The following is a 136,987-nucleotide window of genomic DNA, read 5'->3' as shown; positions in this document are numbered from 1 at the left end:
AGACCAGCCAGGTGGCAACCCACTGAAGCAGAAATTGAAACACTGTGAGTTCAGTGCGTTCTGCCTTTTGGAGAGTTAGCACATTACTCACTAACAAGCCTCTCTGAAAGAGCAACATTGCTGAGATCCAAATGGAACTGTGTTCTGTTGTCTTTGACAGATTATTGCTGCACACTACGATAGGTGAGAGTGGTGAAGGAAAGGGTTGGTTTTTTTTAATGAATCAAAAGCAATTTCAGACTCCTCCCTCACCAAATAAATAAATGCAAAAAACCCCAATGCGTGTACATTGAAATGGGAGTTAGGCACCTAACCTGCTTGGGTACTTTTGAAAATCCCACTGGGCATCTATCTGCATGTTTAGGCACTTAAATGTTTGAGAATCAGGCCTCCCATCCTTCAAGTTTTTAGATATAGATCCCATCCTTTCCCACCTGGTTCTTATTCATACACTGGAAGAGGGGACACAAGCTTTGTGTCCCATCGATAAAGCTTGAGTTGATCTCAAAAGATAAAGATGTTTACACCCTGATTCTGTATATAATTTAAAAAGCAGCACCCTTTAACTCATTATAATTTGAAGATAGCTTCTTGAAGTAGCATTTTTATTTAAATGATATTTAGTAGATTACAGTAACTTTAGGCTTTAACAGGTTGTCAATTTCAAATTTAATACTAAAGCTTTTTAAATGTATTTAATCTTTAAAAGTCCAGTTTTTTTTAAATATCCATTTTTATCCACCTTGATTGGAGTGTCAATGAACATAAACTCCAGAAAATGCCAGAAATGTTCACAGAAACACCTCAGGTTCAGCAAACTCATCAAATCACAAGCAGGGTTCCAACAGAAACTTGCCTAGTTTCCTGGGGTTGCTGGGAATCCTGGAACAGGGCAGCCTACTCATGTGAACTGCCCTCCTGCTGAGCCCGCAGCCTGGCAGCCCCGGCTCCAGCCAGGGTACTAAATGTAGGAGCCCAGCTCCATGTAATGAGTCAGAGTTTCCAAAACAAACACTTTCTGGAATTTCCAATTCACAGGACATTTTAAAAGAAATTGGTTTTGTTTTCACATTTCCTGTGAACTGGAAATTCCTGGTTCAGGCCTGCTCTATTCTAAATCTCTTCTCAAATGCCTTTAAGACCCTTCTTTTTTCCTGCTTCCTAAGCTCAGTGGTGGAGAATCCCCTCTCTCAGCCAAAACCCAGAGGTTTGTGGTGGTGGTACTTGGTTTCTTCTGATGGCCCTTTGTTCATTTTTCAAGTCACGTGAGTGCAGGAGAGGACTCTGAATGCTAAGATTCACAGCTCCATTACAATGGGTACTTCAGCCTGCTTGCACTTTGGAGCTGGAACCAGGCTGGTTGGTCCTGGCAGCGTGCCACACTTCCTGAAGTTCCCTCGGTTTTTTCTGCCCCACAGCAGCTGGCAGCTCGCCCAGACCTCCCCGCTGCAGAGCTTTTTCTGAGGGAAATTCCAAAGTTTTAGACTAACAATTCAGTTTAGTAATATCTGCTTCCTAGCAGTCCCAGGCTGAATTTAAATTTGGGGGAATTTGTCCTCTCAACTCTGCTTCCCCTTTTGAGGCCTTTGCAGTGGCTGAAGCCCCTGTTGGCTTCAGGGAGAGAGCGATGTGGAGAGACAAAAGGATGGATCTGTATTGTCCTGTCCTCTCTTTCCTTCCCCTACTGTCCCATGGGGGAGCTCTGCTGGGCAGAGTGCAGTTTCCCTCACAGTTCAGACTGACTGGGGTTGCCTTGCTGCCCCCATCCCACACACACACACAATCCCCAGCCAGGAGAGGAGGCAGTTGGGATTGGACAAGAATAGGCTCCAGGGCAAGTCACTTGTCCTTTCCCATCTCCATGAAGGGAGTGAAGCCAGAAGGGCAATGCACCATGTAGAGGATTGCACCTGGGTCCCTATAACTTACTCCAGCAGCTACTTTTCTGACTGTGGAACTCAACTGCCTCCCTCCTCCATTTCGCTGTGGATCATGGATGGCACCGCATGGATGCTGCCAATGCAGGAAGGGTCTTCAGGCCTAACGTGCACCCTCAGGTGCCACTTCTATCTATAGCAGGCTTCCTGGTTCTAATGTACTTTTTGAGTCTTTGTCTAGCTGTTCTTCAAATTCTTTTTTGGCCTTCCTAATGATATTTTAACACTTCAGAGACAATACTGGGCTGATGTTCCCAGCTGCTGCTGAAAGTCACCATACCCTGCCCTATGGTCCAGATTGTTGTTTCTACCTTTTGTGGCATGGTGCCATGCCTCACCGCTTCCTACCCTCAGCAGATAGCTATGGAGTTGTGAGAGGGACAGCAGCCCAGATATGGGAAGAATCAGCCTATAATCAAGGGCCTCAACACAATATTTCTTCCTTTCTTTCTTTTTTGGTTTCCATTTTATAAGGCTAGAAGTGTCCCTTGTACTGATACCAGATTTAAATGTTGAGTGGTACACACTGAAGATTGAGTCTATTTTCCTCAGTGATCAGGGCCTTGGTGTTTCTAACCGACGGAGATTTTCATCTGTAAAGAGTGATGTCCTGGACAGGCCTTCAGAAGGAGCCAGCACTTGGCAGGTGTAGTCTCAGCCCCCTCCTTTGGGCATGAAAACTCTCAGATGGTATCAGGCCAACAAAAATAAATACAAACTGTCATCTGGCACCCCACGTGCCACGTATGCTTTCACAAGCAATGCTAACATGGGTGAACAGTATTTCAAGTATGGTCCCTCTCAACTTAAAAATCGATTCTAAGGGATTCTCCATGGAAAGAGAGGAGAAAAGAAAATAAGATTCAAATCTATTTCATGCTGGTGTATGGGGCTTTGGTCCTTGGGATCAGACACACAGACAGATCAGTTCCCCACTATCCAAGTGATAAAATGGGAAGCTTTATGGAAAACCAAGGCTATTCAGAGTCAACAAAAATGTCAATTTGCAATCCTGACTCCTGCCAGTCACCATATAGAGGAATACAGCCACTGGAAAATTGTCCCTCAATGGTATCCATCGGGTAGGCTCTGTACTCCCTAGAGTCACGTGCTCATAGTGCCAATATAAAGGGCCCTGCTGACCCACAGCCACCTCAGTTCCTTCTCACTGCCCATGACAGTCGCTGGAACTACTTTGTCCTTGAAATCTGCAAATACACTCTCAGTGGACTTTTCTCTTCATTATATATAGTTACCTCTTGTTCATAATAGTAAAGTTATTGTTAATAGATAGATAGGTAAGAGAAGAATGAGGGGGGATTTGATAGCTGCTTTCAACTACCTGCGAGGTGGTTCCAAAGAGAATGGTTCTAGACTATTCTCAGTGGTAGAAGATGACAGGACAAGGAGTAATGGTCTCAAGTTGCAGTGGGGGAGGTTTAGGTTGGATATTAGGAAAAACTTTTTCACTAGGAGGGTGGTGAAACACTGGAACGCATTACCTAGGGAGGTGGTAGAATCTCCTTCCTTAGAAGTTTTTAAGGTCAGGCTTGACAAAGCCCTGGCTGGGATGATTTAATTGGGGATTGGTCCTGCTTTGAGCAGGGGGTTGAACTAGATGACCTCCTGAGGTCCCTTCCAACCCTGATATTCTATGATTCTATGATAGGTTAGCGGAACTCTGTTTAGCAGCGTTATTCTCTGCCCGTTGCCAGGGCATGCCTGTGTCTCCGGGTTTTAAGCCTTGTGCCTCATGCTACAAGCCTGTTCCTGTGAGCAACACCTGAAGTGCCTGGGAGAAGCTCACCTGCAGGAGCGCTATAAGATCTGTAAGGACTTGAGGCCCGCACCAAAAAGATAGACACCAGACTGAAATTTATCCTAATGGAGGCAGCATTAAGACCACACCACGGGGGGCCCCACGAAGTTAAGTTGCTCAGGCTTCGGCTTCAGCCCTGGGTAGTGGGGTTCGGCTTTCTGCCCTGGATCCCAGCAAGTCTAATGCCCGCCCTGCTTGGCAGCCCCCTGAAACCTGCTTGAGGCCCACCCCCCCCACCCCCATGGTGTCCCGTACCTCTGGTTGAGAACTATTGGTCTAAAGGATTCCAGGGCTACCTTGAAGTCCTTAGGACTTTATACACCAGCACCTACAAGGAAACATTATAAGCCTAAACTGGCCTCTCAATTCTTCCCGTAACCTGCCTGGCAGGACAATCACAGGAAGAGAAGCAGGGGATTTAGGAGAAGACCTCCTTCCTAACCTTCATCCATGTCCATGCCTGCTTCCCACAGACACTCTGGTGTGTCCAAGCAGGCCTTTTGATGGGACGCTTGGGGACGATGTACCAGGATGGAAACTGGATCTAACTTCCCCAATATTTGCAGACTGTTTATCCCATTTCTATCAGGCGTGGGCCCATATTACAACAGACCACTGGGTGCTAAGCATGATAGCAGTGGGATATACCCTTCACTTCAGTTTTCCCCCCTTCACACCTTCCCTCTCCATCCCTCTTCAGGGACCCTTCTCAGGAGCAAGTTCTAGCCCAAGAGGTGCAGTATTTCCTAAGGGTGGGAGTTCTGGAAGAGGTTCCTCCAGAGTTAAGGGGCTGAGGGCTTTACTCCTGATATTTCCTAATCCCGAAAACTAATGGCAGTTTCAGACTGATTCTGGACTTGTGAAAGCTCAACAGATACATGAAGAAGCTAAAGTTTGGCATGGTCTCCTTCGCTTTCAACATCCCCTCCCTGGATCCGGTGGACTGGTACTTTGCCCTTGATTTGGAGGATGCTTACTTCCATATCTTGATTTTTTCAGAAGATTCCTCAGGTTCATCATGAATCATGCACAATACCAATTTGCGGTTCTCATGTTTGGCCTGTCAGCAGCTCAAGTGTTCACAAAGTGAATGTGGTTGTCGCAACCTTCCTGAGGAGATGTGGGGTTCGGGTCTAGCCTTACGTCGATGACTGGCTGGTCAAAGGTTGGATCAAGGTCCAGGGGGTGTCCAATATAAAGTTAATCCAGGCAACATTCCAGGATTTAGGTCTGCTGATAAATGTGCGGAAGTCTATCCTCTCCCCGGTTCAAAAGATAGAGTTTATTGGAGTGATCCTTGACTCTGTCCAAGCCAGAGCCTTCCTCCAAGAAGCACGATTCCAAGCAATAGTGATGCTTACAGAGAGCCGCAAAGATCACCCCATCATAACAGTGAGGAACTGTTTGAAGCTCCTGGGCCACATGGCCTCCTGCACTTCTGTGGTGCAGCATGAAAAACTTCAACTCAGACCTCTCCAGACGTGTCTGGCATCCGTATACTTGCCAAAACAACACCATTTGGACACAGTTATCATCGTTTCCCTCTTGGTGGAGATGCCAATCCTTCCACCTCTGTACCCAGACCTGATCTCTCAGGACCACAGCTGCCTGCATCACCCGAACCTTGAGTACCTTCATCTGACAGCCTGGAAGCTCCATGGCTGAACCCTGCAGAGCTAGCATGTCTATGAGGTCCTACTAGGGAGCAGGAGGCTGTCAACCAGAGCTAAGTACCTGGCAAAGTGGAAGAGGTTCTTGATCTGGTCTACACAGAAGGGTATCTCACCTATGCAATCATCAATACCATTCATTCTGGACTACTTACTACATTTGACGCAACAAGGTTTAACCGTGTCCCCTATTAGTCTATCTGGTCACAATCTCAGCTTTTCACTCATAGGTGAATGGCTGTTCCATGTTTTCAAACAGCATCTGTAATCAGTTTCTTGATAGCCTTGACACATTGCACCCCCAGGTATGTCAACAAATCCCTGCCTGCGACTTCAACCTGGTATTATCAAAACTGACAGGACCCCTATTTGAGCTGCTGGTAATGTGCTCTCTGCTCTACCTGTCCTGAAAGGTGATCTTCCTACTGGCCATTACTTCTGTCAGAAGGGTCTCGGAGATCTGGGCCCTCACTTCAGAACCACCATAGATGGTATTTTTGAAGCACAAGGTCCAATTGTGTCCTCATCCAGATTTCCTTCCAAAGATGGTTTCATAGTTCCATATTCACCCGAATATTTTCCTGCCGGACGTCTATCCGAAATTACATACCAACAAGGAAGAGCAGAGGCTCCACTCGCTAGACAGCAGATGTGTACTGGCTTTCTACATAGAAAGGACTAAGCCATTTCTGAAAATTACTCAGCTATTTGTAGCCGTTGCAGACAGGAAGAAAGATATAACCATCTCATCCCAGAGAATTTCATCACGGATCATATCCTGCATCCGCACATGCTACGACCTGGCAAAGGTTCCTGCCCCACCTGCCTTGACAGCACATTTCACAAGGGCCCAAGTATCTTCAACAGCATTCATAGCACAAGTTCCTATCCAGGACATTATAGAGCAGCAACGTGGTTGTCAGTTTACACTTTTGTGTCTCATTACAACAGGCTAGAGACAATACTGGATTTAGCCGAGTGGTGTTCCAATCAGCATGCCAATAAACTCCGAACCCGCCGCTTGTACGACTGCTTGGGAGTCACCTATATTGGAATGGACATGAGCAAGCACTCGAAGAAGAAGAAATAGTTAATAACCTTTCCATAACTGTTGTTCGTCAAGATGTGTTGCACATGTCCATTCCAAGACCCTCCCTCCTACCCCTCTGTCAGAGTAGGGCAAGAAGTAACTGAGGGGGCTGCAAGTTGGTAGGACCCTTTATACTGGTGCTATGAGCACGCAACTCCAGGGGGCACTGGAGCCAACCCAACGGATACCCCTGAGGGAAAATTTTCTGGTGGCTGTGCTCAGGGCGAGCGCAAAACTACATTGCAATGGACATGTGCAACACATCTCGAAGAACAACAGTTACAGAAAGGTTAGTAACCATTTTTTCCTATCGGAAACTTGTCTTCAAAGCACACCTATTTTATCATTCATGTCAGCCTTTTTCTTTTCCAAACTTCAATCATTACCATTTGATCTTATATCTTTCTTCTCCAGGATCAAGGTAGCAATAGCATTGGCCTTAGGGAAGAAGGAAATTCACTTCTCTTCCTGGATAATATGTTTCTGTATAGGGAGGAAACTGAAGCATACACAATGCTATGGTTTCTGGAGCATCTTGGATTCAGGGTAAACACAGACACATGTTACCAACAAACTCAATCATAGGCCTGGGATGAGGATGAATAGTATTGGGTATAAAGTCTCCTTTCAGAAGAATGTTAACAAAGATGAAGATGGCCATAATGGAAAACAAGTGGTGTGTCAGAAACAAATATATAAATCTTCCTGGAGCCTGATGGGAATTCTGATCATCATCCACTCGCAATTCATTGAGGTCTCAGAGCATTGTTCCCTCCATGGATAACAAACTTGTTCTTTGCATGTGTCCATTACACTTGGTGTGTGTGCATCTCGTGCACTGGTACCACAGAGTTTTCCCTAGTGGTACTCGTAGGGGCAGCCATGCCTTCACCCTGGTGACCCTCATGCTTGAAGCTGAGGGCATAAAAGGCGGAGTCATCCCACCCATTCTTCAGTTCCTTCTTACCATCCATTGCCAGTGGTCAAAGTATACTGTGTTTGAGATCATTCCTTTTGTGAATGTGCCTTTATAGCTAGTTGTTAGCGGTACTAGTTTTGGTCCCTTGGACCCCTTTTCTTTCTTTTCTTGTCAATAGTCAGTGGACTCCAGGCTCTGCCTGGTACCAGTGGAATCTATGTCAAGGTTCTCTGGTTTCAAGCTGTGTTCCCGGTATCACAAACAAATGCTCATGAGGGAGCCTCACTCTTGCTGTAGAAGTGCTTGGTTGAGGGTCACATCAGGGACAGGTATCCGATCTTCCAGGGCTTCAAGACTAGAGCAAACGAGCATCTCAGATACATCCTCATGGAGGCAGTCCTTTACCTGGCATCAGAACTGGCTCAGTTGGGTTGAGGAAACTCCTCAACTACTCCTTCTGGGAGTTCTCCTCCAAGCTTACCTGCAGACAGAAGCAGAAGAATATCTCCCCTCACTGGGGCAATCCTCAAAGAAGCATAAGCACTGGGAGCACCCTCGGCCTCCAAAGCCTAAGGAGAGGATGGTTTCAACTTCCTCAAAGTCCTCAATACAGTACTCCTCGGTGCAGAGATTAGCCACTCTGGTAAGATGCATACTTAGGATGTTTGCCGAGCCCTGTCTTTTTCCTGGATGGAACAAATCCCTTTGGGGTTTCTTCCCAACTGTTTGACTCCTATACAGAACAAATGAGAGGACCTCCTGCCACAGCGCAATGGCTTTCCAAATAGATCACCAGCTGCATTGTCATGTGCTACAAGGCCAAAGGCATCATGACCCCAAGGAAGCTGTCTGCACATTCAGCCAGAGCTTCCTCAGCCTTTATGGTGTTTGTGGGAAACATCCCTGTTGTGGACAGCTGCAGAGCAGCAATATAGTCATCAGTCCACACATTTGCTAGACATTACACAATTATTACCACATGAAGGGAAGATGCAAATGTGGGGAAAGTGGTCCTGCACTCCCTCTTCCAATGAGACTCCTAGACCCACTCCACTGAAAACAGCTTGGGGATTCACCTAGCATAATGGATATATGCAATCACTTTAAGAAGAAACAGCGGTTATTTGCTTCTCATAACTGTTGTTCTTCAAGATGAATTGTATATGCCCATTGCACGACCCAGCCTCCTTCCCCAATGCATTGGAGTGTATCATCTAAGATTCCAGTACAAAGAAAGTGAAGGATGGATGGGGTGGGCTCTGCCCATTATACTCTTGGCTTGGAGCATCAGGGATGCCAGGGCAGAGGTCTGGCCACCCCATGGGTACTGCTAGGGAAAACTCTCCAGCACTGGTGCACAAGACACACACACACACCTAGTGTAATGGACATATGCAACACATCTTGAAGAACAGCAGTTACAAGAAGTGAGTAATTTTTCTGGTCATGACAGTCAACATGTCTGATGAAGTTTTCATAATAACTGGAAAAAATGTGATCAGCCCTACTACTGAGAGAAATTATCCTGTTCTGGGCAGAGCAAAATTTCCTATCTGTGTGCACTGTCCACCAAGGGGGAGCTGAACACCAAGACTTACATGGCAGAAGTGGGTTTAGCAGCGTGGTTGCTGCACCTAGAAATATTTTGCTCATCGTAAATCAATTTGGTAGTCTGGTGACTGAAACATTTTGCATCTGGAAACACTAAATAAAGTGACCTGCAGACCCTAACTATATCAGGACCTGGGATGTGAGGTGGTGAATGACCTCTTGCAAAGCTGGGCAAGGTCCCTGCTATATGTCTTCCTACCTTTTCCACTTCTCCCTAGGATCATACAAAAGATAGGAATGAGAGATTGGCAGTGATAGTGTTTATGCCTTGCTGACTGAAGAAGCAATGGCTCTCAAGCCTGATTAACCTAGCACTGGATCTTCAGATATGTCTCTTTCACAGAGGAGGTCTGCTATTACAAGACCAATTGCCCATTGGCCCAGACAGATTTAAAACGAATACTTGGATGAAGTGACCATTGCTCCCATGGATCCCAAAAGAGAAGTCGGCAAACAGGACTTATTCTACCGCCTGGTGCAAAGTCCATAACCATGTTAAATCAAGTGAAATATAACCTTTCCTTCAGGAGATTTTTATTGTGTGTGTGTAAGCATGTCCAAGCAAAAAGGTCAAGTCTCTGCAGTATATATTCTCAGCATGTTCAAGAAAAGGAATTTTGTACAAATCCAATAATTAAATGCTTCCGTAGGGCACCGTCCTTATTCCAACCCCATAAGGTCATAGAACCTCATTCTGCTCCTTACGGCACTAACCAGATTGAACCCCTGCAGGAGGTGTTGCAGATTAGACCTCCTGATGAGTACTTTCACTAATCAGCTGAAGTTATTTTATTTGAAATTGGAAGCTCTCTCCAATGAAACCCAGTATTGTATTTTGAAGTCAGACAGGTGTTACTGAAATTTTTGAATTGAATTATATTAAACTAATGATGTGATCTAAAATAATGCCTTTAATTTTAAACCTTTTCTTTTTAACTATCTAAACTGGTAACCAAATTTGTGGACCACCCTAAAGGAATTGCCAGGGAAAGCTGCAGCTAGCTTCCTTTCCCTTGAAAGGACACTGATACAGCCCTCTGGTCAAGAATAGACAAGTCAGCAGTAGATCTTCAAAACAAAAAATATTTATTTAGAAATGAATGGTTACAGTAAAAGAATAGAGATAGATATAAGTAGGAACAAATACAATAAAGGTTACAGTTACAGGACTGAAGCAGCCTAGTAAATAAAGACACAACACTACAATAACACTGTCAATTATCGTTATCACATATAACAACATAGCAACGTAATCATTCGCTTAATACTCTATACCTTATAACAATATAACAATTAAGCATATAACAATATATCAATTAATCCTTCAATACTAAATACTTAAAACTGAACATCCAGTAAGCGCTGGCCAGGCGGTTACTAGGTGGGTAGGGGAAGATCGCACTCAGACCTCACACACTCAGTGTTATTTACAGTCGAAACACATATGCTCTAGGACATTAAGCAAAAGGAAATTACACTTCCAAAAAGCTTCTTTCAATTCCCTCTGAGACCATCTCAAAACGTCCTTCTACTCTGTCTCAAATTCGGGAGCATTGTCCTCTGCTGTCGGTGAAGGGCCATTGGGTAGCTGCTGCCGCTGCTTCTGAGGTGGTGGCAGAGATGGATTCTGCTGATGTTTCTCAGGTGGCTTCTTCTGCACAAGCATTTTCTTCCTTGAAGGTGCCTTGTATCTTCTCCTCTCTTTTCGGTCCCTGATCCCACGACAGGGTTTGGCCTGTCAGTCTTACATACTACCTGCTCTCCCAAGCTCAGCCAGTCAGTTTCCAACTTTTCTTAGCTCTGCCCTTGATAGGTAGCTCCTCCTCCTCCCTTACTTCTGTGGGGCTACAATGTATCTTTGTAGGATTTTGCTAATGCAACCCCATGCCTCTATTGTATCACCCGGTAATGGTGCAATCCTACCTCCTGATTGCATTATCTCGATATATCCCTATGGGCTCCCATGTATTCCTATGGGGTTTTTCTTAGCTGACCTTTGGATGAACCCTCGCTAAAGTCCCATGTATTCCTATGGGCTACAGTGTATCTCGACGGGCTTTTGCTGAGTCACCTGGAGGCACACTGCTATGAAAATTCCATGGTAACGGATCTGTGGACATCAGCAAAAAGAAGAAAAGGAAAATGTATCTGTGCTTTTCCAAAAATGTCCTCTCTAATAAGATCCCCAGATCCAGAGCCCCTGGGAGACAAGCAGTTCTTCCAGAAATAGAGATAGAAACTGACATCCAAGCATTTGGAATTTACCATGCTCTGCAGTAGGACAAGTCTATGTTTTTATCTCAGTTATATTTAACACAATCTGTAATTTGGGAAAGTAGGTTTGAATTATCCTGGTTCTGGAAGTTATATCAACTGGAGGTAGGGTTGCCAACTTTCTAATCCTTGAAAACTGAACACCTCTTCCCCAAGGCCCCTTTTCCTCTGAGACCATGCCCCCTGCCCCACCTGTCTCCCCCCCTCACACACACTTGCTCTCCCATTCCCCGGGGCTCACTTGCCACCTGCAGAGCCAGGCTGGGAAGTGCTGACGTGGACCCTGCCCTCCTGCCCAATCGGGGCAGAGCAGGAGTCAGTCCTGGAACGAGGGGCCGGGTGGGGAAATTGAGGCACAGTGGAGTGAGGGGTTCCTGGGAGCGAGGGGCTGGGGAAATTGGGGCATAGCAGGGTGGAGGGGGGGTCCATCCCTGGAGTGAGGGGCCAGGTGGGGAAATCGGAGCACAGCGGGGCAGAGGGGGTCCCTGGAGCTAGGGGCCGGGGAGGGGAAATCTGGGCACAATGAAGCGAGGGGTCCCCAGGAGCAAGGGGCCAAGTGCGGAAATTGGGGCACAGTGGGGGGGGTGTCCATCCCTGGAGTGAGGGGCCGGGTGGGGAAATTGAGGCACAGTGGGGCAGGGACGTCCTTGGAGCAAGGGGCTGGGTAAATCGGGGCACAACACAGTGGGGGGGGGGAGCCAGGTTACCCCCCCCTCGGGCAGCACCAGTACCTATTTTGGAGCCTGGTGCGGGAGCCAGCCAGTTCTCTCCGTCAGGCTGGGGGGCGGGAAGAGCAGCCACTGCTCAGCAGAGCCGCTCCTCCAGGCTCCAGCAGCAGCTGCTGCTGTGCTTCCCACTCCCCCGCCCCCCCGGTGGCGGAGGCCAGTTACTGCAGGTAACTGTTGACCAGGCGCTGCCAGTTTCCCTTTTCGACCAGACATTCCCGTCAAAAACCAGACACCTGGCAACCCTAAGGAGGGAATTTCAAGAGGCCGCGCGTTCCCCTTCTGCCAGTGGCTGGCAGGTCTGGTTCTGCTCCCAAGCTGCAAGCAGACTGATGTACTTATTGCATTGGCCCTTACTACTCAAAGAATGGAAATGTTCAGGTAAGCATGGGTACATTTTCCTAAAGGACACAGAATGAAATCAGGTTCAGAGTAGCAGCCGTGTCAGTCTGTATTTGCAAAAAGAAAAGGAGGACTTGTGGCACCTTAGAGACTAACCAATTTATTTGAGCATAAGCTTTCGTGAGCTACAAATAAATTGGTTAGTCTCTAAGAATGAAATAAAACACAGCTACTTAGCCTGGTTCATCACGATGGAATTCTAGTTAGTTTCTAGTGCCGTTTTTCTTAACTTCTGAGGTCTCTCCTCCTGTGGGGGTGCATGTAAGTCCTTAACAGGAAGGGGAACTATGAGCATGTACTGAATGGAGAAAATACAATACCAACCGCAATTTTTTGTACAAAAAAATTAGTTTCTTACTAGATATGCGACTGGTTTTCCTATAGTGCCATCTGCTGGTTAATATCATGAAGCACCGCTCAAATAATCCAGTTTGAAACATTACATAGCAAAGAATTACTATGAAAATACACTTGAGGATGTCACCTCAATAAGATTTGACGACATGCTCTAGGTGTTATTCAGCCTTGCTCAATGAATGCTCAGTATTAATGAATATATAGTATTAAACGTGATTTGTAAAAATACAGTGTGCTTCTTTTCTTGGAGAGAAAAATATAATTTGTGCCTATAACTAATAACGAATACTGTTTCTGGAGGAGGGGGAGGGAAGTCAGGGGCTCTGAGTATAGTGCCTTCCCTCTGATTTTCCAAAGTACTTTATCTTCCCCAAATTGTTGTGAGGTAAGTAACTATTAATTATACACATTTGTCCAGATAGGGTATCTCTCTGGCTCACAAGGTATCAGTGACTTACCCAAGACCATGTAAGAAGCTGGTGGCAGACCCAAGGATAGAACCTTTTCTATAACTTTTAGGGTGTGAAAAGGTGTTTTTTGTCATTACCTAGAGATCATCCCCCTGTATCGACCATGAAGTTCCTACACTACCGCCATTCATTTACCTTGTCTTGTTTTCAACTAATCTAAAAGCTCTGCCATTTTCTTGTTTAGCATAGAAGGGTGTTCCCCAGTATTCAAACTATATCATCTCAGGGTGTTGAGTACTCAGCGCCTTCCAAGACTGATCCCTTTGTCAGATGCTATTGCACAGTCATTCCCAGTCAGACATGTGCACATCCCCAGAACACTGTTTGATCACAAAGTAGGATGTTCTGCTGGAAATATCTCACCTCTGATATTTGCTTTAAAAATGCATGGATAATCTTTTTTTTTTTCATTGATGAAAGTAATTAGGTGGTGCAAAAGAGGTAGTTTGTCTTTTGATATCTTAATATATTTTTTCTTGCAGAAAAGTTGATCCTGCTCTTGGGAATACAAAACCTTAGAAATCTTTATCCTTTGGGGTCCTATTAACAGAGGTAGTCTTCTAGATCTCAGTCCCCAAGAACTTCTGAATGTCTAGATGCTGAATTACTGATGCAAGGCCCTGCATACTGGAAAAAAGTACTGATGCTTTACCCCTTTGAAGAGGAAAGAGGCCATTTACTGCTTTTATCCAAAAATGAGTTCAAAACAATGTAAAACTTCAGAGACGACAAGTCGACTTAGTCCTACTTCTTGTTCAGCCAATCGCTAAGACAAACAAGTTTGTTTACATTTACAGGAGATAATGCTGCCCACTTCTTATTTACAGTGTCAACAGAAAGTGAGAACAGGCATTTGCATGGCACTTTTGTAGCCGGCACTGAAAGGTACTTATGTGCCAGATATGCTAAACATTCGTATGTCCCTTCATGCTTGTAGGGGCAAGGTTGCGGAAGATTGGCGAGGAGCTAAGTGGTGGACTGAGTATGTGACTGGATGTAAGCGGAGGATGCAGGCAGTTTCAATGAACTTTGTCCGACAGACCCTGCCAAAAGATATTGTAGCACAGCTCAGCATATTTTTGCCTGTAAAGTCAGTTTATGTAAGAAGCATAAATTATATATATATAAGAATGTAACCAGCTGTTGACATCATGTAACCCCGAGATAAGAGCGGAGAATATAGCGCCGCAGAGGACACCCCCCAGTGGAGTCCTGCCTGCTCAGCTGTCCCGAACGGCCAGAGTCCCCTGCGGCCCCTCCGCGCGTCCTAGGGGCCCCCCGCGCAGATTGGAGCATAAGTTCTTCCTTCCTTCAATAAAGCATAGTTTACTATTCTTAGGCCTGAGTGTCCTCCTTTCGCTGGTATCTCCGCCCCAGCCCTTGCGGGCACAATGCTTCAGCCACCATTCCAGAGGACATGCTTCCATGCTGATGATGCTCGTTAAAAGAATAATGCGTTAATTACATTTGTGACTGAACTCCGTGGGGGAGAGTTTTATGTCCCCTGCTCTGTTTTACCCTCATTCTGCCATATATTTAATGTTATAGCACTGTCGAATGGTGACCCAGCACATGTTGTTCATTTTAAGAACACTTTCACTACAGATTTGACAAAATGCAAAGAAGGTACCAATGTGAGATTTTGAAAGATAGCTACAGCACTCGACCCAAGGTTTAAAAATCTGAAGTGGCTTCCAAAATCTGAGAGAGACGAGGTGTGGAGCGTGCTTTCAGAAGTCTTAAAAGAGCAACACTCCGATGAGGAAACTACAGAACCGAAACCATCAAAAAAGAAAATCAATCTTCTGCTGGTGGCATCTGACTCAGATAATGAAAATGAACCTGCGTCAGTCTGCACTGCTGTGGATTCTTATTGATCAGAACCTGTCATCAGCATGGATGTATGTCCGCTGGAATGGTGGTTGAAGCATGAAGGGACATATGAATCTTTATCGCATCTGGCATGTAAATATCTTGCGACGCCGGCTACAACAGTGCCATGAGAACACCTGTTCTCATTTTTCAGGTGACATAAACAAGAAGCTGGCAGCATTATCTCCTGAAAACGTAAACAAACTTGTTTGTCTGAGCGATTGGCTGAAGAAGAAGTAAGACTGAGTGGACTTGCAGGCTCTAAAGTTTTACATTTTTTTATTTTTGAATGCAGTTATTTTCTGTACACAGTTCTACATTTGTAAGTTCAACCTTCATGATAAAGAGATTGCACTACAGTACTTACATTGGGTGAACTGAAAAATACTATTTCTTTTGGTTTTTTACACTACAAATACTTGTAATCAAAAATAAACATAAAGTGAGCACTGTACACTTCGTATTCTGTGTTGTAATTGAAATCAATATATTTGAAAATGTAGAAAACATCCAAAAATATTTAAATAAATAATAGTCTATTATTGTTTAACAGCGCGATTAATCGCAATTATTTTTTTAAGCGCATGATTAATTGCGATTCATTTTTTTAATCGCTTGACAGCCCCAGTCTCAACTAGCCTGTAACCTCCTCAAACCAGGGACTTTGCCTTCTGCTGTAAAGTGCCACGCTCACCTGGGTAAATGGTCTATTCTTAAACAGGGAACGATTTCCTACATGCTAAAGACAAGATGTTATTTTACCACGATAATAAAAGAAGTTCATGTGATCAGCTGGTTCCCACATTCATCAGTTTCTTACCCACTGCCCTTAAAAATGACATAAAACAGGCCAGCAAGCTAACAGCACACCTGTTTTGTTCACACTCCCAAATGCCTGAGGATCATCCAGGTGCTCTGCTGTGGGAGACGGAAGGTTCCTTTTATAACGGAACTGTTGCATCATTGCTGCAGTCTCCTCCCAACTACCCTGTGCTGCAAGTCTGGAGGGAGATTTCAAAATGGATCATAGATTTGACTCAGTTCAGTAATACTGTCCTTTGGCAACACTTGCAAAGGTCATATCTGTGAGGCCAAAATGCAACATTTTACAGAAGCAGTATTGTTTGCAACACAGAGACCACTGATTCAGTGATTTAAAACACAACCACTATTCACATACCTGTCACTAACTGGCTGACCCCAGGCAAGCACACATGAGCCACAGGACCCCCAAAATGGTAACTGCGGGGGGAAATCAGTGTTCCAGGGCCATACTGTACACTGGTCAGGTGGCTCTTGGGGCAAGCCAGCACTCTAGGACAGGTGGGTATTGTAGTTTTAAGAATGCTTGATAGAGATCTTGTAGGTGTTTGTCTCTGTCTGAGGTTTCAACAATTTCCATCCCACCATCAACCTCAGCCTGGACCAGTCCACACAAGAGATCCACTTCCTGGACACTGCAGTGCTAATAAGCAATGGCCACATAAACACCACCCTATACCGGAAACCTACTGACCGCTATTCCTACCTACATGCCTCCAGCTTTCACCCTGACCACACCACACGATCCATTGTCTACAGCCAAGCTCTGCGATACAACCGCATTTGCTCCAGTCCCTCAGACAGAGACAAACACCTACAAGATCTCTATCAAGTGTTCTTAAAACTACAGTACCCACCTGCTGAAGTGAAGAAACAGATTGACAGAGCCAAAAGAATACCCAGAAGTCACCTACTACAGGACAGGCCCAACAAAGAAAATAACAGAACGCCACTAGCCGTCACCTTCAGCCCCCAACTAAAACCTCTCCACCGCATCATCAAGGATCTACAACCTAACCTGAAGGACGATCCCTCACTCTCACAGATCTTGGGAGACAGGCCAGTCCTCGCTTACAGACAGCCTCCCAACCTGAAGCAAATACTCACCAGCAACCACACACCACACAACAAAAACACTGACCCAGGAACCTGTTGCCAACTTTGTCCACGTATCTATTCAAGGGACACCATCATAGGACCTAATCACATCAGCCACACCATCAGAGGCTTGTTCACCTGCACATCTACCAAGATGATATATTCCATCATGTGCCAACAATGCCCCTCTGCCACGTACATTGGCCAGACCAGACAATCTCTACGCAAAAGAATAAATGGACACAAATCAGACAGCAAGAATTATAAAATTCAAAAACCAGTCGGAGAACACTTCAACCTCCCTGGTCACTCAATTTCAGACCTAAAAAGTCGCAATTCTCCAACAAAAAAAACATCAGAAACAGACTCCAACGAGAAACTGCAGAATTGGAATTAATTTGCAAACTGGACACCATTAAATTAGGCTTGAATAAAGACTGGGAGTGGATGGGTCATTACACAAAATAAAAACTATTTCCCCATGCTAATTTTTCCCCCTATTGTTACTCACACCTTCTTGTCAACTGTTTGAAATGGGCCATCCTGATTAACACTACAAAAGGTTTTTTTTCTCCTGCTGATAATAGCCCACCTTAATTGATTGGTCTCATTACAGTTGGTATGGCAACACCCATTTTTTCATGTTCTCTGTGTATATATATCTTCCTACTGTATTTTCCACTGCATGCATCTGATGAAGTGGGGTTTAGCCCATGAAAGCTTATGCCCAAATACATTTGTTCGTCTTTAAGGTGCCACATGTACTCCTTGGGTTTTTTTGCTGATACAGACTAACACGGCTCCCACTCTGAAACTAGGGGTGTGTGGTTGGAGCGGGTTTTATTTCTGTATTGAAGCAGTTTTTTGTGGTATTTGGATGGTCCATTCCATTATGTGATCTATTTCTCTGGTGGAGTGTCCCTGTTTGGTATGTTAAGGTGTATATCCCATTACTGTTCCAACCAGTTTACAGGTATTTACTTATTTATCTAGATTGTGCAGACCCAGATTCCTTCATCTTCACATATGTAAAAGTATAAACTGTTGTGACAGAGCGAACAGTTGTCACAGCCCATTCATTTCACATAAATCAGAACATGTTCCCAAATACATTGATGGGTTAATGAACAGACAATGTTTCTGTTTGAGAACATCTGTTTAAATATAGCACTTATTCCTTATGGGGTATTTTTGAGCTTTGAAATAACTGCCATTCTTTTGCTAGAATCAAACCTATGGTTAAGAATCTATTCATCCCATAGAGAAGGTCAGTATTTTCTTTGTAACCCAGCTGGCAAAAACTCAGTGACAACTTAATACCAGTATTTATCATGTTTCAGAAGAGATCCAGCTTGTATCTTTAACCTCTGAAACTGTTACGGCAGCTCTAGACCATCTGCAGGGAAGTTTTCCTGTGCTTTGCACCATTTCCATTTTGGCAGGAAAGAAAGCCCTCCTTTTTAATTTCATATCATTAAGCTGGATAAAGTGATTTCAAAAAAAGTTCAGCAGGATTTACTTCTGTCTAGCATGCTATAACATGTTTTTTTAAGCTGAGAAAATTGCTTAGACAATGAATCATTTAATCAAATAGTGGAACTGTCTCCTACTTGGATTTTTCTCTTTATTAACCCTCTCATAAATGTTAATACCACATAAAAGTTTGAAATGATCCTTTCAAGGTCTATCTGTTGCAGTGCAGCTTCCTTGATCAAAGATAATTGTGCATCAGCACAACTCTTGCAAGCTGATACAGGTACATGTTTTATAAATGTCTAATAAACTAAATAATGCAGAGAATGTGTATTGTTTCATTAAATCTGTAGTAGGAAGCCTGGCATGAGGGCCTGGGCCAGACAAGAACTCAGCTGTGAACCACAGACATTGTATCATTACAGACATTGTATCATTACAGATAATACCATTTTCCTTATTCTAATAAAGTCCCTTGTTCAGTGATAGAAGAAAATGTTCATTTTATATTTACAATTTTGGTGGAGTCCATTACACAGAGCAATTACAAGCAGTGCAAATTGACAAGTTTTCCAATACTAGTTTATTATTGCTGTTAACCTTTAAGGCACAGGGCTACCAATCTATCAATTTTTAACCCATTGTCATCAAGTTTATCAATACGAGTTGCAGCATTAAACGTTTAGAATTCTGAACTTTACACAGTCTGATTACACTACTGATGTCATACTGATGAGAGAATACAAGTAAAGTTTTTCTATATGAATATCTCTCATGTTTTGCTGCTTATCAAACATTCCAAGAGATCAGTTGAAGATCAATTGAAATGTAAATACTGAATAGCTCATCTGCAATAAGTGTTCAACATCATTTAACCAATTTGAGTGCACATGGTTAGCTAAAATCAAGCACAAGGGAAGGTGAGATCTTGGTCATCTCCAAGTTTATATATATATATAATCATTATTGTTAGTTTCTCCAAGTACTGACAATTTATTAAGCATGCACGATCTCTTTTCTTTTATCAAAACTTGACTTAGCTTTGTAAAGAATCATGTGGAAACCCAAAGGGGCAGAAATCTGTTAGGTAGAACTGGACTGTTAATAATCTGGCTACATTTCTAAACCAACCAAAATATCATCAAACTAATCTTTATGAATGAGAGGAATAAGTCTAAAAGTCCATTTTTATTTTGACATTATTAGTTGCTATTTTGATCTTCAAACATACTGGGTTTTTTTAATGTAATTCTTTTGAAAGTTCAGAGTGGTCCAATACTCTGAAGTCAAAAATTCCATTCCATTGTTTGGGGGTTGCGCACCCTGTTTTTCTGCCTGCATTCAGTCAAGAGAAAGGGAGATACAGTAAAAGATCCCACATGAGAGCTCTCAAACCTGATGAGCAGTTGTCCAGTACTAATCTTTGACTTAACTCAGAATAGAAGAATATGAAAGAGAGAAAACATAAAGACTTAAAAATTTCTTCTCCCATCAAGGCATCTTACCTTCACTTGCATCTTCTCCAAGCTCTCTCCTTCCTTCCTTTTTCTTTAAACTCTCTCTCTCTCCCCATCTCAAGATCCCCTGCACTTCCTCTCAACTTCTCACTTACCAATGGGCCCCACTATACTCCGCAGTGTTGACATGTACCCACAATATATTCCTGTGCAAATACTCCTCACCACCAATGGATGGTACAGATCATCATACCTAGTTTTGTGACAGGGCAGTAACCTCATGGATCCTCTATATGATACTGTGGAGTGTCACTGTGCCAACACCAAACCAACAGTTCACTTAGGAGAGGAGATTGAAGAATGTGATCATGCTGGTCTGTCTGTTTTCTGGACACTGCTGATCTCACAACACAACAACAACAAACATGGTTTGTTAACTCAACAAACACGAAGTAGCAGAATTGCACCTCACTGAAACCACTGAAACTATTAGTAGTTACCCAACGAAAATGAGACTTTGGATGCTTGGGGTGGTAGTGTTCATCCTTGCCTCAGCATATCAATCTGATAGTGCTTGATTCCAGGTTATGTTGAAGTACCAAGAACATGTTAAATGGACGTATTAGTGGAAAACGAATACAGATACTTAGTAACTGGGACCTTTGCAGCAAAGAAAATTATGCAGGAGTATTGGTTGCTTTTCAGCCTTTTATCAGGCCTGCGCAGATGAAGGAAGTATGAAAATATTTGACTGGCCTGTTTGTCTACTGAGAGAAATACCAAGGAGACCAACTGTGATTGTGGTTCTTGTGATGCAGATACTAGTTTGAATTACTATACTTTTCACACCTAAAGAGCAACTCTACTCTGAAAAGTGACTCTAATCCAAGTAACTTCTGCTGATTTTGGTGGGAGAAAAAGACAATTTTTTTGCTAGTTTTTAATTTTGTTGGCCTTGAAGGCCTTCTTTGTGAAGGAGCTGGGTTCTTGTCCATCTTGTGCACCATCCACAGAATTGTTTACTAACTACTTACACCTTTGCAACCGCACTGGAGGCCTTGGGGTTGCCCAGATGTCAGTGACATCATCACTTGGCCAGTATTCCTTTTATGATGTGCGAAGTGTGAAAGGAAAGGATGCAGCTTGACTTTCAGAGGCCAGGCTGTATCTGCTGAGCTGGCAATTAGGAAAAAAATCTTACCTGTAAACTGAGCACATTTGATCTGAAAATCACTGAGGCAAAATCATGGAGCCCCTTTCTACCTTATAAAAAGGAGCTAATTTGAAAGATGGTGTGAAAAATCCACAAAATATTCAGCTAACACTTTTTAACTTGCAGCACTTTCAATACTGCAAAAGCAATCTATTTATATGGAAAGGAAATGTAAATTAGAATTATGGAGATTAAAACACGGATAAAATACTGTGTGTGGAAAATACCATTTCAACATCGTTCAGTTGTTACCAAAATCATTTTTCATTCAGTATATATACGGATTTTGCAATTCTTCTAGGTTGTCCTCGTGCCAGCATGCATAAAATAGATAAATATAGTTGTAGACACAGGAGCTTATCCTGTAGGACATCAATCCCACGCAAGAGAATGGAGGGGCTGATACAGGAATCAATTAATAAAGAATAAAGGAGGGTAATATAATTAATGCCAATCAATATGGGTTTATAGATCCTGGCAAACTTTTTATAAAGATAATAGTGTTGATGTAATAGACTTAGACTTCTGTGCGGCGTCTGACTTGGTACTGCATGACATTTTGATTAAAAAACTAGAATGATATAAATTAACATGAGAAAGGCAAGGTAGCGTAAGTAATATATTTTATTGACCCAACTGCTGTTGGTGGAAGGGACAAGCTTGGAGCTTCACAGGGCTCTTCCTCCAGTCTGGAGAAGGTAACCAGAATGCCCCAGCTAAATACAAGGTGAGAGAGATAGTTAAGCATAAAGGATTTGCACATATTGCACTTAATAACTCTGAAGGCATAGGAGGGTAAGCAGGCAGTAGGGTTTGTTACAGATTGTTGTAATGAGCCATAAAACCAGTGTCTCTGTTAAGTCCATGTTTTTTAGGGTCCAGCAGAGTTATCAATTTAAACTTCCAGGCTTGTCTTTTGAAGGTGTGTGTAGGTTTCCTTTAAGGCGAGGACTGAGAGGTCAGACATGGACACGGAATGATTGCTTTGTGAACAGTGTTCGACCATGGGTGACAGGAGGTTAACCCTTCATTGTCCTATGACTGCAGCATTATTAACTTCCCACTTCATTTTAAGTGGTCTCCCACAACACGTGCGAACACCTTGTGCTTAACTATTTGTTCCATCTTGTATTTAGCTTGGACACTCTGGTTCGCTTCTCCAGACCTCAGGAAGAGCTCTGTGAAGCTCAAAAGCTTGTCCTTTCCACCAACAGTGTTGGTCCAACAAAAGATATTACCTACCCTACCTTGTCTCTATTATATCCTGGGACCAACACAGCTATACAAACACTGCAAACATAAAAATAATATGGCACATATTAAATGGATTAAAAACTGGCTAAGTGATAGCTCTCAAAATGTAGTTGCAAATGGGCCATCATCATCAAGCGGGTGTGTTTCTAGTGTGGTCCCATAGGTATTCGTTTGGAACTCTACTCTGTTTAACATTTTTATCAATAATCTGGAAGAAAACATAAAATCATCCTTGAGAAAGTTTGCAGATGAGCCAAAGATTGGGGGAGTGGTAAATAATGAAGAGGACAGGTCACTGATACAGAGTGATGTGGATCGCTTGGTCATCTGGGTGCAGGCAAACACTATGTGTTTTAATATGGCTAAATGTAAATGTATACACCCAGGAACAAATATGTAGGCCATACTTCCAGCATGGAGGACTCTATGCTAGGAAGCAGCAACACTTAAAAGAAATTGGGAGTCGTGGTGGATAATCAGCTGAACATGTGCTCCTAGTGCAACGCTGTGGCCAAAATGGCTAATGCAGTCCTTGGATGTATAAAGATGGGAATCTTGGGTAGGAGTAGAGAGGTTATTTTACCTCTGTATTAGGTACCGGTGTGACTGCTGGTGGAATACTGTGTCCACTTCCGGTATGCACAAGCCATGAGAATGATGAAAGGACTAGAAAACATGAAGTATAGAGAAAGACTCAATCTTTTTATGTTAAAAAAGAGACGGTAAGGGATGAATTGATCACAGTACCTACAGGGGGTCTTCCCCGTGACTATCTGAACTCAAAGCTGTGGTAACTAATCTCTGTTTTCCAGGCAGTGTCAGGAAATAAATCAGTGGGGGACACAGCACCTCTGTCTGATAAATGATTGGTACACACAAGAATGCTTCCACTCAAAAATCCTTGTTTTACTGAGTACAAATCATACATCAAAACTAGCAATAGTCTAGAAGTACCCCAAATATAGTTACCCAAAGTCTGAGGTGGTATCAATAGATTCAGCAGCAGAGTTCTGGTGGCCATCCTTTCTTCTAGCTGTTTGATGCCCATTTCCTGGCTTGTAGAAATCCTCTCAAACTTCTCTCCCAAGCTACTCCAAAGCACACTCTAACTAAACTCTTTTATGTGTAACTCAAAACAAAGCATTCATAATAACGTCTAATAGGCTGGGATATCCCTAACAACAGCATAAAAACTCATATTTTCTGCTCATCAGAAAAGCAGCTTCCAGTAAGAAATTTACAGAGGCACTCACAATCAAGTTTACAAACACAGGCACCCAGCATTCACATCGCTTCCCCTTCTCATGAATCTGTTCTTGCTAGTAATACGCTGCAACTGTGCAGTTGTTTTTGTCTGCCTAAGCAAGGCTAGATTTTTCCAGATGCTGTGATGTCCTCACGTCCAGTGTATGGGGACTAAGTGCACAAGATACGTGTGAGTTAGATCAAAGCCAGTTCTTTCACAACAGGGGAACAAACATTTGATAACAGGCTCTTCAATTTACCAGACAAAGAGATGATAAGTTCCAATGACTGGAAGCTGAAGCTAGATAAATTCAGTTGAGAAATAAGGTGTACATTTTAAGTGAGGGTAATTAACCATTGGAATAATTTATGAAGGGTCAAAGTAGATTCTCCTTCACTGGCAACTTTTAAATCATAATTGCATGCTTTACCTCTTGTTCAAAAGGAATTATTCTGGGGAAGTTCTAGGGCCTGTGTTATATAGGAGGTCAAACCAGATGATCACAATGGTCCCTTCTGGCCTTGGAATCTATAAGCAGATACCACTGCTTTTCTTTAGTTATAATTAGGGCCCTATCAAATTCACAGTTGATTTTAGTCAATTTCACTGTCATAGGATTTTAAAAACTGTAAATTTCACAGTTTCAGATACTTAAATCTGAAATTTCAGAGTGTGGATCCCAACCTAAAAGGGGGCTATGGGGCGGGGGGATGCAAGGCTATTGTTGAGGGGTTGCGGTATTGCCACCCGTACTTCTGCACTGTTGCTGGCGACAGTGCTGCCCTCAGAGCTGGGCAGCCGGAGAGTAGCGGCTACTGACCCAGGCACCCAACTCTAAGGTAGCACCACTGCCTGCAGCAGCACAGAAGTGAGGTTGGCATGGCATGGGAGGTCCTCGCTTTTTCAGGGGAAGGGCTGGCCTTCAGGGTGGGCAACGTAGATGACCACCCAGAGTGCTGTGGCTGGGGGTTGGGGGTTTCCGTGGTCATTCCACCATGCACACACAGCCAGCTCAAGGCCCCATTCACCCCGTGTGCTGGGCCCAGAGCCAGGGAGCGGCAGGGTCAGGGGCACCCTGGCCAAGGGGTCCTACCATACACAGGGCTCCACTGCTGGTCCTGGGCAGGCTGGTGAGGGATGGGACTTCCTCTTCTCCTGCAGGGGCAACTCCCAGGCCCAGGTCAGACCCACCTCTAGGAACCTAACCCGGCTGCAGGAAGCTCTGCGGCTGCCAGCTGAGAGCCTGACAATGAAGTCAGTGCCACCGCCAGCAGCAATGCAAAAATAACGGTGTCATGGTATGATATTGCCACCTTTACTCCTGCGCTGCTGCTGGCTGCAGCGCTGCCTTCAGAGCTGGGCGGCCAGCCAGCATCCACTGCTCTTCAGCCAGGTAAAAGCACACAAAAGACCAGATTTCACGGGGGAGACCAGATTTCACAGTCCCTGACACGTTTTTGACAGCCATGAATTTGGTAGGGCTCTAGTTATAACACACATCTCCCATTCATCTCTTAAGTAGTTGTTCTTACTTGTTATTTGCATTAGAGAAGTGCGTAGTGTCCCCCTCTTCCCACCCCCCCCCCCAGCACTGAGGCTTCATTGTGCAGGGTGCTGTATGTACACAGTAAAAAAGATGGTCCCTATCTAGGGAACTTCTAATCTGCGTACGGACAAGCTGTAACAGGTGGGTGGAGCACAAATTAAGGAAACATAAGAATAGCCATTTTTCACCATACTGCTGGCTCATGTAGTCCAGTATTCTCTCTGGCACTGGCTAGTAACACCTGATTCAGAGGAAGGTGGAAGAAACAGTTATGGAATAATCAGTCCATACGGAAAAGGTTTTTTTGTAACTTCCTCAGTTAGAGATTGGCTTATAGTCTGAAGCATGAGTTTACATCCCTTCCCATGTTTTTCCTTAGTAAGTATCTCTGAATGTTCTTTAAGAGGGCAAATCAAAGGTAATAATGACAGGAACCTGGGGAAATGCAGTGGGAATAATTTGCAGGTTTAATTTTTTTTCTTAATATAAATGAATTAATTTTAACAGACCACCAGCCATTAAGTGATTTGGTCAACAGTGGTAGCAGAATTAATGTCTTTCACTTATAGAAGAGAGAAATATGTGCTGTATCCTCAATGTGTACTGTAACTTGGAGAGTTGCAACTGCCTGACCACCTACTAATTGTAACTCATGGTGAAAATCTGTGCAACAAATAAGGGGGAAAAGGCAAGATTATGGAACATGTGTGGAATGAGAAGGGAGAGAAGAAAAGTAAATCAGTCAAGTTCTGTTAGGGTGTAGGCAAATGTACTCCACACCCCAGACACCCTTAATAACCCAATTCTGGGCATGTGTGTTTTTTTGGAATTTTTGTGAGATTTAATAGCCACATACAGTATGAGCTATCCAGCTGCCCTGGATTCTAACAGCCAACAACCTCAATAGTTTTTACATTTGCATTGCATTTTACTGGTTGGGAAACTGAGACACAGAAAGATTAAATGACTGGCTTTATTCCACACAAGCTAGTGCCAGAGCCAGGATCAGAATTTAAGAATTCATTTTCCCCAGGCCTATGCTCAGTCCAATGGATCAAACCTTTGTAAATTTACAAACAAGCAATGCAGAAAATAACTGATCACAGTGGGTGAGTGCATGGCTCTATAAAGTTCAGACCCTAGTGCTTAGACCTGGGAGTCAACATTCTGCTTTCCATTCCCACTCTGCCACTAATCACCTGGTGCAACCTTTAGACAAGTCACTTATTAGAGACTTGATTTTCAGAAGTGATAAAACTGCTGTCTGAACAGCTCCCATTGACTTGAGCTGGACTTGTGTATGCTTAGACCCATTAGCCCAGCGGTTCTCAAACTGGGAGGCGTGACCCCCTCAGGAGGTCGCAAGGTGGTTGTGAGCTGTCAGCTCCATGGGGCTGACATTCAAGAGCCACCATTAAATTACTCCCCGCATTTTTAATGTATAAGTGGGATCATAGTCAGAGGCTTGCTGTGTGAGAGGTCACCAATACAAAAAGTTTGAAAACTACTGCGCAGCCTCTCTATACCTCATTTGCTTTATTTGATTAAATGCGGATATCAAACTCTCTCTGGGTTGAGAGGTTTACAGTAATGTTCATAAAGTCTTTTTAGCTCTTCAGCTGACAGGTACTGTATAAGAGCAAAAAGAAAAGGAGGACTTGTGGCACCTTAGAGACTAACCAATTTATTTGAGCATAAGCTTTCGTGAGCTACAGCTCACTTCATCGGATGCAACAGCATAAGAGCAGTTAAACACAGACTTTAATATGAAAAATCTGATTACTTTTTATAAACTATCCTTTTCTTTCTTTAATCAGGGTATGTAACTGACTTTATATGTAAACTGTACTAGTCTCCAAAGGCCACACAGCAACAACCCTTTCATCACAAAAATCCTGTAATCCCAACAGTCTTCAAATTGATGCATAAAAGTCTCTTGAACTGTGGAACAGCTTCCCAAAGGAAGTAATAGAAGCCCCATTATTTGCATCACAGAATGACAGACTAGACTAAGCACTACAAAATGTATGGTAGGGAACAGCCCTGAAGTGGCAGGGAGATTGACTAGATTGGATCTCATTGTTTATTCCCATCTCTAACTTGACAGTTGATAACAGCTTTAAAGGCCCATTTGAGACTGCCTTTCAATTTACTGGACATGCAGCAGCCCTCAGACCACATCTTTTCATTGCAGTCTGCACAAGAAAATTCACCCTACAATGCAAAAGTGAGATGGGGTTGGGCTGGGTACAGAACCGTGAACATGCACTTGTTTTTCTCCTCCTTGCTTCAACTCCTCTGCATTAGCTTCCTTGGGGGGCTGGGGTTTGCACAAGAGAAAGTAGTTTACATTGCTGTATGTTGAACATTATTCAGCAAACGTTTAACATAAAAATTACTGTGCTAAGTCCCCAGATTCAGTATTTAATATTGTTGATAGAATGGTTGTCATCTAAATTAAATTAATGGTGGAGCTAGATGAATCTCAGCAATGAACATCACAGAAGATAATGTGACAGTCACAATATGGAGATTGTAGGCAGCAGCTTGTAAATTAATGCAGTGTGACTTAAAGATCTATTGAACTGTATGGAATATGGAGCAGGAATAACTGGGGCTGGAGTCCAGTATGGTGGAAGGGTATCAGACACCAGAAGGATTAATGATTTTCATTTCTTTTCCGTAACTCCAAAGACCTTGAAGTTTTTCAACCTGAAGTAGTGCAAGAAAATCCCCTTATCTGATCCCTGTTGCAAAGAAATTCATCCTCTGACCCTGGCAGAATTTCCCCCTTGAATGTATTTAGTCTCTGCTGAAGACACTCTGCAAGGTCTGTGAAATATCCTCTTGTAATTACTTTTGGACCTGGCCTGCTCTGACACCAAGGTGGCGGTGTCCCAAAACCCCGGTGCATCTTGTATTTGCTGAGGGTCACCACAATCAGCTTTGCCATCTCTGCAGTCATGGCCTCTCCATACCCCATACTCTCACCACTCTGAGCAGTAGCATATCTGGGCCCACGGGCAGCTGCGTGCCCCCTAAACCCCTGGGCCCACAGGCAGCTGCATGCCCCCTAAACCCCTGGGCCCACAGGCAGCTGTGTGCCCCCTACATCCCTGTGTCTCTGGGCCATTGGCTCAAAGGTAGCTGCGTGCCCCCTACACCCCCTAGTCTCTGGGCCGCTGGCCCACTGGCAGCTGCATGCCCCCTATGCCACTTGCCCCAAGGTCTCTGGGCCCTTGGCTCATGGGCAGCTGCATGCCCCCTACGCCCCTTGCCCCAGCATCTCTGGGTCCTTGGCCCACTGGCAGCTGCATGCCCCCTACACCGCTGGGTCTCTAGGCCCTTGACCCATGGGCAGCTGCATGCCCCTTATACCTCCACGTCTCTGGGCCCTCGGCCCATGGGCAGCTGCATGCTCCCTACGCCCCTTGCCCCAGCGTCTCTGGGTCCTTGGCCCACGGGCAGCTGCATGCCCCCTACACCCCTGTGTCTCTGGGCCCTTGACCCATGGGCAGCTGCATGCCCCTTATACCCCCACGTCTCTGGGTCCTTGGCCCATGGGCAGCTGCATGCTCCCTACGCCCCTCGCCCCAGCATCTCTGAGTCCTTGGCCCACGGGCAGCTGCATGCCCCCTACGCCCCTCGCCCCAGTGTCTCTGGGTCCTTGGCCCATGGGTAGCTGCATGCCCCCTACGCCCCTCGCCCCAGCGTCTCTGGGTCCTTGGCCAACGGGCAGCTGCATGCCCCCTATGCCCCTCGCCCCAGCGTCTCTGGGCCCTTGGCCCACGGGTAGCTACATGCCCCCTACGCCCCTCGCCCCAGCGTCTCTGGGCCCTTGGACCACGGGTAGCTGCATGCCCCCTACGCCCCTCGCCCCAGCGTCTCGGGGTCCTCGGCCCACGGGTAGCTGCGTGCCCCCTACGCCCCTCGCCCCAGCGTCTCTGGCTCCTTGGCCCACGGGCAGCTACATGCCCCCTACGCCCCTGGATCTCTGGGCCCTTGACCCATGGGCAGCTGCGTGCCCCTTATACCCCCACGTCTCTGGGCCCTTGGCCCATGGGCAGCTACATGCCCCTACGCCCCTGGATCTCTGGGCCCTTGGCCCATGGGCAGCTACATGCCCCTACGCCCCTGGATCTCTGGGTCCTTGGCCCACGGGCAGCTGCGTGTCCCCTACGCCCCTCGCCCCAGTGTCTCTGGGTCCTTGGCCCACGGGCAGCTGCATGTCCCCTACACCCCTCGCCCCAGCGTCTCTGGGCCCTTGGACCACGGGTAGCTGCATGCCCCCTACGCCCCTCGCCCCAGCGTCTCGGGGTCCTCGGCCCACAGGTAGCTGCGTGCCCCCTACGCCCCTCGCCCCAGCGTCTCTGGCTCCTTGGCCCACGGGCAGCTACATGCCCCCTACGCCCCTGGATCTCTGGGCCCTTGGCCCACGGGCAGCTGCATGCCCCCTACGCCCCTGGATCTCTGGGCCCTTGGCCCACGGGCAGCTGCATGCCCCCTACGCCCCTTATACCCCCACGTCTCTGGGCCCTTGGCCCATGGGCAGCTACATGCCCCTACGCCCCTGGATCTCTGGGCCCTTGACCCACGGGCAGCTGCATGCCCCCTACACCCCTGGATGTCTGGGCCCTTGACCCACGGGCAGCTGCATGCCCCTTATACCCCCACGTCTCTGGGCCCTTGGCCCATGGGCAGCTACATGCCCCTACGCCCCTGGATCTCTGGGCCCTTGGCCCATGGGCAGCTACATGCCCCTACGCCCCTGGATCTCTGGGCCCTTGGCCCATGGGCAGCTACATGCCCCTACGCCCCTGGATCTCTGGGCCCTTGGCCCACGGGCAGCTGCATGTCCCCTACACCCCGGTGTCTCTGGGCCCTTGGCCCACGGGCAGCTGCGTGCCCCCTACGCCCCTCGCCCCGGGGTCTCTGATCCCTTGGCCCACGGGCAGCTGCGTGCCCCCTACGCCCCTCGCCCCGGGGTCTCTGATCCCTTGGCCCACGGGGGCTCTATGTCCCGTACTCCCCGCCCCGGCGTGAGCGGCTCCGCGCCCCCTTCCGGCCCGCGCGCTCCCGCGCTCTCTCCAGGCCGCGCCGTCGCGCGGTGCCGCGCGCTCGCCGCTGCCTCCCTGAGACCCCGCCCCCAGGCCCAGCCCGTCTCGGGCGGAGACCGGGCGCACCCGAGTGACGGTTACGGAACGTCATCCCGCCGCGGCGGGCGTTGGGCTTCGTGAACCCGAGGCCAGGGGGTGCGAGGGCCGCGCCCCGTTTCCGGTCCGCGCGGAGCGTCGGCTGGAGCGAGGGTATGTGGCGCCGCTCTGGCCGGCGCGGGAGGGGCTGGGTCTGTATCCCCGGGGGTGCGCAGAGCCGTCGCGCCAAGCTGTGGACTCTGCATATGCTGGAAACCAAGCCCGGGGGGTGCGGCCGCCCCTTGTTCCAGCACCTGTGTGCGGGGTGGGCTCTTGGGGGGCGCTGGCTTCCTCCGTCGCTGGGGGATACCATGGCTGGCCCTCGCTGCCGCGGGGCGTAGAGGCCTGAGAAGCAAAGCAGCCCTGTCAAAAGTGGATCACTACCCTAAGAAGTGTCCTCACAGTTCCAAGACCCTCTAAATCTTTGGCATTTGCTGCGTATCCACCTGCCCGCTTCAGGTGTCTTTTCCCCCTTCCACCTAATGAACAGGTACCTGATGCATAATGCTGTGCCCGCCCCAACACGCTTACTGGGGTCGTGTCAGGGATGCTGTTGAGCTGGCCATGTCAACATGGGTAGAGTCTTAATCGCGTTCATTGCCCCTCTGCAAAGAGAGTTTCCCTGCTCATCTTTCGCCAAGGCATAAAATTATGCCACGTGTCACATGGGTCCTCTGTGGTTGATTTTGGCAAGTGTATCTGCTCCCAGTCTTGGAGACTAAGGTGCCACAAGTACTCCTGTTCTTTTTGAGGATACAGACTAACACAGCTGCGACTCTGCAAGCTGTCAAAATGCTCCCAGTCTATAAAGTATTGCAGTAAAACTGGTCAGGTCAAGATGAGGGTATAAGCACTGGTTCAGGTAATGTAGCAGAATACCAAATATGCTGGCCTGGGAAAGGTTAAATATATATAAAAACACCCAGTCAAAATATTAATGCCAGGCAAATAAAATATGATCTTATTTATCTTTGTTTTATGAGTTTCTGCAGATGGACCAAAAGCTCTCTCAGCTGGTCGAGGACCTCACAACCTCAGGAGAGCCTCAACTGAATCCAGAGAAAATGAAAGAGCTAAAGAAAATCTGCAAGTATGAAGCATGGTTAAATTCTTTGGTTGAGGAACATATTGGCATAGGGTTGTTCTCGCTAGCATTTTATCATCTTCCACTGTTTCATATAAAAAACAGGTCACAGTGACCCATTAGTCTGGCCTCTTCCAGACTCTTCTTTTTGCTTCAAGCAACGCTTTGGAATTGATTGCTGCCTTGAAAGTTTAGGGAAATTCATAGAATAATGGGTGATGGTAGGTTTTCTCCAAAACTTGTTAAAAGACTCCCATTGAGTTTTTTGGGGGTGATTTTTTGGGAGGTAAATATCTTTTAATCTCATGTCAAAACAGAAAGCTTTTTATTGTGTTAAATTATATTTTTAATCGGTAAAAGAACAAAAAACTCACTGGTGGTTGTACTTGTGTTGATAATGTTTGTTACTTTTCAAAAGATCTTCAGACGAACATATTAGCCATGCGTATCGTCTACTGATGACACAGCTGAATCAAGAACATGCAGAGATACGCTTCTCAGCTTTTCAAATTGTGGATGAGCTCTTCACCCGGTCACATCAGTTTAGGACGTTAATTATTTCAAATTTTCAAGAATTCTTGGAGCTCACAATTGAAACAGACCATGAGCAGCCTCTTCCCCCACCAAAAGAAGTAGCACAAAAACTGAAAAAAACAGCCATTAAATCTGTTCAAGATTGGCATGAGAAATATGGAGAGGCCTACAAGAAACTCTCCCTAGGATACCATTTCTTAAAACAGAACAAGAAGGTATTTTGCTTGTTTACTTCTACATGTTTACTTCTCCACATCTACTCATTAGGTTCTGACTTAGAAAGATAAGGCTGATTTCTGGAAGATGTTGATTTCTCCACTGTAAGCTAATATAAAGGGATATATGCTGGAAACAAAGCTGAGGTCTCTCTCTCTTTGGACAACTGTGAATACTGGCTTTTCTTGCTCACTTCTTTTTTGAAATTTAGATACTCAGTTAAGCTTTTTTCCCTCCTGTAACCTAAGTTCTTTCCATACTGCTAAGGACTTTTTTTAAAATTTTTGTTTTTTTTTAATTACAGGACAACCTGTAAGCTTTTCCTACAATATGTGTCTTATTTTACTGCTTCGGATTAGAGTGTGTAAATTCCCTATTTGGGTAGGTCTTTCCTTGTGTTACAATACCTAAAACTCACTTCAACACAGATTTTATTTTTCTAGAGCTGTAAATCAAAGGCAGTAACAAGAAATGAGACACTATATAATATATTTTGTATTTCTTGTTTTTTTTTTCTCCCCTGTTCGCTAATAACTGCCTTGCAAAGTTTATATACTACTTCATATGCTACTAATCAGAGCGTTAAATATACCCTTTCTATATTGATGCTGGAATATCAATGTTCACTCTTTATTCACTATCCTGTTGGATCTCATTAATAAAGGAACAGTCATTCAGTGCCACATGATCTCTTGGGGTTCTTCAGGATTCTGTTTCTTTAATAACCTTCGTGTTCAGTGGGTACATAACTTATTAGGTGGGCTAGAGGGGATGTACAATCTGGTGTTTCAATACATGGATGATGTTTGGCTCTTTCTGTCTCAGCTGAAGCCAGCTGGTGTAAAGCCTGTGTTCACGTATGGCTAGATTAATAAATTATAAGGTCAGAAGGGACCATTGTGATCAATTAGTCTGACCTGTATCACGCAGGCCATAGTACTTCCCTGAATTAGTTCCTGTTTGAATTAAAGTGTATCTCTTAGAAAAACATCCAGTCTTCATTTTAAAATTTGATAGTGATGGAGAATCCACCACATCCCTTGGTAAATTGTTCCAGTGGTTAAATACCCTTACTGTTCAAAATTCAGCCTTAATTCCAGTCTGAATTTGTCTCGCTTCAGCTTCCTGCCTTTAGATCTACTAATGGGCTAAGTAGTCATGTGGTGGGGAGGGAGAGAAATACTATCATGGATCAGAAACCAGATAGTTAAGAACACCATTGGTCAACCTTCATTATAGCAAAAGGCTAATAGTGGGATGGCATAGAGCGCTTTATTAGGACTGGTGTTTAATAATTTGTAAAAGGATGAACAATGACATGAGAATTTGGAGATGAGACAGAACTCTTGGTTAGTTACAATTAGAATACTGAGGAACTTCAGAGGGCATACCCAAGCTCGGTGAATAGGTAACACAATGGCAGATAAATGCAAAGTAACACTGGAGGACATTTGAACTACGCATACATCTCTTGGGGTTCTAAAATAACTGCTGTTCTGGGAAAAATACTAGACATCACTGTGGACAGCTCATAGATTATCAAGACAGAAAGAGACCATTATGACAATGTAATAATCTGACTAATAACAGGCCATAGAACTTTACTCCACCAAGCCCATACCTTTTAGAAAAGACATCCTATCTTGATTTGAAGACTTTAAGTCAGAGATTCCACAACATTTGAAGATAAGTAGTTGCAGTGGCTGATTGCCTTGACTGTCAATTAGCACTGTTATTTCTAATCTGAATCTGTCTAGTTTCAATTTCATGACATTGGATCTTATGCCTTTGTGTTAAATTAGAGTCTTCTACTAATAATTCTGTTCCACATGTCAGTATCTGTAGACCATGATCAAGATGCCTGTTAACCTTCTCTTGGATAAACTAAATAGATTGGGTTTCTTGAGTCTTGCTATAAAGCAGGTTTTCAAGACCTTGAATTATTCTTTGTAGTTTTATTTCCCATTTTATTTCCCAAGTACAGTGCTGGACACAAAATTCTAGTAATGGTCTCACTCATGCTGTATATAATTGTAATACTACCTCCCTACTTCTAATCAAGATCTTCTCTATACTAATCTGAGGATTGCATCAGCTCTAACAAAGACCTCTGCTCAATGTTCAGTAATAGTAAAAGAAGCAAAGAGAATTTTAGGATATGTAAGGAATGAGGTCTGACTAGCACAAAGGAAAAGGCACCTACTGCTGGGACCAGTAGAGGCTGACTCTGATCTAAGCAAGGACACCCAGCATAATTTCTCAAACCCACTGAGCTAACATAGAGTAATTGTATTTTAGCTTTTTAGATGCTCTTTCCCTATGTTAGGGGTGCCCAACCTATGGCTCTCAGGCAGTACAATGCCCACCAGAGCATTTTATGACAACCGCGGCCTGCTTCAACACAATATACTAATGGCTGATTCATTAGTGTTTTGTCATGTTTACATCATTTTAATCCACACAAGTGTGTAAATAGACAGGTTGTTTCTACATACAGTATTATCTGTAAATCAATACAGGTGACGTTAAACCTTATTAAAATATGTAGAATCTGTTTGGCCTACACAAGGTTGTGCTTAGCTTTATGTGGCCCTCCTGTGTAAAAAGTTTGAGCACCACTGGCCTAGGTAAGGATGAAACTGCTGCATGAGAGGTACCACAATGAGAACACAGGACTGGGATTTGGGGAGTCTGGGGTTCTAATTCTGACTATGTCACTAGCTCACTGTGCAACCTTTTCACAAGTCAAAAATCCTATTTAAATGTTACCTACTAATGTTAGATGCACTTACTATAATTAAAGATCAGAGGAAACATTCTGGGTTTTATTTCCATTTATTTACTTTGTATGTCTGACATCACTGTATACAATTTTCTTTGCTCACACACACACTGTGGGGAAAGAAATATTTCTAAAAAGCAAATTTGATTTGTAAAACCACTAACACTGATGAGGGGAATCAAAATCAGGTGTATTTATGCAACTACCTTTGTCTGTCTGTAGATATACATGCAATTTTCCCCCTTAAATTTACTATATTGCAAGTCCCTCTGTGTGTCAGTTACTTTGTAAAACTGGAATATTGCCTACCCCACCACTTAGCTTCAAGCAGTTTACAAATATTAGTTAAGTCTCACTTCATTCCTATGTGGTAAGGTAGTATTTGATACACAAGAAGATTAAGGCCTTGATAGACCAAAATACGTATGTTCATGTGCTTAGACTCAAAGCCCTGTGGTTTGTGATTAACTCCCATTGACTTCAGTAGAATTTAAATCTGTGCTTAAAGTCAAACAAATGTGTAAGTGCTTTGCTGAACTGGGGCTTAAGTAATGTGCCAATGATTTATGGACTATAAGGTGGATAGAAAGCTGGCTAGATTGTCGGGCTCAACGGGTAGTGATCAATGGCTCCATGTCTAGTTGGCAGCTGGTATCAAGTGGAGTGCCCCAAGGGTCGGTCCTGGGGCCGGTTTTGTTCAATATCTTCATAAATGATCTGGAGGATGGTGTGGATTGCACCCTCAGCAAGTTTGCAGATGACACTAAACTGGGAGGAGAGGTACATACGCTGGAGGGTAGGAATAGGATACAGAGGGACCTAGACAAATTGGAGGATTGGGCCAAAAGAAATCTGATGAAGTTCAACAAGGACAAGTGCAGAGTCCTGCACTTAGGACGGGAGAATCCAATGCACTGCTACAGACTAGGGACCAAAAGGCTCGGCAGCAGTTCTGCAGAAAAGGACGTAGGGGTTACAGTGGATGAGAAGCTGGATATGGGTCAACAGTGTGTCCTTGTTGCCAAGAAGGCCAATGGCATTTTGGGATGTATACGTAGGGGCATTGCCAGCAGATCGAGGGACGTGATCGTTCCCCTCTATTCGACATTGGTGAGGTCTCATCTGGAGTACTGTGTCCAGTTTTGGGCCCCACACTACAAGAAGGATGTGGAAAAATTAGAGAGGTCCAGCAAAGGGCAACAAAAATGATTAGGGGTCTAGAACACATGACTTATGAGGAGAGGCTGAGGGAACTGGAATTGTTTAGTCTGCGGAAGAGAAGACTGAGGGGGGATTTGATAGCTGCTTTCAACTACCTGAAAGGGTGGTTCCAAAGAGGATGGCTCTAGACTGTTCTCAGTGGTAGCAGATGACAGAACAAGGAGTAATGGTCTCAAGTTGCAGTGGGGGAGGTTTAGGTTGGATATTAGGAAAAACTTTTTCACTAGGAGGGTGGTGAAACACTGGAATGCGTTACCTAGGGAGGTGGTGGAATCTCCTTCCTTAGAAGTTTTTAAGGTGAGGCTTGACAAAGCCCTGGCTGGGATGATGTAATTGGGGATCGGTCCTGCTTTGAGCAGGGGGTTGGACTAGATGACCTCTTGAGGTCACTTCCAACCCTGATATTCTATGATTGCACAGAGAGTAAATGACAAACACACATGACTGGACAACAGTGTGTGAAATCCAGGACAGGAACAGAACTGATTTTCCTGATCCCTGGCTAATGAAGTACAGGTGAATGTTGTCGAGGAGAGGTCTTGGAGGAAGCAAAAAGGGATGCTTGTTCGCTACACACTTAGAGTTTGATCTCCAAATGATACAGGCATTTATTATGTGTGTCAGATTTTGCACTCCTACTATAATTAATTATAATCATGTGAAAAAGGGCGGTGATCTAAAGCACATGATCTTGAGGCCCTTGTGGTCTTTACATCACAGAAAAACAAAATCTCAGAAACATCATTTTATTTTGAAATATGGTTTGTTTCATGTACAACAATTATGACCAAAAAAAATTTCATCTGGATGTTCAGAATGTGAATTTAGCATCTGGGGAGGGATTGCTAATTCCATTAGAATAATAGTTCCTAAATATTCCTTGCATAGCACTTTACAATATAAACTAGCATTGAAGTTAGTGCATTGTAGAAGAGCTCTGTGTGGCATAAAAGCTTGTCTCTTCACCAACAGAAGTTGGTCCAATAAAATAAATTACCTCACCTACCTTGTCTCTCTCATTGAAGTTATTGGAAGTTAGTTGATGGTACTCAGTAACTTGCAATATGAGATGTCTCATGTAACTAAACTATAAGGTCTAAAGCAGGGGTCGGCAGCCTTTCAGAAGTGGTGTGCCGAGTCTTAATTTTTTCACTCTAATTTAAGGTTTCGCGTGCCAGTAATACATTTTAACGTTTTTAGAAGGTCTCTTTCTATGTCTTTAATATATAACTAAACTATTGTTGTATGTAAAGTAAATAAGGTTTTAAAAATGTTTAAGAAGCTTCATTTAAAATTAAATTTAGATGCAGAGCCCCCTGGACTGTGGCCAGGACTTGGGCAGTGTGAGTGCCACTGAAAATCAGCTCGCCTACCCCTGGTCTAAAGCAACCAAAATTCAGCTTTTTCTTAGTGCTAGCTCATAGATTTTCACATCAGAATATAATTTTTTGGAAGGAAAAAAATTTAAATTCTCAGGCCTTTTTATGGGCAAATTAAAACAACAAAGCAAAAAACCTAACATTTAAAATTAATAAAATCAAAGGAGTAGTTGGAGCTTCTGTAAGGTGCATGACTTAAATCATGTTCTGTGCTTTAAAAATAAGAAATAAAGTAGGAGTAAAATAAAAAATAAGATTTTGAGAAAAATCCACCAAAACCAAGAAATTTAGTGTAAAAGCCAAAATTCAGTGATTTAACTCCATGTTGCAGAGGATATGGCTAGCTCCTGGACTGCTTGGTTTCCTTGCATGCGAAGTTATTGGGAAAAGTGTGTGCAAGTAGCCGTTGTTGACTTTTACTCTAAAATTCTTGTTATATAGGTCAACCGAGCATTAGTTTTTGCACTCCCCATTACTGTAAGTGAGGGCCTCCCAAAATTATAAAGCGTACATCAAAGATAGATTCCTCTCTTTGGTCTCCGACAGAAGAGAGAATGTTCAGGTTTCTGCTTCCTATGATCTCATTTTCCCTTCTTAATGCCTTTGATTCTCATCAATCACTAATAAAAAAAAGTTACCATAGTTGTTGTTTCTGGGAGAAGGGGCAATAAAAAGTAGTAGTATGGAGAGACCCCATGATCACTGATGTTAGAGCAGTGGTTCTCAAAGCCGGTCCGCTGCTTGTTGAGGGAAAGCCCGTGGCGGGCCAGACCGGTTTGTTTACCTGCCACTCCAGGCCAATGGGGGGCTGTGGGAAGGGCGGCCAGCATGTCCCTTGGCCTGCGCTGCTTCGTGCAGCCCCCATTGGCCAGAGCAACGAACTGCGGCCAGTGGGAGCCATGATTGGCCAAACCTGCGGACGCGGCAGGTAAACAAACCGGTCCGGCCCACCAGGGGCTTTCCCTGAACAAGCGACGGATCAGCTTTGAGAGCCACCGTGTTAGAGGATATTTCATCAAAGACGGGAAAGTTGGGAGTGTTTCTTTCTTACAATGAATATAATGCTTTTTCTTCAATTCCTCCTCAGGTGGATTTTCAAGACGTAAATGTCAGAACTCTGGCTGAAAGGAGAAGGGAGGAAGAGAAACAGAAACGATTAGATAACATTTACAAAGAGAAAGCCAAAAGAGCTGAAAAAGAAATGGAAGGTGAGATGTTTTGGAAACTTTAAAGTTTATTAAGGAATTATGCTATATAAAATACAGCCTCCAAGAAAGAAAGCAGCTATCCAAGTGGTAGAAGCGGATGAGGAAAGTAGTGCGTATGTAGACATAATGTAGGGTAAAAAAAGCAAGTAATGTGTAGTGCTAGTTCAGGTAGAACGCGGGATGATACAAAAGAAGGTAATTAAGTGTCTCGGGCCCTGATTCAGTAAAGAACTTAGATATATGTGTAAATTTAAGCATGTGAAGAGTCCCGTTGAAGTCAACGGCTGTATTCACATGCTTAAAGTTAAACATGTGATTTAAGTATCTTCTGATTCAGGTGTTTCATGTAGAGTATCTGTGTTCCAAAAGGCATTGCTAAATACCACTGCAGGAGTCCTGTACGTGGTATAAGAGGTCCAGCAAAAGTTCCATGGATATCTGTGTGTACTGGAGGGCTGTTTCTTTAAGCAAAGGTTTTATAGCAAACTAATTTCTACAAAACTGAAGAATGAGAGTGAGTGTGTGTGTGTGGTGTGGAGACTCTTACCATATAGTTTTTAAGTGTTGGTTTCACTTTCAAATACTTTTTGCGTGTGCGCTATGAATACTTGTGTGGCTGTGCGCTATGGACAGTTATGCATGGACATGGAATTTAAAACTGACTATTAAGTTTCCTAAAGTCATTTTTAGCTGAAATGTGTCTGGGTTGTTACTCAGAGATGCATCAGTAGCCAGCTATAACAGCATAATTTCCAGGACTGTAGGATTATTACCCAGTGTCGTTGCTGAGAATAACCTTACCAATCCATCTGCTCTACTTCATATTTTATGAAATAATTAAAAGGCCATCTTTGATAATGCTCTGAGATTTTCAGATTTTCAGGGGATAGGAAAGAGAGTTGTTTCTATTTTGTACCTCTTGAGACCAAAGAATATTATTAGTTTGATGTGGGGGACATTTGGAGGGGCGGAAGGCAGGCATGAGGACCCATGTGCATAGGAATGTATTACTGATTTAAAGATAAATGAATTTCCCCTTTGACAGGTATGCGTACATTGCAAGCATTGTATTGGCTCCTCATACTGGGGAATGGGAAAGAGAGTTTGTTCCACTTCTGAGCTGTAGACATTTTGTATCGCATGTAGTAATATTCTAAAACAATTATCTCCTGACAGAAATGTCCCAGGAAATCCAAGACACTCTGACAGAGATGGAGAATTGTTTCCGGCTTTTGATGCCGGATCCATTTGACTTCACTGTGAATGATGCAGAGTTAGAACCTGTCACAGAGAGGACTGCTAATGAGAACAAACCTACTTCCTCCTTATCCATGCAGATAGCAGATCGCCAGCCGTCTTTGCTTGGACAAATGGATGATGAACAGCCTTGTTGCAGCAAGGACCTTCCTTCTGTTTCCCCATGTCTAATAGTTGATAGAAACAGGGACCTGAATGAAGAGTTGGGGCTGCCTGAGCAAAAGGAAACGGACAGAGGGGAATGTTCAGAAGCTGAAATAATTGCTGCTGCCACCGATGATGATGACTATGAAACCTTTGTTAGGAACCATGGGCTTGGTTCTCATAAATACGCTCTCAACCTTGAAATCTCCACAGGTACCTAGTACTGTACCACACAGCCAGCTTGAGAATGTCTGTATATGAAGTTGTGAGACATTAACTGCAAAACTTAATATTTTATATTTTAGCCTTTTCTAGAAGATCCCCTTTACTTCTGGCCACTCATCTAGTAACCATCCTTCAATGCAGATTGTGTTGGACATGCTTTACAGATTTTACTAATCAACCATTTTGGTTAAGATGTAGTATATGGCATTGTTAATGTATTACAGCACCTAGAATAAGACAGGTTTCCTGTCCTGAATTGCTTGCATTCTGTTTGCAGGATGTATGTAACTTTATTTGGAGGGGCAGAAGAAGGCGGTGTTTCAATGCTTTCAGCACTTACCTCTTTAAAATTAGTGACCTCAGTCATGACCCTACAATAATATGCTTGAGTTATAGTGGGGAAACATTTTTTTAATATGGCAATCAAACTCTCAACACTTTGTAAAGACTTTTCATAAAATAGTGAATAGGGTGCTGATAGCAAGGATTTTAAAATATGATTCTTAATATCATTTCAAGAGGTTGTTATTTGTAGAAAAGTCCGGTACACTTTATGCTTGATTTTTAAAAAGTCTGGTGCCTTACTGTAAACTGTACATGTGCATACAGTTAACTACAATTTCACATGTAAATGGCTAGTAAGATATATAATTGGCCATTTCTGCATACATCTCTGGGAATTGTGAAAGCTTAATGGGCAGGTGCATTTTTTGCACAAGTAACTGCATTCCTGCCGTTTTGAAAATCAGGCTCCTAGAGTTGTTGTTTGGGGCAGGGGCCAACTTTTCATTATGTTGTACTGTACCCAGCACAGTGGGGTCCAGATCCCTGATTGGAACCTCTAGTCACTATTGCATTACAATTATATCCTTGATTCGTATGGTGATGCCTAAGCTGTGTTGGTTTAGCAGCCCTTTTTCAGAGTTATTCAGCACAATAAAAGCATTTTCCCTTCTTTCTCTTTGGTCTTTGGGTTAAGTATTTTTAGCATTAATGCTGAACATAGTAATATTGTGACTCATCTCTGAAGAAATCAGTTATGTTAGAAAGTTCTGCCATCTCCACTTATATTGTCGGTTCTCAGTGAAGATGCTAAAGATATCATGCTTGTATATTTTTTCCTCCCTTTTCAACAGATGTGAAAGTGCGTGAGAATGAAGACAATACTGCCATAATAAACAATATCATAGATGCACACAAACTCATCAGAAATAAATTCTTGCCATCTGTGCAGTCTTGGATTCAGGTGAGATGACTTCTGCCAAGAAAAATAAAAAAAGCTCTTTCCCTTCTTCTGCTTGCTTTCAGCCTGTCTTCCATAAAATGCTAACACCCATTATGAAACCATGTAATTTGGGGACCCACATAAAGACCATCTTGCCAAAAGTTACAAAAGCCTAAAGATGGTGTGGCTGCACCAAACTTAGCATCTGGGTGCAAAATAGAGGCTTATGTGTACTTATGTGTTGAATCTTTGGTCTGTACATGTGGCAAAAACAATAACAAGCAATAAAAGTAGGGGAGGGTAAAGTCTGAAGAAAACTAAACAAAGCAAATTAAACTGAGAAAAAGTAATTGGTATAAGTATGTGAGGCGGGCAGGGTGGTAGTAATTGGCTAAATATAAATCTGAGTTAGAAACTGGCTGTCAGTGTTGCATCACTTTTATTTGAGTGCATTCAACATTGCTTAAACTACCTAGCACAGTGCACAAACTTTTCATTTTTGGAGATGTCAGTTTAAATATGGCCTATATGGTAGGTTTAAAGTGAAAATGAATGTCTTTGAGCTAAGTCAACATTAGAAAATCACTTTTTCATTCAGCACAATTGGTAGTCTCTGCTCAAGTGTCCGTTGCAGGGGATAGCAATTTTGTATGGTGAGGTGCACTCACAGAGGAAAACTTGTAATGCATCTGCCTACTCCTTGGTTGACTCTAGCTGCTGCTATCAGCTCTTACTACCCCAGTTAAAAAAAGTTTTTGAAAGAAGTGCGGGTAAAAGGAGAGAATTGGGGTCACCAGTGATTACTTAGCGTAAGAGCAAACTGCTTTATTGCATGGCAAGTTACAAATGGATGAAAACCAAGAATTTTCTTTCTTTCTTGGGGATGTGTGTAGCAGAAATAATAAGAATGTATATCTCTTGCTTTGTAGTTGTTCACCAGAGCAGGAATAAATGATGGTTGTCTAAGATGTGCCATTGATTTTAAGAAAAAATTAGAGACTGCTATGCAGAAACATAAGGAAATGAACATTGACTATAAAGAGAGGAAAAGAAAAGTGGTGAGTGTTTAAAATTAAACATTTTTTGAGTAGACTCTCAAACACTTGATTTGCACACAGAAAAAAAAAAAAAAGCTGTCAAAACATTTCCTTGTAGGCCCTAATTCTCGCAAACACTTAAGCATGTGCTTAACGCTGTATATTTTAGTAATCCTTTTGACTTCTTCAATATGACTACCTACGTGAGCCAAGTTAAGCACATGCATAAATGTTTGCAGAGTCGGGTCTTCGTTATTAGATAGGACATTAACACTGGCTGTCTTCATTTTTTTTATATAGTGAGGTAGTTAAATTTTAGAATTCTCTTTAGTCCCAGTTTCTTCATGAACAGTTTGTATTGTGTCCTTGGTCTCTTCTGTGTTGGCGTTTGTCTTCTCTCATTACAATACATATTGTTGTTACCATTTTATTTTGAAACATGCAAAATTATTCCAACACCTCACAAGTCAGAAAAAAAGACGTGGTCCCTGATTTACAGTGCTTACAATCTACAGAGGTTGGGTGACAGACTTGGAAGCCTCTCATAATAATTAGCTATCACATGGTGCTTTAATGCTCAGAGTGTTTCACAAAGGTTATTCCCAGTGAAAATTTTGTGAGATGAGTAAATTGTAATATCCTCATTTTACTATGCCACAGAAGAAGTCAGTTAGAGCTAACTACTATTTTACTATGTGAAGAAACTGAGGCAGAGAGATTAGATGATTTGTCCAAGGCCACAGAAGAAGTCAGTGGCCCCATCTATACATCTAAAACAACAGAGTTTACTAAGAATTGTTAAACTTGTTTGTGGTCAAATAGCGCTTGTTATATTGTTTGGTATAAATGGCCAAACTATATATTTTTAAAAACTAATTATTTTAGGTCAGAGTGTCCAGGAGTAAAACATGGCTTTTAACTGGGTTATAACAGTTTATCTCTGTCACTGCAGGCTAGACTAAATTGTTAGTGAGTCTGATTCAGCCACAGTGAAGTTCATCAACTGTTGTTAAACTCTGTGCATAGACAAGGCCAGATTGGGATTTTTGAATTTCTGGGTCCCAGCACATCTCCCTGGTATAGCAGGGTCCTGGCTATGTATACTATCCAGCTACAAATGCCAATGCTGAACAAAAGGTAATATTTCAGAAGACTCTCTTGCCACTGCTTTCCCGTCAATGGGAAAACACATAACTAGCTATGGAGGAGTCAGCATAGTTGCTGCCATCCCTGTTGTCTTTTTTTATGGGAAAGGCTGCACATGCTGGCCCTCTGCCCAGAATATTGGTTACTGTCTTTTTTTATAAGATTTGAAAGACATTCAAGCCTTCATTCTATGAGTAGCATAAAATAGTGCTGTTATCATTCTTGTTCACTGTTGTTTGTTGTCAGGTTCAAATGTTGTAGAGCAGGCAGCTAGGAAAAGGGAAATATTTAATAATTCGCTTATTTTGAATGCAATATTATTTGACATCTTCATAGAATTTAAGGCATGGAACTTGTTAAGGGACGTTGGAAAATAAATGAATAGTAATTCTTCCATTTCTTTCATGGGGAAATGCCCAAACTTGTTCTTAACTAGTGCTGAGTTACTTAAATTTAAGCTGTGAATGAGGGGGATAATGAGCTGCAGAAGCATTTTCATAAAAAGCCTATGGTTTCTCTATATGTGTTGGATTATTTAGTTGAAACTTACTTTTAGAAGGAAATTGGCAACATTTTTAAAAAAATGTAAAAATCCAAGTCCAATGGTCCAGCAAGGCCTATCAAACAAAGAATGTTGTGCCCTGATCCTGCTAGGACTTACGCCCATACTTAACTTCATACAGCGTGAGTACTTCCACTGGCACTAACTCAAATTCATGAACATCAGCCCCTGTATAAATCTTTGTAGAGTCCGAGTGTTAGTCCTTACCATAACACAATCTTGCTCTCTTTTGGTGCTGTCCTCTGTATCCCTGGAGCTAAGAGAAATGTACTGATACCCTGATTGCTGAGCATTAATCTACATACAGCACTGCAAAGATCAGGACATTAACAGATTTTACATATAACTGCTAGCACACTGAGTCAGCAGAATGGCACAGCCGGGAGTGTAGATATGCAGCATGTGCAGAAATAAGAGGGAGGTGAGACCATGCAAGAACTGAAGAGAAGAAATGAACCAAGTAGGGTGGTTACTGTGGAAAAGATCACTTGTAAGTTTCTGTCCGCTGTAGATCTAACATAAGCTGTATGTTATGACAATTGATATCAAGTCATTGTTATGTACCATGGAGCAATTGCAATCTGCAAAGTAAATGGTGTTAGATGAAGATTATGACACTAGGTACAGGAGAATTGTTTGCATATCTGCTCATCTCCTTAAGTGTTGTCAAGACTCCCTATTAAAGTCATGTCTGTATCTTTCAGGGAGAGCATATTTTATTTTAGTGGTACCACCAAAGTGGCAAAATGTAAAACAGAATGTTAGGGACTTACAAAATTTGCATCCATGACTGCTGCAGTGGCAACATCGGGAGGATTCGCACTATTTTTATGCAGTTACCCTATTCTTTAATAGACCAGCAAGAATGGAGGCTCTATCAATAGTGGCTCCTCAGATCAAAATGGGTTTGTAGTCTCAGCTACCCACGCCTTTGCATAAAAGTTGAGCAGTCACTCATAGTTCTATGTAGTCTGCACTTGGAAGGAATTTACGAGTCTGCCTTTGCTAGGGATATAGTTTGCTAGTTCTGTGGTCAAGATGTTAATGAAATTGATCCTTAACTGTTTGAATAAGGGAGTTAGTACTAGCCTTTCCAATATACTGATTCTTGGAAGAATTGTCTTTTGAAATATTCTTTTCTACTCTTGGTGAACATAGCATCTAGAGTAGTAGTAATCAGCCTTTATATATTTTGTGTGGTATCTCCAGTGTTGCAAACACTTGTGATTTTTATCTTGAATCTGATGATACTTAGTGTTTTTTCTTAAAGCCCCAGCCCCTGGACACAAGTGATTACTTAAGTTGTCTCTGCTTTCATTTTTTAGGCAAGTTTTTAGTCCTTCTGGTTGCAGGAAAGCCCAAAAATGCACCCTAAAGGCTCAGAAATCAGCAGGCGAATCAAAAGAATCTGATGTTTATTATTTTTAAATCTCATGATTTGTAAAGCTAATTTCATGATTTGTTGGGCCCTGCCTTGTCTTCTTTGAAATTGTGGGGTGGCACTACTGTATCTTCTGCAATCAATGGGCATCTCTGCTTTCTCCCTGCTATCCCCCTGAACCAGTCCACAGTTGCCACCCTTTTGTTTTTTCAGTTCTTTCTCATATATAGGGCCCTACCAAATTCATGGCCATGAAAAATGTGTCACGGACCATGAAATCTGATATTCCACCAGGAAATCTGGTCTTGCTTGTGCTTTTACTTTATACTGTACAGATTTCATGGGGTAGATCAGCATTTCTCAAATTGGGGGTCCTGACCCAAAAGGGAGCTGCAGGGGGGGTTGCAAGGTTATTTTGTGCTGCCTTGAGAGCTGGGTGGCCGGAGAGTGGTGGCTGTTGGCCAGGTGCCCAGCTCCGAAGGCAGCTACCTGCCAGCAGCAGCGCAGAAGTAAGGGTGGCAATACCATACCTTGCCACCCTTATTTTTGCGCTGCTGCTTTCAGAGGTGGGCAGCTGGAGAGTGTTAGCTGCTAACTGAGGGCCCAGCTCTGCAGGCAGCAGCGCAGAAGTAAAGGTGGCAATACCATACCATGCCATCCTTACTTCTGCGCTGCTGCTGGCAGTGGCTCTCCCTTTAGAGCTGGGCTCCCCGTCAGCAGCCACTGCTCTCCAGCTGCCCAGCTCTGGAGACCATGCCACTGCCAGCAGCAGTGCAGAAGTAAGGGTAGCAGTACCTCAACCCCCCCCCCCCCCACAATAACCTTGTGACCACCCGACAACTCCTTTTTGGGTCAGGATCCCTATAATTATAACACCGTGAAATTTCAGTTTTAAATATCTGAAATAATGAAAATTATGATTTTTTTAAAAATCCTGTGACCATGAAATTGACCATGAATTTGGTAGGGCCCTACTCATATATACATATGCCATCTCTGATCTTTCTGTTTTCCTATTTGCTTTCTGCTCCCTAGCCTCCCGCCTACCTCCACTCATCATGCAGTTTCATACTGCTCAGGGTGGGTGTTTGAGAAAATAAGTTGTTGGTTTTTTTAAGCTCTGTAGCAGGAAACCTGGCAAGAGGGGGTTGGGAAAGTTCTTTAAGTGCTGATCCCTATGGTTATAGTTATTTGCACAGCTTTACCTTCTGTTCCTGCCTTCAGCTAGAGCCATGGGAGGAGAAGAAAGAGAGCTACAAATGTTGTCCATATCCTTTGACTGTCCAGAGCCAGCCGTCCACCCCCCTTTGTGTTGCCTTTATAAATATTATTGCATTAGCTGTACACCCTGGCTGTCAAGATTCAAGCCCCTCTGGCAGACATTAAATAGCCATCACCACATTTCTCATTCTGTAAGAACTTCTGTTGTTTAATTTTGGGGGTTGAAGGAGGGGCAGCCTGACCACATTGGTCAAGGATAACCAAACACAAGGATTACTGTTGGTACTCTTCAGTAAGTGAAAGTCCTTGTGTGCTTACACCATTGTTAAATTCATATCATCAGTGATTATTCTGGGACTGAGTTAGATGTTTACATCCCTTAAGAAGTGTCAGATTTTGAAAGTATGTATGAGAGTTTAAAAGCCTCTGTGTGTGAATCTAAATTATGATTGAAATTTAGGGGAGGGTAAGAGGAAAGCACTTGCATGATTGGACATGTTGCATTATTTTCTCTTTTTGTTCAGACTGTTCAGAATAATTTCAGTGCCCAGTAGAGGGAGTGCATGCTGCATGCTGGACATTTTCCTTTGCACTTCCTTTATCTAGAGCAGGTCATGGTCTTAGTGTGTACATGTTTTCATGTAAACTTATTGCAGCAGTACTATGTCAGAGCTACTGTAATAAGTTAGTTCTCCGCTCTATTTAGGTGAATTATTGTAGTGGCACAGTTCTAGTTATTGGCTGAGATTGGCATTTATAATAGAAATACCTATTTTCAGAGGTTTAATGCCGTTTTAAGCATGAATTGCATATGGCTGAAACGTTGCTAAAATATTTCTAAATGGAATAATTTGTTTTTATTTTTATCTAGTTGTTATGCATGTCTTTTGTTCCTTTTATTTTATTTATTTATTTTATTTTAAATCAGACGTTTGCTTTTTTTAAGATCTTTTCTTAAAATGCCAGATTTTGCAGATATAAATATCTGAATTGCTTTTCATTTTTAAAAGTTATAAAAGAAAAATCCATATATTGCATCTTAAAACTCATGCACAATATGATGCACATCTACAGCATTTCCATAGAGATTAATGATAATACTTAACACTTCAATAACATCTCTATTGGACAGCATAGCACGTTCTGATGACTTCTTAATCTTTTTCACATGTATTTATAATAACCAATAAGTTATATTTAAAAATGTAAGAAATGTACATATGTCAAACTAGACTAAAACGAGTTTTTGAAACAAGAGCCAGGAAATTTGCAGTTACTCTATCTCCTTTATGTATGCTGTGCAGGCCAAAATGTTTGTTTTCTTCTGCATCCCCTCATGTGTATGTTTTGTTAGCTTAGAGCTTAATTAAAAGTGTGTTTTGGCTAGTCTTAAAATGTCTTCCTAAAATGGACTAAGCAGTTGTTTGTGGTGGTATGATTTTTACCCTGAAATAGTTGACTGGACTATGATTTTATTTGTGGAAGAGGGAACACAACTGCGTATGGTTTGTTTACAATATGTTGTGGTGGAGGAGCCTACAATAAGAGGAAGAGGGGACTATTGATGCTAGACCAAATCACTTAAAAATAACAGATGAGCAAGTCTTTTAGAATGCACTAATATTGATAGACTGGCTGTGTTTTAATGCAGCAAAATAATGTAGATTTGAATGACAGAGAGTTTGGTAAAACCATACAATTGGCAAGCTTTTGGGAAGATTTGCGTTTGCTACAATGAAATTGGATAGGTGGAATTGTGCCAAAAGTCTTCTAATTGCTTGTTAAAGACAGAACACCCTTACCTCTCATGAGGTTGTGTGTTCAGCAATTCTATAACATGCATTTTATTTTGTCTTGTTAAACATTCACGTTTAACCAGTCTAAATGCTTTTTAATTCTTTCATTAAGACACTGTTCCTCAAATAATCTTACCTTTGAATAAAGTTCTAACTCTTCAGTAATTTCTGCTGTTTGGATGTGGGTTGGGGATTACTGCATTGTAGATTTCAGCATAATTCTAAATTGCGGTGTAAATGAGAAATCTAAATAGAATAATAGAAATGCAGGGCTGGCAAGGACTTTGAGAGGTCACCTAGTCCATCCTCCTATGCTGAGGAAGTATACCAAGTATACTTAGACCTTCCGTGACAGGTGTTTATCTAACCTGTTCATAAAAACCTCCAAAGATGGGGATTCCACAATCTTCCTTGGTAACCTATTCCAGTACTTAGCAATCCTTACAGTTAGAAAATTTTTCCTAATATCTAACCTAAATCTCCCTTGCTGCAGATTGAGCTGATTACTTCTTGTCCTACCTGCACTGGATGTGTAGAACAACTAATTGCCATCCTTTTCATAACACCCCTTAACATATTTGAAGACTATCCACTCAGTCTTCTTTTCTTCATGCCCAGTTCTTCTTTGATTGCACATATCCATTCCAGTGTTGGGATGTGTGTGTACCAATGCACAGTAGTGCCACCCTGAATGGTATCGCTAAGGGGACAAACTCTGACAAGTGCCCTCTGGTGCCTCACACACAGCAGATAGGTATAAAGGGTGCAGTTGCCCCCAACCCTACTCAGATCCTTCCTATCACCTGTGACTGTTGTTGGAGCTCCCTTTGCTTGCTTCTGCAAACCTTTAGTCTAGTGTGTAAATAGTGCCCATTGTAGTCTGTGTAGTTACGGTAGTTAGTATAGTAAAAAAAAGTGTGTGCATCTGGCATCCAGCCTTTGTACTGGCCCTGGCACCGGAGATATGCCACGCTCTCTGGGTTTCAAGCCCTGCTACTCTTGTGGTAAGGCAGTGCCTAACAGTGACCCTCACCCCAGCTTCCTTAAGTGCTTGGAGGATGCTTGGATGAGTCTTAAATGTAGTACCATCTGATGGTCCAGGGACATCTGCATCGAGCACATCACCGGCCACCGACAGTACCAAGAGGAGTGAGCCGGTACATCATTGTGCACCCACTGTGGGAAAAAGACTGAGAGGCTTTCCCCATTGGACCGTATGAACTGGAACCATAAACCCACTGAACATTAAATCCCACCAAATGAGGGTAGACCCATCCCCACCATCATATCCACTCACTATACTCCGCACCTGAACATAGCCGTTATGTGGATAACTTACCCCCATATCTCAATGTCTGTACTCTGACCGGTTAAACTTTTACCCCAAGTCGGGGAGATGGCAGATTATTATGTAATCCTTACTCCACCAGCTCCTAAATCGAATTTCACACCCCTTGATAATCTGTACCTTATCCCCTGACAACCAGAAACGTCTATGCTTGAACTCTATGCCCTTTCTTATTTCAGCATTATCTTAATAAAATTTGTAAGGGCTTTAAGTCCAGTTCCAACCCCCCCCCCCCCCCCCCAACAGGACAGCCAGATTGAAATATCTGCTGCTGGAATCAGTTCTGTATCCTCCATTTGAACCATCTATCTTGGTCCAGGTACTGAGCACCTCCAGTGTTACCAGTTCTGAGAGGTAGATCAGCATCACTGGTACTAAAGAAGAGGCACCGTAAATCAGACTCGGCACCAGGACCATCAGAGGAAGCAAAGAGGTCGAATTCATCTAAGGACTCAGGTGGAAGCTCAAAGAGGAGGCACTCCCCAGAGTACACCTCTAAGCAGAGGAGTTCAGTGGCTCCAGAGCCCACTACGGGCTTGTTGAGACTGGCTCCTGAAGTACCATCTTCGGGATCACCTCGCGTCCCGGTACCACAGAGTGCTTTCCTGCTACTGTCTACGTCTGAGACATATGAGGCTGCAAAAAAATTGTTGAACCTCTGGGTACTGCCGTCACTGGCAGTTCAGGAGTCTTGCTTGGCACTGGTTCCCAAGATATCAACTTTAGCGGCTTCACCTCTGCACCAGGCTGGTCCAGCTGATTGGGCCATCATGATACCATTTAGGAAGGTACCGTCTAGGGCAAAGCCACAGATGATCTCCCCAGCTCCCCTCTCTTCAGAGTCTGACATTTCCTTCCTGGTGCTGACCGGTATGGTCCCACCATGGTTGCAAGAAGAGGATTCTTCATTGAACTCTGAAGTGAAATCCTGTGTCCCCCAGCCAAGCCGATTGCACCATCAGGAATATACCATCTGTCTGCCTGGTTTTAGCCTCCATATCAACAAGGGGCTTACTGAAAGGACTCTTAGGCCATGCACAGTTGTGGACCATGGCTGTACCAGTGGCCCATTTGAAACATATGGGGTTCCCCTCTTAATCGAGAGCATCCCCACATCCACGTCAGCTGGCTTCATCTACTGGCTGTCAGGAGCATTGACACTGCAAACACCCTTTGCTTTGGTACTGAGCCTGTCACTGAAGATGCAGGACCCCTCTCAAGAGCATCTATGAGAGGAGCTGGAACTGGACCAGACCCTAGTATCATTGGTATCCTCTGATGAGGCAGGTGTGGCAGAACCTATTTTCTGCCTTCTGATGATGATGAGATGCATCACGAGTTATTGAGGAGGATGGATATAGCTCTGGACATCCACCTGAAGGAGGTCCAGGAAAAATCACAAGCTGATGGCATCTATGGCCCAGGCTAGAATTCCTCTGCTTACTAATGATGCTGTTTTGTAGCCTACTAAGATTCTTTGGCAGACCCCAGCTTCCCTGTCACTGAGGGCAAAAAGAGTGGAGATGAGATACTATGGTCCCTCTCAGGGGTTTGAGCATTACTATAATCCTCCCCCTTTCGGCTCCCTGTGTCAGCAGCCACAGAGAGAGTGAGAAACAGGGTTACCATGCATTAACCCCAAAGAATAAAGAGATTGAGAAGCTGGACTTACTTGGGAGAAAGCTTTGTTCCACAGGCAGGTTAAAGCTTTGTATTGCAAACCAGCAAGTTTTATTGGGGCACTATGATTTCACCCTGTGAGATACAGTTTCAGAGTTCAAAGACAAGCTCCCAGATGATGGGGAAATGAGTTCTTTTTCCAGCCCAATGGCAGTAAGATTTTTCAAGGGTTTGGACAGACCTTTTTCTGCAAGTGCAGAACCCTATTTCAGCCTGGAGCCTGAATCTAGTCTTAACAAAGCTGATGGGTCCTCCCCATTGAGCCTCTAGCAATATGCTGTTGCACCGGTCAATGAAAATTGCATTTTTTAGTAGCTGGAAAGTCGGGAAGGAACAGCCAGGAAAGTCGGGAAGTTGAGGACTCTCATATCAGATCCTCCTTATATGGTTTCTGCATGGACAAAGTCTATCTTCATCCTCACACAAGTCTTCTTACGAAGAGGGTCTCCACTTTTCATGTTATTAAAGCAATTTTCTTACCAACCTTCATCCCAAAGTCTCGTGGTAATAAGGGGAGGAGAGATTGCATGCTCTGGATGTTAGAAGAGCTTTAGCATTTTATCTGGAATGAACTAAACTTTCAGGTCTTAAGCTCCATTGTTTATTGTATTTACAGACCAAATGAAGGGCAATCCTGTTTTCATATAAAGGATTTAGTTATGGATATCCAGCTGTATTGGCCTTTGTTACCAGATGGCTAACATGAATCTCTGGGTAGAGTGCTGGGTCATTAAACTAAGTTCCAAGCAAACTCTTCAGCTTTTCTGTCTAATGCTCCTATATTGAACATTTTCAAATCTGCAACCTGATCATCATGTCACTCGTTTGCCTCTCACTAAGCTATCTCTCAACAATCCAGAGGTGATGGTAAATTTGGACTAGTGGTCCTCTAGTTGGGACTGCTTGTGAGTCACCTACAATGGAACAGAGGTGTAATCACTTGAAGAAGAAGAAAAGGTTACTAACCTTTCTGTAACTGTTGTTCTGTGAGATGTGTAGTACCTGTCCTCCTTTCCCTCTTTATCGGAGTGTTCTGGTAGGATGGAACTGAGTGAGCCGGAGGCAGCTCCGCCCTTTATGCCTGGGCTCCGTGCACAAGGCAACAGAGGGCATTTATGCCCTCCTGACAGGTACCACAAAGGAGAAAATCTCTCAGAACTGTGCATTGAAGTGTGCACGCTCCTACAGTCGAATGGACACGTGCAACACATCTTAAAAACAACAACAGTTATGGAAAGGTTAGTAACAGTATCTTTTATTAACCTTTCCTCATAGGTCAGGTTTCTAAAACTTTTTATCATTTTTGTTGCCGTCGTTTGGGCTAGCTCCAATTTATTCACATCCTGCTTAGACTGGATACTGTACCCCAGCTTCACCAGTGCTGAACAGAGTGGGACAGTTACCTTCGATGTCTTACATACAACCTCCCTGTTAATACACCTCAGAATGATAGCCTTTTTTGAAACTGCATCACATTGTTGGCTGTTACTCTACGTATGATCCACTAATAACTTCCACGTCCTTTTCTGCGGTACTACTGCCTAGCCCGTTATTCCCTATTTTGTAGTTGTGCATTTGATTTGTCCTTCCTCTTACATTACAAGGTCATTTTGAATTCTAATCCTGTCCTCAAAAGTACTTGTGACTTGTAACCTAAGTTCCCTCTAAGCTGCCGGACCTACTGCGGCAGGGAGAGGCACCCTGGCCCGGACAGTACCGGGTTTATAATGGCCCAAAGCCGTGGACTGTCACTGGTGGCCCGGACTGCGGACAGACCTGCCGCGGCCTGGGGGAGAGGCACCCCTCCTCTGGCCCCTACCCAGCCTGGCCAGGACCTGCCGCGGCCGGGGGGAGAGGCACCCCTCCCTTGGCCCTTAGCCAGCCCGTCCTGGAGCTGCCATGGTGGGGGGAGGCACCTCTTTCCCCCGGCCCAGCTGCTGCTGGGGGGGACTCCTGTCTCCCCACTGTAGCCCCAGGGCAGCCTGCACCCCAAACCCCTCATCCCCAGCCCCACCCCAGAGCCCGCACCCTCAGCCAGAGCCCACACCCCCTCCCATGCCCCAACCCTCTGTCCCATCCCTGAGCCCCTCAGCCCCACCCCAGAGCTTGCATCCCCAGCCAGAGTCCTCACCCTCCCTGCACCCCAATGCTCTGCCCCAGCCTTGAGCCCCCTCCTACACTCCAAATCCCTCGGTTCCACCCCTGCCACATGAATTTTGTTATGTACACTAATATGGAGGTGCTGTGTCACACATCATATTGCCATATTAGTGTACATAACAAAATTCATTCCGCACATGCGTGGGAAAAATTAGAGGGAGCGCTGCCTGTAACTCCTCCCAGCTTGGTGTCCTCCACAAATTTTATATGCCTACTCTCCACTCCATATCCAGTTCGGTAATGAAAATACTGAATAGTACTGGACCCAGAACAGACCCCTGTGGGGCCTCACTAGATACTGTATGTCCTCCCAGTTTGACAGTGAATAACGGATAAGTACTTTGAGTATGATTTTTCAACCAGTTGTGTACCCACCCTTAAAATATTTTCATAAAGATTACATTTCCTTAATATGGTGTGTGTGTGTCATATGAAACTTACTAAAATCAAAATATAGCACTTCTACTGCCAGTAAGCCAGTTAGCCAGTAACCCTATCAAAAAAGGAAATTAGGTTGAATTGGCATGATTTGTTCTTGGCAAGTCTATGCTAGCTATTCCTTCATAACCCCACTATCCTCTTGGTTCTTACAGACTGATTGCTTAATAATTTGTTCCAGTATCTTTCCAGGTATTGAAATTAGGTTGATTGGTCTAGAATTCCCTATGTCCTCTTTGTTCCCCCTTTAAACATAGATACAGTAGAACCTTAGTTATGAACATCTGGGGAATGGAGGTTGTACGTAAGTCTGAACAAAATGTTACAGTGGTTGTTTCAAAAGTTTACAACTGAACATTGATGTAATACAGCTTTGAAACTTTACCATGAAGAGGAAAAATGCTGCTTTTAACAAGTCTTAATTTAAATGAAACATGTACAGGAACAGTTTCCTTACCTTGTCAAATATTTTTTTATAAACCTCCCCTTAATTTTTTTAGTAGTTCATATTTAACAGAGTATTGTACCTTTTTTTTTTTCTTTTTCTTTTTTTTTCTTTTGGGTCTCTGCTGCTGCCTGATTGTGTACTTCTGGTTCCAAATGAGATGTGTGGGTGACTGGTCAGTTCATAACTGTGGTGATCATAAGTCTGAGGTTCTACTGTACGACGCTTGCCCTTCTCCAGCCCTCTGGGATCTGACACATCCTCAGAGTTCTTGAAGATAATTCCTCAGGGTTCCGAGATTGCTTCAGTTAGTTCCTTAAGTACCCTAGGATGAATTTAATCCAGCCCTGCCAATTCGACTACATCTAACTAATCTAAATATTCTGTAACCTGTTATTTCCCTGTTCTGAGCTGTGTTCCTCCCCCCTTTTTGTTTTGTTTTAAGCATCTGGTCACAATTAAAGTAAAATGACCATTAATCCTTCTTGATGTCTTCTGTTATTAGCTCTTCTCCCCTGCTATGTAGTAGACCTAGACCTTCCTTTGTCTTTCTCTTGATCCTAATGTATTTATAGAACCTCTTCTTGTTGCTTTTTATTCCTTGCCAGAGGTAACTAATTTTGTGCCTTAGCCTTTCTGATTTTGTCCCTGTACCCTTGCTCTATTCTTTTTTAACCATCCTTAGCTATTTGTACATGGTTTTTCTCTTTTTGATTTTCAGGTAATTAAAGTACTCCTGATGGAGCCATATTGGCCTCTCGCTATTCTTCCTGTCTTTCTTCTGTGTCAGGGTAGTTTGCTGTTGTGCCTTCAGTATTGGCTCTTTGAGAAATCCCAGCTCTCCTGAACTCCCTTTTTCCCTCATTAGGTTTTCCTCCAATGGAATCCTACCTATCTGTTCTTTGAATTTGTTAAAGTGTGCTTTTCTTTTCAAGTTCACTGCCCTTAACATCATGCGTCAAGTGCGTTGGCAACTACCATTTGGAAACATGTTCCCCTGATGTAGAAGAAATTAGTGTATATGATACAAAAATAACGGAAGGGAAAACTGGTTGCTGCTTCCAATTTTCATTTTATGTGTTGTCTAGTTTGGCCTTACAACGGTGTAAAGTCTTATCTATGCTATAGTACTTTGGGGACAGACCCTGTACCGTGGGAAAATAAAACTAAGGCATATAGAATATTTATCTAAGTGTCTTCTGCTAATCCCAGCAGAGCATCCACCTTATGCTGTTGGCATTATGCAGAAAAAGAATAGACAAGGTGAAGTATTTCCCATTTATGGCATCTTGTAAATGTCCCTGGACCAAAATGATAAGGGGCGCTGCTCTGGAAGACAAAAAATAGTTTTGACAACTCTTTATATCAGATAGACATTTCTACTTCTTAGATACTGCAATGTCTTTAGCAAAGTGGACAACAGACTTCTGCATCTCTCCAAAGGTATCAAACTGTTAAACCCTTTGCCATCTGGGCAAAGCCTTTTAAAATAGTGTATCTCCTCTGACAACTGAGAACATGACCTCTAATAAGATAACCAAAAGGGCCTTGTGGCTCTTTCCCTAGACAGAAGAATTCTCTTCTAAAATAATACAGATTTAGTAGATTTTAAGGCCCGAAAGGAACCACTGTGGTAATCTAGTCTGACATCCAGCATCATGCAGCCATAGAACTTCACTCAGTAATTCCTGCATTTCCCCCCTCCACTTAGAGAGGTGTGTGTGTGAGAGAGAGAGAGAGAGAGATTTTAAGGTCAGATGGAACAAATAACTAAGGAAATAGCAGATAAGGGGTCCCTCGTGGACTGTACTTGACAAGGCTCCTCTAACAATCCCCACCAGTAAATTCTTCCCAACTACATATTGTCGTCTACTAGTTCTGTTTTAGAGGTGTGCTAATGAAATTTGTCGATGATACGAAGTTGGGAGGTATCACCAATACAGATGAGGATTGGAACACTACACAGGAAGATCTGGATAACCTTGTAGACTGAAGTGCAAGAAATGGGATGCAATTCAGTAGTACAAAATGCAGTCCCTAAATTTGTGTATGTGGGGCTGGGAGGATGGGCAGGACATTTTCATCGGAAGGCTTTGGGATTCCTTCCCCTCCCCTTGGCGCAAGAGAGACAGCTCTGATGTTTGTCCCAAGGCCTGTATATTTACGTTGGGTTTTCCTGAGGTGTGCGTTGGATGGGCAGGCTTTTAATTTTTGTATTCTGTGGGGTAGTATGTGTCTTGAAAATTTTAATGGAAATTAAGAAATATTTGATAGGAACACAAAATAAATGGAATTACAAATAAAATGTTTCATCCTCTAACAAGTTATCTGTATCATTAACATATTGTGTGGTTTGGATTAACTAAATATAATGTAAAATATGCATTATATTTTAATTCTTTTGACAAATATATAATAGAACACCTACCCTGGTCCTCCATAATTCCAAAACAGGAAACAGAAAAAAAATCTTTAATAGTAGATAGTTCCTATATAAAAACATGAATTCCTTTCCCCCTCAGTTTTAACCTTTGGATTTATATATCCAAGACCTCCATATTTTTTCATCATCAGTTTTCAGAAAGACCTTTTTTCTCTTGGCATAACTGACAGTTAAAAATAAAAGTGACTTAAAACTGTGTAGTCCTCCAAACAGGGCTTCCTTTTCTAGTATTATTTGGATAGTTTCGTGTTTTTTCTCTTTCAGAGCTGGATGTTGTTATGAGTATATATTATGCCTTGTATTGGACATAATTCTGTCTGCTTGCTGTTTATTTTAAAAAAATCTTTCATGCAAATCTAATAATGAATTCTTACAAGTTGCCACTGTGATGACCTCTGATCCCTGTCTGATCAGCCGGCCGCTCAATGCAATTTGGTGGATCTTTTTAATAGAGTGTAAAATAAAGTAGGGTCTCTCTGCCAATGAGTTAACCCTTAAGCTAAGGTGTCATCTTCCTGGATTCCTTTCTGAATATTGAGTAGTGTGCTCCAAAGGTAGTGTATATGATTTTGCTTCCCACTCCTTTGGTATGCTATTGCTGTTGGTTTAAATAAAGTTCTCTCTGAAAGGTAGGATGATAATGTGCATAAAATGTATTTACAGAGATCAGAATTGACCATTAGCTACGTGCATATTTACAAAAATTTAAGAGAAAATTATGCAAGCTTTCAATAGCAGTAAGAGAAGTTATGATGAAAAACTAATACTTTAAATACAGTGTGTGTATATATAGGAACACCAAAGTAAAATAGTTATTATTTTGAATTAAGTATATGTTCCTAAGGGCTATCCTGAATCAGGGCCTTAAGTATACACATGGTTAAGAGCTGTTGACTTCAGTAGGGTGCTTTCCTGAATTGGGATCTATAATAGTAAATTTAGGATTCTTTTATCTTTTATCTCTTTCTTGAGAACTGGAAATACTATTTCTTTGCAGCCTCCACAGTCAGCCTCATGTATTCCATTCATCTGTCCATTCTTGGAGGGACAACTAAACCTTTGATCTGAACACTCAATCCTTTGGTCCACTCACCAAATAGGCCTGAGACTTTGCTTCCACTGCAGGCCAAACCTCTTTGCAGAGTGACATTTTTATTCCTGTTAGGAAACTTTCTGGAATGTGCATCCCAAGTCTCAGCTTTCACCTATTGAAACAAATGACAAAGCTTCCATTGACTTCAGTGGGCAGGTTACCCTCTCTGTGAAGTTTCCTTGTTAACTGGCACGTGGCTAGCCTTATATTTTTCTGAGACATGCCCATTAAACCTCCCAGATACTGGTTTGTGGAACCACAAGTCAGTGTACATTTCCTGGGAAGGTGGCTTGATTCTTACAATTAAACACAACAGAACATCAGCCCCAGTACTAATAATCTGACTATCTCATTTATTGGCATCCAAGAATAGATGATAGTAGTAACAAATGTAACATTTGAAATATGTTAAAAATTGACATCTGTAGTTGCACAATGTGTGCATAATATGTAATTACTCAAAGTAGCTTGTATTTAAGTTACTGATTATTTATAAGCACAGACATACATTGTAGTGTATGGTGATAAAAAGGTTTTAATGACATGAGTTTGGAACATTCTAAGCATTAGGTAAGTAGAATGGCTAGCAAGGCCTTCCATATCATTCAACACCACTAATCATTTTGTTTTATACTACATTTTAGATAAGATATTAAAAAATTGGGGTCTTCTAAAAAGATGTCTGTGGGTAAGTTTTTTTTTTTCCTTTTTCTCAGTCTGCAGAGCTAAGTTTCCTCTGAATAACAAAGGAATGAGAATAAATGTTTAAAACCGTATATCAACTTTTTAAAAAGACGTTGGGGCCTTGAAAATTAAGTCCAGTGTTACTAAAACAAGCAGGGCTACTTAACCAGTGCTGCATGATGCTGGAAAGTGTAGACGTTTCTCCTGTGGGGACAAGCAGGTATTTTTAGTCCTGGTCAGCTTTGAGTTATCAGACCTAAAACAGCTGCTTGGACTAGGAGTGAATATAGCCAGCCTTAAGCCTCATATGACTGCAAGTTTAAATACCTGCTGTTGTGTGATGCAGACTGAGGGGCAAAAATGAAAATGTTTTTGGAGCTGTTTAAGAATGGTAGCTGTTTGGAATGTTAAAGTGTAATCAAAACAAAAAATGACTGTAAAAATGGAACCACCTTACTTCTTGCTCCCTGTATATTGAGTCAGATCTGCTGACTGACGTTAGTGGCATGAGTTTTACTGCTTTTTACCAATGAAACATCTCAGGAACTGTACTATTGGGTGGGCATACAATATTCAGAGCAGTGGGCTCCAGGAGATGCATAATTAGCTTGTTTTCTAGCTCTGCAAGGATTTCAGACTAATCACCTCCTCACTCTACAAGGTTGCAAATGCTTCCTCTTAGAGTGGAGGATACAGTAGAAACTGCAAGGAGGACTTCATAGGATTTCCTCGTATGATTATGCATGAGCTGACTTTCAAATTCCAGGTGGGGTTTGCAGCGCTAACAAATGGAAAAAAAACAGCTTGTTAAACTGACCCCATCTGCTCTGGAGTTATAGAGAAACATTAAACGTAGAACCGCACCAGGCATCCTAAAGAGTCATTAGCTGGCAGAATTCAGACTTTATGGAAGTGAATTGTTTGGAGGGGCCAGAGTTGTTGCGTTTGTTCGTGATAGTTAGCAAGGCTGGATTAACAGAGAAGCAACACATAGTTTTACTTTGTGAAGGCTCTCTGCAATTAACATGGCTAGATATGTTTTTTTTTCCAATGTAAGGGTAGAATAAAAAGCTGAAGGATAAAGCATCGTGGAAAATACTGTATTGTTATAAGCAGGGTGTGTGTGTGTGTGTGAGATGGAGAGAGAGAGATGAGGAGCCTGGTATGTATATACACAGATCCTTTTGTAGTAAATGAGAACCTCCCTGTGCATCTCTCAGCAGAATATGACCTATAATTTTTTGGTTTAGATTTACAAAATCAGTGTATAATGATTTCCCTACTGTTTAATTTGTATATAATTTGACAGTTGGAATTTTGTAGGGGATGAAACAAGTTACTGTTTTAGCTTTAATATTGCAAGGTACTATTAAAGCTAGTAGACTTTAAGTAGCTGCAACTCTCTGTGTGGAAGGAAAGTGGTGTCTGGACCCACTGATTGTTTGTGCGGGCATCCTGGTCTCACGGCCCCAAACATCGTTATCCCTGGTCTCAGAAACATCAGCAGTGGGCTGGGGCGCTCACCTGGAGCCTCTCAAAACTCAAAACCTTTAGACCCCAGAAGAGTTCTCTCTGCACATCAATGTCCAAGAACTCAGTACAGTCTGTCTAGCTTGTCAGGTGTTCCTGACCCCCTGTTGCAGACAAAAATCTGTTGGTCCTCACAGACAACGTGGTGGCCATGTTCTATCTCAACAAGCAGGGAGGCGCTTGCTCTTCTCCCCTATGTCAGGAGACAGTTTGGTTGTGGGAGTTTTGCATAGCCCATTCAATTCACCTCAAAGCCTCCCACCTGCCATGAGCTCAAAATGAGCTGGTGGTTCACTTCAGCAGATCCTTCTCTGATCACCATGAGTAGTCCCTTTGCCTGGAAATTGAAGGCTTGTTTTCTAGTAGTGGGGGACTCCCCAGGTAGACCTGTTCATCACCCGGCACAACAAGAAGTGTCACCAGTTTTGCTCCCTGTAAGGTCACAAGCCTGGGTCCCTCATGGACTCCTTCCTTGTCCTCATGAAGAGGTCACCTGTATTATGTGTTCCCTCCTATCCCGCTCATGCACAAGGTCCTGCTAAAGATCAAGTGGGACCAAGTGCGGGTCATCCTAATAGTTCTGGCATGCCCCACCAACATTGATTCCCCACCAACATTGACTCCCCACCTTGCTGGACCTCTCTGTGGTGTCCCCGATCCTACTCTACACCTAGACCTGATCTCTCAAGATCATGGTCATCTGCTCCATCTGAATCGCAGCTCCCTCTACCTGACTGCCTGGAAGCTTAATGGCTGAACCCCAGAGAGCTAGCCTGCTCAAAGCAGGTCTGTGAGGTCCTGTGAGGGAGAAGAAAGCCCTCCACCAGGGCCACATATCTTGCAAAACGGAAGCAATTCTACATCTAGTCATCCCAGCGGTATGTCTTGCCTATGCGATCATTGCTGCCGTTCATTCTATAGTACCTGCTGTACGTGAAACAGCAGGGCCTATCTGTTTCATCAGTTAAAGTTCACCTGGCTGCTGTCTCAGCTTTTCATCCTTGGGTGGATGGCTGATCCATTTTTTCAAATGATAGATCAATCCATTTCCTTAAGGAACTAGAGAAGTGAGCGAGAACCTGTCCCCTGGGATCTCTACCTGGTCTTATCAAGGCTTACAGGCCCCCCCCCCCCCCCCGGTTCAAGCCGCTGGTAACATGCTCCCTGTTATACCTCTCCTGAAAGGTGACCACTTTAGTTGCTATTACTTTGGCCAGAAGGGTCTCAGAGATCCATGCCCACACTTTGGAGCCACCATACACCATCTTTTTCAAAGATAAGGTTCAGTTACATCCTAACCTGGCTTTCCTTCCAAAGATGGTCTCCTAGTTTCATATCAATCAAGCTATCTTCCTATGGTTTTCTGTCTGAAGCCTCATGCAAATGGGGAGAAGCAGAGACTTCTCTCAGATGTTAGTTGTACACTAGCTTTCTACATAGAAGGGACCAGACCAAAATACACCCAGCTGTTTATGGCAGTTACAGACAGGATGAAAGGTCTCCCGATCTCGGCTCAGAGAATTTCATCGTGGATCACGTCATGTATCCGCACGTGTTACGAACTGGTGGGTGTTCCACCCCTGCCTATCCTAACTGTTCGTTCCACAAGGGCACAAGTTTCTTCAGTGACAGTTCTAGCACAGGTTTCTATTCAGGACATTTGTAGAGCAGCAATTTGGTTGTTGGTGCACATATTTTCTTTTCGCTATGCCATCATTCAGTAGCCAGGGACAATGCTGGATCTGGCCAAGCTGTGTTGCAGTGAGCATGTCAGTAAACTCTGAGTCCACCACCTATGCAACTGCTTGGGAGTCACCTACATTGGAATAGACGTGAAAGTATTTGACAGAAAAAATGGTTAGTAATCTTTCTGTAACTCTTGTTCTGTGAGATGTGTTGCATGTGTCCATTCCAAGATCCGCCCTCCTGCCCGTCTTATGGGAGTTGGCTGGAAAGAAGAAACTGAGGGGCGCGGGGTTGGCGAGGCCCTTTATACACGCACTAAGGACGTGCTGCACCAGAGATGACCTGACGGATACCACTGAGGGAAACATTTCCGGCAACTGTGCTTGGGGCGTGCACACACCTACATTGGAATGGGTGTGTGGAACACAGCTCGAAGAACAACAGTTACTGAAAGATCAGTAACTGTTTTTATTAGGTTCTGAGATGTTAGGTTGCTGTAACTAAGAAACTATTATGCACTCCATTGAATGAGTTTTTTATGAAAAATTCAGATTACACAAGTGATAACTTGGCTATTTTTTTTTTAAATGTACAACATTTAAAGCATTAAGTGTTCAGAAAGTGACTACTTCCATGACTCCTACCCAAGACATACTGAACTCTGTCAGTTTACAGCATTTCCCTAAAATAACTGTTTTGTTAAACCCACCAACATTCCTGATGGCGTGCATTTGCTGACCTACATTGCACAGTAAATGAATAATCTAGTACATCTGAAAACTATGTATGCTTAATTCATCTGAATCATGCATCACTAGGATATAAGATAGAAAAACACTTAGACTACTGTACTTCGTCAGGGAGAAAGAAAAAGAAAAACCACATTGTGATGGAGTCACTTGTGTTGCGGTGTGCATTAACAATGTAATGTGAAGACTCACCAACACTGTATCTTTTGCTTTACTGCTGGGTCTGAAGTGTATCCCCTTAAACATCCATTTCCAGCTCCTGAGCAATTCAAAATAGTATGAAAAGGGCATTCCCAAACAATCTTGTATCAAGTTGCCCAGATTTGCCTGCTTACTGTTGAGCAAATACAAATGGAAAAGGAATGAGCAGGGATGCTTTTGCTGATAAGCACAAAATGCAGTGTTTGGCTAGGCTTCAGATATAATTTGCAGTCATTTGAATTTGTATTCAAACCTTGGTGTATTTTTCCCCCCTCAGAAGTGTTGCTTTTCTAACAGCTTATATTTATCTAGCACTACAGTCATCAGAGGAAAAATCAAACATGATTTTGAAATATGACAAAATTTCAGCATTGATATTTCTATTTCAGCATGTTTTAGAGGATACAAAAGGGTGGGGATAGAAATGAAGTTAAAAAAGACTTTCCCAATAAAATATGTTTTGAGGATTGTTTCATTGTCAGTTACTTAAAAAAGGGTTTTTTTACTTTGTTACCAGTGATTGTGTATTTGTTACACAAAACATCCCTGTCCCTCGTTTATGATTACTTAATTATATTTTATGTTGTTCTTGTGGCTGTATACAAAATGTGTTCCTTTATGTTGCGCCTTAAAATGGGTTCCACTGTGATAAGTATTATAGTCCCTTGGCCAAAATCTTCTGACCTCTAGAAAAAATGTGTAGTTGGCTGTGAGTAGATGCACATGAGATATTGGCATGGTGGAATAATTTGCAAGATCTTCCAGTGAGAGTATTAGCATATAAATAGCAGATGCAATGACGACCATCACAGCTGAGTACATTTAATTTTTAGTTTATAAGATAGAATGGGTTTTTAAATACATAGCCATCAAGCCTGCTGAAAGACAAATGAAGTTTAGAGTTCACTTGTCGGAGGATGCCTTACATCATTTTTTTTAAAAAAGGGAAATAGAGACACATAAAACAGAGCACAAGTGATTTCTAGGATGAGAAGTAATTGAGATTGCAAACCAAGTTAATTAGACCATACAAAATTTATTTAATGATCCCAGCTTGTAGTTTGCAAGCAGTGTTTTAGCGAGTAAGTAGATACAGCTTCTTTACGTGTTGTCTTTTTTTCTCTTTCCTTTCTAAAATAATTAGTAACTCCTGTACATTTAGTTTTATAAACTGATTGCCTTCTATATTTTAGACATTGTATTGCTTGTTTAAGTATGAATGTGGAGACTCCGTTTTCTAAATCCTGTTAATGTAGGGGGATCAATATAATACTGAGAAAAGGACCAAAGGCTTCATATCTTGCAAAAGTATTTTGTTGCAGGTTGTTTTGTATTTGTGTAGTTTGTTAGCATTTAGGATAAATGAGCAATGCATGTAACTGGATGGGTGATTATAATAAGATACATTAACTCATTGGATGCACAGTAGGGCATAGGCTAAAAAGTAGAGAGGAGTCGAGATGAGATTTCAGCTGGCACACTATATCTTGTTTTGGGCTTATATTTTGTAAAAGAGGCCTCAGGAAGGAAGCTTCTGATTATTTTTTTTCCCTGCTAGAGAAGGACCAAGTACATTCAGCTAACTAACTACATAAGTCAGCACTGCTTTAACCTACTGCCATTGAACATGCAGTAGAATTGACAAGACATCCATTTTTCTATCACATTCCTAACATTCTGAACAGATACAGTAGGAAATATTTCCCTGTGGCCTATGGACTTGGAAGTTGGCTTCACTAAAACCAACACTATTCTGGAAGGGAGGGTCTATTCAGGAATTCTGTCATTTTAGAAAAATGCTACTTTGTCAGTTGGTTGGATATCTTTTATTTTAAATTTAAATTAATTTAGTGCTTACAAAAGATGGATTGACAATATTCATTTGAAATAATTCATTTATCCACAGAACATGTATATCATGAGCAATAACAGTTACAAACATCTCTACGCTGCCTCTTAAACATATGTTAGCTCTATATTTGAGGACTATCCTGTAGTATAAGAGAAGGTAGTTTACTCTCCATTACCCTTCAGATCTGGCTATTATGTTGATACTGACAACAAGGGTGCCAGTTGTGATGATGGCTTTTGTGATGTGGTCTCTTCTTGACTGAGAACACAGATATTTTACCTCATTCATCGAACACCTGTTGTCTGGTAACCACTTTTGGTGACTGCTGACCTTAGTGGGGATTTAATTCTGTGGCCTAGAAGGGAAAAGCTTTATATTCCAGTATCCATCACCTGAGCTTATGTTATATTTCTGCTCAGATATTGAGGAGCACAAGAAGTAGCACACATATTCCTGATCTGCTTGCATCAACACTTGGTAATTTATCAGTTTTGATTGATTCATATACATTATGTTTTGATTTTTTTTAAAGTGTCTGAACTTATCTGCCATGGATTCCAAAAGGCACGTATTTCAGTGAATCGCACCATTTAAAATGACAGGTTTCAGAGTAGCAGCCGTGTTAGTCTGTATTCACAAAAAGAAAAGGAGTACTTGTGGCACCTTAGAGACTAACCAATTTATTTGAGCATAAGCTTTCGTGAGCTACAGCTCACTTCATCATCAGATGCATTCAGTGGACTGAATGCACTGAATGCATCCGATGAAGTGAGCTGTAGCTCACGAAAGCTTATGCTCAAATAAATTTTAGTCTCTAAGGTGCCACAAGTACTCTTTTTCTTTTTACCATTTAAAATGTTAATTTAAATGTATATCCTTGTGAGCTAATTGGATTGTTGGTAGTTTGAGGGTGCCATCGTTAAGAAATTAATCCAATTTAAAACTGGTTGCCAAAATTTACATTTCTTATTACAAAAAAAGTGGAGAAGCAACGTTAGAATGGTTCACATTTCATAAAGCATTGATGCTGTTCGGTCTGGGTGCAACAAAAGGGCTGTATGGAATAAATGCTCTTAGCAGGTGCTGTGGAAATGGAATTTATATCAGTGACTTCTCTGACTAAAGTACTGTTGCTGGGGAGTTCTCATCTGACTGAGTCAATTGTAGTGGAATGGAAGGAGAACAAAATTGCATAAAGGGAATGATATAGATGTAATTTTCTTCATTCCACTTGTGTTAAGAAGTAACTAGTCAATAGTACCTCAGAACTTTTGAATTTCTAACTGTGATTAACCTCACTACATATTTGAAAACCAAAAGGATGATAGAGCTGCTTTTTAAAATGATATAAAAATAAACATGTTATGTCTGTTAAGAAGAAAAAGGAGGCTTAATTCCTGATAGTTAACTAAGCAGTTAAATATTTTTACAGGAAAACTAAATTTAATAAAAGTCCCCAGTGAAATTCAAGAGTGCAAACAATAAGCATAATATTTTATGAAAATGACCCCCATATTTAAAATCTGGCATTATATGTTATGCATTGTAGCACCAAGTCCACATCTACCTTTTAGAAAATTAAAACACATAAATTCTGTTTAGTGTTTGATATGCACTGCACTAGCTGAAAGCCATAATGCCCCTAAAACCTTGGGTTGCTTTTCACCTTTCATAAATTCCTGGGTAGATTCTATACAAAAAATAATTTTCAGCTCCGTGGCTCATTGTTATTCAAACTTGATTGATCGTCGTCATTTACTCAGTGAGGAAGTTAAGTGCTCCTGTCATTTCCGAAGAGTATAATTGGGACGTTTCACAGGTCAGCGGTAGTGACAGGTTTCCCTTTTGATTAGTGTTAGACTGATAACAAAAATTACAGTTTCCTATGATTAATGTTTCCTTTAGTACCTAAATGTGCAGTTCATGGATTGTACCTAAACAAAGTGAATTTGCATCTGATTATGCCTTTTCACAGCAGGGCTTTTTATGTGCCTCGAAGTTTTTGAGATCATCCAGGTATACAAGGATGTTGCTCCTGGTTCAGTTTTTAAGTCAGCCATGTGTGATATGCAGGTTGTTTGGTGAAGCCTCTTCATAGCTAAGTTTCTCAAGCAATATGGAGGATATAAAACAAACAAAGCAATGGAAATTTAAAGTTAAGACAAGTTACGTGTCCTGAAGTCTTGCCCAGGTTTTGCAATATATATAATGTATGAGCATTTGAACTAAAATGTCTCCAATATCCTAGACACAATGTAGTGGATTTAGGATAGATTATCAGCCTTAACTAAGTTTTCTTTACCTTCTGTTAGTTTACCAGTATTTCCCTCTTCCCTAAACTTGCTTCTCTCAGTGACTTTATGTACTTTTTGCACTGGCAAAAAGTTTTTAATCAAAAGCACAGAAGTCCACTGAAATTCCCCCCCCCTCCCCCCGTCCCCCACTCCTAGAACATAACAATTAAATAAATCCATGGTATTTCCTATTTTATTTTTGATTTTTCACATTTTGCACAACCAAATTCTAGACTGAGACCATCTATAACAAGTTTTAGTTTGGTTTAATTTGTTTTATAGCTGACTTAGAAATAGGAACTGAGAGTAGAAAGTTTGACACAATCATATCTCTAGCAGGACAAACAGGCAGCTCTAACTAGCTAGAAGAGAACTAATTTGCTCCTGTCTCCTAAATTGCCTTTAACAAGTAGAAAAGGAAAAAAAAATAGAACTTTGAAGCCACACTGCTAACAAACTAGTTCTTTTTCAGTCTCCCAACTGCTCGTATTGTGCTGAAAGCAAAACCCTACAATATTTCCCTTTCTAAAGGCCAGCTGAAAGGTCTTCTAAAAGCTTGCAATTTAAAAATTGATGTGCCTCTTTGGTAATTAACTAACCCAGTCTCTTGGTGTATTTCTGTTTAGCTGTAGAGCACTTGACCCTTTCTCTGTTGGAACTGCAGTTTGACTTCCAGTCTGGGCCATGAGAGGTCAGATGCAGCATGTGTCTGTCTTGGCCACACCAGGCAGGGATGAACTGCTTCTTTCCTTAAGATGAGGAGGAATGATTGCAGTGGGAAGTGAAAAGTAATTTAAAATCAGAGCCCTCCAGCATGCCCAGAGCATGACAACTCTCTGTCTGCTGATTAGAGGTAGTGATGGTGTGGCCAATGGGACGTCCATGGTTGTAGCTATGTATTGTTGACTTCATGGCTGGTTTCAAACAAGTTTCTGGGAATTAATATTAAACCAAAAAATAATTAGGCGGAAAAAGGTACTGTTTGGTTATGATGCACTTGATAAATCTACTGTCCTTTAGGTCTTTTTAAAATTTAGGACTATCGTGTTCTGTGGAAAGAGTCAATTAAGAAACAAAGAATTTGTCCTCTAAATTTCACTTACTGAAGGGTAAATTGCAGTGTCAACAGCAACTGAACATTTTGTGTTAGCAATGAGCTTCAGTGTAGCTTATAAGCAATGCTGATGCAAAGTTTTGCTAAGTTTGTTGGTTTTTAATATACTCAGTAGACTGAGGTTTGGTTTCCAGATGTTTCTGGCTTCAGAATCTCAGTATGATTTAGAGGAACTCAAGTGTGCAGCTGTGACACACGATTAGATTAGTGAATTACATTGGTAAAATTCTGCTGCAGGGGGAAATTGCTGCTTCCTCCTGTGCTTTCTACAACTAGTAGTTGATATGAATACCTGCATGAGAGCAGTAAGTGCAGTGGGAAGACATTAAAAGGGATAATCCATGATGGGAAAAAATTATGATAGGTGATCTAATCACCTGTTTCTCTGTTGCTTTTGTTTACTTCTGGGAACTTGAATAAGTGTGATCGTGAGTTCTGTGGTAAGACTGTTCATTTAATGGATCCTGTGCATTGTTTCCCAAACCCATAAAAACATGTGGGAAAACTACAATAACTCACTCGTTCTGTGATGTGTAAATCTCTTAAAATCTCCCCAAATTGGGCAAGAGAAATACAATATTAGTGATTGGCAGCATTGCTGTCTTTTTAAGAGACTGCTAGGATTTGCGGATTTTATAAGTTAGCCATACAAATTCTCATCGAAGGAGGGGCAGATTGTTTTTGCCCAGATAATAATTTTGTGGGGAAAATGTATTGGTAGTTGTATGTGAAAGAAAGAAAGGCATTGGAGGAAGGTTGTAACGTCTCATTGACATACTCATGGCAAAAATTAGCTGAAATAAAATTTAGGAAGCTGATAGCCTCTAATATGGGTTAGTTGTTTTGATTAATTGATAGGAACTACATTTTTATTTTTCAACTACTCTTAAATATTCCATTCTATGTATAATATGGGCTGTACACATATATTTTAAAAATCCCACTAATTTCAGTTCCTTAGATTCTACATAGTAAAGTTTGCAACCTAATGATGTAATTGTTTAGGGGCTTTCAAATCAGATAAGATATTTATGTATTGCAAGTATTTTTATTTTAAAGCTGCTGTCAAAAAGTAAATACAGTAGAATCCCTTTTAATTGAATCCCACTTAATCAAGCCACAGTCTTATATCCCAATCTCCCATATCTACTGCAGACTTCACTACAGTCTGAGTTCTCAGACTGATATGAAGTAAAGGCCCTTGGCCTGCTGAAAAGAATTGTTCCTAATGTTGGCTGGATTCTTAATGCAATCATATATCCCCAAAACAAAGTGATACAAACAACACACCTGTTGGCTTTTCAGAATGGCTTGCTTTATTGGAGCTGTATTAGTTTCAGCATGGCTCTTTTAAAATTGTTTGGCCAGTATCCTCTAAACTAGGGAAACCATTGTGAATGTGGATGCCCTCTTCAGACAAATTGGGTATATAATTATCTTATTTTAAGATCCAGGGTCTCTAGGGACTATTTAAAAATATCCATCTATCTATTCATCCATCTATCTATCTAACCATTTGATAGCTGAGCAACATGCCTCAATAATTCCCAGAGTAGACTCCAACTCTGCAGAGGAGGAGGAGAAGCACAGTAAAATGGCATGGCATTAAGGCAAGTTTGAATGTCTTCGATTTTATCAGAGTTGAGGCTGCCAGCCCATCCTTTGCTCATCCTATTTGGCCTGTTGTATGTGTTGGGGAGGCGTACACAGTGGGTGATCTTACATAACATGTGCTGAATGAGCTGAACCACCAAAACTAGGGTAGGCATTGATAAGGCTCTCTATCACTTGCTCACTAAGTCAAGATCTTAATGTTGTTTTAACATTTTTTTTTTGTATTTTATAGTTTCACACTTTCTCACACTTCACCAACTGTGTGTCTTCTAATGGATAAGCAAACCTTTAAAGAAGATATCTCTTAGGGATTGAAGATGGCTTTAGAGATGAAATGTAAAACAAGGGGTCTAATCTTAGATGATGATTGAATACATAATTAGGGAAATACTTTTGGCTCAGAGGAGCCTCAGTAGTGGGCTGTCTTGCTGTCTGCTAATATTTTCAATATGAAGGGGGAAAAAAATAGTCTCATTTTCTGTATTTTTTCCCTGTAGATGAAAGTGTCCGACACTGAAGATGATGAAGATGAATTTGTGGAGGTCCCTGAGAAGGAAGGTTATGAGCCCCACATTCCAGACCACCTGCGTAAGGAATATGGTAAGTTTGCCCAGCTGTGAAAAGCTTTATCCCTGCATGTTACTGCTGCAGTAAAGTAAATAAACAGCCATTATGAAGTAATAAAGTGATCAGTGGTGTGGGTAATCTCTCTGACTGCTGTGAGGAAGTCATTACATAGATAGGGGAGCAGCGATTGGCTCTAGATAAACAAATACTTTCTAGGACGAGAAGCAACTGAGACCAGGAGCTTATTTCATTCAGCCATGTTCCACTATAATTTAGAGACAGAAGCTGCTCTGTGTGTGTGTGCATGTGTGCTAAAAAAGGATATTTGTTTACTCAGAATAGGGTGGTAGGAGAGTATAATTGTAAACAACCATGGCTTAGAAATACTGAGGATGGTTTGGTGAAACAGGATAGGATTTTGTGCTGCTCGCCGCAATTATAGCATCTGCAGGCACACAGCCACTTAACACCCTGAAGGTGGTTAATGTGGCCCACAACCTAGCCTCTCTCTCCAATGTGGGTGTCATTGTAACAAAAGGTTAAGTGGAGCTCAGCCTCTCAGTAGTTTGTTGTAGTGTCACTAAGGACATCCTAGATGACAAACAAAATATAATCTTCAGAGTGGTAGCCGTGTTAGTCTGTATCAGCAAAAAGAATGAGTAGTACTTGTGGCACCTTAGAGACTAACAAATTTATTAGGGCATAAGCTTTCGTGGGCTAAAATCCACTTCATCGGATGCATGCAGTGGAAAATACAGTAGAAAGACCCCATGCATCCAATCTTGTTCTTGTCTGTTTCATTTAAATTTAGCATTCCGCTTTTCCAAACATATTCTAAAGCTTTTTGAAATAAATGAGTACTTGTAAAGTGTACCTATAAAGTTGACAGGTGAGTTACCAAAAAAAGTTGATCTAAAACAGTTACATTCCAGTACATTATTCCTTGTCCTTCCCAGGTAATGCTTCATAAGTGTCTGGAGTTTTACTTCTCTGTAACATTGGGCATTTTAAGCATCAGAAGGTTTTGGTATAGAGGGAAATGCTGCCATCAAGTTTAAAAGTTAAAAATCCTTGACAGTGTAATAATTTTTTTGTTCCTGCCTCACATTGCTGCTGATTGTGAGACTGACTAAAAATGGTGCTATGTTATCCTTGAACGTGTTGTGTGAGTGTTTTTTTACACTCTTCATGTAATTTTTTAAAACTTCTGTGTAATTTGAGCTGTTGGGAAGTCAATCTGCAGCTGTAGAAAGCCAAATTTTTTTCTCTTTGGTAATATTAAGGTGTGTGCATCAGTGTTCTCTTAAATTTTTTCCATCCATGTGCAGAATGAATTTTGTTATGTGCACCAATATCGAGGTAATGTGTGGATATGCACCACCAGTAGAAACAAAAAACCTAGATATAATACATATTTTTAAAAAGTTACCATAGGGATAATTAGTCTATCCAAGACAGGTTAGGCATTTTAGAACTCACTACTCAAAGAATTAAATGTAAGCATAAGAGAGAAATAAAAACGATGAAATGCATAGACCAGTCAAAAAACTGTGTGTATTGCAGGAAGTATCAAGAAGTAACAACAATAATACAAGTATGTGTTGGGAGGGGAGCGTGAAAGACTGTGTGTGATAGAGACACTGTGTGTGTGTGTGTGTGTGTGTGTGTGTGTGTGTGACAGACACGCGCTGCCTCTTTAAGTAGATTGGCATTCATCAGTCTGAAGCCTGCCTTTTCAGACACAGCAGCAGCTGCCAGCAAGCTCCTTCCCACATCCCTGTCGTGCCCTCCTCCCCAGTGGAGATGGGGTACAGGGGAGGGGGACACCCTGACATCAGCGGCCCCCCCGTCTCCTCCCCTGCTCTGCACTGCAAGCAGGAGGCTCCCGGGAGCAGCTGGCCAGGGGCTCCAAGGCAGAGGGCAGGAGCAGCACAGCAGTGGGAGGGACAGGCACATGAAGTGAGTGGCACTTGATAGACTGCTTGGCAGCCGCGCAACTTAGAGGGAATTTAGGTGTGCATATATAAATCGAGAAACTGGCAATTAGAGTGACCTTTTACTTGTGACTGCCTCATACCATGAAGATTGACTACAGTGTGTGGGAGGTCTGCAGTAGTTAACAAAGTCAGCTCAAGGAAACCTCAAAATATCGAGACATGCTAGTGAGGCCTCAAACAGGATGAGATCCCCATTGTGCTAGATAAGCATCTATGAAGATGCAGACCCTACCTTGGAGAGCTCACAATACTAAACCCAGCGCTATATGAAGGGTGGGCAAGAGGGAGACAATCAAATATTTACAATATTTATATATATGATATCCATTTTTATAAATGTTAGTGTAAGTACATCAGTCAGTAAATAATCACTTGCCCCAACTGCCTCTCAACTTAGCTATGTAAATATTGGCTCACTCTGAGTAGGGATTGTAGTACTAGTGGGTCTTGAGAATGGACTTGAAGGAGAGGATTTGCACTAGGGATGATGGGGAGTCTAGTGTATTTTGCCTTGACTGTACCAAGCACTGGAACTTGGCTTCCATGTGTGGTTTAACAGCAGCCTGAAGATTCTTAGCATAATATATAAAAAGTCAGTTTAATCCTCACCACCTTCCACTCCAAGTGCAAAGCGCATGACTTCATCCTGGCCTCCTCTATCATAAACACATAGCAGTGTGTTCATTGAACCCCGCAAAACAATATTGCCATATTGAAACAAAACAGTTGCGCACACAATTCTTCCTGTGGGAAGAGGATGAGAGAATGAACAAATGACACGTGACAGATGTTAGTCCCATCATTTAATGCACTTACTGGAAGGTGCTCAGATACTGCATTGATGAGAATTTATATAGAATAGAATAATCCGTTCCTTATTTCTATATATACTGTAGCTAATAAAAAGATACTCTTCTACTTTTTTTTTTTTAACTGAAGAACCAAAATGCCAATTCCCCCTTTCTCCCCAAATCTCACAGTGATATTATGCATGTATATAAATCTGGGTAGAAGCTAAGGGACATACTTCGTATGAACTTCATAAACCTTTGTTTGATTTTCTTTTAAAAGTTTGTTCTTAGCAATTATTATTTCTGTTGTGTTCCTGAGAGAATATGAGCTCCTTTTCTGGTGGATAAAATTACTGTTTTAAGGCCCCAATTCAAGAAACAATCCTTATTCAGAAAAGCTCTTAAGCACATGGGAATGGATGAAAACATATACTTAAGTGCATTTGTAATTTACTGGGCCAAACTGCTCTGTTTCCATTGTGTAACTATGGAGTAATCATGTTGACTTCAGTGGAATGACTCTGGATTTACAACAGTGTAACTGAAAACTGCATCTGCTCCACTGAGTTCAAATCTTGTTGGGCTTATATTTTTAATCAAAAGATTCTAAAAGTTAAATCTCCCGGTGACATGGTTCACTTTTCTAAATCAGAAAAGGCCTGACCAAAAACAATTTATATGCACTAAAGGGCCAACTTAGTATGGCCCAGATTTGTAAAGGTATTTAGGCATTGCCCTATTTACACTTGCTGTGGTCAGCATTGCAACACCTATGTCTGATTTTCAAAAGAAATTTACAAAAAAAAGAGTACTTGTGGCACCTTAGAGACTAACCAATTTATTTGAGCATGAGCTTTCGTGAGCTACAGCTCACTTCATGCATCCGATGAAGTGAGCGGTAGCTCACGAAAGCTCATGCTCAAATAAATTGGTTAGTCTCTAAAGTGCCACAAGTACTCCTTTTCTTTTTGCGAATACAGACTAACATGGCTGTTACTCTAAAAGAAATTTAGGTACTTAGGAGCCAGAATCTCATTGACAGTTGATAATATTTAAACCATTAAGTGCCTAAATCACTTTTGGAAATGAGACACAGGGTCCCAAATCAGTTAGGTGTTGCAATGCTGAGCAAATCAATACCTAAATACCTTTACAAATCTGGGCCTAAAAGAATAAATCGTGTGCTTGGTAAAGATGTGTGATGTGATAGCAGGAGACTCAACTGTGATGAAGGGTTAAATATTTAACTAAATATAGACATTTGTTTTTTCCAGATACAAAAGGGTCAAAATCATCCCTGGTGAACTCTATTGAAATCAATTGAATTACCCCAGCTTTATACAGCCGAAGGGTTATTTTGCTAGCTTAGTTTTTAATTCATGTGAAATGCTTTGCATATAGGAAACAATGGAATTTTACATCTCAGTTCAGAAGTCTAATATATTTGGAATCTCTTAACTACAGCATATTACGCCTTCAATTTTAAATACACTCTTGCTGTTCTACAGACAGTCTGAATAATTTAAAGGTTTCCTCCCCCTCCCCCCCCCCGGCCTTGATTCTGCACCTGAATAAACAGTGAAAGTCTAATAGCTCCTCAAATTAATATTTTATGTTATGTAATAAAACAAAGATGTAATACACAACCACTGAAATTTATAAAATGGTAACTGAAATGTCATATCAGAAAGTCAGTTAATTCTCTTTCATTTCTCTTTGGGAAAATGAAAGTATTTACCAGTGAAATGAATTGCAACTTCAAATACCATTTTTGGTTACAAATTTATATTTGTTGCTCCACTGAGATCTAAAAAGTTTTTGTGCCAAGGGAAAATTTACTTTGGAGAGAGTATATAGATATAAATGTTGCAACCCCAAAAAGTTACAATAATATTTAATGGCTAAGATAAGGAGCTGAGTTTTATCATGGAACTGTAGGATGGGGGGAGAAATAGACAAGTCAATTTGAATCTCCATGTGTAAGATGAAATGTAAATTTGTTAAAAGAATTTAGGTGATTAGGTAACTGAAGTGTGAAGATATAACCCATTAGGGGTGTCATGCCAAATTAGCATTACCAGACTTTTAACGACCTCCCATTTGTATAATCCCTATTTACACTTGCACCTGATGTCTGTAGTGGGACAAGGGGCCAGCCAGTTTGCAGTATCACAGAGTTATTCTAAATGCATGTTAAAAGAAAAATGTCAAACACTTTTATAATAAGACACCTCAGATTGTGTGTTCATCTAGAAAAGACACACCAATTCAAATGAAAAGGAATTAATACAGAAAATTACCAGTATAACTTTATTAGAATTGGTTTTGATACTTTTTATTGAAAATATTATCACTGCTATTGACTTATATTTTTTCTTCCAATGACTTCTGCTCATCCTCCACAAAAGGATTGAGCCACAGTGCCAGGATAGTGTGGCAAAGCTTGTTCTATTACCATGCATGCTGTTCCTGTTGTGTGGATAATGGACTTCAGTCTCCAGGACTACATATCATTTTTGTTGCCCTCCGCTGGATTGTCTCCAATTTGTCCACATCCTTTCTGTAGTGGGGGGCCCAAAACTGGATACAGTGCTCCAGATGTGGCCTCACCAGTGCCGAATAGAAGGGAATAATCAGTTCCCTCGATCTCCTGGCAGTGCTCCTACTAATGCAGCCCAATATGCCATTAGCCTTCTTGGCAACAAGGGCACACTGTTGACTCATATCCAGCTTCTCGTCCACTGTAATCCCCAGGTCCTTTTCTGCAGAACTGCCGCTTAGCCGGTCGGTCCCTAGCTTGTAGCAGTGCATGGAATTCTTCCATCCTAAGTGCAGGACTCTGCACTTGTCCTTGTTGAACCTCATCAGATTTCTTTTGGCCCAGTCCTCTAATTTGTCTAGGTCACTCTTGGCCCTATCCCAAGGCTGCTGACCAGTTTCAATATATGAAGGCAGATGCTCTTGATAGTGTGGAATTTTATAGCGAGAATAAGATCATTAAAGCTCTCTTATTCCCCCCCCCCCCCCCCCCCGCATTACCTCAGACTTGCCTGGGTTCAACTTTAGCTAAATGCTGATTTTGGCTAGGCAACAAAGATATTTGGGTTGTGCTGCTTGCTTATGACACAAAGCAGATGTCGAGCTGGATGTTGTCTGCATAATGCTAGCACTTCAGTCCATGTTATCTTGTCAGCCCCTCTAGTGGCTTTGTAGAGATGATTGATGAATAATATGGGGGGACAGAATTAGGCCTCTGGGGATCCTTAGAGGTCTAGGAATGGTTTCCCATTCAGATTCTTTGGATTTAAGATAGCTCTTTGCAAAGACTTCTGATGAATTCTTTGATTTCCCCCACCCCCCCAAATCTGTTAAAAAAAAAAAATAATAAATAATTTTTTTTTACTCTGTTTTTACGTAGTTGGCTTTCCTTAATGGTCTCAATGAATAAAGCCTTCGACACTAGACTCCTTCATTATCTTCGGAGATTCAGCTTCAAAAATAGTTTCATTGAGTTTAAGGCCAGAATAGACCATTCGTTTTATCTAGTGTGACTTCATGCATATCATAAGCCTTTTCATTTCACCTGTTTCCCTCCCCTGTATTAAGCCTGGTAACTTCAGTTACTGACTTTTTAGTCGTCTGGAAACTGAATAGTTGTGTTCCACAGGCAGAGACTGAGGCACCATCAATGCCCCGAGGCCCTTGCAATAGCAGGGAATTTATTAGGTGATATGTTCCTAGGTGATCCTAGCAGGCGATCCATGCTCTGTGCTGCAGAGGAAGGCAAAAAATCAGCAACATGCCTGCCAGTCTGATTTGTGGGGAAAATTCCTTTCTGGCCTTTTGTCTGCTGATTAGTTAGACCCTGAGCATGTGAGCAAGACACACCAGCCACACATCTGAGAGAGGATTCTCTTTGCCACCTCAGAACACCAGTCCACCCCAATCAGTATCCCATTTCTAGCTGTGGCAAAACCCTCCCCCACAGATTACAGTGGTGCACTGGGGGGACTCCCTCCTGACCCTTGCAGGCAACTGGCTGAAGCCCCAAAGCATAAATTAGATTAATCATTATTATGCACATGTGCATTATGCATATTGTATGCGACTTATTTGTGATCCCTGAAGCCAGGATTGCCCAGTTTTGATCGTTTGAAATTTTTGAAGAGCATAAGGATCAAGCCTTAATTTGCATATATAGTAAAATTATTTTAACAAAAATAAATGCACACTATCGCCTTTGTTTTCTCATCTTCCTTTGTAGATGGCTAAAATTGCTTGTTTCAGTACAGCAACAGCAAAAATGAAAATATGCAGTTGATCAACTTGGTCCACACCTTACAATTTTAGGGGAAAAGTAGTTATAAACCACATTTGGGATCCTATGGGCTGTACTTGGTGTGGGTTTACTTTTCCCCCCTATATCCATACTATATTAGATGTGCACATATTTATTAAACTCATCTAACAGAACCCCACATCTACTGGGTGAATTTTGTTAAACATTCTGCCTAAAATGAAGATCTAAGTGTTAGGTGAACTGGGGTAAGGGAGCTCTGTCTCCACTTCCTTTTTCAGGCTCAGATTCAGGAAAGCACATGCTTTAGCTAATTTCCAGTAGGGATGCTTTGTTGAGTCAGGGACTCAGTCACTAAAGGATTGTATATTCTCCATGTAACACAATTTGTTTAGCTAATATCCTAGGTCTAATATGCTGTGAATCTTGAGTTTCATTCTTGGGATCTGGACTTCATAAATTCTAAGTCTTGTTTTTCCTCAGTTGAGTGTAGATGCATTACAGAAATCAAAATCCTCCTTCCCAGGCTCAATGATCCTGCCCTGTGTACCTCAGGACTAGGAGCTGCACGGGGGATGTCTCAGTGCCCCTCAGGTTATATGCAGTCATTTCTCAGAAACTTGGGGAAGACCAAAGTAAACAGACAGAAAAACATTAGAATTCATAGTTCCATTGACAGAAATTAAATTCAGAACCAAGAGTATGATAGAGCTGCAACATTAGCACTAAACGAATTAGTCCATTAGGTTACATGGAGAATTTACAGGCAGTTATTGACTTCTATAGGGAAAAAACCCCAGAACAGCTATTGAAAAGGGAGTAAGAGACAGCATTACCCCCTGCTTTCTGTACCCAGCAGAACTTAGGAGCCTCTTCCTCCTCATCAGAAGACAACAGTATTAACACACAATTAATTATCTTCATTCAGAAGATATAATACCTCTGATTAAACAAGCATATTTTTTATTTTTTAAAAAAGGAAGTATAGACTAAAGACTTTTGTTAAATTAAGATTAAGGTTGCTATTTAAAAAAATCTTCAGAAGTGAGGAAATGAATAGTTAAGATTACTGACTACATAATTGAAATAATACTGCCCTTAATAAATGGTATATCAGAAATCTGCCTAGAAGTGATAGTCAATATTCAAATTACAACTGACTTTGATCCACTGTATACAAAAAAACTTAATTTTTTTTCAGTGCATGCAATTGTTAGAAATATTTTAGTTGTTAATTTAAAAGTAAAATTGATACATTACATTCATGTTAGAAAATCATATTCAGACAAAAATATCCCTTTTACAACAACCCATAAAGAAAAATAATACAATATATTTGTCATAAAATATACCTAAGAATTAAATATAAATTGAATATTTGCACATTTACAGAAAAACGTGATTAAAATTTTTCTACTTCCAGGAAAATGTTAAAATTGTTTATCTTTCTCATATATACGAAGGAGTAGATTATGAAAATCCTTCCACAATTCCATGCATGGGTCCCTCTTGTAAGTAAGGTCCTCCTGAAATTTGTAGGCCCTTCCTCAAGTTGGTCTCCCACTGAAGAACATAGAAGTTGAAGGTGCTGAACACTGCACAACACAATCAGCATCTTGTAGGTTTGTCCAGAGGATTAATTTTACAAGGGGACTGCTCACGTGCACATTAATAGGGTGGCAAATTTGTCACAGAGCAGTCGTGGTAAATTAGTAAAAGTTGCAGGTTCAGGGGAATATAGTGTGTCATCGGAGCACTCTTGTCCTAGACTAGATTAAAAATGGGGCAGAGATAAGGTTATAATGAGCATTAAGGTTATAATTGTTAGCATGTCTATAATTGTTTTGTCAAACCACATAAGATGTGTAATGTAATTTAATTTCTGTAATTAATGACCTTAGCTATTAATTATGTTTTTTATAGCTTAGGATTTTTAATGTGCAGTTACAGCAACTTGAATGAAAATTTGTTAGTGAACATGTGTGCATTATAGGGGGAGTTGGTAGTGACCTTTATATTTAGGTTGCCTAACACTTTTTCATTATAAAAGATTCTTTCAAACTTTTTTCAGGAAGCTCTGTATATGTCCATGTGATGCATTGTTTTTATCGTGCATATGATTACCTCACTTGCACTCAGTTGAAACATCTACATTTGCCAGAATTAAATCTAACATTTCAAACCTCCTAGCACTTCAAACAGCTGCTTTGGGGTTTTTTTTGTTTGTTTGGTTTTGTCAGATACCTCATACACCTACAGGACTAGAAATGGGTGCCATCAGAAACGGAAGATTCTGAGCTTTCCCAGTGCAGCGTACAATACTTGGAGCCCTGGAAGGCTCCAAGATACTGATAAACCATTTTAGATATTTTTTTTAAAAGCTCTTTTCAGTCATTTTTAGAAACTTTTTAAACAGTTTAGTTTTTTCTTTGCCTCAGAGGTTTGTATAGCTGAAGTCATGTTACCCAGGGAGCCTGCCTTTAGAGGTGGAAGGATAGGAGAGATGATCCCAGTAAAGGGGTTTAAAATAAAGCAAACTCTAAAACACTTCTGAAATTAATTTCAAAAATACATGATGCCATGTGATATGAAAAGATTTTAGCACCTGTTGGGGATGATCTGCATAATTCACTCAAGGTTTCATCCCTCATGAGAATGGAACTCTCAAAAATAATGAAACCTTTATAATACATTATCACATATGATAATTTGTTTACACACACTGTGTATATGCATACATAGATATTATAGATTGGATTCTGAACCACTGAAGACAATGGAAGCTTTGCCATTTGTTTTTGTGGGCATAGGTTCAAGCTCTGTGTGGGAGTACTTCTGTGTGTTCATATAGAACATGCCTTGCAAAATTCTCTTCACCCAGCTTACTGTATTTGATGAGTAAAAATATCTTTAATTTTTTCGTGATCATGGTGGTAACGGGTGAGTGGGTAAATATTCTACCCAACCTGGTAAATTTCCATGAGAGATTTGCGTGTGTGTTTGTGTGTGTGTGTGTATGTGTATTAATATAAATTACACATGCTTTGCTTGGGTAGGACTCCTTAAAATGTGAAACAGAAATTAAATATTATATTGCTCCAGGAAGGTTGCAGTCCATAATACTTGTTTATATTCTATCTCCGTTTTTTCAATTAAATGTAGGTGAATCTGAAGTAGTTAGATTTAGTCTAAATCCACACAGCTGAGGAAACCTGTGCTCTTTCTTTCTCATTTCTTTCTCTGAATTTTGACTGAGGGGCTTTTATCTCCTCCTAATCCCACCATTTCTGTCAGGACATAATCTCTTTCTCAAATTTACATTTTAATTACAAGGCCAGCTGAACTAGCTAAAATCAATAATGTCAGCATTCAGCAGCCTAACTTTCAGTTGAAACCCCAGCCTCTCTATTTCCTACTATCGATTTATCTCTTGAACACTGTCTACTTTATTGCTTCAGGCAAATAGGTGCCATTTGGTCAATTTAAACAAAAAGGGGTATTTGGACATTTTTATGATTCTTTCTAAAAGCAGATATTGGAACAAATTTGAACCCAGGTACTGTACCTCTGCTAGATGAAATACAGGGAATAGCTGAATTCTATAAAGGAATTTTACTTTTAAAATCACATTCAGTGTCTTGTATTTACAACACAAATATAGAAGTTTCATCTGTCTGCTTTGGGGATTCTTGCTTTATCTTGTCACCAAAACTAATTTTATAAACAAATGTTAAAATGTGTACACTATAACAGTATTTGTTAATGCTGCAATAATGTATTTACCTTTCACATGTTTAGCCATCTTTCTTTTAATGGTTTAAAATAACAAATCAATGAAAAATATTTTGTTCTTGCAACCCTTCAGAATTCCTGTATTGATCTTTTGGTTGTGATTGTATATATCTAAATGTCACATTGTTCATTTATCTCTCTTGGCTTTCCTGTGTGTGTGTGTGTGTGTGTGTGCGCGCGCGCCGGTTTAACTCAGTATGATAAGTGAGCGATTATGCTTTGCATATACAGTGTAGGAATCAGGATTATAACTAAAGTTTTGGAACAAATTTGGGACTTTTTTTTTTTACATGGGTCTTTTTTCCCCTCTTGAGTATAGAACTGCTAAGCTTTTTTTGAATATTAGCAGTGACTGGAATATAATGCAAATAGAGGTGCCCAGGACTCTTGGGTACAGCCTGTCCAGCCCCTTGAGAAGGCAACTACAAAATGAGTTTGCAAAGATGGATCTGCCATTCTCCCATTGGTGAAAAGTCAAAATCACCACCAGGTGGACCATAATTGAGGATACCGATAGCCCTTGTTGCTTCAGGTGTAGCAAGTAGTTCAGAATACACGGAACTGATGATCGCATAGGCGAGACCCCTTTCTGCGCTGTCCAGATCCACTCTTCCACTTTGCCAGGTATGTGGCCTTAGTGGATAGTTTTCTGTTCCCTAAAAGAACTTCTTGAACCAGACCTGAGCATGCTAACTCAAAGGGGTTCAGCCCTGGAGCTTCCAGCCCATGAGATGGAGGGACTTGACGTTCGGATGATGTAAGCATCCATGATCCTCAGAGATGAGATCCAGAAACGGAGATAGGCTGATTGGTGTTTCCACCGAAAGATCCAGAAGGGTGGTAAACCAGTGCTGGCCAAGTCGGGGCTATCAGGATCAGGTTTGTGACTTCTTCTCTGACCTTCAGCAGGACCTTGTGTATGAGAGGAAAGGGGGGAATGCATAGTAGAGATGGTCTCTCCAGGGTAGGAGAAACACATCCATGAGTGAGCCAAGGCTGTGATTCAGAAAGGAACAGAACTGAAGACACTTCCTGTTCATTTGGTTGCAAAACCGGTGTATCCGGGGAGTTCCCCACCTCTGGGAAAATGTTCTTTACGGTATCTGGGCGGATGGACCATTCATGATAGGAGAAAGACAAGTGGAGGCAATCCACTAACTTGTTCTGTCCCCTTGGGAGATAGGAGGCTTTGAGGTGGATTAAGTGGATATGCAGAATTCCCACAGGCAGAGAGCTTCCTGGGATAGGTGTTTCCCCATTCAAGACCTTAGCAATGTGCTCTCTACTCTACTTGTCCTGGAAAGTAGCCTTCTTGGTGGCCATCACCTCGGCCATAAGGGTCTCGAAGATTAGGGCCCTTACTTCACAACCTCCATACACAGTCTTCTTTAAGGATAAGGTCCAAATGTGCCCTCACCCAGCCTTCCTCCGAAAGGTGGTGTTGCAATTCCACAATAACACTTCAGAGCTGATCTCCACAATGTTCCTTGAGAGGCTGTTCTGCCATCTAATAGACCTCCCTGTTAAGATTCCACCCCTTCTCAATATTTAGCCTATATTTTCCTCTGCTCAGTTTCATCCCATTACTCTTAATTATCATTGCCCTTATCTGTCTGGTTTCCAGTAAATTTTGCAGTGCTCGTATCAAAACCAATTAGAATGAATTTTTACATAGGATTTTTTAGACACAAACACAGTCACCAGCCCAATGCTCAAGTTAAGAAGTGGAAGTAATAGGTGAGCATGCTATGTATTCAGTGCTGCCGGTTAAGAAATGAAGGGTGGGATAGATGATGGGAAAGACTTCAAGCAAACTGGGTTGTTTTCCAGATGAAGGCTGCCACAGCTTGCTCAAACTTTCCTTCCCATGGAACAATAGTTTTTGTTGTTTTGGTTTTACAGTTTGTACTTGGGTTCGCATCTCTTATAAAGATGCTTACTTTATTTGTTTGAAAAGTGCAAATGTAAACTATCGGATAAGTGCATGTGATCAGGTCTCCCTCTAGTGGCTGGCCCTCCTGGAGAATCAGAGCCTATTACTACTACCTGCTAATGGAGCGGCTGTTTTAGTTCAGCAGGTAGAGGTCTATGCTTTTGATCTATCTAATCTAATCTAACTTTCACTAATCTTAACTGTCTGTCTGCCTCTGTAAAACAGTCATATTGCCCCCATCACTGCAGTAGCTGAGCTTTTGGTGCTGAAGATCTTGCAGTGGGTTTGTTCCTCAATCATGTCAGATTGTCATAAGGATGCTAGTTGGTGGGCACGCCCTGTGCTTCTGCAGGCACTTAGGTAGATGCTTTATCTTTGAAAGTAAAGAGTGCTCTTTTTTTCCTGATGGTTATCTACAAAAGAAAAGATTCTGGTAGATTGCGTCTGTTTGAGAATATACTAAAGGATCAAAGCTCTTTACATTGTCAGTGGAGCTGTTTCTCCTTTTGCAAAACACTTAAGAAAAGAGATCACATGTCCAGCCCTTCTGAAGCCTGTTCTATGTATCTGAAGGGCCAGTATGGCAATTGGGAATCACCAGGTTGGAGGAAAAGCCTTAGCCACACAGCTCTTTCCCATTAATCATGCTCCTTAACTAGCTGTGGTGATGGTAGGCTGTAAGATGTTGTTGGACCTGCTATGTCAGCTCTACACCACCAATGAATATCCCTACATCAGAGCTATTCCCCTGTGCCTGGCTGAGCCAAGTTTAGGTCTGCTTTGCACAGGGAATGTTACACCAAAGCAGCCACAGCACTGGGGAGCCTATGGCTATTAAGTCCGTTTTCTTTCTTCTGCTGCTCTGCAACTTTATTTATTTATTTTTGCATTTCTGTATTAGATAGGGAACTTCTCTTTAGCATCACTCATGGATATAATATTCATAGTTCCTTTCACATACTACTCTGCCTTGGATTAGCAGTGAGTATGGTATGGACTCTGAGAGGGCTGATGTGAGACTATTACCAGCCACAATCATGTCAAAAAACAGTGTAGCAATTTGGACATCATCTTTTTGTTGTTTAACTTTTCTTTCCTTGTGGGATAATACAAGTGTGTCATAATGAGGTTTTACTGTTGATATGGTAGTAATACTTGTTTGTACCAAAATAATAATAATTTTCCCATAGTAGAAATAGTAGTGTATCTACTGGCTTGTATCAGTAACATACTGGTTGATGCCATTCCAACGAAAAATAGTTAGTGAGGTAGCCACAATCTATCCACTCCTTTGATAGCCTTACCAAACACTCTGATGTAGTTGTAAGATTTCTCTTTTTAAAGACTTTATTTTTCCCCTCCTAAACATGCTGGGGTTTTTTGTTTTGTTTTTTGTTTTTTTCTGCAGGGTTGGAGCCCCAATCATCTCCGAAAGTGTTAACAAAAGGAATGGTCATGAGGCCAGCTTTGCTGAGCTCCCAGTCAGAAAGGAACGAAGAGGAACTTGATCCAACTTGTGCCGCTGCAACATTGAAACTTATCCAAGATAAGCTACCTAAGTTACCATCCCTAAACACCAGGTCATGATCATTTTATTTGTTTCAGAAACATCACTATGATGTTCCTTGGCTCTTTTAGTTACAAAAGCACTTCCAGAAAGTACACCCAGAAACGGGGCAGGCTAGAAGAGATTAGGCCAGGGGTTCTCAAACTGGGGGTTGTGACCCCTGAGGGGGTCTCAAAGTTATTACTTGGGAGGTCATGAGCTGTCAGCCTCTACCCCAAACCCTGCTTCGCCTCCAGCATTTATAAGTATTAAATATTTAAAAATGTGTTTTTAATTTATAAGGGGAGTCATACTCATAGGCTTGCTGTGTGAAAGGGGTCACCATACAAAAGTTTGAGAACCACTGGATTAGGCTATAAAATATTACTTATTTGTATTTAAAATACTTTTTTTATACCCAGTCTTAACACATGCGTGATTAGAAATCGAGGTTTTGCTAATCATTTTTTGTAGATTCTTTAGAAAATCTTTTACTAAGAACTTATCATAGGGATCCCTTCCAAAAAAGGGTTCTGTTTTCTGGGGGAATGTTTTGGTTTGCAAATCCTAATACTAGGTTAGCAAATAAATAGTTTCAAAAGCCTTGGATTTCATGGTGACTTACTGTGTCATAAATGCCAGCTATTGAGGCCTGTCATACTGATTTCAAAGACTATCATTTGTCAATCCTATTCAGAGCTTCCTGAAATTTCAGTCCTGACTATGAATTACAGTAGAATCTCAAAGTTACGAACACCTTGGGAATGGAGGTTGTTCGTAACTCTGAACAAAATGTTATTGTTGTTCTTTCAAAAGTTTACAGCTGAACATTGACTTACTACAGCTATGAAACTTTACTATGCAGAAGATAAATGCTGCTTTAACCCATCTTAATTTAAATGAAACAAGCATAGAAACAGTTTCCTTCCCTTGTAAAATCTTTATTTTTAAACTTTCTCTTTATTTTTTTAGTAGTTTATGTTTAACACAGTAGTGTATTGTGTTTGCTTTTTTTTTTTGGTCTTTACTGCTGCCTGATTGCGTACTTCCGGTTCCAAATGAGGTGTGTGGTTGACCAGTCAGTTCGTAACTCTGGTGCTCATATCTCTGAGGTTTTACTGTAGCGGAGATTGATATGCCATGCTTGCAAATCTCTGAGTGTGGACTCTAGTATTCCCTGTGACTGGAGTAACCTGCTAATGGACTGGCATCTCCCAAAATGACACTTGTATAGTGTAAAAAGCTAGCAGACGCTGAAGCACAATCTTGCAAAGGCAAAGTGCTGTACTCCATTAGTTTTCTAGAGGGTTTAATCAATATGGCAATAACAAACTAAACTTAAAAATTTAGATGTCTAAATTCAAAAAAGATGTTTGTGTTTTAATACTATAAATTAGTAAAACCATCATAATTTGGGCTACTGAAGTGCTTAGGCTCTGCAACTTCATGTTTTGGGTTTAGTGAATTGTTATCTAACATTGCATAACTGGTAGTGGGCATTCTTTAGTCAAATAGTGGAAGGCCATCCCTTTACTTGCTAATGATGCACCTGGTAAAAACCCCTTTATACCAATATACTTTGGAGTACTGTGTTTGAGAACAGCTAACAACCTTACCTACCTCTTTTCTTTATATACTTTTGTCCTTCTGTAACACAAAACTTCTGCTAAGGGAAAGGTAGAATTGGTGGTGGTGCTGAAAACCCCAATAGTGCAAGTCTGGGAGATGGAATGCTGTGGACACAAAACAAGGATGTTGCAATCTACGTAATGACAGTACAAACATGGACATAAATCTACAGAAGCAAGACGGTTCTGAATTAGGTTTTCAACAACAACCTCACTGTGGCTTCTGTTGTACTACACCATCTATGATCCATTATTACATCACATACAGACCTTTAGGGTCCCACAAGCTGCTTTAAAAGATTTTTTCACAGTCATGAGCTGAGTGTTAATATAAGCTTAACTATATATTGTGCTCTGCTTGTATGACAGCATCACACTCTATATCCTAAAGAACAAACCAAAGTAGATAGTAGATAGATAGTAGATAAAGTAGATAGTAGAAGTCCTAGTGGATCTTAGATAATGTGAGTGTTGGTGCAAAAGGTTAGCAAAAGCAGGGAAATAATTGTGATCATTATTGTTCTCTATTGACTTTTTATTATCTTTCTCCAGTGCATCTGCAAATCCCAAGCCAGCAGCTTCAGGAGAGCTTGACAGTGAGACAAGAAAACTAGAAGAAGAAGAAAGAGCTAAAGCTCCTATAATACCCTTTGGATTAGATCTTTACTACTGGGGACAGGACCAGCCAACTGCTGGCAAAATTCTCAAGTAAATACAGTCTGATTTTTCTTTTAAGAAACAAAAAGATTGGTTTAGTCTGAGAGGTTGTGCAGGGGATGAACCCTACTGCTTCTGATAATAATTACTTTTCTCCTTTCCTTTACAATAAGTGATCTATAAACATTCTTAGTAACTTTAACTTACAATTAGATGTATTTTGAGAGGATAGGATTTGAATTAAGTATTTTAGTCTTTCAGAGCATATCTGTATTTATGGTAGCACCTAGTCCAGTTGAGATAAGGGCCCCATGAGCTCAGTGCTCTACAAACACAATACGAGACAGACCCTGCCCTGAAGAGTGTGCAATCTAAATAAGACAGACCAATGGTAGAAGAAAAGAAGGATTATTATTCCCATTTTTATAGATGGAGAACTGAGGCACAGAGAGATCAAGTCATTTGCCCAAGGTCACACAAGAAATCTGTGGCAGAGCTAAGAACTACACCCAGATCACCTGAGCCCCAGCTTGAGTCCCTTAACAATACAACTGTTGTTCTTCCTTGTTTGGGAAGGTGCTGTGCTTTCTTGTACACAGAGTGGTGCCAACTTTGTGGCAGGACCAGCAACACTAGGACAGTTTACACCTGCACCTCAGAGATTTGTTTCTAATTGGCAATTTTAAAGCCTATTCATAGCCCTGTAATTTTTATTATTAACCTGGCATTCAAAGTCCTCCTTCCATTTTTTGCTCACATTGTAGCTCATGGGTATACATCCGCTCTCTCCGAACAAGCAGGAGATTTCTATTTCCCTGACAAAGAATGTATCTGTATCTGCTGCAGAAATTGGCACTGAAGCACCACAAAACTGTAGGGCTTGTAAGTCCCACACTGGGTTAAAACAGGTAAAAGATTGGAAGTATGTGTGTGTTGCTAATCAAAAAGGTAAACTCTCATGGCCTCACTGGTATTACTTTGAGTTTGTTTTCTTACCAAAGCAAAACAGCTTAATCACAATTAGCTTTGTGTGGATATCTGTAGTAATAATGCTATACAAACAAACCATAACTGCTGCAGCAGCATGAAGCCTGGGGGGAATAGCATCATCAATTTTTCCACATTTCTGCACAAATGTGGAACATCAGTTTCCCTGGTACAGGGTCTTTTGTTTTGCCTTACATTACAGATGATGATGCTAACACATTTTCTCTTTCATACTGCACTTTCCAGAAGAACAGCAAACTTCATGTTCTGCTATTCTTCCCTAACTCGTTGATTTCTAATGCCTTCTTGGACAGAAACTCAAATGGTAATTGATTTCTTATTGTCTTTTGTTACGATTCACCCAATTTGATTTAGCTCACAGAGGTAACATTTGGAGAAAGTAGCAGTAGTAGTGGCAGTGTTTCTGTGCCCCAAATCATGTAAAACACTGCACAGACTTTGTGTTATTGAGCAGTCACTATAGAGAGTGAAATTTGACACAGTATGATGCTTTAACACACTGCCTCCCAAGTCTGTCCTGTCCTATGAAGTGAATTCTTTAAAGTCGATAGAATGGTAAAGGTTTTCAGTAAAGCCATAAGAAGTATTTGTCTGTGATACTGCCTAAACAGTGGAAAGGCTTTATTTTACATTGCAAATGAGTTATTCAAGTCATAAGTGAAATCAGAAGCATATTTGACTGCCTGTCTGCCTCGTGTGTTTTATTTTACGCTTCCCAATAAAATAGAGGGCACACTTCTAAACCTTATAGCCTATAACTACAGATATGCCGATCTAACCAAAGATAATTTAAGTAACTGCACACATATTATACCATTATCAGAGGGGTAGCCATGTTAGTTCGGATCTGTAAAAGTGGCAAAGAGTCCTGTGATACCTTATAGACTAACAGCTTATTGGAGCATAAGCTTTTGTGGGTGGATACCCACTTCGTCGGATGCATGTAGTGGAAATTTCCAGAGGCAGGTATAAATATGCAAGCATTATACTGTTGACACCTGGGTAGAATATACTTACTGACAAATTAGGAGAGACATTGCCAGATCCTTTGACTTTATCTGTGGTAGAAATAAATACCTCACAAGATGCACTGAAAAATAAAGGAGGGGATATATGCAGCTTTTATGTAGACTTATTTTTTAAATCAGATGTAGAAAATCTTCAACCTTCAGTTGCTTCACATTATAGCTTGTTAATAACACTATTTTGAGAGTTTCTACAGGGAGATATATGTGGTAGATCTTGACTTTAGTAAGGCTTTTGATACTGTCTCGCATGACCTTCTCATAAACAAACTAGGGAAATACAGCCTAAATGGAGCTACTGTAAGGTGGGTGGATAACTGGTTGGAAGACTGTTCCCAGAGAGTAGTTATCAGTGGTTCACAGTCAAGCTGGAAGGACATATCAACTTGGGTCCCTCAGGGATAAGTTCTGGGTCCGGTTCTGTCGATATCTTCATCAGTTATTTAGACAATGGCATAGAGAGTACATTCATACAGTTTGCGGACAATACCAAACTAGGAGGGGTTGCAAGTGCTTTGGAAGATAGGATTAAAATTCAAAATGATCTGAACAAACTGGAGAAATGGTCTGCAATAAATAGGATGAAATTCAATAAGGACAAATACACAGTACTCCACAGTTGAACACATACAAAATTGGAAGTGACTGCCTAAAAAGGAGTACTGCAGAAATGGATCTAGAGATCATAGAGCATCACAAGCTAAATATGAGTGAACAGTGTAACATTGTTGCGAAAAAAGCAAATATCATTCTGGGATGTATTAGCAGGAGTGTTAGTATTGTGTCCAGTCTGGGCGCCACATTTCAGGAAGGATGTGGACAAATTGGAGAAATTCCAGAGAAGAGCAACAAAAATGATTAAAGGTCTAGAAAACATGACCTATGAGGGAACATTGGAAAAAATGGGTTTGCTTAGTCTGGAAAAGAAAAGACTGAGAAGGGACATAAGTTTTCAAGTACATAAAAGATTATTACAAGGAGGAGGGGGGGAATTGTTCTCTTTAACCAGTGAGGATAGGACAAGAAGCAATGGGTTTAAATTTCAGCAAGAGCAGTTTAGGTTAGACTTTAGGAAAAACTTCCTAGCTGTTAGAGTGGTTAAGCACAGGAATAAATTGCCTGGAGAGGTTGTGGAATCTCCGTCACTGGAGATTTTTAAGAACAGGTTTAACAAACACCTGTCAGGATGGTCTAGCTCAGTGTTTCGCAACCCACAGACCACTTGCAGCCCAATCAATACGTAGCTGTGACCCATGTGACATCCTTAGGGCCATAAAAGTAGTATATATATTGTGTGGATGCATCCCACATAACACAGAGAGCTCATATGCGGCCCACAATGGTAAAGAGATTGAGAACCACTGGTCTAGAAAATACTTAGTCTTGCTTTGAGTGCAGGGGACTGGACTAGAAGACCTCTCAAGGTCCCTTCCAGTCCTGCAATTCTGTGATTCTATGAGATTGTGATTATCAGGAAGCTAATTTTTAATGGCCGTTTAATTTAGTCAGCAACTGATGTACGTTAGTCTTTTCTCAAGGAGAGTACTATAGTGGAGTCTACAAAGAAGTTGGATTAAACTTTATTTTCAAAAAGTATCCTCAACGTTTAGCCCAATGACAATAGCCCATTAAGCTGTTATAAGAACTCTTAAATTCAATATATTCTTTCCTCCCTCTGTTTGTGGAGCTCGTTATTAGTTATTCACCTGTATTGAGGACAGACTGTCTCTGAGGGCTTGGCTACACTTGCAGATGTAGAGCGCTGGGAGTTAAACCAGCCTTTGGAGACTGCAGCAGGGAAAACGCTGCTGTGTGTTTACACTGTCAGCTGCAAGCACACTGGCGTGGCCACATTAGCAGCTCTTGCAACACCACAAAGAGCAGTACATTGTAGTAGCTATCCGAGTGTGCAAGTGGCTGCAGCGTGCTTTTCAAATGGGGGTCAGGGGTGGAATCTGACAGGGAGTGTGTTGTGTATATGAGGGGGGGAGAGACCATGTGTTTTGGGGGGCAGAGCATGTGTCAGCATGCTGTCTTGTAAGTTCAGACAGCAGCAGACCTCCCTCCCCCTTGCCTGCCTCTCTCTCACGCAAACTCACAGCAGCAGCATTCCACAGTAATGGTTTGCTTTGTCTTGGGGTAGATAAGCATGCTGGCTGTCAGAAATGGAGCTTTGAAAGGGGAGATCCGCATACCTGCAGCTGAGTTCAAAACAATGACAAGAGTGGCCACTTGACTTCAGGGGATTATGGGACGTTTCTGGAGGCCAATCACAGCGCAGTAATGCAAGACATCATCCACACTGACACCCAGGTGTTTCAGCTGGGGCGCAGCAAGCATTATGCTTCTCGTAGAGGTGGATTACCAGGAGCACTCCAGCTGCAGAGTCCAGGCACTCTAAGTGTGGACGCCTCAGGAGTTAGAGCACCCGGGGCTGATTTAATGCGCTCTAACTTGCAAGTGTAGCCAAGTCCTAAGTGCATTGGTTCTTAAACTGTGAACTACAGAGTTCTTCTTCAAGTGCTTGTTCATGTCGATTCCAATCAGGTGTGTGTGTGCGCGCTCATGCACAGTAGCTGGAAGATTTTCCCCCTGGCAGCATCCATCGGGTCGGCCTGGGCATCCCCTGGAGTTGCGCCTTCATGGTGCTCAATATTGAGCCCTGTCGACCTGCCACCCCCTCAGTTCCTTCTTACCGCCAGTGACAGCTGGAACTTCCCTGTGCTCTTGTCTCGACAAGTGCACTTAGCAGTTTCTTACATTGCTCTCCATTAGTTTTCCATTGTTCGTTAATAGTTAGTAGTTCATTAGTGTTAGATAAGTTTCCTTTGCGGGGGGAATCCCCTTCTATGCTTTCCTGACGCCAGGGCATGCCAGGGTCTCCGGTGGGCGAGTGTATGTCCAGAAGCGAGCCTCACACCTCATGTCTAAAGTGTTTAGAAGAGGGCCATCAGAAGGATCGTTTTGCCATTTGTAAGACCTTTAGGCCCAGGACTTTAAAAGATAGAGAGCAGCGCCTGAAGGTCCTGTTAATGGAGGCAGCACTCCACCCCAGCCCAACCCTGGGTTAATGGACCCTGTGCCGAGTACTTCTTCCTCAGTGCGGAGTGCTGCGGCACTGTCAACACGAGCACCAGTGCCGGGTAAGGATAAGGACTCACGGCACCATCCCGGCTCCACTCACGGGTCACATGCCACACACAGGCACCGCTCGCAATCGCTGGTGCCGCAAAAGAAGAAGAGGCCGGAGTGGGCCTGCTGGGCATTCAGGAGGAAGTAGTGGAGGATGCAGATCCAATGGTGCACATCCTCACCCCCTCTGGACCTGCACATAATGCCCTGCCCCTCATAAAGACCATCTCTGACACCATGAAAACTCTGTGGCAGACCCAAGGCTCGTTGCCCACTAGAGCTAAGTGCAATGAAAGACACTACTTTGTGCCGTCCAAGGGATATGAGCATTTATACACGCATTCCACACCTGACTCTCTTGTGGTTGATGCTGACAACCAACGCAAGCGTTAGGGCTTCCAGGGACCCTCCCCAAAAAATCAGGAGGTGAAAAGGCTTGACCTTTGTGGGAGAAAGATCTACTACGCTGGAGGCTTACAGCTCCGCATTTCAAATCAGCAGGCCATTGTCAGCAGGTACTGCTTCAACACATTTGGGGCAATGGCTAAATTTTTGGAGCTGTTGCCGCAGGACTCCCATGCTGAGTTTTTGGCTGTTGTGTAAGAACGGAAGTTCATTTCCAGGGCTTCGCTACAAGCTGCACTAGATTCAGCGGATGCAGCTACTCATGTCATGGCCATAGGCATAGCTTTGAAAAGGGGCTCCTGGCTCCAAGTCTCGGGCTTGCCATATGAGATCCAACAAACTATTCAGGACCTCCCCTTCGAGGGTTTGGCTCTATTTTCCAAAAAGACAGATAAAAGGCTGCATAGCCTGAAGGATTCGAGAGCCACTCTCAAATCGTTGGGCCTCCATACTCCCGCTACACAGCATAAACATTTTAGGCCGCAACCTCCTCTACATTTCTACTAGCCACAGAACCGTCAGGGCCGCTCATGGAGGAGGAACAGGAACGGCAGAAGGTGACCGCACCCATCCTCAGGCCAGGGCTCTGGCCAATATAAACAGGCCTTCTTTAAGGCGCAGTTGAGGATAGCACACTAGATCCCCAACTGGATCCACCCAACTGTCCCTTCTCATCCCTTTTTACCGTGCATAGTCCCGTATCACCTCAGACCGTTGGGTGCTCCACACGGTAGAGAGGGGATACTCCATTCAATTCTGTGCCCTCCTGCCCTTCCACCATCCTTCCCCATCCCTCCTCATGAGCAGCTCCTTATCCACGAGGTGCAGTCGCTCCTATCTCTAGGGGCAGTGGAGGAGGTTCCTCAGGAGCACAGGGGCAAGGGCTTTTACTTCCAGTATTTCCTTATACTGAAAGCCAAAGGTGGCCTGAGGTCCATCTTGGACCTGCGAGAACTCAACAAGTTCATGAAGAAACTCAAGTTCCGCATGGTCTCTTTGGCCTCAATCATCCCATCACTGGATCCAGCAGACTGGTATGCTGCCCTCAACTTGAAGGACGCGTATTTCGATATCACAGTCACTCAGCTCCCCATGAAGTACCTAAGGTTTGTGGTGAACTACCATCTTACAGTCCTTCCTTTTGGCCTGTCAGCAGCACCTCAAGTCTTCACCAAGTGCATGGCAGTCGTCGTCGCCACGTTCTTGTGCAGGCACCAGGTACAGGTGTTTCCGTACCTTGACAACTGGTTGATCAAGGGCTGCTCCAGGACCCAAGTGAAAGCACAGGTCAGATTTATCAGAGCCACCTTCGACAACCAAGGTTTCCTTCTAAACGAAGCAAAATCGACTCTCTCCCCCATCCAGAGGATAGAGTTTATAGGGGCAGTACTGGACTTGACCCAAGCCAGGGCATACCTGCCAGAAGCAAGGTTTCAGGCCCTGACAAATATCATTCGAGGCATAAGACAGTTTCCCACCACCACAGCAAGAAACTGCCTAAAGCTTCTCGGACATATGACTGCCTGTACCTACATTGTTCAGCATGCCAGACTCAGGCTTTGACCTCTTCAGTTGTGGCTCGCATCAGTGTATATTGCCCAGCCCGGGACAGCTTGGACAGGTGCGTGACCCTGCTGTGCTCGGTCCTCAACTCCCTCATCTGGTGGCTCGACCCTCAGGAGGTGTGCTCAGGGGTCCCCTTTACCAGTCTGCATCCGTGTCTCTCGCTTGTGATGGACGCATCAGACTTAGGCTGGGGAGCTCATCTGGTAGACAGCAGGACCCAAGGTCTCTGGTCTCAGGCCGACCTGGCTCTCTACATCAACATCAGAGAGCTGAGAGAGGTGTGCCTAGCATGCCAGACCTTCCATGCACGCTTAACGGGACATTGTGCATCAGTTATGATGGACAATACAATAGCAATGTTCTGTATCAACAAACGAGGGGGTTGGGGGTTCCACGCTTCTTCGAGTGCTTGTTCAAGAGGACCACGTCGCTGCTCTGCAGATTTCCTGAGTGGGAACCTGAGCCAGGAAAGCTGTTGACAAAGCTTGCGCCTCAGGAAATCTGCAGAGCAGCGATATGGTCCTCCAGACATACTTTTGCCACGCACTATGCGATCACCCAGCAGGTCAGAGACGATGCGGCCTTTGGACGAGCAGTGCTCCAATCAGTGGAAGACTCCGACCCCACCACCTGAATGGAATTGACATGAACAAGCACTCGAAGAAGAAAAAACAGTTATGCATCTTCTCGTAACTGTTGTTCTTCGAGATGTGTTGTTCATGTCCATTCCAATACCCACCCTTCTACCCCTCTGTCGGAGTAGCTGGCAAGAAGGAACTGAGTGGGGTTGGGTCAGCAGGGCCCTATATTGAGCACCATGAAGGCACAGCTCCAGGGGGCGCCCAGGCCGATCCAGCAGATGCTGCTAGGGTAAAAATCTTCTGGCCACCGTGCACATGCGCACGCGCACACCTCATTGGAATGGACATGAACAACACATCTCGAAGAACAACAGTTATGAGAAGGTGAGTAGCCATTTTTTCTTCCAGGTGGTCCATGCAGCTGCTTTCATTCCAGTGGTGATCCCCACCGCCTTAGAAAATTTCACTAGTCACATGCATCCATTTTCAAGCAGAGTTTCCTTTAGATTCCTCTGCTTGCTTGGGTTGTTGCACAGGAAATGAAGGCTGCAATCCAACAAAAGCACTTAAGTAAATGTGTGCTAAATTTCATGCATATGAGTAATCCCAGTGAAGTCAGTGGGTCTATTCACATGCTTAAATGCTTTGTTAGACTGAGCCTTAGTTCTTATAATAAGTTTAGTTGTTTGTCATATAAATCTAACTATGATCAAACTTGCTGGCAACATCAAAATTGGAAGGGTAGCAAAAACACAGGCAGACAGAACCAAAACTGCCAAGTAACCTTGAGAAGTGGGGGCAGAAGGGGCTGCAGGCAGTGAGGAGAGATTTGCTATTAATAATTTTAAAGTTGAGGTCTCTTTTAAAAAAAAAAAAAAAAGAAAGAGGAAGTAAAGAGCACAGCTACAAAATAGGATGGGAGTGGACATAGCCAAGTGGCTGCCCCCTTTGCACTGAGGTGAGTTTATTTTCATCTTGTCTCTTTAACATTCTCCTAATATTAGTTATTCATGTAACCAAGCATTTGCAGAGATGATGTGTACCAGGTGGTCCATTAAAGGACTTCTATCCTACAAAGTTATACACCCCCCCCCCCCCAAAAAAAAAAAGGAAATCCACCACCTTTGTGTACTGCATAGGGAACATGCACCTAAACAAAATAACTCTAGTTTTCAACATTGCTTTGTTCTTTTCTCACTTGCCTGCAAATATAGTTGTGAAAGAGTTGTGGGGGTGGGGAGAAATGGTTTATAAGGGCATAGTAAATGGAAGTGCTTATGGCTATGTAGACATCAGTCCATTTAAGCTCAACTCCCTAAAACATACCAGGCATCTTAAGGAAAGCTACAAAGAGGAAGACAACAGTTTTTTATTACATTGAAAAATACTGGATACAGATTTTTTTTTGGAGGGATCATGTTAAAATATCAAATGAGGCTGTGTCACACAGGGAAAGTTGGCCTGTATGCGTATCATGAGTACCTCTTCACTTTAGCATGAATATAAATATTTGATAATTTTAGAAAAAAAATCAGACCACCAGGGGGCATTAGAATTTTACTGCAAGTTTATGTAAGGCTACTTTGTGTGTAGCAATCTAAAATATTAGTATACTTTTTTTAGGGATCCTATGACTTCATTGTGGCTTTATAAAACTGTTGATATAGAGCTTGAAGTCAGTCCTATTTTAGGGAATTAAGAAAAAAAATCAAGCACAGCAGAATGAATCAGACTTACTGTATTTTATTATCCATCACTTTACAATCCCACCACATCATTTGTAAAGCTAAAAAATACTTCATTTTTCAAGAGTTTCACTAAAATATTTATATATTGTAAAGGGTCTTTTCTTGGAATGTTTTTTTTTAACAGTGAGAATATAAAGACATTTTTGTCATCGTAAATTACGAGATGCATAGACTCATAGAAGATTAGAGTTGGAAGAGACCTCAGAAGGTCATCTAGACAACCCCAACTAAATCATCCCAGCCAGGGTTTTGTCAAGCTGGGCCTTAAAAACTTATAAGGATGGAGATTCCACCACTTCCCTAGGTAACCCATTCCAGTGCTTCACCAGCCTCCTAGTGAAATAGTTTTTCCTAATATCCAACCTAGACCTCCCTCACTGCAACTTGAGACCATTGCTCCTTGTTCTGTCATCTTCTATCACTGAGAACAGCCTAGCTCCATCCTCTTTGGAACCCCACTTCAGGTAGTTGAAGGCTGCTGTCAAATCCCCCCTCACTCTTCTCTTCTGCAGACTAAATAAGCCCAGTTCCCTCAGCCTCTCCTTGTAAGTCATGTTCCCCAGCCCCCTAATTATTTCTGTTTCCCTCCACTGGACTTTCTCTAATTTGTCCACATCCTTTCTGTAGTGTGCGGCCCAAACTGGATGCAATACTCCAGATGTGGCCTCACCAGTGCTGAATAGAAGGGAATAATCAGTTCCCTCGATCTGCTGGCAGTGCTCATACTAATGCAGCCCAATATGCCATTAACCTTCTTGGCAACAAGGGCACACTGTTAACTCATATTCAGCTTCTCGTCCACTGTAATCCCCAGGTCCTTTTCTGCAGATCTGCTGCTTAGCCCGTCGGTCCCCAGCCTGTAAGCGGTGCATGGTATTCTTCCATCCTAAGTGCAGGACTCTACACTTGTCCTTGTTGAACCTCATCAGATTTCTTCTGGCTCAATCCTCCAATTTGTCTAGGTCACCCTGGACCCTATCCCTAGCCTCCAGCGTATCTAGCTTTCCCACCAGTTTAGTGTTGTCCGACAACTTGCTGAGGGTGCAATCCATCCCATCATCCAGATCATTAATGAAGATGTTGAAGAAAACCAACCCCTGTGGCCCTCTGCTTGGTACCGGCTGCCAACTAGACATCTAGCTGTTGATCACTACCCATTGAGCCAGACGATCTAGCCAGCTTTTTATCCACCTTTTAGTCCATTCATCCAATCCATACTTCTTTAACTTGCTGGCAAGAATACCGTGGGAGACCGTATCAAAAGCTTTGCTAAAGTCAAGATATATCACATCCACTGCTTTCCCCATATCCACAGAGCCAGTTTTCTCATTGTGCAAGGCAATCAGGTTGGTCAGGTGTGACTTGCCCTTGGTGAATCCATGTTGACTGTTCCTGATCACCTTCCTCTCCTCCAAGTCTTACTACAGTGAATGTTGAAGCTAGTCTTGCATTATAAAACCGATTTGGATTCATCCCCTAATATTGCCACGATTAAACTAATCCAGTTGTTATATGCCAGGATAGAATGTTTCTGAAACATATGAGGCAACTTTTAGGAGGAATTTGTAAGATGGGAAGATTTAAAAATTAGGTTTCACTACAACTCTAAAATAGTTTTTAGCCTAGAAACACTGAGCCTAATTCTAATCTCACTTACACTAGTGTAAATAGGGAGTAACTCCACTTTAACCAGCGAAGTTGAAAGCAGGTGTGAGATCAACTTCAAGTCCTCCAAATTTGTTCTAATGTTTGTTAGGGAGGACTCATTTGGGCCCCAATTCAAAAAACACTTAAGCACATTGACTTCAGTGGGACTTAAGGACATGCATAAGTGTCTTTCTGAATTGAGACCTTAGTTGTTAATAAAAGTGTTGTCATCATATATTAGGCTATATGGAGTCTACAAAGTGCAGAGCTTCATTGCTGGGGAGTGACAGACAGGGAACCACATGAGTGGGAGGCATAGGATGGAGGGAGACCGATCCATCCAGAGGCCAGTTATGGGAGTGCTTGGGAAGGAAAGAACCATTTGGAGGTGACTACAAGTGCACAAATATAGTGGATGTAAAATGTCCTTGGCTGCCCAATGTGTACATAAAGTCCTTATCAAGACCTCCTTCATTCAAATATTTCCATCTTGTATGCAAGGTGTGATGGATGTGGGAGTTGGGAGCAGAGTGAGGGTTCTTTGGGATCACTGAACTGCATATTTCTGTCTTTTTAAGACATTTCCTTAACACTCTTTTTCCAGACTTTCTAATATTTTTTTGTTTTTTGAGAATACTAGATCATTCAACGGGTAGGTCCTTCCCTCTTCTTAAGTAATAGATGTTTACTGCCTTTGCTCCAGGGTAATAAAGGGTTTTTTGGGGGGGGGGGGGGCGGGGGGGGGACACAGGTTGTTGGAGTTTTTTGTACCAGGAAATGGTTCTGCTTTTCATAAAATGACTATTTTTCATGAGATCTCTCCAGTTTTAAAATAAGTTTTCAGTATATTGCTTTTAATTTCCTGAAGAAACTTCCTGTAAATACTTGTGAGCTGATAGCAGTGTCAAAAAGAAGAGTTAGCTATTGAACCTAGAAGAAAAATTGCTACAAGGTTCAGTTGAGTGTTGGCTCCATTCCCTAGTCTACAGTATACTGCAGTCTATCGTCACTCCAGCCCCTGCTCCTTTGCTGCTGTTAAAGAGCAAAACAGACAGGCATAAGAGCATACACTGAACAGTAGCTTAACTGTTCATCTTATTTTATTTTACCTCATCTGCTACACAGTAAGGTTATCAAGATAAGGATAGTGTTGACTATGGAATTATTTATTTTAAGCAGTTTTTGGCCCACTTTGATTTCTAAAGCCAAGTCACAACTGAAATTACAACGGCGGGCAGAGGCGGATTAGGGGTTTGTGGGGCCCTGGGCCAGAGCAAGTGGGGGGCCCCTCCCCGCCCCTTCTGCCTGCAGTCCCCCTTCCCCCCCCCGTGCTCCTGACGGGGAGTGGGGTCAGGGTGCGGGGGCACCCCAGTTGGCTGGGGCCCCTGGGTGTGGGCCCCGTTGGCCTAGTGGCTAATCCACTGGCTGTTAGGTGATAATATTAAATGGGAAATTGGGGAAGACAAGTTGTTTGGAAATGAAGGACACCAATCAGTCAAGCTTCCACAAGATTTTAAGAATGTCTACACAATATAGCAGTTATCACCAGTTGTAGAGCCCTAGATTATTACAATTCATTAATATATCTCTGTGTTCAAGGAGGGAAAATTTTAACAGCCTACCAGCTTGTAAGAAGCTTATTTTTTTTCCTGAGAGAAATTGTTGGTAAAGACTAATATGCATGTGTTTTTTAAGTGCTCTTCTGCCTACTGAGCCCAATTCTTACCCAGCTGATTCCCCTGGGGTTGTATAGGTTCACAGTAAGTACAGAATTTCGTTTATGGGCGAAAAGGTATATCTGTATTCTTTTTTTCCAGATTTTCTTCTCAACATCGATTTTGGGCACCCAATGAAATGGAGGAAGAGGTGGAAAACAAAGAAATAGCCGAAATGTTGAAAAGTAGATTTATAACTTTTTGTGGCAAGTTTGAACCGGTGAAACATAAATGTCGAGCACCGATGCCTGACGGGAGACTATGTGAAAGACAGGATAGGGTTAAGGTGCGCACTTAATATCATAATTTCCAGAATATGCCATACATAGAAAGGTCTCATCAAAATATTTGTTCAGAGTTTACATCTCATTGCAAAAAAGGCTAAAGTGAGTGAAAATTTATGTTCAAAGAAATCTTCACTTGGTTAGCTCAGCCAGGCATCTTGGTCTTGCATGTGGGAAGAACGTCTTTCTAAGAGAAAATGGTAAATGATGTTTTGAAATGAGCTTTTAAATATATTTGGCATTGCTGCATCTGCTTGTGTCTACAATGTTGCTACAATATGACTTCATTTATGATGAATATCTCTGGGTCCAATGTCATAAATCACAAACAAGTGTCTACTTTAGCAATTGAGGAAGTATTTTTATTTACGGGGCGCCTAGTTTAAAAATCAAATATTGAATACAAGATTTCCTTATCTTTGTTACAAATAAACACCTTACATTATATTAAAAAATGGAAATTGGGTTTTAAAACTCTTACTTTTCACACTTTTCTGCTGTTTGCTTGCTGTTTTACATTTCTGTCCATTTAGATAATGAAAATAGACTGATTTCAGTTTTTTGGTGGTAATTTCTACTCCGTTATAGTTGCAGGGTTTCATTTAAAAATGTTTTATTTGAGTTTCAAAACATTGCAGGGAATATTTGTTTAATAGGAATGTATGATGAATGTTTGTGGTATGGAAAAGTTTAGCAACTGGAATTTTAAAAGAATTACAGAGCTATTTCTGTTGCACTTAATTAGGTATTTATATCATGCTCATTACTGTTGTGTCTGAGCATCTGACAAGGAAATAGAGCCCAGTAGTTGTTTGGTGTGTGGTTCTTCCGTCTCCTCATTCAGTGCAGAAGTGTGTTTGACATTAATGGCTTTTTCAAAACATTATAATCCTTATTGTTGAGGGGACAGCAAAGAGATGGGCTTTTATGAGAGATTAGGTGTTTTATAAAAGCATAATTTTACAAAACTTACTTTACTGGACAAATTTGAACAATGTTTCCTTAATATTAAACATTTTGCTTGACTATTACAGTTCTTACTGAGTTCACCATTATTAAAGGGTGTGAATGGGTTGAAATACTTAAAATGGAATTCCTGCATGTTAAGGGATTTAGCTTTAAAAATACAAATGTAGAATTAAAACCCTGGTTCCAGAGATAGCAGGGCAGCATTCTGTCTGTTAAATGGCCTGTTGTTTATTGCAGTTATACTCAGAGTTCATTTCATTAAGGGCTCAATCCTGTAAGGCTGTGTGTGCCTTTAACTCCCACTGAAGTCTGTTTATAGTTTCAGTGGCAATTTAGGGCTCTCAGCACCTCATAAGAGGTGCTCATAATCCGGTCCCATATCCCAGTACAAAGTGTATCATTTAATTCCAAGAATTGACTACTAGCAACATGAGATTACATGGAAATGTTTAGTCTCCAACTCAAGTGTCATTTTTTCTTCCCTCAGTGCCCTTTCCATGGGAAGATAATCCCTCGGGATGAATCTGGGAATCCTGTTAATCCAGAGGACAAAATGAGAGAAGAAAAGAAGAAGTTTGAGAAGCAGGCAGAACAGCCAGGTTTGTGTGGGAGATTAATTGGAAAGGTGTCATAAAGTGTTCGAAGGAGCTGAGAGGTTCACTCTGAACATAAGCATAGATATTGAGGGTGCTTTTTTACTATATCCATTCACTGAAGTAATCTTGCTTTGTAGTCATAACTTGATACTGTAACAGACAAGGATTTGGAAGAAAACTATGCAATATTAAGATAGATCAACAGACATTACTGTGATATGATCAATGTGACCATAATTCACTGAACAACAAAACTGTTATCAGGCCATCATGTTAGCTGAGTACTGCTGAGTTGGTGCTAGAAAATCAGGTTAAAGGTAAGGTTTTGGCTGCCACAGTTCTTTGGGTTACAGAAATATTGGCCTGAGACTGTCGAAAGCAACTGATTTTTGGCTGCCCAACTTGAAACAGAAAGTGCTGAACACCTGCCGCCTGAAAATCAGGTCCCTGGAGGGTGTCACAAATTGGACGCCCAAAAATAACTAATTACTTCTTCCTCAAGTTGTGTCCGTATGGGTGCTCCACAGTAGGTGTTGTTGCGTCCCTGTGCTGCTGATCAAAGAACTTTGGTAGCAGTGCCAGTTCGGCTCGCACATGAGCTGTCCCCCTCCTTGTGCTCTGCCACAAGGCTAGCCATCTTTGCGTGGGCAAACCTTCCTCAGTTTCTTCTGAACCACCCATGGCCAGAGACAGAACTTTTAGCTGTCCGTTTATCAGATTGTTAATTCTCTAAATACTTGTTCATCATTCATTTTAGTTTCTTTTCTGACTATTACTTAGTTTGCTTTGAGTTTCTTTCCTTTTGTTCCTTTAACATTTTTTTTAAAAGAATGTTTTTAATTTTAATTTCAATCTTTATTCACCTCTTCCTCTTTCCCTTGTCCGTGGACCATCACAGGACAGGGTATGCCTGGTTCACCAGGCTTTGAGAGGTGTCACAACTGCAAAGAGGCCATCCTGGTGATGGACAGACATTTGCATTGTGTCCATTGCCTCCTGGAGAACCACATTCCCCAGAAGTGTGGTTTATGCTACAGTTGAAACCGTGGTCCCAAAAGGACAGAGAGCTGAGGCTTAAACACCTTCTAATGGAAGCAGCTCTCCAACCACTTTCAGACCCGCATCAAGATTCACCACAGCCCTCTTTTTCCAAGTGAAGTAAGCCTAAGAAGGCAACAATCAGCTATTCACACAAGGCTTCTAAAAAGAGAGTCCTCAGAGCCAACCCCAAACCAGACAAAAAGATCACCAACTTGTTCAATATCATTGGTACTGGTGGCACTGAAGCCGTCCCAATGAGCACGTTGGACTGCCTAAGGACCTGATGGCCACAGGCAATGCAACATGGGCTAGACAAAGACCTTGCCTTGGGGAAGACTCCATCAGTGCAAACGATGACGTTGGTACTGTCAACATACGCCAAACACCGTTGGATCGTTTAACCAAACCACATCACCAACTCCATCAGTACAGTTGTCCTGGCACTAACAACCACCACCAGTACCAATGGCACCACAAGACTTCAGATACTCGAGAGACCTCACAGTGTCTCACGTACCTAAGTCTCCTCTACTCAGTATCGGGGCCCCGGTACCAAGTTTGGCTTGAGCTCCAGATTCCCCTTTGGCATCAGGCTGGTCAGCCCCAGTCTCCAGTGTGGAGTCAGATAATGAGCAGGAGGTAGTCTTCCATCGCTCCTTTCATTACCTTATTGTGCCCATTACCAATCTGGACCTCCTTCGCTATACTGTCCATCTGACCCTCAGCCTCCCTCATATGGTCAAGCATGTTACCAACCACTGGGACCCTTCCCACCATATCAATGGCCTTACTGGGATCTGTGGAAGGCATATAGACATCATGCCTCCCGAAATTCTAGTATGGCCCACCAAGAACCTATGAGGCACCCTCTCTCTGCCTCTGTATCCAGAACCTCCTGAACAGATGACGGAGGAAAAGGAGGTCAACACTGAGGAAGAGGTTACGCCTCAGACTAACATCTCATCTTCCACACCAGATGAGGCAGTGATGTCCCCTCCACCATCATTAGCGGATAACTTTAAACTTTTTCAAGACCTAGCTCAGAGGGTGGCAGACACACTGCAGTTACCACTACAGGAGGTTACAAAATCACACCATAAATTGCTGGACATTCTGCACTCCTCTTCCTCATCAAGAGTAGCTCTTCCCATCAACAAGGCTCTCTTGGACCCAGCCAAAACTATATGGCAGACACCTGCATCGGCCCAGCCAACCTGTAAGCAGGCCGATAAGAAATATTATGTACCAGTGAAGGACACAGAATTTCTTTTCTCCTGTCTACCCCCTAATTCGATCATTGAGGATGTGGTAAACTCCAGAGGTCAACAACATGAGAAATTCACTCCTATAGTAGGGTTTGGAAACACCTTGACCTATTTGGGAGAAAAGCTTGTTTTTCCACCATGCTTCAATTCCACATCACAAATTACCAGGCCTTAATGGCAAAATATGACTGTCAACTACTCAAAACTCAATTCCTTTATTGAACAGCTTCCAGAATCTCTCTGAGATCAATTTAGAGCCATCTTCAACAAAGGAGAACTGGTAGCCAAGACGACACTTTAATCAGTGCTCGACACAGCTGATACGGCGGTATGTTCCATCTCCACCGCCATTGTTAAAACCTATCGGGCTTCCCCACGGAAGTGCAGACAGCCCTGGAGGACTTTCCCTTGCCGCTTAAATTGATGCAACGTATGTGGAAAAAGACGCCCCCGCGAGCAGCACAAGTTACATCGACTTAAGCGCTGTCCGCACCGGCGCTATTGGCGGGAGACACGCTCCTGCCAACATAGCTTCTTCCTCTCGCGGAGGTGGAGTAATTATGCCGACGGGAGAGCGCACTCCCCTCAGCATCGCACATCTTCACCAGACACGCAGTAGCGGTGCCGCTGCACATATATATACACACACGATATAGTGCTGTCATGTAGACTTGCCCTCAGAAGTTAAGAAATTCCAGAATTAAAGTTATCCATAGAACCCTAACTCGGCCCTCGTACGCATATGAATCATGAGTCTTTTATTACATGATTACATACTTTTTTCCTCCAGGATCCCTGCATCATTTAGTGCACACAATGGACAGTGAATGAGGCAGAAAGTTGTAAGAGGGCTGAGGCTGTTCTCTTGTGTTTAAGGCACTGGGCTGTTACCTAAGAGAGAAGGATCCTATTTCTGTCTCCTTCACTGAAGTCCTATTTGGTGTATATGAAAGCTACACGTGCAATGGGGCTGAAATATTGTTGCAAGGGCAACTTTAGTTCTGGTATTTCATTGAGTGCTTGACTTTGCAACCATAATATTCTTTTAATGTAGTTTTTTGTATGAAATACATAACTAAATAAATTCATTTTATTTTATTATTGTGTGGTGCCTACTCTAAAAAAATATTTCTTCCTCTTCTTACTCTGTATGTGATATTTGTTCATTTCTTATAGCTAGTAGCACTCATGATGGACTAGACACTTTCTGTACAGATATGGTGCCACCCTCTTGAGGAGCTCACATTTTAAATACAGTGACACCATTTTCCCGGAAAATGTTTGATGGCAGCTGTTCCTATATTTCTGACTAAAGCCAGCTGACATTTCAACTGGAAGCAATACTGATCTGTAGCAGGTGCTACATCCATGTATGTACTGTGGTGGTGAGGCGATGATATCACTATAGCATCTATGCCACCGTGGTATCATGAATACTGGTTCTGTGTTTTCATTGCTTTAGTGCAGGAATTTGGTATTTTCGTCCTGACTTCACATTTTTATTTACCCTCCCCAGGAGGAGAGTTTGCAAGGAATTAACCTCTAGTATAGTTATGCTTCTGTTTCTGCTTAGTATTACCAGAAATAGCACTTCTGAAACTGGAAAAGATTGTGTGCCTTGTCCATGTGTATTCCTGATATGTTGGCATCTTATTTGAAGCTAGTCTGGAATCCAGTGATTCCTTGATTGTTCGACATTATTAGTTCAGCCACTAGCCTCTCCTGGAAATCTCTTTTCAAAACACAGTAGTTGGCCATCATGACCTATTATCCAAAAATTGCTAACTAGCATAAAGGTGCATTTAAGTATAAACCAATAGCCCAGATTTGTGTATAGCAAGAGTGTGGGGTTTTTTTGTTTTGTTTTTTTTAAAGTTGTGACTTTTCTTATTTTAATTCTGGCAAAATCTACAGACAGAGAAAGGGAGTTATGTCAGTAGCTACTCTCGAGAGGCTAGTTTCAGACTAGAAACAGAACCTAACGCCAGGCCTACACTCAAAAGTTAAATCTCCCCAGCTACGTTGCTCAGGGGTGTTGAAAAATTCACACTCCTGAGTGACATAATTAAGCCAACCTAACCCTGATGTAGACGGTGGTAGATCGACAGAAGAATTGTTCTGTCAACCTAGCTCTACTGCCTCTTGGGGAGGTGGATTAACTATGCCAGTGGGAGAACCCCTCTTATCGGCCCAGGTGGTGTCTATGCCAAAGTGCTACAGTGGCGCAGCTGTAGCTTTTCAAGTGTAGACAAGCCCTAATGCTCTGGTGTAAAAAAATCACTCAAACTGAAAACTATTGATTTTTTTTTCTGTGAAATTGACATTCCTCTAGGCTAGACATAATACTTATTTTTATTACTGTGTCAGTGTGGTGCTGTTGGTAACACGCTCACCTCTGGCCCAGAAAGATGTGTGCTTTAGTCCCACACCAGTTTTGACATTACTTTGCTGCCCTACTGACTGCCGTTTTTAAGCTGAAATGTCAAACTGAGCTCCCTTCTGCACACCATTCTCTGCCTGTCTAGTGGGAAGCTAAAGAAACTATGGCATTTGGTTTCCTGGCCAAAACTTCCATTCATTTAATTCTAAAGAAAGTTTCTAATGTCTGTGTATTAACTATTATTGAGCATATTTGCTTGTTGGTCTTAGTATTTGGTTCATTCATTTTTTTCCATAGCTAATCTCTTTCAAATTAAGATATGATGTATTGTTTTAACCGGTGTTTAAAAAAGTCATGTCTTTCCTGCAAGTGACTTGTAACAGCATTACCAAGCAGGTCAGTGAAGTTGTGAGGCTTGTGCATATGTTCACAACACGAGGTAGTGTAGAGACTAGAATAACCCACCTGATACTGCACATACTTTGTTCTTACAGTTGGCACTGTGATTCCACACATTAGTGACCACACACTGGAAAATGAGGATCAATCATGGTAAAGAGTATAGTTCGTTCACTGCGCAAAGACGCTGAGAGTGTTGGGTGTTTTGGTTACGTACAACAACACTTTGTGGGGGAGAGAGGAATAGCCTGCACCAATTCCATCTTCTCCAGTAACCCTGTCCATTTCCTAACTAGACTTGTAATGCTGAAAGAACAGAGTATTTAAACAATGAGTGGCAGGTTTGTAAGGATGACAGTAAATAAGATGTTACTTTTGGGGGGCCAAGGAAAGGTGCCTTTACTGTTCTAAAGTAATAAACACTTCCATTCCATTGCCAAATTAAACTGTTTTTATTTTACTCTTAAGTACAAAATTGGTCCTTTTTCTAGTAATTTCTAATAGATGCCAGATTGTAAAGAATTGCTGAGGGAGCTAATCTGGTTCCTTTTATTTAAATGTATATAGATCTGATTAATGTTTGCTGCTTCTGATTTCGAGGCATGAATTTGTAATGGGTACTTCCAAGAAGTCTCTACTTATCACAACTTTTAGGCTAGCGCTGATCACTGGTTTTCTGTGTGCTTCACTCTACTGGAAGGTAGATTAATTTTTATCCCCATGTGACTGAATGGAAAAACAATTATGAAAAAGTAATATAGTTCATATGATGATGACCAGTGTGTGTGTTGGCAGTACGGTCACTACTGAGATCTTTAATAATGTTCAAGCCTCACTTTTTTAAATTAATACTTCGATTAAAATATTACATTCTAGCCATATGTTAGCAAAACGGTGCTTTAAGCTCTTTGGCCTTGAAACAATGAATCATGAGGGATTACACTGACCCCCTAATCTGCAGTGTTCATCCTTTTCCAATAGTTCGCACACAGGAGCAAATTAAGTGCCTATTTTTTGTGTCAACCCTGAAGAGTATCTGGTTTTTCAGCCCTTAGTGACTTGTTAACAAACAGGTATCAGGACAAGCTGGTGAAGGCAGGCCGCTGGCCAGTCAGATGTGAAATAGCATCTCTTTACTAACTACAGTATTGATTCCCGCCTACCCTTGCAAACTGTGTAATTTTCTTTTCCCTGCTGCTAAACTCAGTAACAATGTATGAAGAGCTTTAGGGGCCCATCAATGCTCAAAAAGGCTGCTCTTCCCTGGCATTCTATTGATTTTTCTCAAAGGCTTTTAAATTGCTCCTTCATTTTACTCAAATGCTCATTTCATCTCTACTGGATGCCGGCATTTTTTCGTTGTGTTTAAACAATTGCTCCATTCACTGGGTTCCTAAACTGTGACGCCTTCTTATTACTGGGAGATAAACTGTTTAGACAGTTTTCCTTAATCTTGGATTAATCGTTCCTGTATCTGAATTGTGCTGCTCTGTATTCCTTCACTTCAAAAAATAAACTCTGTGAAGTCTTCTGATCTATCAACTGTGTGGATTCTATTTTCTCCCTCTATACTTCCCTTTCTCAGTTCGTACCCAGCTCTGCTTTCTTCATCCTTTTTGTTTGTGTATAATTTTAATCTCGCTCTTTTTTTGTGTGCATAAAATTGATAGGTTAGATCTATCCTTTCCCTGCATAGATGTGTTAATACTCCTGAGCCGTATCGTTTTAATGCTGCTAAGGATAATATGTTGCCTCTGACCTACCTGAAACAGCATAACCTATATTTTTGTCATCGTCCATGACCACTTTAGGTATACAAATGAAATTATAGGCTTCTTTATGAATAATATGTAGCGCCTTTGATTTTTTTCAAAGCTCTGTACAAATGTTAAGTAAACCTAATGTCACCCTTGTGCTATTGCTATTCACAGATGGAGATATTGATCAAGAAAGGTTAGGTGACAAGCCCAAGACTACTTGACAAGTTATTGGCAGAGTGAGAACTAGAACGCTGGAGTTCTGGGATTCTAGCATGTTAGTCAGTCTGCTGCTTTTCAAAATTATACTTGCACTTGTTTTTCCAATCCATAACTTGATTTTTCTATTTTAAGATTAATTTTCCCATGAATTTGAATTGTCTTCAAACATAGACTGTCCATTTTGCCCTGACCAACACCATAATCATACCTGTTTATATTACAATGACACCTATTGCCCCAGTCAAGGATGAGGGCCCTGTTATGCTAGGCTCTGTACCAAAAAGTAATGACAGTCCCTTCCCCTAAGAGTTTATTTACTATCTAGGTTACTTAGGCCTTTTCCCTATTGTGGCACTCAATATTAGTAGTGATAATGGTTATTCTAGTTCTGAAACTTTTAAGGCTTTAATAAAATTATCAACAGAAGTTTTCGACAGTACTAAATTGACTCTAGTGCTGTTGTAGGAAGAAGAAAGTTGGATTTAGACTATTTAAATTTGGAACGGTGGGATATTTCAGAAGTGAGGCTTTTCCAGATTCAATAGTGGGAGGATAAGAACAAGGTCAAATTCCTTTTCCTTAATGTGTGCTATCTAGTCTGTCCGAAATTAGCTATGCATTTTGAAGCAATCTTAATTCCTGACTACGGAAATGCTATTGCATATCTAAGCAACCACTCTTCTCCAAACATGAAATATCCTGGGCACAATTTTTTTAAAATTCATTTTTCCAAAATTTACTTTACAGGGAGGGGGCGGAGCTGGGGTGGGGATTTCGGGGAAGGGATTGGAATGGGGGCAGGGAAGAGGGGGGGCAGGGGCGGGGCCTCATGGAAGGGGTGGAGTGGGGGCGGGGGCAGCCGGGCCGGGGAAGTGTCAGTAATGCGGCCCTCAGGCCAATGTACTAATCCTCATGTGGCCGTCTTGGTCATTTGAGTTTGAGACCCCTGCTTTACATGATAAACTCCTGTGCTCAGACTGGCAGCTTCTTGTTAGATTAAATAATAAGAATCTCAGTCTTTTACAAGAAGTTGACTTAGGCCTTGCATCCAGAACTGTACTAGCTACCACAGTTGATATTAGGAGGTATGCCCAATCATCTTGGCCAGGATTTCTTCCCAGAGATCTGTGCTGTAGATTAGTCCTCTTGTGCCCGTTAGTCTATATAACCTAGTTTTCAAACTAAAATCCTTCCAGCAACATGGTTCTGCCCTCCTTGTGAACAGGCCCTAATACCACTGGAAACTTGCAAGCTTTAGATGGGATTGTCTGCTCTTTAAAATGTTTTTTTCCCCTCTTTAAACAGAGTGGCAAGACCCAGAATTCATGAGAGAGGTTGAAGCAGCTACTGGAGTAGATCTTGGATCCTCTAGGTACAGTGGGAAAGGAAAAGGAGGGAAGACCAAAGGGAAGAAGAGGAAATACCCAAATCTGACAGACTTGAAACAGGAGGCTAATACTTCTCGTTCACGGCTGGAGAAGAAAGTCTTCAATAAGTAAGATACTTACCTTATGTGAAGCCCCCAACCCCCACTTCATTGTCTTTTTTTTTAAATTTTGATTTTAGTAGCTGTTTCCACCAGAACAAGCAGCAAGGAAAAAGCCCTCACAGCTTGCTGCAGAAAAGTGGTGCCTTCTGTCTGCTGAGAGTGGGGGCATGGGGCAACAATAAGCTAATGAACAGGGTTATTCCTCAGGGAACACTTCACCATTGGCATTTATAAAACTGTATAAAGGACATTTATAGGTCTTCTTCTTGCTTTCCTTGAGCCTCCTGCTGTGTGGCAATGTGCTTCCTCTCTAGAATGTACTTGTTCATTGGCCAATGTCTGTGTCTGTGCAAGATATATAGGATTTGAGAGAGAGAGTTCCAGATGACCTGGGATAAATTTCTCTAGCCTCAGTTTCATAATCCAGAATTTGTGATGTAACTCTGTAGTACACAGGTGGGGAAACTACAGCCTGTGGACCACATCAGGCCTGCGGGACCGTCCTGCCTGGCCCTTGAGCTTCCGGCCGGGGAGGCTAGCCCCCAGCTCCTCCCCTGCTGCCCCCCCTTCCCCGCAGCCTCAGCTCGCCACACCCCAGCACGCTGGCCCGCCACGCTCCTGCTGCTCTGAGCTGCATGGTAGGGGAGTGGGGGGGTTGGATAAGGAGCAGGAGATCCCAGCAGGCATTCGGGGACAGGGAGCAGGGGGCGGTTGGATAGGCATGGGAGTCCCGGGGGGGCCTGTCAGGGGGCGGGGGTGTGGATAGGGGGCCGGGCAGTCAGGGGACAGGGAGCAGGTGGGGGGTCCCGGGAGGGGGCAGTCAGGGGACAAGGAACAGGGGGTGTAGAATGGGTCGGGGGTTTGGGGAGGGGCGGTCAGGGGATGGGGAACAGGGGGGGTTGGATAGGGGGTGGGGTCCCAGGGGACAGTTGGGTCAGGGGTTCGGGGAGGGGGTGGTCAGGGGATGGGGAACAGGGGGTTGGAGTCCCAGGGGGCAGTTAGGAGTGGGGGGTCCTGGGAGGGGGCGGTCAGGGGACAAGGAGCAGGGGATGTTGGATGGGTCGGGGGTTCTGAGGGTGCAGTCAGGAGGCAGGAAATGGGAGGGGGTGGATTGGGGGTGGGGGCCAGGCTGTTTGGGGAGGCACAGCCTTCCCTACCCGGCCCTCCATACCGTTTCACAACCCCAATGTGGCCCTCGGGCGAAAAAGTTTGCCCACCCCTGCTATAGTAAGTGGCCCAATACTTCTTTATAATTCAGTAGTTTAGATGTAATGTAAGTCTAAAAATAAGGGATGTCCCTCTTCACACGAACAATTTAGAAGTGTGCTCTGGGGTAGGGCTGAACGGCATTGACCAGTAAAAGGGCTTATGTTTGAGCTGTTTTGCTTTTGCCTGCAGTGGAGTCTTGGTGCTGGTTACTGGGTTGATCTCCCCCGACCTCTGACCACTTGCTAGGTTTCCGGAAGGCCATGTCTTCTCCCTCTCCTCGCATGTTACCATCCCTCATACCTTCTTGATCTTAGAGTTGGACTTTGACCCCAGCTATACCTTAGCTGGACACAGGTACAACACCTCCCAGTTAAACATTTGTGATCTGGGACAAACCCGATCCTAGAGCATACAACCAAGCTTTGTATTTTCCTAGACTCCATTCCTTCTCAGAGCAGTAGTTCAACTGGGAAGGGTTGTGCAGGGGACTAAAGTCAACTGGGCCCCGATATCATCTGTAAAGCATGGAAGGAGGGTGGTAGGCTGCACACCTCTCCGCCATCCCAGGCTGCACAAAGTGGTCAGTAGGCTAGTGTAAATCATGAAGGTGAACAGTGATAGAGAAGAATGTCAAGCTATAGAATATAAAGGGAAGTAAAAGACTAAAGGAAATGTGTTTCAAATGGTCTTCAATTTCTCTACTAGTCTTATCAAGGAGGGGGGGAAAGTGTGTCACACTCTGTCCTCCCTCCTTTGTTTCTTATGGCAGGCTGACACACTGCTTTGCTGTTGCTCTTTTTTACCTCCGTTAAGAATTAGGCGTTGGGGTCCATTAAATGTGCAGTAACCCGGTTAGTAAAATAAGCAATTAAAGATAATTAAAGCTGTACAAATCTATGCAGTAAACTTAAACCTGTTCCTGTGTCACACGATAAATAAGAATTTGGTCCAAAGCAGCCAAGGCTGGGAGGAAAGGTTGGTTACTGCTCTTCTCCCCTGAACTCCTAGCTGACAAGACACATGCTGGGTATTCAGGCACCCAGAATAAAACTACAAGTAGCTTCTGTTAGTTCTTACGCACTAGTATTCATCAGGCTCAGTAACTCTCCATTGTAATTGAAATGTCATTATAGTCTGAAAAGTACTTGGTACAAATAGAGCCTTTCTTAACAGATCTTCCCCTAGCATGTATTCAGAGTTCTAGCTACTTACTTCTCTGACAAAACTACATTTATTAGCGTTTATTCTTGTTAGCCCTAATAAGCCATTGCAGCTATGGGAGAGGGAGCTGGAGCCTACTCTGTTTCATGAATCAACAGAATCATAAGCTGAATGTCAGTTGCAGAATCGTTATTAGTAGTCCCAGAGAGAACTCAGGTTGATTTTCAGATCACAGGTTGTGTTTGCAGGGCTCGCAAAAACCTTTAAATTGGACAGCTGGGATCTGAAAATCACCAGCAAAACATGGAACCCCTTGGTATTCTTTTACAGAGTCACTTTTTACAGGTTGAGACTTGGCTGAATTTTCCCCCTAAACTTCACGTTTTAAAAATATTACCCTGTGGCTGGTTTGTTTTTGAAACTTATAGCTAGTTTCTGCATTCGCACCCAAATTTCCTCCCCCCAGAATCTTTCTTCACTTTTATGGCCCAAGTCCCATCTTCTTGTGCTGGTAGCAGAACAAGCAACATGAAGGGAGCTGAAGCATTGTGACCTGTGCTGCTACTGTTCTCATCCCAGCCTCCTGTTCAGGGACATGGGGAGAAGCACCTCTGCTGTGCCAACCTGATGAAAAGGTGGTGCAGGAGAGTAGCACACAGCTGGAGCGTTCAGTGCCAACAGCAAGCAGTGAAGCTGAGCCTCTGTCCCCAGCCCAAATTCCTGTAATCACCCTATGGGCCTTTGTTAGTGCTTCTAGGAGGGGAATCTGCTGTCTCTCTCTACTTCTTCCGAAGAAGTGAGAGTTGGAGAGTTTGCATCCTCTGCTGAGAGAGAGGCTTGGGTGGAGATTCACAATATTGTTTCCATTCCTCTCCCATTTCCTCCAACCTGTTGCATTCAGGCAGTCACTGCTGCCCTCTGGTGCTCTTGGGGCCACTTTTGCCAACTGCATAGGAAACTGTCTGGATGAGGGAGTATGGGCTGGCACATTTCTCTTTAAAGAGAGCAAATTAGTAAGGGATGCCAAAATAAGTAATGTGGGCATGGATGTATATATGTGTATGTATATGTATATATCTGCGCATATATATGTCATTTTGTATATGACCAATGGTGGTCATGATCACGTTCACTTACTGTCTGCATCTACAGCTCTCACTCAAGCTAGGCTAACTCGAAGGAAGTTAACTTGACTGTCAGTAACTTGAGCTAACACTACATTGAAGACATACCCCAAAACAAGGGAGGTCTCTCTGCTGTCATAGACTTCCAATGGAAGGCTGCATCCCATCATCCTGACTTACAGAGCTGTTTACTTAGTTTTAGACTTGTTAAGGATGAAATCAGACCTTTGTCTTTTTACAGAGATTATTCTCTTGTGAGGCATTCTGATACTGTGGTGATGGGTACTATATAAGAACTTGGAGAGAGAAACTTCAGCATGTTTCAAACAGGATAGCAGTTGTATGTGCCTAGAAACTTTCAGACCCTGACTGGTGTGACCAATGCAAGTGAAACAGAGTAACCAAGTTACCAATTCAAGAGGCAGAGTACCACAAAACCACTGATCCCGGACTATGATGTCCTGAACATCAGACTGTGTTAGTTAAACACCATCCAAGGGACAGCATTTGTTTTAAAATTCTGCATTTTTCCTTGTTTGATGTAATGGGTATTATAACTTAAAAAAAAAAAATCCACATTGCTTTTCTGGCTTTTGGTCAAAAAATGGCACATTTTCTGTGAGATTCTCATATTATCTGGTCTTCGCCTGAGGGGTTAATAAGCCATAAAGTTCTGCTAATCAGAATTTCACATCAGCCTTTACAAAATAAATTTAAAAAGCTGTTTTTAGTTTACTGTGCTTCGTGCTAATGATTTTGAGTGTGTGTTTGAGCCAGGTGTGGGGAATCGAACCTGTCATGTTTTAATAGGTTTCATGGTTTGCAGCACTAAACGAGATGATAACCTTGGCTCTTTATAACAACCCCAAATTACGTGAAATGTACAGGTGATAAACCCAGGCTCTAGTCTGCCAATAAAGTTAAGTGAAATTGCACACAGATCGTCAGAGTGGGATCTCATTTCATTTACAGTATCGCACAACCCAGTGGTGCTAATGTAAAACCTACATGACATAAAAGCGTCAGGGCCACTGTGCAGTGCTAAAGACTCACTGTTGTCCTACCAATTAGATAATATTTGAAGTGCAAAACCATGATCCCATTTTTCTTATTCTGGCAAGAACAGAGCTACAATCCTTGTTAACTTTGCTGGTAGAGTTTTTGTTAAAGGGACACTACTTTCAAGGTGTTTATTTCAGAATATTGATGTCCGTTACAACTGCTGCTGAGAAGATCTTTACACTGTCCATTTAAAAGCAGTATTAAGAAGTTTCTTCTGTTTTCAGAGGTTTCAAAATGGTTTTCAGAGTGAAGCAGTTAGTTATACAGGGGCAATTAAAGTGTGTCTCATGGTGCTCAGCTTCCATGGAGATAGTTTTGGTATAAAAACCCAGATAGAACAGAATAATACTAAGATGTGACCCTGCAAAATGTTGGGTGCCCTTTATTCATTGAGTTCAATGAGCACCTTGGAGACCAGGCCCTGGTTCTACAACACATCCTGCAGTCACCCTCACCTTTCATTATTATTTGTATTACCATAGTACTAGGAGCCCTTGTCATGGCTTTGAGATAGAAATACAGTCTGTAAAGAGTACGTATTCTAGCATGCAGTATGTGACTGTGATGGTTCTCAAGGCACCTCGGACTGCAAATCACCTTGTTACCTCCTGCCTCCAGAGTGAGGAAGTCTTTCTTGTAGCTGTGTATCAGCTCCCTGCTACCATCAGCCTTTTTCAGTCACTCAAGCACTTTTCTCTGGGCTTTGCCAGCCCTAACTTCGCCTTGCAGGTCAACAATAGGTGTATGCCGTTCCCTGAGTCCCTTTGAATCATTCCCCTGTGATATCCAGCCCCTGACACTGGCTACTCATAGAAATCCCAGATCTTCTGTATCCAGAGGTGCAGTGTCCCTGACTTACCAGTTTTACCTTATGCAACTGCTTCTGTAAATGGCACAGCACTTGAGGACATCTGATAAAATAAAAGTAGGTTTATTTTAAAAAGAACAGGGATTTAACTCGAGACAGGAGAGCGTGGGGGAGAAGGAGACTGCTTGTGCACAGCAGGCACCACTCCAGGCATGAAACATTGGTCCTGGCCACCAGCAGTCACTAAAGATCCCATTCTACTTCTTGCAAGTATAGGGGCATTAGCTGTACTGTCCTGGTTAGCTTGAGTTGTGGACAATTATCCATCCTGCCTACATGAATTTACCTTGCTAGATACGCTTCTTTGAGTGCTTGCACATGTCCATTCACTGTGGCTGGGTGTGCACGCCACGTGCACAGTTGCCAGAGAACTCTTTTCCCTCAGAGGTACCTGTCAGGGTGGCCTGAGTGCCCTTTGTCCCCCACATGCCACTGCGTGCTGGTAGAAGAGGGTGGATCTGCCCCCAACCCATTCAGTTCCTTCTTACTCCCATTGATGGCTGTCGAAGCAATCTCAGACTTGTCATAAGTGCTTCTCTCACTCCTATCATATATTGTTGTTGTTAGGAATTCATTAAGCTGAAGTTAGTTTTAGCAATATATTTTAGTCTTAGGTCTTTTTGGAATAGTTTTTCATCTTTTGGTACTGGGATTCGTACCAGAACGATGCCACACTCACCAGATTTTAAGTCCTGCAGGACTTGTGCTAAACCTATGCCGATCAGTGACAAATGTTTGGGAGAATTCCACATAAGTGACAAATGTCACATCTGTAAGGGATTTAAGCCCCATTCAAAGAAAGTAGCGAGCCTCAGGTGTTTACTCATGCAACACTTCACCCTCCATCAGATTCATCTCACTTGGAGAGCACCCCAAGTACATCAGCTTCGGTATGGAGTGCACTGGAGATGTCTGCAGCTCCTTTGTCCATTCTTTAAGCTTGGTATCTCACTTGGGTGTGTCCGTGCCAAAGCCAAATAGAGGCAGAGCCTCTACGAGACATTTTGTCAAGAGTCACTCGCTGGAGCATTCTTCAGCTAAAAAGGGATCGCTGCCTCCGGAGCCTGTGTGAAGTCTGTTGAGGGTGCCCCTGAAGATCGCTGTGGCAGAGCCATCAGTCATTGTCACTCCCAACCATCCGCAAGGGACTTGCTTAGCCTCTCAATATCAGTATCCCTGGAAGTACAAAAAGGTTTACAATCAGTCGCGATGCCTACAGCGCCTGCATCAGGGACGCACGGTACCGTTATCTGCCAAGCTTCTGTAAAGGCCAATGCAATCGAAAGGCAAGCCTCCAATGATATCCCCAGTACTGCCATCTCCAGGTTTGGGTGACTTATCCCCAAGTCCCAGCTGGTTCTGCCCCCGCCCCCACTGTTGTCAGACATTTCGATTTCTTTCTTTTTGAAACTCAGAGATACATTCATCTGTGCCCCATCCAAGACAGAGGGCATACCTTCCATCAGAGACTTGGGGACCATGGGTCATGCAACAGTTGCAGCACTGGCCTTCCCTTAAGGGGCAATGGTCCAGTCAAGGATGGGTCCCAGGCCCATATCAGTGACCTTTCTGGACACTGAGCCTCACTCCTCCCACTAGGGCCTCCCGACAACCATCTTATTCCTTGTCATCCGGAGCAATCCAGTGACATCGGCAGTGAGAGCAGCATTCTCTGCAACCTGGTACTGATCTCAGTACTGAGAAGCCAGAAGTCACTCAGTTGGCTTCCCCACCACAAGTCATGGAGTAGCCCCTACGTCAGAATTCTGTGGTGTCCTCTTCCTTGTTGTTAAACAAGGCTATTGATGTGGCAAGCAATTTTCCACTGCCAGAGGACCGCTCTGCTCATCAGGATCTATTGAGAAGGGGAGCCTCTGTTCTTGACATTCAGGCAGAGGAGGTACATGAAAGCTCTCACAAGATGGTGGACGTTCTGGTACTGGCAGCTTCTGCCAGTGTGGCTCTACTGATTAGCAAAGCCATTGTGGAGCCACATAAGGCTGTCCGGCAGATACCATTCTCCTTACTCTTCTCCCCTCCCCACCCCCCCCCAGCAAAGCGAAAGGAAGTACGATGTCCCTGCTAAGAGGTATGAGCATCTGTACTCTCATCCTGCTAACTGCTGCTAACAAACAGGAGAGACAAGGACATCAAGCATTGACACCAAAAGGCAAAGATTTGAAGAGGCTGGACTTGTTTGGATGCAAATTTTATTCTACAGGGAGTCTGCAACTTAGAATTGCAAACTGTCAGGCACTCCTGAGCCATTATGACTTCACTCTCTGGGATAACATTGTAAAATTTAAACACAAGTTACCAGAGGACTGTAGGCAGGAATTTGCAGTAGTGGCAGGATAAAGGCAAGCTAGTCGCCAGAACTGCTTTCCAGAACAGTTTTTGGAGGGCACAGACACAATGGCTCGTACCATGGCATCAGCCATTTCTGTGAGCTATTTATGGTTACAGTCATTTAGGCTCCCCACAGAAGTTGAGCAGACCATCCTGGACTTCCCTTTCAGAGGTCCCTCTTTTTTTTCAGATAAGACTGATGATAGGCTCTATAGCTTAAAAGATTCCAGGGCAGCATTAATATATTTTGGAATCTGTACTCTAGCGACAGAGAAAACAGTTTCCTCCTCAACTTCCCATGCGGACACCAGGGTTTTACTGCCCAGTCTCAAGATCTGCTGAAGAAAAAGGGAAGGAGTTACAGGTGACGACATCCACTGTCCTTCGCTTTAGCATCAGTGGGCACATCCTGTCCAGCCACCTCCTCCAACAGACATTCCGATGTGTTGGTGGAGGGTAGCATACCAGTTACCGTAGTTCTATCTGTTACCTGTTTTTGTTTGCAAATTGCTTTTCCCACTTCCTACGTTCTTTGGCCCATGTAACATCAGATCAGTGGGTCTTAAGCACAGTAGAACTGGGATATTCCTGCCAGTTCATTTCTATCCCTCTTTCCCATCCTCCTTCCCCAGGCCTCTTCAGGGACCGCTCTCACTGCACTGTCCAACAGGAGGTCCAGTTGCTTCTTCAGGCAGGGGCCATAGAGAAAGCCCTGCTGGGCCTCAGTGAGAGAGGTTTCTGTTCCCACAAGTTCTTTACCCCCAAAGCAAAAGAAGGTCTCAGGCCTATTTTAGATCTGAGAGTACTGAACAAATTCCTGAAGAACCTACATGGTTACTCTAGCATCGATTATTCCCTTCCTGGAACGGGGAACTGGTACTCTTGCCTTCAACTTAAAGGACACTTACTCCCATGTTGCAATATGACAACCATCAGAACCATCAGCTTTGTGGCAAATGGGTTGTATTATCAATTCATGATGCTCCCATTTGGTATCTCAGCTGCTGCGTGGTTTTGCACAATGTGTGGCTGTGGTAGCAGCTTATCTACAAAAATCAGGAGTCCATGTCTTTCCACACCTGGATTACTGACTGATCAGAGGTTGGTCCGAGGCTCAGGTATTATCCCGTGTATCCACCATCCTGTCCACATTCAATCCACCATTTAGGCTCCTAGTAAATTGGGACAAATCAATTCTAAAAATGGTACAGATGATACAGTTTAACAGAGGCCAAGGCCTTGCTATCAAAATCCAGGTTAGAAACACTACAAGGGTTAGTACTGTGACTGAAGCATATCCTTTCACCATGACACGCAGCTGCCTCAGTCTCCTGAGTCACAAGGCCATGTGTATCTATGTGGCTGAACACACCAGGCTGCATCTCAGAAAGCTGCAGACGTGACTAGTGTCTGTGTATGACACAAGTTGCCATTTGGACAGGGTGGTTCGAGTGCCAGTGTCAGTTTTGTTCTCTCTGGATTGGTGGGTGGACCCTCTGAAAGTCTCAGTGGAGGTCCTCTTTATTCCCCTGCTGCCAATCCTTACTCTAGACACAGACACGTCAGCCCTGGGATGGGAGACTTATATGGGGTCCCTGCAGACTCAAGGTTTATCTCAAGATCTAATAGGTCATATAAATGCCAGGTAGTTAAGAGCTGTACAACTAGTCTGTTCTGCTTTTCTCCCACTTATAATAGGAAAGCACTTGTTAATTCTAACAGTCAACTCTGCGGCTATGTTTTACATAGACAGGGAGGAGCACAGTCAGCCCAGTTATGCCAAAAAAACAATTCAGCTCTGTGACTTTTGCATAACCAATTCAGTTAATCTCAGGGCTGCTTACCTTCCATGGAAGCAGAACATATTAGTAGATCATCTGAGCAGGACCTTCTTCAATCACAAGTGGGCTTTATACTCTGGCATCACCAGATCCATCTTCCAACTCTGGGGGACTCCCCAGGTGGACATGTGTGCAACAAAGCCCAACAGAAAATGCCATCCGTTTTGTTCCTGGGGAGGTCTCAGCCCAGGCTCACTGACAGATGCTAACCTGGAAGGACCCCCTCCTGTACACCTTCCCTCCTATTCCCTTGCTGTCCAGAATGTTGTTCAAAGTCAAAAAAAAGACCACTCTCGTGTCATTCTTATAGCACTAGTATGGCCCCAACAGTGCTGGTACATGACATAAGAATATAAGACTGGCCATACTGGGTCAGATCAATGGTCCATCTAGCCCAGTATCCTGTCTTCTGACAGTGGACAATGCCAGGTGCTTCAGAGGGAATGAACAGAACAGGCAATCACTGAGTAATCCATCCCCTGTCATCCACTCCAGGCTCCTGGCAAACAGAGGCTAGGGACTATCAGAGCATGGTGTTCCATCCCTGACCATCCTGCTGAATAGCCATTGATGGACCTATTCTCCATTAACCTATCTACTTCTTATTTTAACCCTGTTATATTTTTGGCCTTCACAACATCCTGTGGCAAAGAGTTCCACAGGTTGACTGTGCCTTGTGTGAAGAAGTACTTCCTTTTGTTTGTTTTAAACCTGCTGCCTATTAATTTCATTTGGTGACCCCTAGTTCTTATGTTATGAGAGAGAATAAATAACATTTCCTTATTCACTTTCTCCTCACTAGTGAAGACTTTTGTGACAAAGTTCCTCCTCTACCTTGGTGGGTCTTGCGCTTATTGGCGGATTTGCTTGCCTCGGAGATTCACGGCAGCCCTCAGTTTGGCCGTTTTTGTAAACCCACAGTCCAGGTCAACTTTTCCTGTGTCTGACCAGGAGTTGGGAGGTTTGGGGGGAACCCGGGCCCGCCCTCTACTCCGGGTTCCAGCCCAGGGCCCTGTGGAATGCAGCTGTCTAGAGTGCCTCCTGGAACAACTGTGCGACAGCTACAATGCCCTGGGCTACTTCCCCATGGTCTCCTCCCAACACCTTTTTTATCCTCACCATAGGACCTTCCTCCTGGTGTCTGATAATGCTTGTACTCCTCAGTCCTCCAATAGTATGTGTTCTCACTCTCAGCTCCTAGTGTCTCTTGCTCGCAGCTCCTCACACATGCCACAAACTGAAGTGAGCTCCTTTTTAAACCCAGGTGCCCTGATTAGCCTATCTTAATTAATTCTAGCAGCTTCTTGATTGACTGCAGGTGTTCTAATCAGCCTGTCTGTCTTAATTGTTTCCAGAAGGTTCCTGATTATTCTGGAACCTTCCCTGTTACCCTACCCAGGGAAAAGGGACCTACTTAACCTGGGGCTAACATATCTCCCGTCTATCACTCTCCTGTAGCCATCCGGCCCGACCCTATCACACTTTATAGACCTCTTATCATATCCCCACCCTTAGTCAGCTCTCTTTTCCGAGCTGAAAAGTCAGTCTTTTTAATTCCTTCTCATACAGAAGCTGTTCCATACCCCTGATCATTTTTGACCCTACTGACCTTGTTAATCAAGCCTCTGCTGTCACTCCCACTGGATCCAGATGTGATTTCTCAGGACCATGGCCACCTGCTCCATCCCATCCAACAAGCTCTACACATAATGGGCCAACCAGTGTACACTCAGAGAATCTCATCCTGTATCTCTTCATGCATTCATTTATGCTACCGATAGGCTAATATAACCCCAACAGATAGAGTATTGACACGTTGTACTAGAGCGCAGGCAACTTCAGCAGCTTTCTTGGAGCTAGTGTTGATCATAGACATTTGTAAAGCATCAACTTGGTCATCAGTGCACACTTTTGCTTCTCATTATGCCATTTCCCGTCAGTTCAAGGACAATGCCAGTTTCGGATGGGTTGTCCTAATATTGCTGTTCAGGTAAACTCTGACCCCCACCTCCATGTTTATCTGCCTGTTTGTCACCTATATGGGAATGGACACATACAAGCACTCAAAGAAGAAAAAACTGTTACCTACCTTTCTGTAACTGGTTTTGGTTTTTTTGAGATGTGTTACACATGTCCATTCCATGACCCTCCACCCTCTCGCTATTGGAATTTATCCAGTATGAAGGAACTGAGGGGGTCGGGGCAGCTCTGTCCTCTCATACCAGCACGCAGTGGTGTATGGCAACAGAGCTGCCTCAACTGGTGCCGCTGAGGGAAAAAGTTCTCCAACAACTGTGCAGGAGGCGCGCGCACACATACCCACACACACACACACATTCTGAAATGGACACATGCAACACATCTCGAAGAACAACAGTTACAGAAAGGTAGATGTGACCGGTTGGACCCCCCCCCTTCCGGGGTGCCACCTGATGTGTTGGGGTCCCACTGAGTCTGCCCATTCCACCAGTCTGGGCTCCCTCACCCTGTCCTGCTGCGCGTGCGCACACAGGTAGGGACACACCCAGCTGTAGAATCTCACAGAGTCTGCAATCAGTTCTGTGTAGGAGGACTCAGCTCAGGGAATTGCCCAGCACTCTGGTGCACACAGCCTCTGAAGTGTAAACCCAAAATGATATTGTCTTGTGCTGTGTAGAGATCTGTTACAGCGTAAGCTCATGAAATTCGCTCCCTCCCTCAATGTGTAGGAAGATATGCACAGCTTTTTGCCCCCCACCCAGTTATGAATTGCCCAAACTGGATTTTAGAACAAAAACCAAGTTTATTAAGTATAAAAGATAAAAATTAAGTGATTATAAGGGATAGCAAACAGAACAAAGCCCATTACTGAGCAAATAAAACGAAACATGCAAACTAAGCTTGATAGGCTAAAGAATACTGACTACAAATAATAAATTCTCACCCTAAACGTTGTTTTAAGCAGGTTGCAGAATTTCTTTGTGGACAGACAGCTCTTGTTTGCAGCTTAAAACTCCAGGTATATCCTTCACGGGCCAGATGCCATTCCCAGCCCGGGCTCAGCCCCTCCCCCCGCCCCTCCCCCCAAGTTTAGTTCCTTTGTTTCTTCAGGTGTTTTCAGCAGTCTTCCTTCTCGGGCGGGGAGGAAGTGGAGAAGAACCAAGATTAACTCATTCTCCAGCCTTAAATAAGATTTACATATGGTGGGATTCCTTTGTTTCGTAGCTTGACCCCCACCCCATTTCAGTGGCAAAATATCAGAAGTCCAAAATGATGTCCAGTACCAGGTGACATGATCACCTGACCCTGCAGTGTCAAAGCAGCAGCCCAGGAAACTTCTCAGACTCATCCAGGCTGTTTGCATACTGTCTGGTGGACGTTCTCCAGGTGAAAACACAGTTGTAATTATTACATAGTCAATATTTCTAGCTTCAGATAAAGAAATGATACATGCATATAAATTAGATAATCACAGTCAGTAAATCATAACCTTTCCAGTGATACCTCACATGACCCATCTTGCATAAAACATATCTTAGTTATGCCATATTCATATCATAACAATATTTCTGTGAAAAATATGGGGCGTAATGTCACAGTAGGTAACCGTTTATTTACAAGGTATTATTCTCCACTTTCTTTTAAGGTATTGTAGTGTTTGTGAGAGTTAAGTAGCTGCCATATTCCATCCTAGAAGTGGGATAGGGGGAGGAGTGAAGAAATTCCTTTTCTTTATATAGTAGCAAAACATTTGGGGAACCTTTGAAAGGAAGGTTGCAATAAAGTGTGTCTTTTTAATTGAACAGCAAGCCCTTTAAAAGGCATCTCTAAATAAAATATTCATCTAGTTTTGAGTTCTGGTATTGTAGAGTAAATGTTCTTTTGATAAGAAAAACTACTCTAAGAAATTTCTTTGTGACAAGACTTCTTGATTCTGCATTGCATAGTCTCTCCCTTTTCTAAAAGCATATTCTCTAGAATTTCAAAGGTGGGATTTTGCAGACGTGCCTTCGGAGCACAAGTCTGATTGAAAACTAATGAGACTTGTGCCCCTGAGCCATTTAAGTGCTTTTGAAAATCCCACTTCAAAGGTTTGTCTACCAAGGATGGTGCTGTAATGAGGGTAGAATGTACAACCATTAAACCGAAAGAGTTTAATTTGTTTACTCCTGTTAATAAAGCCACTGTTGAATTTAAACTATTTGTATTGTTGCAGCTAATTTAGTTAACATGACAGATTTGTTCTGCCTCATCAGTGCAGTGCTCAGAGGTCTGATTAGTGATTAATCATACCCCGCTCCATTTTTTTGCTAACATTAATAAACATTTCCCATGACTCTACATATAGAATCAACTTAGCTGTTAACTTGTTTTCATCCACCTCTTGCTTTTTCTTACAGAGAGGCCATAAAACGGGTGGCGAAAGCAATGAATCGAATGGACCGGAAGAAGCATGAGAAGTTTGCAAACCAGTTTAACTATGCATTGAATTAAGTTGCAAGAAAACAGAGAACCAAAGAGGAGAATTAACGGGACTGCAGCTGTACAAATCATTTCTCAAAAGCCTTTATATTCAAACTAAAATATTGTGCTCTACATTTTTACTGGGGCTATTTTTTAATTAGTGTCAACTTCTTCTAGTAACTTATTAATATTTGATGAACATGAATTTTAGCAAAGACGTGGCTGTACATAATTGAATGCATTTAACAATTTGATTACTTGGAATTTACATTAAATGGAACAAGCTTGATGGCTTGTACTTATTCTAATTAAAATGCTCAGATATTTTCCTTTCCTAGTGGACGGATACAATTTTTACACTTTGGTGTCAACAAAAGAGGCTGTTTAAAGTTTGCCTTCAGCAAGGATTTCTCCTAAGCTCTTGAGCCTGGTCTGAACTCAAAAAGTTTACCATTTAAGCACCATCCTGCCTCTAGAATGCCTGTAAAAATGCCATCCCCACATACAAAAGGATTCCTAACAGTTGACATGCATTCAGAAACCAATGGGATGAGACTTACTTTCAACAGGTCTAAGAATCACTTCAGTCTGAATAGTTTTAGTACCAATATGAAGTTGCTGAAATAACTTAGTCCTCCTGTTATCATCCCACAGTGCATCTGTGGCCTTTTCAGATCTTCCAGACCCACTGCTTCTGGGAGTTGTGCCATGAACTGTGGGATAGGTACCCATAATGCATTGCAGTTGAAATGGTTTAGAAGAGCACTACTGTGGAGCAAAAGTGTGAGGGTTTTTAAAGTGATTCTGCAGGGCTAGTTTGAAAGCAGTGAATTGCTTGTGCTTAAACAAAGTCTGTCCAACCACTTCATTTCTGTAGGATAGAAATGGAGTTCACGTGTCTGATGGGTACTTTACTTGCTATGGCTGCATCTCAAGCAGTGTGAATGGAGCATTGAACACAAGGCTTCAAGGTCGGGGGATGAAGTGCTGAGCAAGTCAGGAAGGAGGGAGGGATGTGACATTTAAAGTTGTATTTTCATGGGTACTACATACGAGTTTTTGATAAAATACTGAATCAGAATTGTTTCTCCTGCTCTGAATGGTGTTGGCTTAGTCTGCTCTTGCTTGTTTCAGGTGCTCTTTGAAGTATTAAAGGAATTAAAAATCTTCAGTCTAGCTACTGACCAGATCTGACAATAGCTAATTTACAACTTTGGCAAATACATATCTTGACATGTGCAAGCACCACTTGGAAAGCAGTTAATACTGAATCTTGATCGTTTATCTTGAAGTGGTTTGCAGCTTGGGAGACTTTTCCTTTTTCTCTGTGGTACAAGTATTTAGAAGCTAACTAAATCACAACTAAAGTTCCAGATATTTCATTGGGATTTTGGAACCTCTAGGCCTTGACTACACTAGGAAATAATTTTGTCAGTTAGCCCAGCTGACTTGGCAATGAATGCAATTTAACCGTAAGCATAGACAAGAACAGATTATGATCAACACTGGATTAGTTGAATCAACCACTTAAATGTTTCATCTGCTGGCATAGGCAAAGTCCTGTGTTTGAATGCTATCCAGGTGATTAGAAGCTGAGTGATTGTCATACAGCAGGAAAGAATTGTCGAGTAGTTAGGGCACTGGCTTAGGATATGGGAAATAAGAGTTCATGTCCCTGCTCTGCCACGGCCCTCCTTCATGATGTTGGGAAAGTCATTGTCTCAGTTCACCATCTGTAAAATAGGGATGTAGTGCTTCCCTATCTCATAGGGGGTGTTTTGAGGATAAAGGATTGTGAAATGCATGGAGAACTACTGTTCCTTTTGTGGGTCCTTAAAGGAAGAACACACGGAAACTACTGAAGCAAGCATCACCAACATAGCTGCCCCCGGATATCCTCAATGGATGTCCTGACTAGACAGGGCCAGATAGAGGGGCCCGGATGACATCACGTGTCCACCAGCTCTAGCTGAATCCCAAGCACCAACTGGGATGAAAGGGGATTGGACTTTAACAACAACAGCTCCAGCCCATCTCAGCTAACTTATCTTTCCCTCCAAAAGGACAGTTATTACCATCTAAAAGACTGTCAAACAAGGGGGGCTTCCTTCTAAAAACTTTCCACATAAAGGGAAAGGGAACAAGGAACAATGTTAAAATGAAAGCCTTATTTAAAACTTAACATTTCAAATTCTGTAACTGTTTTCCCTTGTCTTTATTTTTTATTAAAGATGTAAAGGATTTTTAATGTTGCATTTGCCATGGTAGTCAGGCTGAGATCTCTGTATAACCAACCCAGGAGATTGTTTAACTCTGTTTAATATTGGACAGTGTTTGGGTTATGTTAACACCTTTGGTCCATTTATCTCATCTAAATTAGTACAACAGAATTTTTAGGAAGGGGGTAGAAAATAAGACAGAACATACCATAATGTAAATCCATGGTTTGCCCATACCATAAATACTGTGTCCAGTTCTGGTTGCCACATCTCAAAAAGGATACACTGGAACTGGAAAAGGTTCAGAGAAGGGCAACAAAGATGGTAAAGGGAATGGAACAGCTTCCGTACGAGGAAAGACTAAGAAGATTAGGACTGTTCAGTTTACAAAAAAGATGACTAAGGGAGGATATGATGGCCATCTATAAAATCACAAATGGTGAGGAAAAAGTGAATAGATAAGTGTTATTTACCCTTTCCTACAATACAGAAAAAAGGGTAATCTGATAAAATTAATAGGCAGATGATTTAATACAAACAAGAGGAAGTACTTTTTCACACAGCATACCGTTAACCTGTGGAACTCCTTTCCATGGGAAACTGTGATTGCCAAAAGTATAATGGTCCAAAACAGAACTACATCAGTTTATGGAGGATAGATCCATCAATGGCTATTAGCCAAGGTGGTCAGGGATGCAACTCTGTGCTTGTGGCAACCCTAAACCTCTGACTGCCAGAAGCCAGGAGGAAAAGATGATTGGATCACTCCAACTGCCCTGTTCTGTCCACCTCCCCTAAAGTGCTGGTACTGGCGACTGTTGGAGACAGGATACTGGGCTAGATGGACCATTGGTCTGACTCAGTATGGCAGTTCCTACGTTCACTGCCACCTCCATTTTGAAGTTGGATATCACCAAGTGGGACCTATTTTGATGTTTTGCCTTGGAAGCTTGAGCAACCTGAGGGGTTTCAGAAAGCTCTGTAAAAATACACTCCACTATAAAATACCTTTGCACCAGCCATGCATCTTCCCCTCATTCACAGTATTCTACCTGTGTATTTAGGAACACATTTCTTCCCTCCCAGGTTAATCCATCATCCCATAACCTCAGAATATTTTACTATGAAGAGAATTCATGGAGCCAGCACATAGACACTAGATTTCATAGAATATTAGGGTTGGAAGAGACCTCGGGAAGTCATCTAGTCCAAACCCCTGCTCAAATCAGGACCAACACCCACTAAATGATCCCAGCCAGGGCTTTGTCAAGCCAGGCCTTAAAAACCTCTAAGGTTGGAGATTCCACCACTTCCCTAGGTAACCCATTCCAGTGCTTCACCACACTGTGGTGGTGAAGATCACTTTCAAGATCAGTTGCATCTGTAACCATCCCCTCTGACTTTATCTGTCAGTTTTATATCAGCACCTATCATTGGAGTATCAGAGTGCCGGCCACTAATTAGCTTGGCCAAGCCAGGGCCCAAGTAGATTTCATGGAGCCTTCTGTTCATCTCCCTTTCCTGGATTTGGGGGCTGTTTTAGGAATAGGTTTTGAAGGAGGGATTCTATCAGCCAGAGTTTTCTCTCTAGCTGTTGCCTATGTATTCTCCTCACTCTTGCGTCAGTAGAAGACGGTTTGGGGAGCAAATAGAATCTTCTGGGAGCAACCAACCTACTCCTCAGACCTGTCAGTTCTCTCTCCTCTCAGCTATCAACTCTCTTTCCCTGACTGTCAATGATTTGCCACCAAGAGTTCACCCTTCAATCATCAAATACTTCCTGTTGCTGAATATTCTCTCCTCCCCCCCCCCACCAAGTTTGGTTTCCCTCCTAGTTACTGAAAAATACTAGCATTAATCGCTATGTATTGGTACCCCCTTTTAAAGCCAAACTTTCCTGGGTGTTTTATATGCCCATTGTTTCTTAAAGGGAATGCACTCAAGGAATCTCTGTGCTGTATACATCTCTCTAACCTATCCAGCCTCTTTTTCTGTGAGCTATCTTACAACTCTTCTTATTTCTACCTGTCCCTTATAATCTAAGCAGTATCTATAGTCTTACCTGTATATCCCTCCCTGGCCCCAATCAAATTTGCAAATCAGTAGAAACTAATAATTGACCAAGAAGCTTAATTTATTTCCCCAATCATCTCTGCAATTCCTCTCCAGCCCCACTCTAGAAGAAAATGTTCTAAGAAGCTTAAAGGAGGGGTACCGAATGGACCTAGGGGTTACTCTGGAAATGTGGACATATTTACACAGGGCCCTGACCCTGCAAACACTTATGTCTGTGAGTAACCTTAAGCTCAGTGTAGTTCTTCACATGTGTGGGTGTTTACAATACTGGGGCCATAGTGAGCCAGTCATTCGCAATGTAACTCCACTCATGGCAGTGGTATTATGTTAGGAGTGATTTGGCCCATTGGGTTTATAACTAAAAATTGGTATGTACTGCCAAATATCCCTGTTCGTGCATCTTCCTTGCTAGATGAAAAGAAATGGTTGGTTGGTTAGTTCCTCCACTGTCAGTAGCTAAAACATTCAAGCTGATCAATTTAGAAGGGAGCTGTGGGCTCCATTTGAGGATTCCACTGGCTTTTTTTTTTTTAGCCCTTGACTGTGCTTTGGACATTTCAGTGTTAACAGTAAAGAAGGAAATAAACCCCAGTAGCTGAGGGCCAGCCTATCACATACCCAAATAATCTAACAAAAACCAAACAGCACAGTAGGGAGCTGTCTGATAGTTTCCATAACTGGATATTTACAATTGCAAGTAACTGGAAGCATAAGTTATGCATGTGCACTTGAATGTGTAACTATGATCGCTTGGATCATACCAAAACAGGAGAGTAGCTGTAATAAAGGTTGAGTGTTTTGCCCTCCTGGAAGGATGTGGTGGCCACTGAGCAGGGAACAGCTACGCCTAACCAGCTGTGCTGTTTTAACTGCAATGTAAGGAGGATTGATGCCAGCTGTAGCTTCTCTCTGATGATTCTCACCCGAACATGCACCTTGCTGCTGGGGAGTGACGTGTAGAATGTGAAGATAGCAGCCATGAGTTTTCTGCTGCTGCCTGGGGTCTGAAGGAAGGGCTTGGCACAGGGTAAGGTTAGAAAACTGATCATTTTCACTGTTAACTTTTGTGGGTTTGAAATAGAGCAAAAGAAAGGAAAATGCGTGGCACTCATCCCCACTGTGCCAGAGCAGTCTTTGGGGTGAGTGTTTGCTGGGGCTGTGCAATGTAGTCCACTTGTGATCTACTCCAGGTGTTGCAAACATGAAAGGTCAAGGTGTGGGGTTAGCTTTTTACTAAGCAAATATATTCCTGTACTTTTTCCCCCCACTAGTTTGCTCTTGGAAAAGAGGTGCATGATTGCTTTCCAGGGTCCCTATTTCTAACCTTTGGAAACTCATGATCAGAGGATGATGACCATGCAGTTTAAGGTGTCGGCTTAACTTCAAGATAGACTGACACAAGCTGCTAGGAGGGAGGCTGAGTCCCCAACACTGGGTTTGCACGGAAAGCAGCATTTTGTGTTTGCTCAAAGGCAGAGAGAAAGGGGGGAGGAATGGTAATGGTTGAGAGCTACTGCAACCCACACAGGCAAGAATGCTATAAACAGGGTGAATGTGGCATCTGTGAGATATCTGACTGAAAGCTATCCTTCAGGCTGGGCACTTTTTAAAACTACTGACCCAAGATGTCAAGGGCCATATTCATCCCAGCCTGCAACCTCAGAGATTTCAGTGTTCTTACAGCTGCAGCTAGTCGTGGACTTAGGAATCTGGTCCTAGCTGTACCTTTCAGTTAGGAAGCTGTAACCCTGCAAGTTTCTTAGCTGTGATCTCTAGAAGTAAATTCCCCCCCCCCCCCCCGGAAGCCACTTCGGGCCCCCATCCTGCACGGGGCTCTGTAAGAACATGGGATCATGCTACATGGAGAAGTTTGGCATATCAGGGCACTAGTGGGCTACCATAAATAGTCACCAAGAAGGAAAGCTTCTCTTATTAGGGGAAAAAATACATTTCCCATTGACTAGAATGCTAAGAGGCTGATAAGCATGCTATTGACCAGGCCCTGACGCTTGGCATTATTGTCAAATCAGCCCTGTAACAGGAAGAAGTGCTGAATCTCAGGAATCCATCCTGAAACTAGTTGAGTAGCAGACAGCATAATTTAGGGGGCTGCTCCCAGCTGGGATTGACGAGGAATTTCATTCTTATGATTGTACCTTTTAATTTCCATTTAATTAGCTTTCTCATTTTTGTCTAGTTCCCCTTTCTGAAGTTAAATGCTACTGTGGCTGGTTTCTTTCATATTTATACACACACCCCGCAAGGATGTTAAATTTAATTATATTATGGTTGGTTTTAATTATATATATATATATATATTTTTTTTTTTCTGTTTCTGGGGTTGTCCATCACCCACACAACAGACTATGGGGCTGGCCCCGAATCTTTCAGATCCTCTGGGATCCAAAGGAGATTACAGGTTTCAGAGAGTAGTGTCACGCTGTCTGGAGTAGTTTACAAGTGTGACTGCCAAGCTTAGGGCAGACTATCCAGGAACAGGGCACAAACCAAGTAACAAGCATGAACTCCTAAAGCACTATCACAGCCTTAACACAGAGACACAGACAGTCCCCTTGGTCACTCCAGTCTATTTTGCCACCCAGACAAACTTGTCTTTGTGATAGATGGTACCTTACACCAAAAATCACAACAATATTCAGGTTACTCCGTCTCAAAGGACCAGTCACCTACCCCAGGTCAATTGTATCCCAGATCTCTCACCAAAGACAATGAATGTAGCCAATCCTGTAATAAATTAAAGATTTATTAACTAAGAAAAGAAATGAGTTATTTACAAGGTTAAAATTTGTAACATATGCACACAAATGAGTTACAGTCTTAGATTGCAAAAGATCATGGAAACTTCTATAATAAGCAAATGCTAAATGTCCTTTAGGGCTAACCCAGGCAAAACAGCTCATGCTTATTGGTTCTTGCCCCATTCTAGTCCAAGCAGCAAAAAGAACCAAGTTTTCTCCTTGTCAGGGATTTTTTTTATCCCCTTCTCCACAGCGCCCAAGCTGATGGGATGAGTTCATGCGCAGGTCTCCTCTTCCTGGAGGGAATGAGGAGTGTAATTAACAAAGTCTTTGTTCTTTTGATGTCTCATAATGGCTCATTTGGTTTCAAAGGCCTTCTCACTGGGCAGGACCTAACATCATTTGTAGGAAACCAGCATTTGCGTTAGAGGAGGTTTCTGTCCCGTCTGATGAGTTATGCAGTTTCCGAGGTTTACAAGGCAAACATTTGCTATAGCTTCAAACATGGGGTCCGGACAGGTGAGACTACTACATGCAGCATCGTACAAGCTATTCATAAGTTCTGAATGCCAAACGCCTTCTTACAACCCTAACACCTATCTTAACAACACTAACATACAGGTGAGCCAGACTGGTTTCCAGCTGCCCAGGTGTCAGTGTTCAGCGAGGCCAAGGGGCCTTGGCACGAGCTGCCACCTGGCCTGCCAGCATCGCAGCTAGAACCATCTGTCCTGAGGTTTTGTGCCCCACACCAGCCCTCCTACTTCTTGTCATTCCAGCTCCAGTGGTGCCATGTTCCCAGAAGCTGCTTGCCCCAGGACTCCTCTTAGAGAAAAGTGCCCCACGCTGGAATGGAATCCATGGGAAAGATGATAATATAGCCTGGAACTGGGTTGCCTTTCCCAGGTAATCTCTGGGAGGCTGGAGGGAGACAATGCGCATCTAGGTAGTCTAGCCCCACTCCATGCATGGCCACCCAGGCCGGGCCCCCTCCTCCACATGGATCCCAATGTGCTGGATTGCCCTCTGTGGGGAAGAGGTGACTACAGTACTGTAGAGATAGCCGAGGTCTGACATGGGTCACAGCGGAGAGGGCCAATCGCAGGTCATAGTGCCAAAAAACTGGCAGACACTCACACACTGGTGGTATATTCCATAATTAGATTTAACCAAACCAGCAGTGTGTGTTCCTGGATCACGACACCAGCTTAATGTGGAGCCACAAACAGTCCCTTAGATACTCCAGCTCATGATATCACCCAGACAAACTGGACTTCTGTGATGAAAGATTATTAAAACTAAAAATCACCCATTAGGTTCTTCCAGCCCCAGGGGGCCAGTCACTTACCCAGGTCAATGGATGCTCAGGACCTTACACCAAAGACAACAATGCAGCCAAGCCTTTTGTAAACTAACTAAAGAGTTATTAACTAAGAAAATGACATGAGAGTTACTAAAAGGCTAAAGCAAACAAAATACATTACAATTGGACCAAAGCATGCAGTCCAAAATGATAGCAGGGATGTTAAATCTGCTAGATTTCTACAGGTCTCTCTGGGTTGCCCAAATAGGAACTCAGTCCTTCTGTTTGAAATTTCCTCAGTTAGAATTCACCAAAGATGGTGATAGGAAAAAGGTGGCCAGGGGCCTTTGTTCTCCCCTTTTATAGCTTGACCCTTTTTGCTGAGAAAATCCTGGCTGTGTCATGGGTCAGGCAGTTCCATGGCGTACGTGCTTTGCCATCAGTCCTTCATATGAACTGCAAATTTTGCTGGCAACTCCTGCGTACGTGCCCTTTGAGGTGTCTTCGGGAATGATATGCAGAGGCCCATATTTACAGTTCTTTTGTTATCCCTGAAGAGCTAACCTGTGGGCATTTCTCAGACTCACATGTTTGAGTTACAAACATATAGCAAAATGTCATAACTCCACCCACAATGTTGATCTGGACATTATGACAAGATAATAATAGTCAGCAGATTATAACTTTTCCAGTGATACCTCACAAGGCGTACTTTGTGCAAGATTTATCACAATTTTGTTACAGTGGTGACCATATTAGTGTAGATGGTCACCTTTCCCTTTAGACAGCATTGCACCTCCTTCCACATGGGAAGGGTGGGACCTGTGCACCTCTCCCCACAGATCTGCAGAGCACAATCGGGCTTCCACCTGCTCTGACTCTCTCCACTCTGGTGTATCTAATGCGAGAGCGCAGCTGGTCGGAATCCTCCATTGCAGTTCTGAGGACTGAGCCCCTTAATGCACTGAGAATAACCCCAAAGCCCCTACTTGGACCACGAGTGCCTTTTTGCATTAGCTCTTAGAATCCCGACTGCTGGAGTCTAGGGGTTAAGGGAAAAGCTCATTAAAAGTGTTTAAAAGTGGCGCTAATTAACGTAGCCATAACAAGCAGCATTAGGTGTCTGGTTACTTCTGAAGGGATTGTTGAATAACTATTTCTGCCGACATTCCAATTTGCATAATGACAAGGTGTTGGCATTGTATCCACCATTAATTTGCTTTATTTATAATGCCATTATGGAGCTCTCTTTTCCCCAAGCGCGATAAAAGGTATATGGAAAATATGATGAATGATGCTGCATGTTTGGAAATTGTTTAGGATATCTTGGGTTTTGTTTTTAATATTTTTGACATTAGCTGAAAACTACAAGAGCCTCAGGAGAAGCGTCTGTTGCAGGCAGTTAGAAGGGCTGAGACCAGACACTGCTTTACAGTGTGCATGAATCTTTATTTTACAGAAGGGGGGCGGGGGTGATCATGTGTGGTACTGAGCCCCCTTGACTCTTAAAAAGCACTCAGCACCTCACAGGATCGTACCTGAAGCAAAAGATTAATCTGGTATGTCACTCAAACACTTAACTCTGAATTGTGGTGGTGGTGGTGATGGTCTCCTACAGCACTTTTCATCTGTGAATCTCAAAACTTTACAGAAGTGGGCAAATATCATTATTCCCATTTAACAGATGGGGAAGCTGAGTCATGGAGTGGATGAGTGACTTATCCAAGCTCTGCCAGTACAGCAATGGCCATGCCATTAGTATTTCAATACCTGATTCTCCTCTCACACTGGATTTACACTCGTGAAACTCTCCTTACTTCAACAGAGTTGGCTCCTGATTTACACCAGTCGACATAAGAAGAAAGCCATGTCCCAAATCTGGGCTGTGACAGTCATGCCTCCGGAGATGCTAGAAATGAAAACTGCACCAGATGTTTCATTTGCTTCCTGTTGTTTTCTAGATCTTACTTGAATGACATTCCAAGATGCCTTCTACATGGGAGTGACAGAAAGATATTTGCTCATAGGTTACATTAATTTGTAAGGTTTCAGAGTAACAGCCGTGTTAGTCTGTATTCGCAAAAAGAAAAGGAGTACTTGTGGCACCTTAGAGACTAACCAATTTATTTGAGCATAAGCTTTCGTGAGCTACACTTCATCGGATGCATACTGTGGAAAGTGTAAAAGATCTTTTTATACACACAAAGCATGAAAAAATACCTCCCCCCACCCCACTCTCCTGCTGGTAATAGCTTATCTAAAGTGATCACTCTCCTTACAATGTGTATGATAATCAAGTTGGGCCATTTCCAGCACAAATCCAGGTTTTCTCACCCCACCCCACACCCCCCCCACACACACAAACCCACTCTCCTGCTGGTAATAGCTTATCTGAAGTGACCACTCTCCTTACAATGTGTATGATAATCAAGGTGGGCCATTTCCAGCACAAATCCAGGGTTTAACAAGAACGTCGGGGGGGCGGGGGGTAGGAAAAAACAAGGGGAAACAGGTTACCTTGCATAATGACTTAGCCACTCCCAGTCTCTGTTCAAGCCTAAGTTAATTGTATCCAATTTGCAAATGAATTCCAATTCAACAGTTTCTCGCTGGAGTCTGGATTTGAAGTTTTTTTTGTTGTAATATCGCAACTTTCATGTCTGTAATCGTGTGACCAGAGAGATTGAAGTGTTTTCCAACTGGTTTATGAATGTAATAATTCTTGACATCTGATTTGTGTCCATTTATTCTTTTATGTAGAGACTGTCCAGTTTGACCAATGTACGTGGCAGGGGGGCATTGCTGGCACATGATGGCATATAGCACATTGGTGGATGTGCAGGTGAACGAGCCTCTGATAGTGTGGCTGATGTGATTAGGCCCTGTGATGGTGTCCCCTGAATAGATATGTGGGCACAGTTGGCAACGGGCTTTGTTGCAAGGATAGGTTCCTGGGTTAGTGTTTTTGTTGTGTGGTATGTGGTTGCTGGTGAGTATTTGCTTCAGGTTGGGGGGCTGTCTGTAGGCAAGGACTGGCCTGTCTCCGAAGATTTGTGAGAGTGTTGGGTCATCCTTCAGGATAGGTTGTAGATCCTTAATAATGCGTTGGAGAGGTTTTAGTTGGGGGCTGAAGGTGACGGCTAGTGGCGTTCTGTTATTTTCTTTGTTAGGCCTGTCCTGTAGTAGGTGACTTCTGGGAACTCTTCTGGCTCTATCAATCTGTTTCTTCACTTCTGCAGGTGGGTATTGTAGTTGTAAGAATGCTTGATAGAGATCTTGTAGGTGTTTGTCTCTGTCTGAGGGGTTGGAGCAAATGCGGTTGTATCGCAGAGCTTGGCTGTAGACAATGGATCGTGTGGTGTGGTCAGGGTGAAAGCTGGAGGCATGTAGGTAGGAATAGCGGTCAGTAGGTTTCCGGTATAGGGTGGTGTTTATGTGACCATCGTTTATTAGCACTGTAGTGTCCAGGAAGTGGATCTCTTGTGTGGACTGGACCAGGCTGAGGTTGATGGTGGGATGGAAATTGTTGAAATCAGGGTGGAATTCCTCAAGGGCTTCTTTTCCATGGGTCCAGATGATGAAGATGTCATCAATATAGCGCAAGTAGAGTAGGGGTGTTAGGGGATGAGAGCTGAGGAAGCGTTGTTCTAAGTCAGCCATAAAAATGTTGGCATACTGTGGGGCCATGCTGGTACCCATAGCAGTGCCGCTGATTTGAAGGTATACATTGTCCCCAAATGTAAAATAGTTATGGGTGAGGACAAAGTCACAAAGTTCAGCCACCAGGTTAGCCGTGACGTTATCGGGGATAGTGTTCTTGACGGCTTGTAGTCCATCTTTGTGTGGAATGTTGGTGTAGAGGGCTTCCACATCCATAGTGGCCAGGATGGTGTTATCAGGAAGATCACCGATGGATTGTAGTTTCCTCAGGAAGTCAGTG

At 42.6% G+C, this 136,987-nt stretch overlaps 1 protein-coding gene across 5 annotated transcripts; it reads left to right on the top strand.

Annotated features, from left to right (window-relative positions):
• The first annotated feature begins 30,417 nt into the window (after nucleotides 1-30,417).
• Nucleotides 30,418-124,970, top strand: UVSSA (UV stimulated scaffold protein A). Of its 5 annotated transcripts, none has more exons than XM_074951838.1 (14): nucleotides 30,418-30,561; nucleotides 31,431-31,537; nucleotides 31,950-32,280; nucleotides 38,751-38,871; nucleotides 40,048-40,485; nucleotides 41,634-41,743; nucleotides 42,652-42,780; nucleotides 70,694-70,796; nucleotides 84,982-85,153; nucleotides 87,300-87,455; nucleotides 100,334-100,517; nucleotides 101,972-102,083; nucleotides 110,450-110,639; nucleotides 124,627-124,970. In XM_074951838.1, exons 2-14 carry the CDS (start codon nucleotides 31,440-31,442, stop codon nucleotides 124,718-124,720), a joined length of 2,238 nt encoding a protein of 745 aa, XP_074807939.1. In that variant the 5' UTR covers nucleotides 30,418-30,561; nucleotides 31,431-31,439; the 3' UTR covers nucleotides 124,721-124,970. The 5 variants fall into 5 exon arrangements, with proteins under 5 accessions (XP_074807939.1, XP_074807942.1, XP_074807943.1 ...); XM_074951840.1 differs by having other exon boundaries at nucleotides 30,522-30,561; nucleotides 31,440-31,537; nucleotides 124,627-124,969; XM_074951841.1 differs by lacking the exon at nucleotides 31,950-32,280 and having other exon boundaries at nucleotides 30,447-30,561; nucleotides 124,627-124,965.
• Nucleotides 124,971-136,987: the final 12,017 nt, after the last annotated feature.

Source organism: Natator depressus, chromosome 4, assembly GCF_965152275.1.
Source record: "Natator depressus isolate rNatDep1 chromosome 4, rNatDep2.hap1, whole genome shotgun sequence".
Taxonomy (NCBI): domain Eukaryota; kingdom Metazoa; phylum Chordata; order Testudines; family Cheloniidae; genus Natator; species Natator depressus.
Note: the sequence above shows the minus strand (reverse complement) of the source record. Positions and strands in the feature narration are given on the sequence as shown.

Coding starts and splice junctions, on each gene's coding strand:
- UVSSA (XM_074951838.1), top strand. CDS start 31,440: ATGGACCAAAAGCTCTCTCAGCTGGTCGAGGACCTCACAACCTCAGGA. Junction 32,281..38,750: donor TCTTAAAACAGAACAAGAAG/GTATTTTGCTTG, acceptor ATTCCTCCTCAG/GTGGATTTTCAAGACGTAAA. Junction 70,797..84,981: donor CCACCTGCGTAAGGAATATG/GTAAGTTTGCCC, acceptor TTTTTTCTGCAG/GGTTGGAGCCCCAATCATCT.